Raw genomic sequence first — 113,165 nt, 5'->3', positions numbered from 1 at the left:
CCTTGTTACTACCACATACTGTGTGTAAAGCATTTCGGCACTGCCTGTCAACACCTTATTGTTATCTCAGAAATGAGAAAATAAAAGTACATTTTGTCCATAGTGTCAAGTATCGCAAATGTAAGACCTATGTTACCAAGCCATTGCTATGAATTAGTAATGGACCAAAGTACTTTAAACAGACTAGTTGAGAAAAGTGGTCTGAAAGTATACATATGTGATCAGGTACTTGCTGAGGAGGAGATGAAATCTGAAATTTGCACCACGATATGCATGGTATAGACATATTTTATTATTTGCATTGTGATTTATATAACATCATCATCACCACTGCTGGCTTTCACTCTGTACTCACTGGCTTATAAAATTCTACACCTGTTCTGTATGAAATCCAAAGCATAAATTACCACCTGCTGAGGGACATATTTGGAATGGGAATGAAGGGTGTTAGGTGATAAGGATAATTGAACCTTGGGAAAAAAGTTGGGAAACTCAACTTAGAAAAAAAAGGAAAAAGGAAAGAATCATTCTAGATAATAACTCCCATATTCCAATCATTCCCTCCATAATAATGGTAATCATATGCAGATAGTAGAACCTAAACATGCCTTTAAAATGTTTTTTTAAGGCAGAATGCAATTTGTGATTCTTTTGTGACGCTTTATTGAACAGAACATGCTGAACAATTGGTAATTGGAATTCTTTGAGGTTATGGCCCTATTTTTTACTTTTTTATTTTTATCATGCCCCTGGTTGATCTAGAAAATTGGTTAGTTTTACATTGATTTTGTGCAAGATTGGATAAGATCTATGCATGACGAGAACAAAACTACTTTGTTAAAGAAAGAAAGAAATAAGAACAGAAATTGAAATTGCAGATATGTCCAAACTTATTTTCGTACATAAAACGTTTTGAGGGAATGACGCATTTGCACAAATTGTATTTTAATGTGACCCACTTTTTCTTGTAAATAGGGCTTGACGTAAATGGAAATATATGAGCATTACACAGTCAAAGAGTCAGTTTCATCACCTCCCACTCCCTACTTTTTATAGATATAGATATATATTTAGTTTTTTCACTTTTTTTTCACTTTTTTTTCTGTCTAAAAATGTTATTGCTTGTCATCCGTTGACACAACGTTTCTGTTGACATGGGATTTACTAGGCACTGGAATGAAATCATATTCTGTTGTATTCTCAGTCAAACATGAGAACTAGATTTAAACTTCACAGAGAGAGAGAGAGAGAGAGAGAGAGAGAGAGAGAGATACTACAAAAAGTAGGTGACATTAAAGGGGTGTGAGGATTTATAAAAAGTTGATGTTGATTGACATTTTCTGTTTATTACACTGAACAAAATTATAAATGCTGCACTTTAGTTTTTGCCCCCATTTTTCATGTGCTGAACTCAAAGATCTAAGACTTTTTCTATGTACACAAAATGCCTATTTCTCTCAAATATTTTTCACAAATCTGTCTTAATCTGTGTTAGTGAGCACTTCTCCTTTGCCGAGATAATTCATCCACCTCATAGGTGTGGCATATGTAAGGAATCAGATAGAATCAAGATTCCATCAAAAACTGAAAGCTGAGGAGCCGAATTCCAAAAAGAGGCCCAGGACACAGGATGTGATAAAATTAGGGGCAAGCAGATCCAACAGACTCTTTCACAGGACAACTTCCAACATGAACACAAAAGAGCACTTTTTGATAATACCAAATCAAGAAGAAGGTTGTCAATTTTGGGGCAAGTAAACAAGATGAATGGTCCAAGATACATCATGAATATCACATGGGAAAATTTATTAAAACTTTGTTGGATCGGTCTCCATCCCCCCTCTCAGGACTCAACCACTCTGAATTTCTGGATGAGACCTTTGGTTCCACAGAACTGTCCTTACATCCACAGAACTGGCATGGAAAGTTTCCTTTCTTTCAGGCATATAAATGCTCAGAATCATCTTAAAAGGACTTATGAGCGCCTACTCAACGATATGCATAACAGCATATATATATATATATATATATATATATATATATATATATATATATATATATATATATATATATATATATATATATATATATATATATATATATAATTGTCATATTTAACTATCACATGATAATCCAATCAATTCTTTGTCATAAAATTATATGTAAAAATAATACTCTGCGAGAGCGTTTGGAAAGTGACCATGAAGATATTTTTGTAGAAAGTCTTATAAATGCAGAAATGCTTTAATAATGCCACATGTCCCTGGGGTACATTAAAGGGTAAATATGGGTCCTGAACCTGGACATCCAGTGTTTTACTCTGAACGTAAATCAGCAAGCATACCCTGGAGGATAGTGACAGATTTGAGATTGAAATGCCAGCTACTGAATGATTTAAAAAAAGCGATTACACAAATTGGGAAAAGAGGTGGGAGGCAGCTACATTTACAGCCTTTTGCTGGTAGGCTGACACAATCCCATTAATGAGCACATATCAAAGGATGCATGGGCTTCATTTGGTCTTCTGTCCAATATGCTGTGAAGAACTAAATAAGCCCTTCTAAATCTGTAGAACCAATGGGATCACTTACGGGCCAACTTACAACATAGATTACCAGGTTGTGAGACTCGCTCATTCTCCAGTTTTTATTTTTCATCTGCGGTGCTGAAATTGGAACCTGTCAATATGCGCTCATTCTTTTTAAGAGCCTCTATTTCAGGAGTATTGTGTGGGATTAGAGTGGCTCCTAGAAACAGAGAGAACAGGAGAAGAAAAATAACAGAGGTGAAACGGGGCTTCTTGAGGAAAAGGGGCCCTTAGCGATGCTTTTATTGCTGCGAAAAAGCCTCTCACATTTTCTTTTCTTGCTAACAACCTCTGTGTCAGGAGCCAAGAGATGTGCTCAGGCCCACTGCTGCATCCCTCAGAATCAACAAGGAAATACACAAACATAAGTGCATGAACAGCTTAATTTCAAGAAATCTCTTTACTTTTTCATGAGCATTCACTGTTTGCAGCTTCTTCCGGCACTAAAGGGATAGATCACCCGAAATAAAACTTCTGCCACCACTGACACCACTGCGGAAGAGTGTTTCAAATATTGTCCATGTCACGAATGCCACTGAGGTCCAAAACAATACTGCCAGTTGAAAAAAACCCTTAAAACATTTAGAAGAAGATTCTGAACATCTCCATTTCTTGTCAGTTGCTTACAGTTAAAGGGAACCTACTGTACACTGATCAGCCTCAACATTAAAACCACCTGCCTAAAATTGTGCTGCCAGAAGAGTTCTAATGCATTGATATTGATATTGATAATGCACTGGATTGAGATCTGGAGAATTTGGAGCACACAGAGTTGAACTTTTTGTCATGTTTCTGAAACCCTTCCTGAACAATTTTTGCATTATTGTTCTAAAAGAGGGCAACGAAATCACTGCCATGAAGGTGTGCATGTGTTCTTCAACAGTCTTTAAGTAGGTGACCATTGGAATGGAATTCATTTCTTCTGTCAGTGGTTTCAAGATTATTTGCAGATTAGTGCATATACTTTGCATTCCTAGAGAAATGGTTGACAGGAAGGCCACTTAAGATGATAAATTGGGGTGTTTGCTTCATTTGTTACTCACTGAATAGAACACAATATGTCAAGCCAAATAAACCTCCCTATGCTGGATAACTTTTATGCTTTTCTCATGCCTGCTTTGGCACTGTGGTAATTAATAGAGTAACCAGTCTCCCTCTCACGTCCCACTGGCTGGGCTTCATCACAGAGGCCAGCCTGTCCACACTTCTCATGTAGCCATCACTGAAAGAGAACCATTAAGATTCATAACAGTCTGAGCAGACATTAAAGTTCAATTGCTCACAGGAGATAGAAAGCTTGAAATGAAATGGTGGAACACTTGAATGATAAGTCAGAACAGTTCTTCTCTACATTCAGCCTGAGGCAGTTGTGGCAAGCTTGAACTGAAACCATAATGAATCTACTCTGCTTCCTGAGACTAGGTGTCTTTGAAGTCTATCTGCTCAGGTCGACAAAGAACACTCACTAAAGGTTATTTCCATAAATACAAAGACTCTATCTTACATGCTTGCATAACAAAATATCTGAAGCTGCTCAGGAGGCTCTATTATCGGATCTTGACGAGGCGAGAGGATCCGCTAGATACCTGTGACAGCTGGTGAGTTATCCCAGAAACCTCATCTGATGGCTGCTAGTTATAAGAAAAATTTGCTGGCATCTGTGATTTGAACACTAAAGAACTTCCTCTTCAGATGTAAAGTCCAAAATGAGAACCAAAAGTAGAGCAAGGCTGTACCTCTGTTGTATGCGCACTTATTCGCTGTGACATTACTTGTTTAAAATCGCATGTGGTTTTAAAGAAGGAACGCATCTTACATTGAAAATGTAAATATTTCAAAAGATCACGATGAGACATTTATTATGCAACCACATCAGTTAACCTAAGATGGAGACTGAGGTTTAAATATGTGGTATCATTTATTATAAATATCACACTGGTTGTTGAGTGCTAAAGTAAAAAATTGGGGAGTTTGAAACTTATTAAAAAAAAAAAAAAAAAAAAAAAAAAAAATATATATATATATATATATATATATATATATATATATATATATATATATATATATATATATATATATATATATATATTTATTTATTTATTTATCTAAATGATTTTTTTTTTGCTTTTTGGACTCTCATTCTGTCAGAAACCATTTCAAAGAACACAAAGTACCATGTATGTCAATGTAGTAAAATCAAGAGGAAAGTTAAGAGTCCAGTTAAACATTCACAACTCCTTAGATCAAAGATATAAGTCCTTATTTGTCCTCACCTTTAAAAATTAATGAACAAGGAATCTTCAGACTAAAAAATGCTGAATATGGTTAATAAACTTGCTAGGCCAAACAAAATGCCATGCTAAACATTGATAGCATATTTTCTCAGAAAACACACTTTTTTTTTACCTCTGTGGCATTAACAGGAAATATATTTAGGCTATGCTGTAACAATGTGATTATTTTCCACCTTAAAAAACACTCTGCATATTTCTTTCTGCTGACATTCACACTGCAGGCATATAACTTTCCCACATGGATGCATAATTTCAGCAGATGCTACACTGTAATCCTCTCTAGAGCAATCCAGATATCTGCCGTGGTTGTTCTGTATTGTATATCAGATCCTTCTGTCACTGTCAACATTCCAGGATTTATTACAGAATAAGCTCTTTTGGGCTCCCATGCAGAGACCAATGTATCTCAACCTTCTAAAAACATTGCACAATTGGCTAGTTAGTTATGGGTAGACAATATGACTGAAATCCAGCAAGAGATCTTTTTTTAAATATAAAATCAATAGAATTGTGTGTCCATGTCTGTTAAATATAACATCATTGGAATTGTGTGTCCATGTCTGTTTGAAATCATTTATATGCTAGTGTATACTTAAGCACAAAAACACATTTAAAATGTACAGTCTTTCTCTTCCAGGAAAATGAAACAAAATTATTGATGACACACAGAAGTGTTGTTAAATTTACAATAGATCACCTAGTAACCACTTAGATTTCTTAGTGCAGCAGCTTTGAACTCCATTATTTACTTGATAGATCAAGATGAGTCATGAGAGCAATGTTCTTCAATGAGTTAACCACGTCATTAACTTCCATTTAGTTACAGAATAAATAAACATGGTTTAATATGTCGGAGAAAAATATGTATACGAACAGCATATCCCGTGGCAATAATTTACCTACAGTATCAATAATCTATAGAAGAAGAAATCAGCAGTATTTTTGACCTGCACTAAATATTTATCACTGTTAAGTGCTAAATATTATTAATAATTCCCTCCGGGTATCACTTAACATCAGGCAATAGAATAAATATTTTCATAAGAGGTATTTAAATAAAGGAAGCATCTCCAAATGTTGAAAAGGAGTTTTTATTTTGTTATGGTGTGTTATAATAAGTGCTGATATAGCACTGGCATTAGCTATTTTTAATGCTCTTTGCTCATTGTGGTTGATATCAGTGGCAAAAAAAAACAAAAAAAAAAAACAGAACACAACTCTAAATGTAAACAAAGACAGAAACAGAGATAAAGTATAGCCACACTTTAAATGAGCAATTTTTACTTAAATGTTATTCCCAATGATTTCTAATTAAAATTAACCTTTTTAATCAAAGCAGAGCCAGAGATGCCACCAACCACGTCTGAGTGAATCAATCTGAAGCTGGCGTGTTCAGTCAGACTGTTCCAATGCTTGATGGAGACCTGAGAGAACCTGAGAGCCTGCGATATAGTCTCCCAAGAGAAATAACAGACCTTTTAGCCCACGGCTGCCAGCATCCGCACGTGCTGGTACACGCTATCACATACACAGCTCACCCCATTTCAACCGATACTGAGCTGCCAAGAGATAGCAAGTCAGACAAATGGAAAGAACATACAGCTAAACTACCATATGGAGTCACTGTTTGTCAAATTCTGCTTCGTAGCACTAAATAAACGACGCCTGCACAGACCCCTCTATCTTTATTATCAGTAAATAAAAAGGAAGCTGTATGGAAAATGCCAAATTAATAAAGCTGCCAGGTGTGTCTGGAAGATTTAGTGCGAAGTGTGTTAAGCCATTTCAAGGACTGTCAGCTGGATCTCCACTGCAAGCTTATCGTGTGAAATCACATTAAAAACCTTTTCACTGACATTATGGCATGGGAGATCTCTAAACTTTCAATTACTGCCCCCAGTGCTCCCGCCACCTCTGTGATTTCACAACCCGCTCGCCTTTTCCCGAAGCCCAGCTGATCTGGATGCAGGTGGGGTTGAGATTGATTGAGCTACTGGTGGGAGCCATAATGAGTTGGGCGGCAGATGCGGGTGATCAGACCGGGCTGTAAATTGCCTTGACAGATTTGGATTGCTGCAATGACCCCCAGGTAAACGGCTGCTGAGAGATGGTCCATTTTGATGCTCTTGTCTCCTAGTGGCAAAGCACCAGCACTTATTGGTCTTTCCCAAGTGTTTGTGTCTAAATCCCGTTTAGGCTCCATTCCAGCATGACAGGACTCTAAGAGCACAGTGATTCATCGTTTAAAGCTTCAACTCAAAGTTTAGGCAACTGTGCGGCTTTCTTATCATTAGCAGATTTATCCACAACAAACAACCGCCTGCAATCTCTCACCTATCTGTTTTCCTCTTGAACTGCTCCTCTTTGAAGCCTCAGAGGGCACAGTTGGTTGCTAATCTTGTTTCTGCGAGCTGACAAAAGCTATTGTTTCTTGCACAGACGCAAACACGAGCCAAGATGTTTCCCTTTTTCCACACAGCACTGAAAGGCGCAATCTGTTCATGAAGAAATGCCACAGCAATACGTCAGGATGCTAAAGAGATTGGTGCCAAAAAAATCTAATTTCACTAAACGGCTTATGGCATCTTCAAATCCACAGAAGATGAATGAAAAGAAAGAGTTAAAAGATTTTTAAACACACAACACAGTGGCATCAATTCAATAAACGTCTACATATGGCAAGTTTAGATGGCAATATCCATCTTAACAATAACATTTGACGCTATCAATTTAATTATGTACTGAATGCCAAAAGACAAAAAAGCAGCTTAACATTAACCCACAGCATTAGCCAGGTGGATTATAGGCAAATGTTGAAATAATAATGAATACATGTACATTATATACAGAGTCATGAAAACTCCTACCTAATCTCATGGAATGAACATACCACTTTTAAATGTATTTATTAAAAAATATTTATTAAATTGAGAGAGTGTTAAAGTAAAGCTGCTTAAGTTTTTATTTTCACTGCAAAAAACGCATTTCAGTCTGCTGAAACTTGACACAAAGCGTTTGTCTTTCACGTTCAATTGCCAGCAGCACTCACAAGTGCATTAAATTACTTAATAATGAAACATTCGTAAACTTCTTCCTGTCACAAAAGATGACAATGACTGAAGCCAAACATTAAAGCATCATAGAAAATCTGGAATCCAGTAGCTTAAAATATACAGTGCACATTCAAATACAAATAAATACATAACTCTCTCAAATAATGTTTCTCAAAACGATCAAGAATCCACAAAAAAGTAATATGTTTCCCACTCATGGTTGCTGAAGTGCTAGGACTGTTCACAATCTCATGCAACGCCCAACACTATTTTATATACCTCAGAGACGAGTCATTGAGAGAAAGCTGCTTGAGAAAATTGGATCTTTCTCCGAGGAGCCCTCAGATGAGGCGGAGGGGGAGAAGGAGGAGGAAGAAGAAGATGGGGGATATAGATAGGTAGATGGCAAAAGGTGTGTCACATTTACTCTTGTTCTGCGATTCTTCCCAGCAGATATCCAGTCATTCTAATAAGAATCCACACAAGAGGGCGAAAGATTTTGCCACACGGATTCAGCAAAAATGCAACAGGGGTTGACCAACAGAAATCTGCATAGTTTGAAAGTCACATCATATCTCACAAGCAACATTTGTGCTAGTGTGACCACATTTTAAAGGTATTAACCCAAAAACAAACCCAAAAATTCACCCAAAAACAAACTTTCTTTCTTCATCGAAATGGATTTAACAGTATCACTCTATAATGAAAAACATCACAATAATCCACAAGTAGTCCACACCACAGTGGTCCATTAATTATCACTTTGTGTAGTAAAAGATGCATGGTTGTAATGATCAAATCTGTCATTTTGCCTTAATAATGGATTTGTTTCTTACAACATGCTGTTTTTATGGCTTTGATAGACTGGGGTTGTGCGGATTACTATTATTCTAACAGGAATATCATCGTAAAAGCACAATTTTCTCACAAAAGATTTCTAACACAGCTCTGTGATTCACACAGGCCCTACAGAACTCTTCTCTTCTAGCTACATAGCAATAAACTCAGCTCGGACTTTGTAGTTAGTTCAGATACCAAGCACACTAGCCAGAGAGTCTGTGGGAATACAGCAGGTCAGTTAAGGCATGTCACTGTCAACAACAGAATGGACTAAACAAGGGAAGAGGATTGAAAAGCGAGGCTACCTTTATATTTGCATAATTTGTGTGACAGCCAAGAGGAGCTAGAATATTTAGCAAAATTTATATACAATTTGTCAACATGCTAATGTCTTACCTCGATTAGCCCTACAAGATCACAGAGTTATCAGTTTTGACAAAAGAAGAACAATGCAAATATTCAATACTAATATTCTGACGTTTGTTTATCAGTTATTATTTCCTGCTCTAGAGGCAATTCTGAGAATAAGAATTGATGTCTTTTAACTTCCATTTTAAGCTTATAGTTGCTGACAGCGTGTTGTCTGTTTGAATACTACACATAAAATCTACCTGGTCTCATGGCATGAACTTACCTGGGTGCACTTTTTAGCCTGACATGAAATACCAACAAGTACACGTCACTGCAGTTTCCAAAAGAAATGAACACTAGAGGCAATCAAACTCTGGCACCTTTTCGCACAAATGTACATAGCTTCAGTTAATGAAGTGTCATTTTCAAAGAGTGTGTGAGAGCTTCCTTTATACTAGACTAAGGGCACATGAAAAAAACCAACCAATGAGAACAAGACACATGCAATTCAAGGAACTAAGGACAAGACACATGTACAAGTTCCCACAAGACGTGATGACGAGGGGCAAGGGACACATGGGAAATGGACTAAAGATGCAAGAGTCCTGGGTGGAGTGCCCTCTAATAAAGTTCAGGAGCACTCTCTAGATGGTGATGGGACATTATGACATCGAAACAATAATATACTGGGATATTTGAAAACTGATGCTTTTGCTGATGCTCACACATATCCATATTCATATCTATGCTCGACAAAAGCCAGTTCAAATCTGTGTAAAAGAAAGTTGGGTTGGATTTGGTGTAGGGCATATTTACAACATGATAAAGCATTAACGCAACAGTCCACCGATATTTGAATTCTGAACCGTCTCAATACATACCTATATCAACGTAATAAAAATGTGCCAGCGTGTGTGTTTTAGCGCCACAAATTGGACATTTATCTTTGAAACTGGCTCAAACGTGCAGTAAGGCATGTAAAAACTGTGTTTCCCAAAAAGCGCACAGAGGCACATATTTTTATGAGACTTAGGTTGCATGAAATGCACCTATACTACCTAGCAGGTTTTTGATGTGTCCTGAGACATCACACCTCTCTGTGACAGCCCTAGGGTCTGGTGGGCACTTATTCTTCCACAAAATACTTTCTGCTAGGCAATTATTGTGCCTGTTTTGGACTGAGCAGGGTTTGGAGGACTGTTTGAGTACAATGCAGCACTTTTGTCTATATGGAAGTGAACTTGTGCATTTAGTGTGGATGTCTATTTAGAAATGGGTTCCTTTTTATCATGCAGTGCAGTAAATGCTATTTTATTCATAGCTGGCTTTTACATGCTGCCTAGGAATCCATAGCATGTTAATAACATTTCAGGTTATGCATATTTCATCACTAGAGTATAATCTAGTAAAAGGCTGTTAGAATGTGTTTGAAGTGATGAGAATATGCTAAAGCCTTCCATATAAAAAGCATGCTTGAATTGAATCTACAATGTGCATGTGTTGGTGCTATGTATAAAACAAATTTAACCCACACAGTCCTGATTTGGGAGAAAAAACAAACCTTCTCAAACTGCCTTTTCACTGCTTACAACAAAGAACAGGCATCAGAGTGGAAGCCATTCATTTCCAGTAGGGACTCACACAGAGGTTGCATGGAGTTCAAATTTTGAAAATTTTGACTAGACAGTATATAGATTTTTTTCAGATTCAAATTATTTAAATCAAAACTATTTCTTAGCTGCTTAAAAGTAAGTTTTAGGAGATTATGAAGTAGTTTTGATTGGAATAATTTGGATTGGGAAAAAATCCAGTTTACTGGTACTTCCGAATGGATTGAGGGTGGACTTTAGCACATTTAAAGTGAAAGTACTTGATAAACATATAGAACGTGTGGAAAGCATTCACTCATTATCTATTTTTTTTGTGTGCTTATTAATCAGTGCGATTTTGATTTTTTTTAATAAGCATTTGCACAGGTCTTACATTATTTACGTTTACTCTTACACAAGCTGCTTGATTACAATCTCCCCACGCTGATTACATCTGCAACCCCATTTGCTAGTTGTCTTCTCCCTAAGGATGTAAAAAGAAGCTGAACTCACTTAAACTCCGGCATCTATCAGCTTAATTGGCTGTACTCCTGTAGTCCAGAAGAATCTGTAGCAGCAGAAGAAATCCTGTACTTTGCTGGAGAGGTGATGTGTTGACGTGCCTTGAATACACTGACACTGCGGAGCAGCTGGAGTGAGGATTGTAGAGAAAAGCCAGCAGCAAATATTTGAAATTGCAATAAAAAATATTTTATGGTACGTTTTGGCCTCTTTTATTATTTACAGTATCTAATTGCTTCAATTAAAATAATGCTGTATAATATAATTTCCTGCAAATGAAATAACCAAAATCTACTAGTGTAGTATAAGCTCACCTAATGTATTATTCATTTGGAAGTGTATGAATTATCACTTTCTCTGCTAGTGTTATTTGTATATCATGAATATTTATCAGTGCCAGTCTATTTAACTCTCGCATTAGCTTCTCAGACAAATGTTTTCTTTTTTAGTAAGCTTGAAGTTACCCTGTTTCCTAAAGAGGTATAACTAAAAGGCTGAAAAAATACTAATAGAGTAGGGCATTCTGACTGTATTTTCATTTAGTGTATATAAGTAATTTAATATTTTTTTCTTGTTAAAATCACTTTTTGATTTTTTTTTGTGTGTGTGTGTCAAAAACTACATTTTGGACTGGATCATTTATTCTGTTTTTGGATTAAATAACTAGGGGAGGTGCATATTTATTATAATTCTTTGTTATTTTTAACACAATCCCTAATTCAACCTATTTTGTCCAGCCTTTAAAAGCCAAACATTACTAAGCTAGGCAGATGTATACTTCAGTTTGTTGAACTAAGTCATTTCTTATTCATGGGAGGCACTTTTAGAACAACATGAATAATGCACACAGAAGCCTTTAAATGATACTTTAAATGAGAATGATATGCTGCTTCAAATTCTTCAAGTTTTTTCAGACACTGAGATACTAAGATGTCAATGTATACTAAATAATTGCTCAAACACTGTCAATTTGATCATGTTTACTATTCATAAACCAATCATATATAGAGTAGCCTATATTGTAGGGGCTTTTACATATAAAACCAATTCTGAAAAAAAGTGCTAGTACATTGCTATTTAGAGATCAACAAAGCAAATGATTACTGGTATGAGCATATGTGTAAGGTCTGTTCACACTGACTTGACATTTTTGCTTTGAGCTCATATTAAAATTGTAATCGAGTTGACACAGAGCATATTTTGGACTCGACAAATTAAAACTTAGCTCCAATTTATGTTTTTAATAGGTTTTATGTAGATGACAATGTTGTCCAAACGATACCCATTCTCACGGATCTGTGAAACTGGCCAAAAATATTTCATGTGTACAGTATTATGCGTGCCATGTCAATTGTTGGCAATGTGACCAAAAGAACAGTGGGTATGCACACCTAAGATACTGAACACATAATAATCATGGCCATAACGTCATCATCAGTTTGTGAAGACAATAACGGTATTGTTGTTTTTTTTAAAAACTTACACTTTAAAAAGTTTGTGTTTTCAGGCCCTCAAGACGTTGTCACGTTAAAACATAAAATGTTTTCTGTTTTTAGTTGATAAGATTGTTGTGTGACACTGGGCCACATCTTGCAGCATTTTAAACTTCTTAACTAATGTACAAATTAACCACCAGTTGACCAAAAATCTATTATCTTACAATTTTTTATATTAACAGAAACTTTAATAACACAACATGTTAAATACAGCTATAAATGCAGCTATAACATCTTCCACCCTTCTATGAAGATTCTCCACAAGATTTTGCAGTACTTTGATCATTTTAAAATTTAATCATTCATCCAATAGAGCATTTATGAGGTCAGTCACTGATGTTGGCCAAGAAGTTCTGCTTTGCCCTTCCAGTTCATCCCAAAAGCATTCAATGGAGCTGAGTTCAAGGCTCTGTGCGAGCCAGTCAAGTTCTTCCAAACCAAACCCATTCAACCATCTCTTTATGGACTCTGCACTGTGCACATTTCCACGGCTCCAGACCGTAGTGGCTATGTGCTTTACACCACTCTATCCATGCTTCGCATTGCATTCATGATGCTTGCATGCAGAGGCTGGGCCATGGAAACCCATTCCAAGAAGCTTGCGTTGTTATTAATGCCAGTGGAAGTTTGGAACTCTTCAGCTCTTTTTGGAAATCTTTTGTTGAGTTGCCATACCCCTCAGCACCTGGTAACCCTGCTTGTGTGACCTTACATTAAGAGCTGCTGCTCTTCAGCGCTTCTGCTTACAGCTGACCATTGAATTTATGTAGGCATGTTTTTTTATACTGTACAGTATACTGTACGGTATTTTCTATCACTCTACACCAAACCTAAACCTATAATCCACACAGAAATTATATATATATGTTTTTTAAAGACACCAATATGTGTAGCCAAATCACCTGGTAAACTATAAATCACGTAATACCTATGTCATACCCATGTTATTACACAAAAGTTTGTTCTCATAAACAAACACACAAATGAAGAGGCATGCGTTTTTCATTTAAGCACTCTAAATCCTAACATTAAAGTTTAATCATTGTGACACAGAAGTTTTATTTTTGCCAGGGCATGAGCAGGAGTGTGTGTGTGTAGGGGGGGGGTTGTTCATGTGTCTTCTAATCCGGACATCACATGTGTGCAGCAGTGCATGTCAGCGTGCATGAGAAGAGCCTACATGAGCAATCCTGCACATCCTATTGCAGCTGAAAAAAAAATCTGATCATATTAGCCATAGAAGTGAGGTGAGATTACCGATGCTGGACAAGTGCACAATTAAATTGAAAACCACTCACTGAAAAATTGCTATGCTATTCCATCTCCTTGACAAAGGCTGTATATATATATATATATATATATATATATATATATATATATATATATATATATATATATATATATATATATATAGGTGGCACTTTCACTTCCCCATCAGGGATCATCATTAGTGTGACTTAATAATGTGGTTAATTGACACAAAGCCATAACAGGAATAAGGCACCAGTAATGAATTTATCCCTGCAATATAATATAAGAAAGGAACAATTATACACTAATTACACAGGGTATGACTAGGAAAATATTATTATTGCTTGTTTCTTTTTTTAGCTTATTCGTTTTTATATTTTATGCTACTATCTACCCAAACAAAAAGTCAGTGTCCGAGCTTTCTGCATTACATAACAGCACTCACAATCTCATGCTGCATCTAACTATACTCACACGCTTCCTTCACAGAATTTAACAGATACAAAAATAATCTATGTGACGTCATAATGTGTGTAATCAAGTGTTTTGCTAACTCTGCACTCCAAGGAATCCAACTCAGTTATAACCGAGGACAAAAAGCCAGTGTTTTAAAATAGTAGACTTTTATTAAACATTACCGAATCATTTTAGCACTGCACTTGTTAAGCATGATTTTGTACATGCTGTGAAAATTCCACTGAACATATGGTTTGCTAGACGTGCACCGTTTTATTCCCCCATTTGAGAAACAGATGTTGCTTGATTGACATTTGTCTAATTCCTTGTAGTTAGCACATGATTAGAAGTGCCTGCATGGTCCATAAGCATCCTGGTGATCATGCAAAATACAATTGTTATCTGTAACTCATTAAACTGTGGCCGTGTCGGGTGTTAGAAAAGCCATGGTGTCCAGGGAAAGATTTACATGAATAGAGAGTAAAGGGATTAGCATCCATTGGGAGGCAGTTGAATTAAACATGTCATTTAATGCAGCTCTCTGGGCATTGAATCATTAATTTGCCCTCATTTTGGTGCAACATCTCCACTGCTAAAACAACCTCATGGTTTCAGCAAGCATCACCAATATGAGTCAGTGCCTTGCCTGGACATATGTTTTTCAGGAATTCTGTGACCATCGTAAACCTCAATGGAGCTCGGGCGGCTGAATGAAGCGTAAAGACTTTCTCAACTGGAAGGAAATGTTCTATGTGCCGTTAGGTCCCATAATGCACACAGGAAAGCACAAAATCACAAAAGTTCTCAAGAAAGTGAAAACTATCGGTTGTGAAAGTGAACATTTTGGCAGTCTCTCCCAGTTTTAACATCGGTTTATTGTAGTAGATTTAATAAGGTCACATTTCAAAGCCGAGCTTTGAAGCCTGTAGCATGTAGTTCAGTGTGCTTACCTTCCTACCCACATTCCTCTTGACCAAACAAATGTAAGATTAACAGCTTTTGGCATGAACGTGTCACAATTTACCAGCAAAAGAAGGCATTAATGCTTCACGATTGAGTCAGTTCGCAGCTCTCTTCCACCCTGATTACTAAGGCTTTGTTAACGTCTAAATGTGCCACAGCAGAGTGCATTTCTAATCATCTGCTCAGAACTATTATTGCAGTCATGGCTAAAGTCCCTTTCTGATGGATCCACTAGACAGATTGGAACTTTTCATTGCTGGTGTGACCTATTTAGTAAGTGCTGTGCAGCCCATTGGCTGGAAATAATTAACCATTAGCTCTGAGAAATATACTTAATTTAGCATTCAGACAAAGTATTTAATATGATGAGGTCTGCCTTGATCGTGACGAAAATTGTGTATTTTACATGAGCAAAGCACATGCCGTGTGGATACAGGAGGAAGATGTGAGACAGAAATGGTGTCCCACATTCATTGTAAATTTGATTTGATTCAAACAGGTTTATGAAATGGGTGTGTTTTGCTCTATAAGAAGCCATTTAGCTGAGACATTGAGCCAAAGGGACGTATAGCATAGGAGGACAGTCCCCCTGGAGCAATGTGGGGTTAACTATTTTGCTAAAAATTACAAGAGTTTGTGAATAGTTTGAGCTAATTAAAGTAACCCAACCACCCCATTACGATATATATATATATATATATATATATATATATATATATATATATATATATATATATATATATATATATATATATACACAGACACTCATATAATGCATATTCAAGAACTCAAGAATTTCTCTAGCAATGACAGTGCATTGAAACTAAACTGCCCACCAAAGTGTCTGTGGCTTCCAAATAGGGGGCTTTAATATGCGGTGTGCTGGGTTGAGATTTATAATGACTAGCCACACACCCGTAATTGAGCAATTCGTCTTTTTCACAGCCAATACAATGCAATAATCTCTCCATATAGAACTGATTCAGTAAATGCCATGCAGCTCTTTGGTTGCCGAATAAATGCATTTGCATTATAATGTGATGAGCACCTACAGAGCGGGTGTTGCAATATGCCATAGAAGCAAAAAATGAGCCTGTCCACTGTGAATATGTCTTTAACCATGCATTTGCTTCATGTTTTCTAAGACAAACTAGTCAAGCAAAGCATAAAGAGGCTTAAGCCTTATAGTATTGATTAAGCAGATTTCTTTATGCACAAAACTTAGTTTTTAGTGAAGGAAAGGCTAAAGGCTCGCAATGATGTAGAAGTCAAATTTAAATCATTGCTGGTTAAATTCTAGGCACTTCTTTGAGTCTAAGTTTTAGACTACTGGTTTCCTATTTCTAATATCTGACCTATAACAGCTTAGAATTAAGTTGTTAGGATAAGCTAAGTTAAAGTTGTCATGCTTGTCTAAGAAAATGTGCTTCTTTAACATGCAACCAGTGTAGCACATCCTGACAGGCAGAACATGCTAGAGACATTATATATTACTATGTAATAAATGGGATAAACAAATGTGTATTTTCATTTAATACGGGCAGGATTGTTGATGTCAGCTAAAATTAACAACAAAACATTGTTACTGAAGTAAAAAAACAAAAAACTAAATATTAATAAACGTCATAATTGTATATAAATGATACAAATGATCTACAAATGATCTAACTTTAAGCAATTGCCATCTATTTCACATTTCATTAAACTGTATTTATTTAATCATTTAATTAGAACTTTTTTAAATCCGTAAATGACTCTTTCTGTTTCTCGGGTGAACATTAAAACACTGCAGGCTACGTTAGCTCTGACAATAATTAGTCTACAAAAGAGCTCTAACTGTAACAGTTCTTTACATGACAGAATTGTTCTTTCGAGGAGGGCAGGGGAAATTATCTGAGGGCTAAACATGGTGGCTTTTGTAATTGACAGAGTAACACATTAGGCTATTATCAGTGCCCTTCCCATGCATCTGCCCTTCACACACCCACACAGTGCCTGCCTGCTCACTCTTCAATCAACAAGCTGATCTGCCACTAATAAAATGATGTATTTGAAATCTATAACTATAATACGTATAAGCCATTGGTGAGCAATTGATGTAATGCAAAATTTCTCCAAATCTATAAGGTTGAAGAAAAATTTACATCAAAGAATAGGAATTTTATTTTACTTTATTACAAAGATTTCCCAATGAGCTGGCAGATAACAAGTTATATATAGTGAATCAAGAGACAACTAAATGCAAGACTGGGCATAATTATTTTGCCCTAGTCTTTGTTGTCTGATAAAGCACATAAAAGTAACTTTTAAAGAAGAGGATGAATGAAAAGTAAAAAAGCAGACCCAAGCTCCCTAATGCCACACTTTGGCAGCAGAGAGCGTTTGAGCTTATCGCCCGATTCCAGAGCAATGGCAAAAAAAGCTGGGAACAGGGTCAACGTGGCACAATAAATAGGAGTGGGCGCACACATGCACACACACGCTGCGCAGATGCACCCGGTCTCAGCTGTGCCATAGACTCTGCCTACGGCAGCCCATGCCAGACACTGTCACTCACTGTAACACAACAATGATTTCGTGGGTAAATCAAAAACAGGAACTAGCACAACGCGTTAGGCCTATATACCTAAATACAACATAGGACCCCTCTGCCAGATTGGACCAGGCACGTTCCGGCATCAAGGGAATCAGCTTGTGTTCATGTGCCATCATATATGACTCACGAGTTACATTGCGCTTAGTTTCGTCATTGCTTACTGATACAGTTAGACTGCCATGAGTGTATTGTTACCCGCAGAGATTAAATACAAATCCATTTCATGATATACTAAACATCAGCCGTAATCAAACCTGACAAAGATTATTGTTTATTAAAAATAGACCCCATTTCTTTTTTGTTTAATTTTGAATACAGTTATCAAGGGTTCCAAAGAAGGTGATTTTGCACCCAAAAACATATGCATGTAGAATATAGATGTTATTTGTGTGTTAAGTGTTGTTGTTTTTATTAAAAACATTTTTTTGCTGTGACTCGGTAAGAAACATGAAGTTCAATGTATGCACATCCAAAAAAAAAAATGCTTTTGAAAAATGCTAATCCCATATCATAGTATTAATCACGTGAGCAGGCAGCTCTCGTAGTGAAAGGGCTCGCACGGGTAAGGGGAAGTATTCAAATTCGGTTCTCCGTAATTGTAAGTAAGCGTTGCATACGCATGTGTACAGTGAGAGTGGAGAAGCGCGCTGTCAGTCAAGCGCGCTGTGTGGGGCGGTCTCTGCTCAGAGATGTCTGAATATGTCAAGAATCACTTCAGTCGCCGCACGCTTTCAAACAGCACTCCTTCTCGTTCAGTGCCGCTGCGAGGGAAGAGTTTCGTATTTGCCGTTTAGCTTCAAAAGATTATGAGGAATTCCTTTGCGATTGCCGTGCGTAACGAGCCTGCAGTGCACGGGGTGAAAGAAGAACAGCTGGAGCGCTGTCCGGGGTCCTGAAGTCAAGAAGCCAGAGGTGCTGAAGAGAGCACAGGCATTCACAGCGGACTGTATGTCTATGCCAATCAAGCTTTGAGATGACTCGGAAAAGGCTGCGTTCTGTGGCTGTCTGGGGATTTACCGCGTGGCAAATAGGAATTCTGTTGAGGTAAGAGCAAAATGCGTTTCCTTGACGGAGGAAAGAGTAACGAAAGCAGAGTTTTAGCTGGGATTTTTGCAGCTGTGAAGGTTGAACGTACCAAAAGCCCACACAGTCATTTGAGAGTCGGATCGTATTCTTTTGCTCTATGTGAATCTTTTACTTTATGTTAATTCATCACTACTGAAGGCTATGCTGCAAAGAATATAGTTCTTGGGTCACCACTGTGTTCGTTACAGCTATTGAGAGCAGGCAAAGTTTTTAAGCAGCTTTTTCAGTGTAACAGGTGATGTCTTGTCATTTTCGTTCAAAGCTTGGGAATAATTCACAAAATGATTGCTTTCTGAAATAAAGTAGATTTTTCATCATTTCTGTGATTCGGAATTATCGATGAATGCAGATGTTGCTTTGTGCCCAAATGTCAGAAATGTGAAAATACTAACAGAAATGGGAAGCAAAATAAAAAAAAATGATGCAAAATGAAGGTAATAGGTACTCAATCAATAAATCTCTTCTCCTTCATATAGAAATAAATGGTTTGCAAGTAGTAAATGTATTTGACAATTATGTTATTCATTTTTGGACTCCTGAGAGTACATCCCATTGAAACTTTACCTTCCTATAAATTCAGACTGATATTCATTCAAGCGCAGTCACAAATCTCTTAGTTTGGGTGATTATTTTGACTCTGCCGTACTCTTTTTTTTTTTCTACCACCACTCTTCAGCCCAGACTTACAAGTAGCTCTGAAATATAAAATTGGCATAGATGAGAGTTCTGGGTCCCTTTAAACCTTGCTGAATACTCACAATTCTTTTAGCTGATGATGCTATGAATTTTTAATGTTTCATTTGTCGACGATCCTTGGGCCCACGCAAGCGTAACGCCTTGCATTATTGATATGTTGGCACTGTCTATGTCGCCTTTGTATTGGTTGGCATTCAGTGTTCCTTGCGGGAGAGTTACTGCCTAAAGCCGTTACTTAAGTTTTCAAAGAAAATCAGAATATGCCTCATTCCACAATTCAGAACTGGTCACAGTGAACGGGAAACATTCATCCCTCAAATCTAACTTTAGAATGTGTTAAGCTGCAATTAACTTTACGAGAGCTTTCCCATCAATACGATTGATCTTCAGACTTTATGGACAGTGAATGGCTTAGCAGGAAAAGGAGGATCTCTGTTTGATAACAGCTTCGCTTCACAACAGGTGCAGTGTCAGCAAACAAGGTGTTGAGTGCCAGTCGTCTGAGTTTCCTCTCAATGCTCTTATATCTCGGTGCAAAGATTTTATCTTCAGGCTCTGTAGACGGTAGAAAATGAGTCCTCGATGCTCTCCGATTTTCACAGCTGGTAGAGTCTCGTTAATGTGTTAATAGTGACGAGTGTCCCGGCATAACACGTTTCTCATTTTATTTGATGATTTACTTCCTTTGATCCGCTTGAAAAAAATACCCAACATTATATACAATGTATTACATACAGACTTTGGTCTATACCATAAATCCTCTCAGCACATAATAATTCGTTAAGGTACTCTTCAAAATGCTGATAACTGAATGGGGAATGTTTTGGGTTCTTTATCAGTCGACAGCAGCTGTAGAACTTTGATAGATTGAAATGCTTGTTTCCTATCAAACAATACAGTTGAAAAGTATTAAAATGAGCTGGATTAAACAAACTGCGGGCCATAATTAACATTAATCTTTAGAACAATCTACCATTTACACATTATTTTCACTGTGACCTGAATTTGAATCTATTTTAATTTTTAAAACTAAACATACTACAAGATTCTGTTATTGCATGTATAATAAATAATATGTACAGTAGGAATGGTAACAATATTCTACTTCTTGTTCCTTTAAGGATTGTTTTTTTTATGTCCAAAAATATATGAAGCAATTTAATTCCTTATTCTTTTACAGTTACGTATGGAACAACCTAACTTTTTTTCAGCATATTTTCTATTTTCATTTAGTTAAGAGTTTCGGTCATTTCTTTGCGTTTGTCTATTATCGTGTCTGTAGCATTCATTTATACCAGTTTTAATTATATTAGGAGTTATACTAGATAAAAAAAAAAACTGGCACAGTAAATCTAGGGCTGCAAGTTTGCACACGAAGTATACATATTGTACGTATTGGGAATTTTCATCACCACTTCCCACCAAAAATAAGAAAAGGAAAGAAAGACGACACATTCATATTTAGATTCCCAAAGCCACATGGCATACACTCAGCCACATCAAAACATGAAGTCCTCACCACACGACCACAGACGACAACACAAATACATCATCAACCACAATCAAACAAACGGCCCCAGCACTCACGCGTTCACACACAGAGAATGAGTACAGACAGATATTTCAGCTGTCAGTTTATTCTCAGAGAGCATAATGGCATGCGGCACTGTAAAGCGCTGTGTACATACTCTGCACCACTCAGCACAGGTTTACATGCATCTGCTCCATACTAGCTAGTCATTATGTGCCTCTGGGCTGACATGGATTGGAGTGTGTTGTTTTCTTCAAGAACATAAAGGATCAAAATTGCCTGTTTAGTGCCCCAGAGTCTTTCTGTCGTACCCTGTTTTGTCGGACGTTGAATATTGTCACAGTTTCTAACTTGTTGGTGGCTTCACGGATGACTAATCTGATTCCTCAATAGCTTTAGGAACCCAAATAAGGGCGACGGGGGTTAGCTGTCATATGGGGAAGTTGTCACAAGAGCTATATTTCAGCAACTAAAGGGTTATGAGAAAAGTTCAATTGTTTAAATGCTTTTTATGCAAATGTTGCTTTCAAATGTATCTAATATCGAATAATAATCTAAAAAAATCTCATTGGTATGGTTGTTGGGTAAACAAGCGAACACAATAAAGCCACACTAGAAAACATTTAGGCAGGGGTCAATGTGTAATGAAACTAGTTATTTACTGTATGTAATGTCAGATTGGTCAAAGACAGAATTTTAAATTGGAACATGTTTTCACGTGTGCTTTTAAACCTTTTAAATAGCATGTTTTCATTGTGACAACTTACCCCATACAGCGTGACAAATGCCATGGGGTCATGGTGTCACAAAACATCAGTATGCTCTTTTTCCCCCCAAATTTTTTTTTTTCTGTGGTGCAGACAGATATGAGCTTTAGTGGAAGTCGATATTAACTGGAATGAAAAATGTGCCAACAAGCCTCAATCTCCCATATTTGACCGCATATATTAACTTTGCATTTGGATTAGTAAAGAGAGAGCACTTATTCAATCATAACTTGATATAGAGAGCAGGGCAGAAGCAATTAGCATCTGGACTGGGATTCTGCAGTAATCTGCACGGACAGGTCGCAAAGACTGACTGCTGGCCGGATTGAAGTATGTTACTATTAAAACTGACATTTCCATTACAGGTTCATGTTTTGACGACAGTGGATTTAATTATGTACGGCTATGTATAGGGGAAAAAATGCTGTGGTATGCTTTGCTTCTATGATCAGTATTCATAATTACCATTCAGAATGGGGAAATACTGCATACGTAATAATTTTTTCTAAAAACAGAGACCGTCTCTTTGTCAACTCTGTTGTTTTTATTAGGGACATTTTGTGACAGCAGTTCTGCCAACTCAAATAACTTGACTAGACAAGGACAGGCTAATATCAGCACAGGACCAAAGACAGTGTAGGTCACTGTGCATCACCCTGTCATCTGCTTCAAGAGAAAGACATGCTGTTGCTGAGTCTCACACTTCACCCACCAAAACTATCCAATGTATGATTATTTTGAAGTGTGATAAGTACAAATACGTGTTTGAAATACCTAATGTTCTATTAAAAAAAAAAAAAAACGTTGGTATGTTTTGTTGCAACCCATGTCCAGGAAAAATACAAGCAAGTGGCATTGCTATAGCAAAACAAATGTTTAAAGTGAAATGTCCAGTGAGCTACGCTAAAAAAGCATTAAAAAAAGTTTTTACATTTTCTTCTAAAATTAGCATTGTCGTCAGGCTCCTTCAGTAATTTTACTTATATATATATATATATATATATATATATATATATACACATGCACACACACATACACACAAAATTAGGATAAAATGATAAATAATGATACCATCAATTTCTAAAGTCAGGTCATTCTGAGATTCTGTGCAGGCTCCTCCCACAAGAGTTGATTGACAAGGCCGTCTTACCTTAGACCCTTAGCGGTCATCAGTCCATCATTGTGATGACTCCGGTGCAGGGGAAGACAAGGTGTCCAAGATTAAGCAATTATGGCGTTTTGTTGATAGATGTAATAATGAACATAGCAGTCGTCATTTACTCCCGACATCTGACCTGCTGAAGAGTATTAATGTTACTTTCATTTAGAAGGGAACGCGCCACTCCATGATCTAAATAAATTCCTAATAATGTGCTGGTTAGCCAGTTTAGCTGCTTAAGTTCAGTCTGTTTATCAATCTACGGAAAGAGAGGGGCGGAGTCAGCAGAGCTCATTAGCATTTAAAGCAACAGGCTAAAATGGCTTGACGAAAAACAGCTGATTGTGACGAGGTGTTTTTTGCCGGTTTTTTATGTTACAGACTTCAAGACCCTAAAGAATCATATCAACTTGTGTAAAATAGTCTTCCGATGACCCCTTTAACAAAAGCGTCTCTTGATTGAAGATAATGCACAATGCACACACATATGCATAATGTAAAGCCAGATGTTTGTTCACAGTTGCTCTCCTCTCGCTTTCGTTTTCATCTGCTGGACCGCTCATTGGAGCGGAATGTTCCAATAGATGAGAGCGGCTCACCCCCGAGCAGGAAGAGCACCTCGTAGTTTCTGTTTCCTGCCAGTGTACCTTTCACCATGTGCATTAGGACCAACTGGCCAGCCTTACCCTCTGGCTCTCATTCCTTAACAAACCACTTGGCTTCCAAAAGCACTAATGCTCTCTTTTCTTTGCCTTCAAGGGGTATTTTAGTCTTTTTCTTTGAGCCTGTTTCACTCCTCTGCCTCCTGTGCCAGTTTGCGTATTGTAAAAGGCAGATTAGGTAGCTCCTGTTGCATTATTGATAAGATTTTGTCACAAAGCATTGATTGCGCTTTGAGTTATTCCGCAAGCCCCGTTTCTCTTGAATACTTTTGTCAGAGTTTTTGAAGTCCAGAGAAAGACACAGAACAGAGGGAGGCCTCTTTAAGCAGCTTAAAAATGTTCAAGTTTTCATAAAGGTTTTCTGTACGAGGAAAATGTCACGGAGTAAGATCTAAGTAAAATGCTATGCTATGAAACAAAAAGAGCAATTTATGACATCAAATTATTCAAAACTTTTATTGAATGCTTAATCAAATAATAAATCGGATGCTTTATTCTGTGTAAGATAAAAGGAAACACTTAAGACAAAGAGTATTTAACAAGTGGTTAAAAGTTCTCTCATAATATACTGTTTAAATTTGCATAATATTTCATCATAGTCTGATGCTCGAGACAAAAAAGTTTAAATATAGTATGATTTTTATAGCCTATTAAATTGCACTGTTGTTCAAAAGTTTTAGTTCCCCAAAAAGTGATATTCTGAAATATTGTTTCCTATTTTAAAATGCTTAAAATTAAAACGTATTCCTTATATTATCATATATCTTTTTGTTTGTTTGTTTTTAATTCTTTGATGAATAGAAAGTTAAATGCATCGTTACATGTATTAATTTCTATAAAAAAGATCGTACTGACTCCCATCATTTAAATGGTAGTGTATGTCTTTGGTAGAGACAAATATATAAAACTCTTAAAATATGTCAGTATTAATTACTGAGGCAGTGATGTGGTGATAAAGCACAATCAAAACAGTTGCCAGGATGGGATATATTACCTGAGATAGACGCGCTGGTCACGGTTTGCATATAGTGGCGAAAATAAGCTATAACTGTGACATTTAAGCTGTCTGTGTGACAGTTGATGCGTGAAGCACAAACCTCTGTCAAACATCAGTGTCACCGCTGTCACATACTGTGGAGTGCAAGTTCCTGTTTTTCTCTGCTCATGCTTAGTAAAGCTGCATCTACTCCGTCAATAAAAATACCTCTCAGCTGAGCTCTTTGCTGTCCACTTAACTTGTTTCATGTTTCCACTTGGCCTGACGATACACAGACTAACCTGGGTGAAGTGTGTCTTGTAAGGATGGTTGAAGAAACAAAAGTACAGAAGTGTGTTAATTTTATAAAAGCTATTCTTGGCTTGGGAACAAGCTGTAGGTTTGAAGACCACTGTGCAATTTTAGGGACAAGTTTTGAAATCTTCCGCTGCGGTGATGCAATGCTATGAGAAGCCGAAGCCAAATCCACATACAGTGAATGGTGAATTGTGTATGTATCTACACCAGCCTGAGCAGATTAGAGCCTGAGCCACTGTGGCTGTCCTGATATACCGTCAAGCCCAACATATTTTTTTTGCTGCTATTGCTATGGTTATATTTAAAAAGCCATTTAACATCAGAGCAAATTTGTATTACGATTTGTTAATAAAAGCCCCGTGAGGCCCTTTGTTAAAAAAGATCAGACTAGCGCAAATTGTGTCATTTCAAGTTGTTTCAGCTGATGGATTTTTTAGAAAACAAACAGCAGGTAATTATAACCACATTTCATTAGATAGAGTTATGAGTTGATCCCTGATACAACTTTTCATTATATTATTATCCAGTAGCTAAAGGGGATGGATTTTGCAATCCATTCGTAACAATGTATTTATTATTCTTAAAGAAATAGTTAATCCAAAAATGAAAATTTGCTGGAAATGTGCATGAATTTGTTTCTTTTAGACAACATATTTGAACAAATGTAGAATTGTATGCTCACCAGTAGATCTTCAGAAGCGTCAGAATGAGAGCTCAAACTGTTATTTTTGTGATATTTTTATAAGCTGTTTGGATTTTTTTTTTACTTTGAAAGCACCCATGGATGGCCTGAGGGTGAGAAAATGTTTACTTTTGGATTAAGTATTCCTTTAATGATTTTCCTCAGGTTTTGTAATAAAAAAATAAAATCCCAATAATCATTCTACCATTAAACATTACATGCATTTTTTTAATTAAATACATTTTTGTCCAAGAACACTACATTTTTCCTGGACTGGATTTAGCAGCCTGAAATGAATATAACTAAGGAAGATATATTTTGCTTAAATTATACATGTGTCTATTGTGTCTATGTGTGTGCACGTGAACAAAAAGGATATTACATTAACACACATATGAAGAGGAGATGAAAGGTGCAGATGAGCAGATCCCTACGTCTATGGTTGCATTGATCCGAGTATTGATTAAGTGTATCCACAGTCCATCTTTTGTGCTACAGATAATCAGTCCATTGTTAGTGATGGCAACAGAATATTAAGTGTGTGTGTGTTCAGTGTAATGTAAGTTTGTGTAGGCTATGAGACCACAGAGACCATGATTCAAGAACCAAGTAAGCTTCCTATTTCACTGGAGGGAAACAATATATACTAGTAAAAGAATTTTTAATCATTGTTTTTAGTATTAATCAAATTACATTTAAAATTAATAAAAAATCTCTGACTACATTCTTAGCAAATAATACAGTACATGCAATGCTGCCTGAATTTGACCAAAAGAAGGTATCTCAGGAGGCAGCATTCGAATACTTGCCTACCTTTTGGAAATTTTGTCATAGATGCCTTCATGTCAAGAGCACGCTCTAAAGGTTTTGATGGAAGAGCTAGGATATTTATTCAGCAGGTATACCTGAACTCATCTTTCTCTTTGTTCTCAATGCATCTCATAAATCTTACCAGCAGTCCTTTTAGATCTCTGGGTCCGAGGCTGGCATTCTATGATATTAGCTGAACACATTTGGAAGGGCAAATGTAGGCATGGATCTAGAGGTCGGGTCACAGAGAAACAGAAATCAAATAGACCTTGTCAATATAGTGACTGTTGGAGACAATGTATCAGCCATACCTCAAACATCTGGCAAAAGAAAATAAAGTGTTTTGGAAAGCGAGAGATTTATGCAGTCAGTTGTATTAGCTATCTTACTGAAAAGGAAATGAGGACCATGCATGAAATATGGAGGATGAGACAGAGGATCCCAGGGGACTCTGGTCATCTCAGTTAGTGGTGTAAAAATAAAGTACATCAAGGAGTGAATTACTCAGAAGCAGTGTTTAAATTTTAATAACAGCTGTGTGTGGACTTATCTTTACTAAACAACAACGTTCTTTTACTATTTAAAAAAGACTGTAAGCATGTTCAGAATCACCTTGTGTATTAGCACTTGTCCCATAATGATCAGTAAGACAACTGGTTTGGACCGAGATAGTCATCTGGAAGAAAAACAAAGATTCACAGAGAAAAGATGCTTCACTGTCAACTTCTCGTTGGCATAAGGTGCGTTGCATCTTAACAATTGCCATGTCTGTACTAGGTAAAAAGAGAAAGAGCATTGCTGTCATACAATCAGATGTGTATCATTTGGATTCTGACTAATAGCATCCAGTAGATCTCTCCTGCTGAGGAGCTCCCGGAGGACAAACGCAGAAGGGAGCTTTCACACCTGTTTAGCAGTAAAACTAGAATTTTTCGTATTTCAGTAAATCCAGACTCCACAGGGTGGCTCTGGGAAAAATAGGACAGACTTCTAAATTTGGCAGCTGCTTTGAAACTGTAGTGTGCCAGGCTACAAGCTACTCATCATAATTTAAAGTAGCTAGCTAAATTAAAGTGATTTAAAGAGACAGTTCCCTTTTAAGTGTATAACCATATGATAAAACTATAAGAATTACAGTCTCAGTTTTGACAAAACAGTGAGGGTTTTTGAATGAGTAATGAGGTTGATAGATAGATAGATAGATAGATAGATAGATAGATAGATAGATAGATAGATAGATAGATAGATAGATAGATAGATAGATAGATAGATAGATAGATAGATAGAGCTTCAGTAGGTCGTTGCACTCCGACACCGACAGTGACTACTGAACTGTCCACTCTTCCATTGCTTAGTCTAGAGATCATGTTCTGCCTGACTGGAATTATATACAGTGTTTGTGATGGACACCAGAGAATCATCTGATCCTGATTAAATTGATAATCTCTGCCCTCAAATGCCTTTCTGCACTGGCTCCAGGGGAGTGTCTTGGAAGCACCTTCATGTTACATTCATTATAGTTAGAGAGCACAAGTGGGGGAGGGTGAAATAATGCTCTGTGTGTCTTACTAGAAGAAAGGCCCAGTTTTCTGAATCTGCTAAAAACATATCTGTTCCATCTTTAGTTGACCCTCCAACTCTTGCTATCTCTAGATTTTAATTATTATTATACATTATAATTATTGTTTTCAATAATTGTTCTATCAATTCCTTTTCTTTTAGCTATTATACAAAATAAAGCACAATTCCTATATATATATATATATATATATATATATATATATATATATATATATATATATATATATATATATATATATATATATATATAATTTTATTTATTTATTTATTTTTTATAATATATTTTTCATCAAATCTGTAGTCCTGTTGAGCATATATAGGAAACTGCCAACCCCAAGCATTTGAAGAGTAATGTATAACACAAGACAAACAGACTTGGGTCTGTACTGAGAGAAATTAGTGCAATGATAGCTAAACGAACAAGAGGTGTTTTTAATTTTAGAAATAAAGGCTCTGAATTTATTTGAACTTCCATCTGCTCCAGTTACTGCTGGAAGCCCTCAGGCCATCATGTCTTCAGATCATTGTCTGAATCCATGTGCTCTGATTTTCTGCTTCATTTTTATTTACCCAAGAATTTACTCTGTTTATTTGAGTCTTGAAGAAATTTTGTAATGCTTTTAGCAGGGCTGCACATTCAAGTTTCCATCTATCAGTTAGATGAATGCAATTTATGGTATGGGAAGAAAACACATTTCTCACGCAGAAAGATTCATTATAAAATAACTAATAAATAAAATGAATCTGGATTCTTATGAATACAACTGAGAATAACCATTTTGTCTGTGCTCAACGTAACTGTTACAATCTGCAGCTATGCTGACCTCAAGCGTAGTGGTTGGAAGGTTTCTTGTTTGCATTTGCTAGAATTTTAATTTTGTTAAGCTACAATGACAAAAACTGTTGTTGAGATGTGCCATTGCCTTCAAGCAAGGGAAGCCATTTCGCCCAAATAGCAGTTATCTTTACTACCAATTTTGTGGCTGACCACACATAGACACACATCAGCACACCCTTTTGATTATTTTGGCAAGGGTTTGCATGCCTAATATGAAAGAGCAACGGGGGGAGGGGAGGGCCTCTGACCGCTTCCAGTCTCGATCTAATTTACCAAAAAAGTCAACCAAACAGCTGACAAAGCAGAGTGCTTGTATCTCTAAGGAATTTTGGAAATCAGATACCAACCGCAGACTAGGTGTTTCTGCTTTTCCGTTAAAGTGTAATGATGGATGAGCCACTTTTGCACCATTCCTCATGTGTAAATAAAGAGTTTCCTAAATTAATATTTTCCATTTTAAATGTGACAATTTTAAAGCAAGAGGGAAAAAAAGTTTATTTGTTACAGCATGGACAAAGCCTTTCAGTTAGCATTCCTAAGTATTTAAATGATTGAAATCAATGATAAACTCATAGAAGAAAGGGTATATTTTAATTACGTTTTATGATATAAACAGTCCAAATAGGTAAAGGTACTTATGAAATGTTCCACCATCGGTGACATTGGCAGTGAGTATCCAAACATGGTTTGAGAAAGTACTTTTTTTGGCCACAAATTGGAATGTGAAGACATATTTAAATCACTGGCATAGACTGCAAAAATAACTGAAAAGCTTTTTGTCTTGTGTTGTGCAAGGGAGAAAACAAATCACATATTTTGTTCATTTATAAATGCATCTGCCTGCATACACTCTTGCTTGTAGCTACTAAAACAATAGCTTTTGTGTGTGTGTGTGTGTGTGTGTGTGTGTAAATGTGTGATCAGTAAAAAAAAAAAAAGGAAAACCTGTCAATAAAAAATAATAACCAAAAAATGCAAAAAAAAGCCAGATTCATAAAGAAATATATTCATACTACTGTTCTATACAATAAAAATAAGAACTATTACTAATAAAAAGATAATAATTTACAGAACAGCAGTTACAATACTAATATGTAAGGCTTTTTGCCTAGAACTTTTATTCTAGGGGAAAACCACAGGGAGACCTTGAGCTTCTCTATTGTTGACAACAGTTATATAAACCATTCTTATTACAAATTTGGGAACAAGGATGTGTTGCCATGTTGCATTTAAACGTTCAGGCTAGAAAATGCTTAAATTAAGTTAATGCAGAAAAATCTCATCCCTGTCAATTCAATATTTATTTATAAATATTGTTATTATTCATTTTGTTAGTTTTGACTCTGTGGTTTGGAAACAGTCAGTGGTATCACTCTCTGAGCGAGGTATTAGTGCAGCAGGCTGATGCCACTGGATTTGTATACAGATGAACAGCAGCTGTCACAGTAATACTTATCCAATAATGCTAAATGACAAACCAAACCTTACCATTACAGAGTGAAATCGTGTGGGACAGGGTGGCAACACATTCCCGTACACATTAACTCCATTACTCATTGACATTAAAACTTACTAGCACCTAATAAGGAAAGGCACAATAACAAGTTCAGCACACCTCAGGCTGATGCATGCCCATGAGCGTAACAACACGAGTTCTATCAGCATCTCACACAGTATGCAACACTAAAATGACAGTGGGCAACATTCAGAGAAGGTGAACCACCAGAAAACAAAGGAGCCAAATTGTGCCCAGCCTCCTCGCATTAGCAGAGCAAGACAACACAGCGAGCACCATGCTGACAGGACAGGTCACACCGATCCAGCCGTTTAGCTGTGGATTCACGTTAAGGGAGGCAGACGAGGGGTGGGGGAGAGGGTTGTTTGTCCCACAGCAATGACAACCCAATGAGACTGAAGCCTACAGGGGGTGACAACAAAACTGCAGCTATGCTCTCCTCATACTAACTGGATGCATTTCATAGACTTCCTAGGCATAATGAGATGAAAGATATCCTGCAAAGAGTTGTGATGCATGGCGCTTTAAAGCTAAAATTAACTTTATATATATATATATATATATATATATATATATATATATATATATATACACATAACAATTTACCATTTCTTAGCTTGTAGTCATTAAAAAAATTATTATGTAGTCGTAAAAATGATTAAATGCATATAACGCATAAATGTGTTGTCTATAATTAGAAATCAAGTATAGATGCTGATGAATGTGAGATGTGTCAGTGAATAAGCATAGCACAAATAATGATAAATGTGTGTTGTAATTTTTTTCATTCTGCAGTAAATTGTGTAAGTGAATAATATTAAAGTATTAACGAGATTATCAATGAGCAACTGACATGTTTCAGATACAGTATATGTGGATAAATGTTGCGTGTGAATCTGAGCATAGGGTGTCTGCTGGCATTTATTCTTGACTGGGACTGAATGAGAAGTGAACCGTGTGTGAATTGTAAGTGCTTTTGATTAAGTCAGAGCTGTCACACTGTAAAGGTGAAGCTATAACTCTTCTTTTATAATGACTGAACTGTGGGCTGATGTTTTCAGTTAATTGTCTTAGCCATCCTGTTTCTATCTATCATTGATGTGCTCCTTCAATCTGTCTCTTTCATTCTTCCTCTCTCTTCAAATATCCAGTGCCTTCCTCTCCCCATCCGTCAGAAGTACTGCCCTGTCCTTCTCTCAACGTATCTGACAATCTGAACTTACTTTTATCCTTTTTAGCTTTTTTTAACCATTATTTGAAACGTCTGTCGGATGCTATGATACTAGCCTTCAGACTCATTTTTAGTGAAGGTTTGAAAGCAAAGATCAATGAACACAACATCCTCACACATAGTCAAATTTACACTGTAAAAATATTATATTAAGCTACCTTTGCAGGATAAGAGGTAAACCAGTACATCAACATTATATAACGTAATATAGGTGAGTTATGAAATATATAGGCACCAAAATGGCATGCAAAAATGCCAGACTTATTATCACTATTTTTTTTATTCCAAAAGTCAGATTTTAACCTTAAAATGTATTGATAGACACTGTAATAATGCAAGTGGTACAGTAGAAAGTCACATAATTATAAACAGCTCTATGATAGCACAGTGATTTTTTTGCAGCAAAGTGAACTTTCCATTTCCCTGTGTGAAATTTTAAATGTATACAAAAGAAGAGACCACAGAGGCAGGTTATGCGTGTGTGCGTGTGCATGCGAGAGAAAGATGGCCTGTGCGTGAACTGTTAGTTAACTTTAACCATATGTTATTTCTGTCGCTGTTTTGTCAGTGCACTGAGGTACAATGTAATCTGCGGATGCCAGTATTCTGCCTCACATGGACATTCACGCCATCCCCTCAATCCCCTTCGATCGGCTCCAACATGAGCATCCTCTGTGACTGCCTCGCTCTGTTGACCACCATTGATGCTTCATTGGCCTGTGGTTTCCATGGTAACTGTCTTAAGGCCTCTGTTGGTATTGGTGGGAAAGAATGTGAAGTGTCAAGGACAATATATCTAGGACTGCTGGAAACCGGTTAGACACTTAGACCCAGAGGTGACTCCTTCGAGGGGTTGCAAGAAAAAAAATCCATGGCTGATAGCTTTCTCTGGTAGGGATGTTTTTGCCTAGACCAGGCAGAGAGAAAGAGAAAGATAGAGATGTTGCTGGAAGCTTGGTTGTTTCTGCTGAGAAGGAGCTTGGTAATTGGAGGTTTGCAGTTTACCTACTGCTCCTGGGAGCAAAGGTGGGATGTGCACTCTTGACTTCACAATTCTGCATAGTCAGGAAGACCCAGAGCCAAAATACAATGCTCGTAGCCAAAGGCTTTTACGAAGATACAGAATTTGCTGTCAGTTTCAGAAGCAAAATCCGTGTTGGTTAAGGCCATTCCACACCAAGCTGACGTTAAAGAACTGGTGGCAACTAAAGTCGACTGAGCTGTTGCCTGTGTCTGAGCCAAAAGGTTTGCGCTTGAACACACCGCAAACACATAGCCAGCGGCCAATTAGCATCGAGGTTCTGCAGCTGCATGAGAGGAAAAAACAGAAAAGTACCAGCAGGTGGCAGTAATCTGTGTCTGTCATTTAAAAAGAGAAAATCAGACTGCAGACACACAAACTTTAAACGAAGTGCAGCTTGCGCACAATTCTGAATGTTAATAATGTTTATCATTTAGACTTCATTCTTCTTTAAAAGTAGTTGCTTACTGAAATTCCCAGATCCTTCTGCATGTTCAACATGATCGGTTGGCTGAAAAGCTGTCTTTAGCTTTATTTGTCGGGCAGGATTTAAGTAATTACAGATTATAACTGGATTTAAAGGGATAGTTTAATCGAAAAATGTAAATTCTGCCAGAAATGACTTACCTTTGTGTCACTCCAAGCCTGCATCTTTGGAACACAAATTCAGATATTTTACACCCGAGAGCTTTCTGACCTTGCAATGACAGTGACGCAACTGCCACGTTCACATAATAAAGACCTCATTAAAACAGTCCATATGACACCAGACTGACACAGAAGAGAAGATAATGTTGAATAAAATGACATAAAAAGTATTCTTGTAGTTTCATAAAATTAATGTTGAACCACTGATATCACATGGACTATTTTAACAATGTCGTTACTACCTTTCTGGGCCTTGATTATTGTAGTTGAATTGCTGTCTATGAAGGGTCATAAAGCTCTCGAATCAAAAACATCCTAATTCGTGATTTACTTCTCTAGTGAGGATCAGACAAGTAAACTAACTACATTATTAAGATTTCGTAAAAATTGTATTTCTTTATTTTTACGGGGTGCAAATAGAAAATTGTTTAACAAAATCCAGCATATTGACCCCAGATGTGGAAAAATGTGAAGGCTTGGTTTTCTCTGTTGACTATGAACTGTGATTGTTCTCTGCAGTTGGCTTTAAAATAAAGGCAGAGAGCAAAACATTTTTATCCTCTATGCTGCTCCAGTCAAACAAACACTAGAGCCCCCTCAAGTTTCATTCACTTCTGCTTTGTTCTAAACTGGTCTAGTTTTACTTAGTCTCAAAGCTTTGAAACAACAGAACTCAAAGCCATAGAAAAATGAGAAAGAGGAAACCGGCAGAGAAGCGCTCAGAGGAATGTCAGTGTCAACAGCGGTGAGCAAAGCTGATCTGTGCTGAGCAAAGCAGCCTCTGTGAATGTGTGTGGATGGATATGTGTGTGTTTGTGTGCTCATCTCACAAGATGATTGTGGGATGGAGCAGAGAGTGTCAGTAATTTCACATCACATGCTTTTAATCCTAATCCTACTGCCTGACCTCTGACCTATGTTCATCAGAAACTTAATGAGTGCTTCAGTAGCCAGAAACAAGCATTTCTGTAGATACGATCTTGTCACATTACATGATACACGACTGGCTGAAAGGTCACAGATTACACTGTATGAAGCCAGATCATGGTTCACGCTCAGTTCAGCGCACTGACATTAACACCCACTGAACAGAAGTACACTAGATGAATAAATCTATAAATGTTATATGTGCTCTATTAATTTTTTACAAGTATATTTAAAATATTTAAACATTTTTATTATTAATAATAATATAATAATATAATTATATATATATATATATATATATATATATATATATATATATATATATATATATATATATATATATATATTGTATTTCGCTCAAATTTTGACCATTTATTTTACCAAAACCAATTTTATGATTAATATTCCCACCAAAAACTGGGTAGGCATACACTGGCTAGGAAAGAGACTAGAGAGGGAGTAGAAAGGAATATGGCTCAGTGCTTCGCAACAACCATTACCTTGAAACCTTAAATGTATTGTGTCTATGCACTACACTGTGTACTTTAACGTATTCAAAATACACAGAAATATGAAAACAAAACATTTATTTTTCTTACAATCCTTATGGAACTTTGCCTGTAGTTTTCTCCCCCTTCTATGTGAGTATCTCGCTCCTGATTAATTAAGGCAAAGAAAAAAGAAATCAATCAAATGCCATGTCCACAGATTCCTGAAAATACACCTTGTGTTTTCATTAAACCAAACAGATCAATGAAGTGTCCTTCCCACAGCCTCCTTAAAATCAGATTTACTGACAAGCATTTAGGTAGTTTCCTCAGGCCGAACCATGGACCGTATCACTGCATGCCTTATGTGAACTTCGCTCTGAGTAATACAAGCATGCAACTGCAAAAATCCAACATATACACATTAATGGCAAGTACAAAGAATACTGTAGCACCTCTCAACACTAGGCTAAGAATCAAGACATAAATTACTCCTTATCTGCTGCTGCCAACAGAACTTCCTTTTACTCCTTATCAAGAGAAATAATGCCTGACAAAATGATTGTCTTTCATTCGTTACTAAAGGGAAATACGGCAGCACAGTCTTCACAATAAGAGGTTTTCTCTAGGGAGTTGAACAGCATTACTTGCACACCAACCGCTTATGTTGCAAATTGGCAATGTATGATCATTAAATGCAATAAGTCAGCACAGAAAGGTATGTAACAAGTATAGCGTTTCAAAATAAAATGTATATGTCTATGTCTCATTTGCTGGGTATTATACTGGTAGCATTAAGGCAGTAAAGCAGTAAATCCCATGCATGGATATAATGTTTCAAATCTGAATGTACAGACCTAAATGTATATGTATTCACATCCTTAATACGTTAGAGCGAACAGTGATGTCAGATGACATTAGTATTGCCTCTTACATTCGTAGCGCTGGTGACTGTCGTGGCTGATTTGCTAAAATCTGCCCCCATTTTCTCTCTCTCTTTTTCTTCCTCAGTTTGGTAGCATCAAAAAAACCAGAAAACCCTCAAGGAGAAAAAGCATCATCACCCTCTGACTTCCTTGACAAGCTCATGGGAAGAACCTCAGGATACGATGCCAGAATTAGGCCCAACTTTAAAGGTAGTACTAACAAGCCCTTTCTCCTTACCTTTTACTCTGTTTCTCCTTGAAGGTATAGACTGTGCTGTCTTTAATGGTTATTTACCACCACTTTTTGTTTTTGATTTAATGTCTGTAAAACCTTCTGTTACAGTGATCATTGGCGTCTATAAGATTCAGATTTTATACGGTACAGAGCTAATGCAGATGTGACTCTATATTCTGTAACATGCTATGAAATGATTACATAATAATGTATCTTACAAAAACATCTCCTGGTTCCAGCTGCCTCTAGACGTTTCTGCTATGACCCTGAAAACATTCATTCATTATGCTGTTACAGAATGGCCCTGAACTCAGACCATCTCAAACTATAAATCAGCTCGAGCTTTCTTAAATTATTAAGATGGCAAAGGACTTCCCCTCAGAAGCTCATTTACAAAAGCCACTAATTCACAAATGTCAAGTAATGGGGGTTAAAAAAATTGAAAAAAGAAAGAAAGAAAGAAACTGGCACATGGAGGTGTTAAAAACAGATATAATAAAGCAACACATTTATGTACTACGTTCTTTGTAGACATCAATACTGTAAGTGGAAATCAGAGTAAAGAAGATCAAAACACCCAAATTCCTTAACTTTTCCCCCTCCATTAATAAACCATTAGGAAGCTATGCAGTATTAATATTTCTTGTTTAGTCTTTTGTATTGTCAAAAAAGCAAGCATTTTATTTGATATCTTAATTTTAAAAACGGGTTTTGATTTTAAAGCAGACAGTTATTAAATATGCGTACTCCCATAATGATAAACCAGTGAGTCTAGTATCTTTGTAGAGGACTGTACTGTATTGTGACTGACTTTACTCTTCTCTCCACAGGTCCGCCTGTGAATGTAACATGCAACATATTCATTAACAGTTTTGGCTCCATTGCAGAGACAACTATGGTATGTATTCCTAATCAAGCAATGATGCATGCATTTTCATGCACAAATTCCCCATGGCAGTGTTTACCCAATGTAAATCTTAGCTGTTATATTAGCACTGTGTGGATTGTTTCCACAGGGTGCAATTAATGCACTAATAGTCATTAAATTCAGACTTAATGGAAATAGTACATAGCACACACTCAGAATTGATTTGTATGGAGGGAGCATTTCTGTCCTATTACATCTAAATCCAGCTTGGGAGAAAGACTGTAGGACACTGTCAGGAAGTCCACCGGGTGCAAACTTGCTTCCATCACCAGGCTTCTAAAAAGTAATTTTGGGAGGGCTTTAGACCTTTTAGACCCCTTTCATCCTTCATGTCAGCCTTAAAGTCTGCGATTAACAAGTTCCAGTGCCCTACATTTTTATTTTGTCTTTATGTTTGCTAAAAAGCAGTTGCAGTAAGTTATCTGAATTCATTTCACTCTGAATCTTTCTCTAAATCGTTAAAAAAATAAACAGTTTTGTTCCAGTAGCAGATCCAGTTATATAGTTAAGTTGTGGATTTCGCAAACAGACCTTGAAAGAAATATATGTACCCAGTAAATATGCTACAGCATGTAAGGGCATTAGTTCTAAAGCCTAATCTGTCATTGTAAGGTTCATGTACAGTTAGACATTCATTTTTTGGTGTTTATGCACCAGTAAATCAAGCCAGTAACTAAAGAGTTAACTTCACACTATTCCTTTTAGTAGCATGAAAATCAACTGTTATTTAGATGCAGATTAAATTATATACAGAAAGTGAGCTAAAATAATCACTGGAGCAGTCAATGACTGCGTTCTGCACTCTCACCAAAACGTGTTTTCATCAATGATGCTGTACACAGCTCAATGAATCTCCTCTTAAAATTGTATTTGCACTGTGTTATTATGATGAGCATTCGTTAGAGTATAAACATTGCTGTGATTGGCTACAAGGCTCAATGCTTTAATCTTTTATGCAATGGCAAAAGATCTAAATATAGTGTTGTGATCAATATTATCTCTCAAGATTTGTCCACATGTAATACTTATCTTAAAGAGACCAACCTGTTTAAACCGGAGGGCTAAAATCAGTATTTTTATTCCTAAATATCTAATATATATAAAACCTGCATAAACAAATGTCAGGAAACATAACAGTGAATAATATATATATATATATATATATATTTTTTTTTTTTTTTTTTTTTTTTTTTTTTTTTTTGTTGTTGTTTTTTTGCAAAAACATGTAATTTTATATTTGCATGGTAAATATTATTCCAACCATTACGGCAGTTTACATCCTGAACTAACCTGGCCTTTGTCAGACAAAGATTTATATATTACTGTGCAATTTTTGTGTATAGCAGTTTTTTTTTTACATATATTACATTTATTTTTGTTTATTATATTTTCATTTTCAAGAATTTTAAAGCAAACAGAAATCAAGAATAGCCTGAGACAGCAGTGTGGGTAAACAACAACCCTTGGGATGAATTACACCAAGAAAAGGAAAGGTACAATGGTTTAGATAAGAGTTCATGCAGAAAGCATCCCATCCTCAGATGTACTGGGGTGTGTGTTGCTTGTCTTGAGGTAGCCATATCTTGAAACCTCCAGGCAATCAGTGAGAGGCAGAAAGCAGTTATTGTTCTTACTTGTGCAGTTCGTCCCTACAGGGATCTTGTTTGTCCATTATATGTCACCACGGCTGAATTGAAACAGGCTCCAGGTGTGCTTAGCAATGGAACACTGTGCATGCTGTGTATTATTTATATATATATATATATATATATATATATATATATATATATATATATATATATATATTTTTTTTTTTTTCTTTTTGATCACATCTTACTCTGCAGACAACCAAAGAAACACGTTTGGGATTACACCACATTACAACCCAGATCTACACACAGGAATAAGGAGATGCACTTTTAGCCTATCTACACAAGTGTCCCAACATTGCTGTCTTTGAACGCAAACGCTCATCACACACACACACACACACACACTGAGAGTGCCTTGTCGCCTTTATCCCTCAGCTTGCTCTGAATAAGTTATGCGCTGCGAGATGGCACACTCACTCTGAAGTAATTATGTCTGAAGAGACTGTGCTTTTGCCAAAGCTTTTTCCTCACTCTTAGTGGACTTCTCTTCATAAATATTCCTTCCTTCAAGCAGGGTACAAGTCTCTTGTCATTTACTCAAATCAACAACTGTTTTTTTTTTTAAGATCCATGGTAAAGCTGGCTTCGAGAAAGCATTTCTCCATGTAATGCCTCACTGGCATGACACTGACATATTGTTTTTATTTATTTATTTTTTACTCATTAAGCTACTGAACAAAATACATCTAAATAGGAATTCATAGAAACTCAGTCTTGAATTCACTTCTGTTTCTTGGATAAAAACGTATCTATCTCAGAACAAAACCAGAAGTGATATGACTCTTATGACTATGTATGACAAGGTCAGTAAGTTTAGGTCAGGTTTTCACATTTCGAAAGGAATAACATTAGTAATACTTCATTGTATTAAACAAAACAAGATTCGAATATAGGAGTAAATCATTATAGGTCACACTTTATTTTAATGTCTAATTCTCATCTAATTCTAATTAATGCTTCTTAATAGTTAGTAAAGGAGTTGTTAAATTTGGGATTGAGGAATATATAAGTGCTAGTAATGTGCATGCTAATAAGCAACTAGTTAAAAGAATAGCTCTGCCGAACACGAAGAAAGATATTTTGAAGAAAGTTTGTAACCAGGCTGTAAACGATGACAGAATTTTCATGTTTGGGTCCCTAAACTAAAAATTACCAAATTATTTAATAACAATAATATTAATAATACACTATAAAACACTACGTCTATCACATTATTATGAAAAATATATGGAAAGGGATAAGGATGTAAAAGAACAAAATATTTAGTTGATGGTTATACAAACTGGTATTAGTCATTGAGTATTAAAACTACATATATACAACAAATGTATTTTCTAAACAGTTTTCTAAATACATACATACATATTTAGGTATATATACCTGTGACCCCACTGGTGTTAACATTAGATACATTTTTTTTTTAAGTTTCTGTGTGCAGTAATAAACAATATCCCTCAGATTTGTTGTGCAGACAATGTTTAAGGGTGAATATAAAAGGGTAAAATGCCATGTAAAGGAATTCCCTCTATGCTTACCCATGTCACATATGGGTTGTAACCCTTCCTGGATTTCCTGCCTTTACCATCTGGCCTGTGGAGATCTCCTTCCCTCAGCATTAGGGTTATGGGATAATCCTAACGTCCAGGAACAAAGGACACTGCATTAACAGAGCATCATTCTGGGCAATCCTCAGTTCCCAGACAGCTGACATTCATATGCCACGTTTTATAAACTGTTCTCTAAAAAGCAAGGAAACCAAAGGACAGGAACATTGAAACACCAGAGGAAAACCTGTGGCTGACATTCCAAACATTTCCAACCTGGAAGACATTTTGTCATGTATTATTTTCCTTACTCCACTGCTTCAATCCTCTATTCTTCTACTGTCCGATTATAAGGTTGTGAAGGTCTAAGGTTAAGTATCTGAAGTTTCAAAACATAATTTTAAGGCGTTGTTGTTGAACACATCTACATACAGCATAATTATTCTTTAGTCTTTAAGAATCCTGACACATCTGCCTGTCCATGTGCTGGAAATCCCGACATATTAAGATCTGAGCAGCCCTGTTCTGTACACCAACTGAAAAAAACGATAATCTCAAGATTATCTGTGGCATCATAAAGTGGAGTTACGATGGTGTAATTTGTCATGTAATCAACATGCAACTAAAATAGGTTTTAATTCAGTCTCCACATTTAAGAATGGTTTTCAAGGAACGAAACTTGAACTTTGCTTATAAATGGCACAGACTTTTTCACCATTGCTCATTTTGGCAAATGCTGACGACATGCACGCTTAGAGTTGCCAACGGCTATGCTGACAACATGCAGGTTCAGTGTTTCAATAGACACTACCAAAGCGCTGAATGTATTGACAGGGCTATCTGACCGTTACAGAAGCCACAGACATATGGAGACGTGATTAACCGCTGGCTTGCTGGCACAGGAACAGACTGCCCCTCAATGCCAGTGAGTCCCGCTTGAGTAGGCAATCACACAGCAGATGTGTGGAGATTGCCATGGAGCCACTGAAGGCCTGCAGTTGGTTGAGCAATCGCCGATGTGATGCGCGGGGTTCTGTCAAGCTCCGACCGCAAAGAAATGTGCAGAGGACAGAATTAGCCGCTAAGTTGATGACAAAGCAACCAAGAGATTGACAAAGCAGTGGTGTGACATCTATAATGAATGTAAGCCATGCTTCATCAGCTGGGATGTTGGCCAATTCGGTGATCTGTAATCTGTGAGCGTCAGCTATGTTCCTGTCAACAAACCACCACGGTTAGATGTTTTAGGAAGCGGAGCAGAAAATGAATGCTTTTGTGTCTAATGGTTTTTTTGTTTCTGTTAAACACTGTCCTCAGCCTCGAGATGTTGTTTGGCTGTTAACAAATGGGGAACTGGCACAGTTGAGGTTTGCCTAGTCACTAACCGTGTTGCGCTAGTTTCCCTTGTGAAACTCTATATCAGTATCCCACCACTCATGCACTCTGACGCACAGACCTTCTAATGAAGTTCTTTGAATGCTTTAGAAAGACACAGATAAGATATGAAAACCGCCCGGTTCTCCATCCGCCTTGCTGCCTAACAAATTATATCACCCACGCGCTGTCACCTTCCATTCATTATTAGTGGCTGCTCGTCTTAGTTGCTTTCAGGCAAATTCAGTCTGACTATACATAGTAAAATCCTAGAATTGTGAACAAAAGAACTATTGTTGTCAAAAAAGTAGCAGTTCCAATCTCTCATCGGATGCATTTTTAACATTTATTTCAGCTTTTATTAGTTTCAGATTATTGTAAATCTGTCTCAAAGCTTATTGTTGAGGTTCACTGAGGTTCTGCCTTCATTACTCATGCAATTCTGCCAGGCTTCTAGGCAAATATCCTAAATATTACTGCATACATAAAGCTGTGTGACATTTGATCCACAGAACTTTAATTTAATATGGACTGTGAGCTATAAATTACATTTAAGAGTTTTTTTTTTTGTTTTTGAATGTCTCAAGGCAAATCCAAGATGTCCATGTTTGTAATGTCTCTATGAGATTGACTGAGAGAAAAAATATATTTTAGCAAGGTTTTATAAATTTATATATATAAATAATAATAATAATAAAATAAAATGTAAACAATTACACTTATTACTTAATGTTTCTCAAATTTGTTTAGACAATAGATTGAAGACTAAAAGATATACATCCTTATATATTTTTTATATACTGTATGATGGAGTGTACAGCAGGCAAGAACAGATCTCATTGATGATTTTGTCTCTACATGTCCAATGATTAAATTCCTTTTGGAAGCATAAGCTTTGCCAAACAAAAAGCATTTCAATTTTGCCTTATATAACTGTTGACAAGGGAACATTTGGCCAAACGCCATGACCTGTGACAACCTCATACTTCTGATATTACACACCTTTCTAGAGTCAAAGTCCAAAATCTATATTCATTATTTAAAGTAATGCTTCTTAAACTTGTCACCTACGCAAATCTGGGTCATATTTGCTTTGCTCTTGAGGGATTTTGCTCACGGCTTTCAGAAGAGTTCCATACAACCTGCCCATGTTGCCATATGCCTAACTTGACCAGTTTTTAATCAAGTGAACTTAAATGTGACACATTTACAGCTGTGAAACACAAGAAATGTAAACACGCATTGCATATGTAAAAATCACATACAGCATTTTAATGTACCATAAATGTAAGCAATGATGCTCACTTCTATTTCACTGTGCATGCTTGTAAATGAAAATGCCCATTATGTCTCACTATGCCTTGACTTATGTTTATTTATTCTCAGGATTACAGAGTGAACATATTTCTCCGGCAGCAGTGGAACGACCCTCGGTTAGCTTACAGCGAGTACCCAGATGACTCCCTGGACCTGGATCCCTCAATGTTAGACTCCATTTGGAAGCCTGATCTGTTCTTCGCCAACGAGAAGGGAGCGCACTTCCACGAGGTCACCACTGATAACAAGCTCTTGAGAATATTCAAGAACGGAAATGTCCTCTATTCAATCAGGTGAGACTTCAGCACCAATCAGAATAGTTACAGCAAGCAGCAGCAGCTGAGAGTTAACGCTGACTAACATCTGAAACATATAAAGCTACATCTAAGTAGGTATAGAGTCACAGCCAACAGCTGCTGTACTGGCTCCTAAAAATGTCAATAACAATCTAGCGTCCTAGTAATCTGCTGATGCAGACGTGAGTCATTAGAATGATACCTTGAAACTATAACCAACCCCTCAACAAATGCCAGGATAAACACAGCGTCATTCAACATCAATCACTGCAGTGAAGCCATAAGAAGACAATATCCCTGTGGTAGCATAGGGTAGAAAGGAAGTGCTGGAGTTAATATTGAAGGCTAAATTATGTCAGGCTTTTGAGGAGATATGATGGAAAGCTGTGCAGATGTGAGACGACAGAGGATTCACTCTGACTGAAATCCACGTGGTGCCCTGAGGGAGAAGGAGTGTAATTAAAACATGGCCAATCTGCGGCTGTCAGACTTGTCTCTCTTATGCTTTAGCGGCCCCGTTCAGAAATCCCACCACTCAAGCAGCTTCAGATGCACAAAGCCCTGCTCTTTGATTCCTTTTTTTGTCCGAGTTGTGGATTTACACATCACCCATTCAGAGAACATTTGCATTTTTTGTGCATATAAATTTCCTTACCGTGTTTTAGACACACATATCAGAAAAAGCACATATCAGAAACAAGAAGTGTGTGTATATATATATATTTCAATCTATGCCTTTTTCATTCAATTTTTAGACTGACTTTGACGCTCTCATGTCCGATGGATCTGAAGAATTTCCCCATGGATGTGCAGACGTGCATAATGCAGCTGGAGAGTTGTGAGTAATCTCGAATGACCTCCTCTCATCAAGAGCTTGTTACGTAACTCCCCCACCCCTCGTTCAGATTTGTGTTGAAAGCAGACACTGTTTCTCATTTCATAATATAACTTCAGCCGGTAGCCAGGATGAGGTAAATAGTGGACTTGATGTAAAGTGTGTTTGGCATTGGCATTCACCTGGCAGAGTCATACCAAATTATGTCATTATGGATGGGCAGAGCCCTGAAGACATTCTTAAAATCATCATGGAAAACTTATATACCAGCATAGACTGTAACTTAAGGACACATAGGCATGAAGTACACTCTACAGAGTGCCTGGTTAAAGATTAGTGAAGCTAGCGGTCGATATATTATTCCAAGAGCTTTCTGTTGACTTGAAAACATGCCACAGCTCACTCGACCTCCCCCATGACTGCTGCTCTAAGCTGGGGTTAAGGCTTTTAAAGAAAAGCCCAATGTCAAGGGGAATCTGTCTTCATAACTACATATTTTAGAGTGGCCATGTTCATGTTGTTACTAGGGTTGCTCACTGAAAGACTCTTGATGATAGACAACAATGCTAAATTGAGGAGATTGTCTCTGCTTGAAATAGAGCAGTACAGAGTAGATAGAATAGAATAGAATAGAATACAATAGAATAGAATAGAATAGAGTGAGCATACTCACCTTCCCTCTGGTAAAATGTTACCACCAAGACAAGCAAGTGACACCAGAGCTATATGAAGAAACAGAGATAATTATATCCGCCATTTCAACATCACACCATACATTTTCCGGTGCAGCTGCAACCCTGAGGATAGTGTGCTGGTGAACTGCTTAATGCTTTGTGATATGTTTTATTTTCATGTTGAAGCTGTGTGCCTTTTTATCACACTGCAGTTAACATGCTTTATGGTTGTATGGTCATAATTGACTTTCATTTCTAAGGCAACATTTTTTTTATTACATATACTGTGTGTGTATTAAAAATAATCACATCAGTGCCTTAGAATCCAAACTGTCAGTCTGAAGCTGAATCTACTTTTCATTAAATGCATCTGAAGCTACTGCTAATATTTATCTGAAAATGGCATTATAATGTTCTAGCCTTCTGGAACATTTCTCTCATTTGGCCGTTTTTATCTTAAAATAGACCTTAGATCTTAAATTAAACTGTTTAGCTAAAATATTTACTTAATCCTCTTTCTCCATTTTGAGATATAAGGCCTCTAAATGTCTTTGGGTCCATCCAAAAACTCAAAATTATTCATACCCAAAATGAATATTTATGAAGATTCAGTGTATGGAAGTTTTCAATGATGTTGAATGAAAGCAATTAATGACAGAATATGCACGGAAAAAATTTCTTTAATGAAAGTGCAAGCTGCTAGAATATTTTTCAGGATACAAAAATGGCTAATTTTACAACATTAACCTCTCTATTATGAAAAAGTAATACTGAAAACAGCATTTAAATCTAACAAAGAAATTGTCTTTTTCTTTCTCCTAGTTGGTTACACAATGAATGACCTGATCTTTGAGTGGCAAGAGAAGGGACCTGTACAGGTGGCTGAAGGTTTAACGCTCCCACAGTTCATCCTCAAGGAAGAATCTGATTTAAGATACTGCACCAAGCACTACAACACAGGTAATTTTAAAAAAATATTACAATTTTAATAGCCTGATAGAAACGCCACATGCTGAGCAACATGCATTATTTACATGATCCAGACTGAATAAGAAAATTAACTTTTACTACAATATATTTCAGTGGTTCAGCTTTGAACCTGGGTATGTCTCTCTTATCTGACACACTTGGTATAGTTCTCTCCTGCTGAGCTGATGATCTGAATTACGTACATTAGGAATACATACAAAACAGGGAGCTTAGAACTGCTGGTCTATTCTACATGTAAATTGAATTTTGATAGTTTCATGCTTTCAGAAGCCATTAATTCACTGCACAAAACATTGCATAGTTTTCTTCATGGTTTTCAAGGATGAGAGGATGTCACGCAACCTGTTGATGTTGCCATCTGGCTAATTTGGCTTGCTTTAACCATGTGACAGATGAATGTCCTCCAAAATGAAATACCGTAGAGTTCAGCTGGATTTATAGCGTGTGCAAAATTGTGCAAACAGTGTTTTCTTTTCTTATTGTGCAAGAATGATTATGCAGCATAATAGCATTTCATTATTTGCATTTATCTTTGCTCTTCTCTACTGCCCTCAACATTATCAGTCCAGACATGTGGCCCAATTTTTTATGGCCATGAGTTGAGAATCATTAATTTAGAGGAACAGAAGACCACTGCGAGGGAGGAGAAGAGAGAAAAAGAAATCCGAGAGAATGTTCTAGCAGTCTTGCTTTAATAGGATGCAAAGTAAAGGAAAAACTTTAATCAGATTATAATTGAAAAAGCTTGTTATTGTATCTCTTAATGTCTCAATATGCATCCACCTGGCCTTATCATGGTTGACATGAAAACACCATGGGTGCAAGACAGAAAAATACTGTTAGTGAGTGTTCAATGTCAGTAAACTGTACAGTAAAAAAAAAAAAAGTTATTCAACGGCCAAAATTTAATGTAATGCATTCAGCTTAGTAGCCTTGAAGTACTCACACAAATTAAATTTAGGAAAAGTAATCTTCAAAAAATGCGTGATATCAGAAACGCTAGACGAAACTCTGTCATAAGAATTACTGGTAAAAGATTTTGAAAAACTAACTAAATCATGAGCTTACTACATGCCTACACTCAACTGTGCATTGCTGAATGGTATGTATATCTACGGTGCATGTTATAATGGCGAATGACTCCATAAGAGTTCTAATTAGTCTTGTCAGATGTAATTAAATTAAATAGCCAGTGCTCTGTGCCTTTTATTTTTTCATCTTGCATTTGAAACCCTATATTATCAGTCATATCAGTAGTGCACATATCGGAAGTCATAGGCCACACAATCCTTGGTGAAGAGGTGTGTGCTTTTGTCTTCCTGTGTGTTTTGCCTCAGAGGGACTTTCTGACAGGATGAATGACACACATGCTGGTGGGTCAAGGTCAGGTCGCCTCAAACGATTGTCCACAGTGTATAAGGACAAAATGAGAAAGAGACCACCCGTAAAAGACCTGAGAGTCAGGAGAAATGGAAAACCACAGGGGGAAAAGAATGAAATAAAAAAGAGAGAGGGATGGGTGAAAATACTTAAGACTCAAAGGTCTCTTTTTTGACAGGAAATATCTTGCCAGTTGCGTTTAGGGCATTGTATGCACCTATAGGGATATGTACATGTCAGTCACATTATTCCCTGGACTCCCTTCAAATTTCTCATTTAGTAATTGAATCAATATTGGCGCACAAAGGCATATTGATATTGATTGAGCTGAGAGATGAGCATCCAAATAAAAGGTAAGGCAATTGCATTTGCCTCATGTAGAGGGGTGGATTATTCTTCAGCCAAAATTATAATTATAAGAGAAAAGGATTCAGCCATGTAACAGATGTAATATTTGGCAATGTGTCTTATGTGCCATACAATTTAGAGCCATAAACTCACATGAAAATCATTGCTATTATAAATGTAATTCAGGCTGTCTTATTTTACTTACATCATGAGTATAACATCCAAAGCAATTACCGTCTAACAAGGTCAAACTGCTTGAACCCCTTTTCTTGCTTTTATTTTTTCTTTGGTTACATTTCATTCTCTTTCTTTTTTTTTAATTTCTTTTTTTAAGTTACTGTACAATGCTTTGTTGATCTTTCTTAATACACCTGCAATAAAGGCCACAGGTCCAAGCCTGCAAACAAACACTGTAGCACAGCAACCTCTTAAAAAGGCTTCTGGGTGAGTGTTTAATGCCGCTCTATCTATGCCAGCAGGTTGCAAAAGTCCTGAAATGAAATCAAATGCTGTCAAAATTTGTCAGAGCAGAGCAAATAACCAATTTAATCAGAGCTGACAAAACAGATGAATTTCTCTCAAGAACAGTGGCTCTGTCTCTGGCTTCAGTAGTGCCCCACAATATTCCTTGGTGTACAGAGCATAAAAGAGAGTAAGGATGCAAATGTTTAAGTAGCAAAGATTATGGTACTAATACTTCAATTAATGCACTAAAAGGGTAGTTCTCTACAGTATGATGCAAATAATTCAGTGTAGTACGTTTGCATTTTGTGGAATTGTAACTGTAATAGGATGCTGGATCAATTAAGCTTGTACGGTGGACCTGGATAAATCAATTTGACTTTTTTTCAATGCATTTTAGAGGTATTCATTCACACTGTCCAGTACACAATATATTGCATTTTGGCCACAGGCATCTCAGCTTGACTGAAAACCTAATACCTCTGTTACATTTATATAGTAAGGAATCAATAATTCAATACTCAACATCTTTCAATTCACTGACAGATTTGTCAGTCTGTCACATTACGAAAATGTACTACACTTTTTTTTTTATATGCTGGGGTTACGCACAGCAAAATAAGTCTGGGATCTGTCAGATAACGAAGTAGAATAATGAATTATTTTATGCAAGAAAAAAAAAAAGCATGCCTTCGCTATGGAGTTATTGTAGAAATGAAATTTACCTATAGGCCTAATCTTACTACTCATACAACCAGCCCTCAATGACCTCTGGCTTTTTCTACCAAAGGGTACGGGGTCACAATAGATGCTAAAAATCACATTATCCTTTAAACACCACCATGACATTTTACTTTCACCATCGGTTCATTAACACTTGTTTAAATGCGATCTCCCCTCTCCAGTGTGACAGGATGGACACAGGGCCTTCTGCATGATTGCTCACAAATTCCTCTGCCACACAAGACTTCCTGCTCTGTCATGTAGTTCTACACACTCATACATTTGCTCAGAGCTCCCGCATCTTCCGTCAGTTGAGTCATGAGGGATGTGAAATAACCACATGGCACAGCTTTAGTGATGTCACAGCGGGTTTTCATCCCTGAGCTACTGCAGAACAAGCCATTCAGTGAAAAGATGGAGGATCCTTCGGGTTTCCTAAGTGTGTAAATTAAACAGTGCACTTAAAATTTATCTCTGCCAAGCTCCAGATATGTAAACACACACAAACACACACACACACATATATTTTTTATTATTTATTTTTTACGTATGAATTTCCACAAAAAAAAGAAAAAAACGTGATGCTAACAATGCCAAGAGCGTGGGTTTGATTGCCAGACAATAAATTAGCGAATGTCATGCGGGTCACTTTTGATCAAAACACCTGGCATATGTAAATGTAGCCGAAAATGACGAAACTCATTGACAGCTTTTGCGCTTGCACACACTTTTGATGGAAGATATTGGCATACGACTGCAACATATCTAACTGATGTTTCTAAAACTATTTCAAACCATTCACGCAGTTTAGTAAAACCAGCTTAGCCAGCTTGATTAGGATATATGTAAATCAACAAGCAACAACAGTCAATATAGGACAGACACTCATATGTAAAAAAAGACATAAAAACACATTTATGATAAATGAACATGATCTCTCTTACTAGAGAAAAAAAGGTGAACTCTGAACTGCCAGATGACATGCTGTCAGGCCATATGTCCGTATAAAAAAGTCCCTGTCCGGTCAGCCTTGTACTGTGCTCGTAGCTTGTGCTCTTCAAATATCCAGTACGCGCTATAGCCTGTATCATTTCATGTTAAAAGCACAAAGTGACATTATTTCTGTCACGTTCGATGCAACAGCTCCTACAAATAACAGACAAATAAACTAATAAATTATACTGCTGTCTCTTCATCAAAAAAAAAAACTAAAGAAAAACGATGGAATCAATAACTTTTGTTGTTTTAAGAATTGGTCTATATTTAATTTAGAAATTTAGTGTTTAATAGAAGTTTCAGAAGATAATGGGCAATTCATTAGTTAATTGTTTTAATCGATTTACATTTAAATCCATTAGTCTACATGTGTCTGCGTTCCACTGTAATATCCCAGGATGGTTTATTCTGGTGTGTTGTTTCCTGGGCCTGCAGCACATCCCATTCTGTCCTGTGAATGTTAGATGCTGTCAGGCTCCATAACATAGACTGTCTCCTGGTTTTTGTTCTTTTTCCTTTCCTCTTCCTCCTGTTGTTGTTTCTCTCACCTCTCTCACTTAGTCTCTCAGGGGTTTTATTCTCAGGTCACCTCAGCTACAGTGTTGACAGCTTCCAACCATCCAAACTCCTGAGGAAACTAGAAGTGTGTGTTTGCAGTAGTGTGTGTGTGTGTGTGATTGAGTGTGAGAAGGTTCCATTCCAGAGGGAACGTTACTGTGTCAAACACACAACTCCTTAACAACTACTTGTTTAGGCTCATATTAAATATGTAGTTAAGCAAATATCATGTGGCTCTAAATGAACTGAAATCTATAGGCTGGCAGATGTTTCGTTTATTTATTGAGTTTAAGCGTATTTATTTTTCCCCAAGTCTGCTCCAGCAAGAGAGAAGGGCAGTGTGGAATATTACCAAGCAAAATATCCTAGGGACTTTGGAACAAAAGAGACAGAAATAGTGAGCCATCTCCCTGCTTTTCAGGAAATACAAGCCTTGCAGAAATTTGTTTTGAGAGACGAAAAGGCTCAGTAGCACAGAACAAAAAGACAGGCTGCAGCTGAAAGCTCTCAGACCTTTTAAGTAGGTGCTCTCTACCTTTCATGCAGCTTTTGTATATAAACGTAACAGTCTGTAATGCCTCTTCACCAACTACACATGAAAAAAATATCTACTTTTAAATGAGCACACTCTCAGTTGGAGACATTGGTTTTGCAATGTCTCACAAATTCATTATTACTGAAGTACAACTCTCTAACCATTAGGCCACGACTGCCTTATTTTCAGACTAAAACAGGTAATTGTGGTATTTCACCTACATTTGAATAACACTGTAATATTACAAAAAGGAAATGAATTGGTTTGATTTTTGTCTAAAATATTAGGACCGCTGAATCAGCCTAAATACTTAAGCCAACGAAACTAACTTTTATGGATTAAATCAGATATGAAAAAAAGCTTTTATGGTAATGTTTGCAGGATAACAATTTCTCCAAGAGATTGAATAGTCTAACATTTGCTTCAAATATATAATTTGTGAAATTAATACTTTTTTAAAACAAAGATGCTAATAAAGTTGTTACAAAATACTTTAAATGAACACTGATATTAATTGTTTTTATTCTTGTCTAAAATATTGATATAATATCTTATATCAACAAAACTAACTTTAATGGGTTAAATCAAGTAGAAAAAGGTTTTAAAGGTGACCTATGCCCCACAGGATGTCCCCAGAATTTTTCTACTTTTAGGGTTTAGCCATTTTTGTGTTTGTCCCTTTAAATGCAAATGAGCTGGTGCTTTTCAGAAAAGGGCGGAAGTTTAAGAACTCCAGTACTTGTCTTTGCAAATTCACTGTCAGTACAAGCTTGTTATCTTTACAGAAAATATAGTTTTAAAGTCATTCATCGTATTGTACTGTGCATAATAAATTTGAGTTTGAATTACACAGACAATGAGCATGGCGCAACAAAAATAACAACATAGCTGGTCTCATGGTGCCATAGCTATTGCAAGTTGTGATTATGAGCTTGTCAGATTCAAGCGGTCAACTTCATATTGCTTTCATACACAAATTTTAACTACCACATTCCTATTCATCTACAGCAGCTACATGGAGCAACCACGGACCAACCAAACCTACCAGATCATAGAAGTATAAATCCTCATCTAGAGTTTGATATGCACCCTGTCCACTTTTCTTTCTGCTAGGCAAGTTCACATGCATCGAAGTACGTTTTCACCTGGAAAGACAGATGGGTTACTACCTGATCCAGATGTACATTCCCAGCCTGCTCATTGTCATCCTGTCCTGGGTCTCCTTCTGGATCAACATGGATGCCGCTCCTGCCCGTGTTGCCCTGGGAATCACCACAGTGCTCACGATGACGACTCAGAGCTCTGGATCCAGGACATCTTTACCTAAGGTCAGCGTGCATACAGTATTAAAGCAAGGCACTTATTCGCATTTGTAACCAAGATGCTGCATCGCTGGTCAGTATAAGGGTATGAGTTCTATTAGCGCTTCTACGCATCTCTTTTTCTGCCATTCATTCTGTTATCACTTATTAATGCAGCTCAGAGTGGAATGTGCAAAGGGCACCCGTGTGTGAAAGCAGGCATGCAGTGTGTATTGCATATTAAAAACTCATAAATGCTACATCGAGTTATGTAACGCAATTAAAAATTCCAGAAAAAAAAGGCTTTTTCACCTGGCAGTGAATTATCTCTGATTCATCGCTGCGATAAAGACAATAGTCAGATCCCTGTGCTATTCTATAATTAAACGACTGGGCTGTTGTTGTGAAGGCTGGAATGAAAAGGCAAAGGCTAACTAAGGTATATGAGAACGGATCTGTTTGTGTCTTTCTGCCGTGCAGGTGTCTTACGTGAAGGCAATTGATATCTGGATGGCTGTGTGCTTGTTATTTGTCTTCTCTGCCCTGTTGGAGTATGCTGCAGTCAACTTTGTTTCACGGCAACACAAAGAACTCTTACGTTTCCGACGGAAAAGGAAGAAGTCTGGCAAGGTATGAACTGAACCCACATTTTTTTTAAAAGACGTCCAGTCAACAGTAAAACGATTTGTGTTAGTAATTAGCATAATGCGTTAAAATAATATGGTACGTCACACCATACCAAGTATGAAATATCAAGCCACGAAAGCAGGTGTTTTGTACGGCTAGCTAAAAATAGATGGAAGCTTGTTACACGGAAAGCCAGACACGTTACATTTAGAAATGGCCATGCCCACTCTTACAGGATGAACTTACATTATACACACAACGTTGTGATATACTTTCTTTGTTCTTGGTCTGCGAAAGAAAATAATTCGATCTAACAGCTAGTAAAACACCGCTGTCGTTACTTGATTCTCTATTTTTAACTTATCGACTCAGCGAATGATTCAATGACTCACTCGCTTGTTTCCTTTTAGAATGAATCGCCGATTTGAATGAACCGAGTGAATGAATTTTACAATGATTCACTTATAAGACAGCCACTTGTCGCCTCCTACTGGAGCAACTATATAAATATCAAAAAGAGTTATTGACAAACCCCAAAGAGTCAACAAATGCGTATATAGACAAATAGCGTCGGGTTATCTGGAAGGCGTCAGTAAAGTTATATATATTTAGGGATTAAAGTTTACTTTTTTTTTTTCTTCAAATATCAGAAACGGACACATTCTTTGAGCGTTTCTTATCATTAAATTGAACTTGACACTTTATGAAAATTTACTTCAGAAACAGACAATTTGGGACATGTTATAGTATTATCACATTTACGTACATACGATCCAAACAGGAACACAGCAATGCCATGCATATCTTCTCAAAACATTCAGATTTATATTTTAAAAAGAAAGAAAGAAAGAAAAAAGTTCATATTAAAAGTTAAAAAATAAATACATAAAAAAAAAAGCAAAAATTCATTTTAAAAATTCACAACAATCATGCGAATTAAACTGGTGGAAAGAGTACCAAATAACATTTAACACAAAAATTGAATCTGAAAGTCCTAAGGGAAGAAGTTTAGCCCGTACGAGGGGAGACTGTGACTGGGAGACTGACACATTTCTGACTCTCCTCGGATCAATTCTAAACACACTTTAACTGACTAAACGCGCATGTTTCGGCAGGCGTGTTGATGCGATGCTATAAGCTATAATTTTATGTTTGACAAACGTGTAAGGTTAGAAGCCGAACACCCGTCTATCAGTTGATTATGTTGTTATATGCTTAATAATATGTTATTGTTTGTATAACACGGTCAAATGTAGTCTTTTGAAGCTATCAGTTGAAACAACTAGAGCAGCATTTATTTACACTGGAATCACACAGACCACTACACTGTTACGGCTGCACGTGTACAACACTGCCTCCTAGAGGACAGAAGTAGGCAGTGCATCCTTATGGCATATCAGCATCTAACAGAACATATTTTTAACATTATTTCTAGGCAGAAACCTGTTTAACAGTACAAAGGCCAAACTGCGATTTAGGTCTGTTTATATACTTAATATTGCATGTGGCCAGGGATGTTATTCCCCCTGGCACTGTGCAGCTGGAATGTTATTGACTTCATGACATGAAGCTTAGCCGACGGAATATTCTGTTTCGAGAGAGAAAAAAATGTGCAAAGTGCATTAAGTTCAAAGGACATTATAAAATGCATGGCCAAGCAGTTCACGAAGAGCTGGATTCTGCGATTTCAGAATAATACACGTTTGTTTCTTTATGCATTTTCATTTCGTTTACATGTCCGTACTATTATTTTCGAATGTCACTCATCGGTTGATATTATTTCATTCGTTTACATTGCATGACATCCTGCATGTGGAGAGCCATTATATTTTATTAGTTTGCATGCTTTGTGTTTCCTTCTCTCTTCGATCCCCCTGCCGTGCTGAAAGACTTTCGATCAAACATTTGACGAGGAGCTTACCGAGCCATTGCGTCGTATCAATGGCCTACGCAGCGCAGAGCCAGTTTACGGATCAATGGCCCAACTCGACGAATCCTGTGACAGGGTAAAGAGAGAAACAGCACTTCATCTCTGTCCCTGCCTTTGACCGATGACTTCATTACACAGTCATTCAACTTCCCTATCATGTGTCTATGTGCATGCAGGTCCAGCCCTCATTAAACAGTATGTCACATCATTTAACCATTCGGTAGTGATCATAATGTGAAGATTAAACATCCATTTGAGTATTTTATGAATCATGTGGACTCATATGATACAACTGTTATATGATTGGGTTTTTTTCAAACCTTGCTAAGTAAGTTTCAAATTTTAATATTAATTGCAGCCTAATGAAATACCTTTATAGGAAGTTAATGTCTACATACCATCTACAAAGTATTCTGCATCGTGACATTTTAGTAGGCCTATAGGGACCAACGCTCTCAGAAATAAAGTTACAAAAGCCGTCACTGGAGCGGTACCTTTTCAAAAGGTACATGTTTGTACCTAAAGGGTACATTTCGGTAAATAAATTCTTAATTAGCTGCTTATTAATAGTTAGTGAGGTAGTTGGTAGGTATCGGGGGATGTAGAATATGGTCATGTAGAATAAGACATTAATACGTGGTAAATTAGCACTAAAAAATGACTAATATTCTAGTAATATGCATGCTAATTATCAAGTAATAGGTGCAACCGGAAAATAAAGTGTTGGGGGTAGAACTATTAAGCGTGTTTTTTATGGGTTTCAACAAAATAATTTTCCTTTTATGACCAAAATCTTCAGTGTTTGTCTTTTTTTTTACATTTTCGGCTAAGGTCTCTTTAAAAGGAAGAAACAGTTTCTACGAATGTAGGAGCGCTAGAGTCTTGATCGCTTCTCTTTCTGCATCCTTTCCTTTTCCTAAGGAGGAGGATGTGCGGGAGAGCCGGCTGAGCTTCACGCCCAACGCAGGGAAAGACGGAGCCGTGCCCAAAGCTGCTAATAATGCAGCCCCGACACCCCCTGACCCAGCCCTTACCGCCGGCAAGAGTCACGAGGAGATGAGAAAACTCTTCATCGACCGAGCCAAGAAGATCGACACTGTGTCCCGTGCCGGATTCCCACTGGCCTTCCTGTTTTTCAATATTTTCTATTGGGTTCTTTACAAAATCCTGCGTCACGAGGACGTGCACAAACCGTAGACGGAACGTGGCGCGCTGCACCTCGGAAGGTACGGTAGTAACACAGCAATGAACTCTGATGTTATTACTGGAGCGCAACATTTCCTGCCAAGATCTATGCTAAAATGACTATGAAAAACTGTGACGTCGAGGACCGGTGATTAACTTATAGTTTGTTTGTGTTGTACACCCATACGAAGACACTGCACTCACTATGCAATGGATAGGCATCCGTAGGGCCTCCGACACACCTGTCCCGCAACAGAAGCGGTCAGCACTTTTACACTATATTTGACACAGAAGCACAGTGCGATACTGACTACAGCCCCTCATAGTGACAGATGTGTGTGTCTTGCACTGGTTTTGTCGACTTTTGTCTTACAGCTTTACTGCCAATGTTCTGTGTTGTATTTTTGATATACAGCTATTGAGAAATGGCAAGAGCGCAAGAGCAGAAACGCATATCATGCAGATGTCCAAACGCAAACTACTAACGTCGATTATTTTATAAGGAAGAGCTGACTAGTTTTTATTAGCACTTAGTCAGCGTAATGCGTCTTCGATCATTTTGTCCCAACCTGATTGTCGACCAGCTCTAGAAACCAGCATCCAGGCCAAAAACATTCTGAGCTAAATCTCAAGAATGACACCGAACCAGCAAAGAAGACTATCGTTGTTTACAGCTAGCCTCTACGTTGACATCAACCGCTTCAGAGAAAACACATTTTGAAAACGGTAATGGGCAGCGTACTGTCAGTAACCATAAAATAAATCGAAACCATCCTTCAAGTTTTTCTCAAACAAAAGCGTTATTGTTCGAAAACCATCGCCAGTTACTTCAAACTAATGATGCCACCGCAAGATAATGTCCCACATGTGTTGCAAATTCATGAATGGAGAAATGAATTCAAAGAGGGCTTGTCGGGACAATGTGTTGCAGTCCACAAAACATATTAATGCAGAAAAATAATAAATGAGATTCATAATTAAGTACACGATTTGAGTGGTTTTAAACGAATCTAATTGCATGTATGGTGATTGTATAACTATGAATTCTGAATAGACGTTATCGAATTATACTAAAAGGGAATGATTCATTCTGCCTCTGAAGGTATCCCTAAGGTACTGCAAATATATTCAAAAACATGGGGAAAATTTTACTTGATATTTATCCACGTCATCAGTATTTATTTACACATATAAACTCAGTTCAAATACTGGGACTAGACTTACTTAGACCATTTATTTATTTTTTGCGTCTTTTCTTTTCAAGATTATCTGCTGAAATACCGTGCCACGCGAACGATCAAAGCATATCTAGTCTCACACATTCCTAAGAGTAAACAGAGCAGTGCTGCCGTGTTTTGAACACTTAACATCAGTATCTGGCACACACCTTCATCACGGAAAGGACACGAGACGTTCATGGACATTTACAGTATAATGCAAGAGCATTTGTAATTTATTTTGTACAAACATTATTAAATGTTATGCATGAACTCGAGTCTGTTATACTTCATTTTCAGTGTGACCCGGACCAGCAGTCAACATTCCCGCTGCTGTTACAAGGCGAGGCGCGCGTGTTCTTCTGCGTGCATCTGTAAATACTTCCGGCCACACTTTACTTTACAGTGTCCGTGTTGCACAAGAACGTATAGCTAATGGAATGGGTTTTTAATACTAACGAAACGCATACAGATCTTACCTTTATTTTCAATTGGTCGGTAATTGGGTTGCGTTAACATAAACGCTGTAATGTAAAGTGTAAAGTTCTTTTCATATGTTTTCTGAAGAGCCCTCTGAGAAAGACTGAAAAAAAAAATAAAGATGTTTATAAAAGCATCCTTTGTCTCTTGTTCATTTAGGTGCGTTCATTCGCTCGCTCCGCTTGTGTGTACTTGCTCACTGCTCGGCTGCCGCCGAGGGCACTAACGAAAGCGCGGAGCTCTCGATAAATTGTTAGTAATAATCTCTTTGGTGTAAATGACAGTTTGTAAAACGACACTTGGCCGTCTGTGTTTACTGTAGTAATGCTTATCTACACGCCCCCTTCTGACTGTACGCCTACATAAAGCGGCGCGCGGCGCGCTCGACGGTGAGCAGCATGAGTCTCCACGGGAAAGTGGCTCTGGTCACCGGCGGCGCACAAGGCATCGGAAGAGCCGGGGTGGAACATCTCCTGGAGAACGGGGCGAAGGTTTCGCTTTGTCAGATTCTTTTTAAAATGGACATCGCGAATAAATCCAATTAACTGTTGGGAAAACTTGTGCTTTTTATTTCATCATGCATCGTTGCGACTTTTAATGATTTGTTTTAGCATTACGTTGTTAATTTACTTTTTGAAAATTCAGGTTGCACTGGTAGACCTGAACCAGTCTGTGGGAAAGGAATGTAAAAGCGATCTAGATGGCCAGTTTGGAGAGGATAACTGTATTTTTATCCAGTGTGACGTGACTGACGCGGGGAAACTTAGAGGTAAAACTTTTTTTTTTTTTACTTATCTTGTCTAGTCTGGCACCGTTTGAAATGGATTTCTCAGAGCGAAACGATTATCCACTTTATATTGCGCACCTGTATGCGCTGCGCATCTTATTCCTAAACAATGTCTCGTTGTTTGGGAAGGGAATTAGGTCATACTAGACAGTCACAGGCCCTAAGGTCATCACTCAGGAATGTTATTGAGTTTTTTGAAGCTTTAACACCAAACTTGTAACCTTTTGTTAGGTTGCTTTATTTTTCCAAGACAACTGTTTATGGGTCGGTGGTGCCGGGATTGTTCAGTCCTGTTAAACTTGTTTCTAAAGACACGCTTACCTAAGAATTTAATTAAACGTTTCTTTGTGGAATGCTGCAGCTGCAAGTCAGGTAAGGGCACATGCAGACTGACACCGGCTGAGTTTCAAAACCTAGCGAAATGATTGGCCGGACTGCTCATTTGGTGCTAATACACAGCGACTTTCAAAAGTGGCACTATTGCAATTATAAATAAAAAAAAAACTGCTGTGCTTTATTCATCAGATGCCTTTCAAAACACTGTAGAGAAATTCGGCCGGTTGGATATTGTCATCAATAATGCTGGAATCAACAATGAGAAGAACTGGGAAAAGACCATTGAAGTAAATTTGGTAAGTTAAAAATCATTATGCTTCGAAATCCAACCTGTAAGAGAGAGAGAGAGAGAGAAGTGGATACTTCAACCTAACCTCATATCATTGGACACATCTCATGATTTACACAGCTAAGAACGGATCGCGTTTGGTGCTTTAGGGCACAACATTCAACCACACTTCAGGATAGGAGTTACAAATAAGAAATACTCCACCCCCTGCCTCCAGTCCAAACGATTTCACAATATGAAATATAAGGAACACTATTAGATGGCCTAAATAAGCGCTGTATGAAATAATCTACAGGTCTTTTCAATCAATCATGCTGATTTCGTAATGGACATGATTGTTCATAACAGCCGGTCAATGTCAACATAATCTCACTCTCATAGAAAACATCTGCTCACTATGTACTAGCGGTTTTACACAGCTCTTGTCTTTTCAGACATCCGTCATACAGGGGACGTATTTAGCACTAGAACACATGAGTAAAGAGTACGGAAAAGAAGGAGGGGTCATCATCAACATTTCATCTATGGCAGGTAAGATAACTTTATCATGCGTCTTACATATGTGCATGCTTTGAAAAAGTTAGCCTAAATGTTTTGTAGCCTGTAGAGAGTGCTGTATTTAAGAGGGTTACATAACAGTATGTTTTGGTTATTAGCCAGCTATAGAGCGAGTCAAATATTTGCTCACACTAAAGCAAATATATCTGACCTGGTTAAAAGGGCTGCTGTTGTCTCTGTTGCCAAGGATCTGTACCTACCTACTGTTGAAAAATGACACATGCACAGTTATTATGCCCAAATGTAATAAACTGCATAATACATACTGTGCATTTACTTGATGATTGACTTGCTTGATGATTAAGAATTAAAGAATTAAAACGTTTCGCAAAACAGGTCATTTTGGACACACCTTGTTTTAAGAATGCAGTTTTAAATGAACTCAGGACACCTTAATGCAAGTAATAATAGCAGTCTCACAACAGGTTGCACAATAAAGATACTTTAGCCTACTAAACTGTCTGCTTTTTATTAATGCAAATTTTTTTGTAGACAAAATGAAACTTTAATCACTTAAACTTTAAATTGCTTCAGATATATGATTGAAACGATATACACTCACTTTAGAAGATGAAGCAGCTTTATTCTGCACGACGTCGCCCCCCTTTCATGGGGGCCACCATGTTGACCGCAGAATGAAAGTTTTAGTGCGATGCAGTAACGTTTGATAAACAAGCTTAATAAACCAGCAGGTATCAATTCCAAAAACAGCATCAAAGTAAAGCCAGCGTAAAATAAACAAAATCTTAAGGAAACATTCAAACGGCTGTTTTACATTATATTACTTGGACACTACGTAGAGTGACCACGTGTCTACTTTTTAACAGACATGTTCTAGATTGCCTAAAATATCCAGGTTTTGACCTTGGTGTTGATGTGCTCTTTACGGTCCTCCTACATTAGATGCACTTGCATTGCTTTGATCATTTTGCGGTCTTGCGTGCCGTGGTTGGCCGATGACATATAATGACTATATTGGGCATTATACGTAAAAATTTTTTTTTTAGAAAGCCAGGACAAGTCTGAGAGAAAGATGTTATTTGTTCACCCCATACCTTACCTTCATATTTTAAAACCCTGTCTTTCTCTGCCTCTGTGACTATCCTAACGGTAAAGCCAAGTTCCCTCTGAAAAACATCGCCAGCTTTATACTTAAGCACCACCAAAAGATGGCAATCATAAATCAGCAGCGAAAGTATTATCAGTTCATCCATCTGTCATCACACCTGTGTTTTGGTGCCACTGAGCTGTTGAGACATAGATAAACTGATTCTGCGGACTGTTTTGAAGATATGAATATAATTTCTATATATGTGTGTATGCGTACAGTCTGGATGATGAATTGAGCCTGGCTAACAGTGAACTTGCTATAACCCTCCAACATGCTCTAGGCAGGTTTTTACACTTGGATTTGAAACAGCCTTTTCTTTCCCAACTAAGATGGGACAAACGATTTCCCTCACTGCCTCTCAGGTTTCTCTGACTAATGTAACACAGGTGATTACCCCTGTCTGTGACTGGAACAACTCTCACTTTGTAGCTACATCCATGGAGTTTAGTTTCAAGAGTTTGGTTTGCTTGGACCTTTTTTTTTTTGCCTTGCCCTTTCCTCTTAAGCTAGAAAATGGATATTGTGTTTGTTTAACCACACAGTACGTTACATTAGTTATAACCAGAAACAAATATTAACGCGATGGTTCACCTAAAATGAAAAGGTGCTGAAATGTACTCACCCTCAGGCTATCCAATATGTAAGTTAGTTACTTTCTTCATCCGAAACAGTTTTAGAGAAATTTGGCAATACATAACTTGCTCACCAGCGGAAGCTCTGCAGTGAATAGGTGCCGTCAGAATGAAGAGTTCTGATAAAAACAATAATAATAATAATCCACAAGTAATCCACACTCCAGTCCATCTGTTATGAAGTTATGTGTAATGAAGCAAAAACGTTTCAAACTGTTTCTGAATAAAAAACAAATCATCTGTTCATAATATTGCTCTTCTTACCTACATCAAGAGAGAAACATGAGAAACATGGATTTTGATGTGAGAGGATAAAAAAGGACTGACTTATGAAGTGATGTTTTGTTTAGAAACAATGGTTTAAAGTTAAATGCATCAATGATTTGTTTTTGAAGACTTGCAAGTTTTGCTTTTCACTTCACGAGAATTTTCAGAAGTCTGCTTCTGATTCACTGCACTGAATCGGTATTAATAATGAATACTGAAAACTAATATTGTACCTTTAATTATCCTTATTATTGCAGAGAGTAACTTTCACAAACTGCTGAAGGATGAACTATGCTGCCCTAAGTGTTTTAAATGATCAGACCTCATGTAGCTAAAAATAGAACATTATGAATATAATCTAAATTAATTTGTCAAGAAACTATTACACAGAACAGCAGTCTACAAAAGTAATCTTGTGTCTAGTTTTTAAACGTACAGGGAGGAAGTTGGTGGATTATTGCAGAAATACCTAACCACGTTCAACGGCAACATCTCTTTTTAGGATGATCTCATTGTTTGGTTTAGTTTTTTATGATGATCTTACCCCTTAATTAAAATATTTACAGACAAGAAAGCTTGACGACTCTCCCAAGATGTTAATAAAACCAGAATGGGAAACAGTCTTTTAGCAAAAGTGGGTTATTCACTGCATGCGCATTAAAGTTGTGCTTAGATTTGTTCATCCAGAACACACAAGAACTGTTTAATTGTAAATACTGTCTCAGCTATTTGCCCCTGGCGTCCTTGGCTGCCTAGGTTTGATGCGGCTTGTAAATGTTTTTTATTATAACAAAGCCTGAACACTAAAGGAAACATTGTTCCATTTGACTTCCACATAAGATAAAGTATAAATTCAACACTGTATAGACACACATATATTATATATAAGACAATAGGGGAAAATGCAGATGACTTTTCCACATTAAGTTTTATATATATATATAGACCCATAAAGCACCAAAGTGCCCCATAAAGTTTAAAGCATTAGTTCAGGAAATTGTTCTCAGCTCTTTATGTTTCCAAAGAGCTGTTTCACTCTAAACAGACTCAAGAGACTTTAGGATTTTCATGCATGAATTAAAAAAGAAATCCTCAGCCTTGGAATATCCAGAGATTTTCCATGACGAAGGTATTGGAAATCATTCACAGGTTTGTTTTGCTACAGTCTCAATAAGATGAAAACCTTGCTCTTTCAAATAACTGACTCTAGAATAACAGCCCTGGTTGCAAGCCCCTCCATCGAGTCAACTGGAATAATAATGTCACAAACTAATATTGTTCTGAAATCGCTGTTCCTTAAACTTTCACGGAGCATTTTTGGAGCTTAAAAGACATTGTTCACACTCTAAAGTGCTAGTTGCATTCTAGTGGCAAAAAAAAGCTACATATACTTTACATACAACGTATTGTTCGTTTGGACTTAGTATGCGTTTTGTTTCCTCCTAGCATTTCTCCACTCTCCTCACCAGCCAGTATACACGGCGACAAAGCATGGGGTGATTGGATTTTCAAGAGCCATTGCAGTAAGTACATCAATCCTGTCACTCACAATCACCAGTTTACCATAGGCAAAGTTTACTGGTACCATATGTAAATGTGTTCACTGAAATACGGTACATTCCAGCACAGCCCAGCTTTTTCCCTCAGAGAGAGTAGTTGTGTTTGCTCACAGATAGGATCACTCACCCCTGTGTGTTGACACATTCTTTGCGCTGTGTGTGTAATTTAGGCTGACCGTGTTTGGACACGTTTTGTTGTCGGCAGGACGCATCTGAACAGGGCAATTATGGAGTGAGGATCAACATGCTGTGCCCAGCCTTCGTGGACACCCAACTCCTTCGCACCGTGGAGCACGAGGAAACAATGGGCAAGTTTGTCAAGTACAAAGATGAATTCAAGCAACGGATGGACAAGTACGGCATTCTTAAGTAAGCAGAGTTCAGCCGAGCTACCTGTTTCTTCTTCACTGGTTTGTTTTTGTTTGTGTCATTCAGTCTATTAAATAAACCGTTTCTTGGGAAGAGAGCAACAGCGTTTCCTAGATAATGGCAAAAATCTGTTTCCAGTCCAGACCTTTACTGCTGCAATGAAATAATCAGTGGATGAAGTGCAGGATGAATTGATTTTGCACCGCTGTATGTTTTGCTTGCAGGTTTTTTGACATGCACTTAAAATCAAATCACGTACGCCGAGGTCGGTCCAGGAGGGCCGGTGTCCTTGCAGACTTTAGCTCCAACCCTAATCAAACACACCCCAAGCAGCTAATCAAGCTCTTATAAGGTATACTTGAAATTTCCATGCAGGTGTGTTGAGACAAGTTGGAGCTAAACTTTGGCCCTTCAGGATCAAGTTTGATGGCCCCCGACCTACAGCATTACTAGCACTTTTTTTTCACATCTTGCACTATTTTTTTGGTGTCGGTGGAGTATCTGAAATCATTGTACATTATTGTTTTCCAGTCAAACACTTGCTATATCTTCCTCATACACTGTAGACATAGGATAGTTGTTTGAAGTTAAAGAAAGCCAACAAGAACACAGAAAAGATGTTTCATTGTAAAAATAGCAGTGGCAAAAATGGGAAATATGATTTTGTTGTGTCTGTGTTTATATCTACAGACCATCTCTGATTGCAGAAGGAATGCTGCGAATGATAACGGATGAAAGCCTAAACGGAGCCGTGATGAAGATCACCTGTTCTAAAGGCATTCACTTCCACACCTATGAACCTATTTCAGCTTGAGAGCGATGCCGGCAACAAACGTCTTTGTCTTTTTTCCTCTCCTCTCCATTCCATTCCTCAAGAGAACATTTATTTTATTTAAGCCCAGCGCAGACACCGCAAGCAGCTAGTTGAATGACACAAACCTATGGTGCATTTAAGAAATAAAATTTTTTTCCTGCCTATCATTTGAGTTTTGAAAACCAAAAAGGACTGCATAATGGTATTCGGGCCTCTTTCTAATCTGGTTTAATTTTTTTGTAATGTCCTTGAACGTTAATTTGTATGTAAGTGCTTTAACTGTGAGTAATCATATTTATTAATAATTCAGCTATTGTTTTCATGTCAATCGTACCTCAATATCGCAAACCAATGATTCTTATTTTTTTTGTACATTTTTTGTATATTTTAGATATCTTTGTGGCAAAGAGAGTATCTTTTATTATGTATACCTTATGTATAAATCAAACAATAAATTTGTGAAAATACAAAAGAAAGTGTTTTTTTTCTAGCTTTTTGGTTTATTCTGCTTTTTTGTTGTGGCTAAATGCATAAAGGAGGTCTCCGTTTTACCCAAAACTTAGTTGTCTTGCTGATTTTGACACCAGCTCCTACATACAATGTTCCTGTCTACGCTAAAAGATCTGGAATGCAAATACAGAAACAAGTGTCACCTGACAGCTGTGTTTATATGAATGCAGTTGTAATTTCCAGGAATCCGCACAATTGCCTACACTTTTACCACATTACCAGAAATGGATAAATCCTGTACTTTCAGATTTTAGCTACAGCGAAGTCTCTCTATTTCCAGCAGTGCGGCTTCAAACTAACGCATTATTTTGCTAAATACAAACTAAGGAAAGATGTAAAAGCTAACAATTAAAAGCAAAAATTAACTACTGCAAAAGGATCAATAACAGTGCATATTAACCTTGGTCCATCAAAACGCGGCTTGTCTGTTTTAAAAATGTTTATCAGTACAATCACGAAGTCTACTCTAAAGTCTTGTTATAAATAAACTACAGAAGTGCCCTAGTTGGGCCCAATCTGACAATAACAGCTCTCAGAGTATCCAGAATTTCACTTTTTTACACTGTGACTTTACAAAATTCTTTTGATGAAACATCACAGGGATGTGACTCTGCTTTGATATGACAGCAGATAAAGATATGAAAGTCTATGAGGACTGGGAGGGAGCCGTTTGAATGATGGCTGTTTGATAGTCAGAGCTGTCTATCTACATCTGAAGAATTCTTCAAGGAAGTATATGCTTCTATATTATACAAACAGTTCCTCATTCGATTCTTGCAAAAGCAGCAACTGAACCACAAATGCATTACCATCACTGCTGCAGTGCGCAATAGTTCTGGCAATGCAACACACAAAAAAAAGCACAACATTTATACCACGTTCTACTTACACCATAACGTTAAGTAAATTACCACAACAAGCTATATATGTGTGTTCACGATACATAATATAACGCAAAAGCGTCTCTGTAAAGTTATTGTTACTGCTGGTCTTCTCAACGAGGGAAAAGGTCAGAGAAAACACTGACATCGGTAACCTGAGACCAGATGAGCCAGGTCATTAAGGTCACACAGAAGGCCCTGAGGAAGGTTGGGTGGGGTTTAAGTACAGGTTAAACAGATGAGAAAGCTTTGTTAATCACTAGTAGCGTCTCAGCTGAAAGAAATGCAGCTCACTTAGCTCACTGTAGGCAGGAAGTCGTGACATGAAATGAAAAGTGTGTTGAATGATATGCCTCGCTGTTTTTCAAAATTCTTTTGTGACGAGGCAATAGATGCTCATTGGAGTTTAGAGTTTTCAGAGAGGTAATTTTGCATTTATGTGGTAGTTCAACTTAATTAACTGAAATCATTTGTGGTCATTAAAAATAATAAGAATAAATAAATATGTAAAAAACTCTTTCCTTTCAAATAAAAAACTGTATATACTTTGATAGACTGTACAATGTCTTCATATCGTCTGTCTCGCTAAAATTTTGATTCAATTACAATTTTTTCTTATGTTTTCTTCACGTCTTTGGTATTTTTGCCTAAAGCCTTGGTCATTTCCTGACCCTTGTACATATAAATCATGCTCCCTTTGGCAATCAGTGTGCAATCAACTGATTTGCTAGAAAGCAACAGGAATATTCTTCCACTGGAGTGCTTTGGAACTCCTCCATGAGTAATAGCTCTGAGAAAGGAGAAAGGTTGAGCGATTCCTTGTGTCTCTGGCATTTTGTGTGTGACCTCTGCAAATGTTTAGATTTTGGTCACAAATACAATACTTAGACCAGCAGATTTAACACATGCCGTCTTGGACACATTACCGCTATTACTATAAATAAATAGATTAATTATTATTTCATCATTCTTATGAGAGCGTGAATTTTGCGGCTCAGTTGTTATTTTGGTTGACAAGTGTAATCACTGGCACAACCCAGTAATCTGGGATTTTGCAGGTCATTTTACACAAAGTCTTTATCTTTGACAACGTGTTGATAGTTTATTGGCGCCCCCCTCAGGACATAATAGATGGCTATTATGCACATACTTTCACACACTTTCATAGTGTAAGTCATGCATAACCCAAATACTTTGAAAGAAAGAGTGGCTTTTTTTAGTGACCGTTTAAGATGTACGAGTTCCCGCTCAAAAAAAAATCCCATCCCTGTATAACAGATGCCTTACAGTGATTTACGGACGAAGAACCATTGAATTATTTTCCAAAACATTCTCTAAGCCCCGAGCTTGTTTCCATTTCTTTCTCAGCAAAAAAAAAAAAAAAGATAAAATAAAAATGTTTGGTGTTGGTGTACATCTGGACAGTGCCGTTTTCTAACATCTGTCAACATTTGTTTATATTATATAGCACTTCCCTTTTGCCGCACTGTTGTGTTTCAGGTCCTAAAAAAAAAAAAAAAGAGTTAAGACTCCTAGTGTTTTATATTCTATTATTATATTACACAATTCATCTCTGCTTTTCAAATATGCCTTCTGTTTGTAGCATGTAGCTAACAATTGCTCTGTGGATTATTTGGGTAGAAATAGCCTTTTTCCGCATCTCTTAGAGAGTACACTGTTTATTTGCCTAGATGCATTGGGTGTAATTCATCAGCAGTTCAATGTTTTAAAACATTGTTTACAACTGTCTCACAGAACAGATTACTGAGTTTCATGCAAAAGACCTTTAGGTAATAGTCCTATGTAATAAGTTCAATTCATATATTCAGATGGATAACAGCCCATAGATAGAAATTGAAATGAGTCACTATGCTTCACCTTTTTTTTTTTTTTTTTAGGAATCTTTGTTTTCAGGTCAAGTTGGCCCGTTCTGACTTAAATATCAGACAGGCCTTTTTGGTTTCCAAATCTGACCTTGACAAAATCTAATAAAACGGAGATAAAATAAAAACAAACTAGAGTATTTGCAACAGTGAAACATCTGACAGACCTTTTTAGTTTCCAAAACCGAATCCGACCTTGACAGGATGTATTAAAACTGAAGTAAAACAAAACTAGACTTTAATATTTGCAACAAAGAAAGGCCAAAAGCTGTGATAGGAGACAACCCTTCCCCTAAGATTAAATGGCACACAAAATGTCAGGACAGCCTGCGTAGTCTCTGGGATGTCTCACTCCCGTACGTCACCCGTACAGTTAATAGGGTTTCTAGTTCAGCTGACATCTTGACATAGTATGAAGCAATATGTAGCAATTCAGAAAAGCAATAAATTAAGAGGTTTGAATCGTTCAAGAGTTAAAGGTGCTCCTATATTTTTTTTCACTTAGTAGCAAGCACTGGTCCTTAGCAAAGCACTGCAACTTTAAACCTCTCCCTGGCAAAAAGTTCTCACAGGTTTGATATAACAGGTTTTGCTCGGTAAAGTAGTGCATTTTCATTTCAAGACTGAAATACAATTTAGCAAATAAATTAATTTTGAACTCTATAAAAGTTGCATAAATGTAAATGTAGATTAAGCAAATGTAGCTTTTGCATATATTAAAAATATATGCATTTCCTCCCTGATTAGATTTTCAGGGTGTGATTAGATTAGTATAGCCTTGATTTACTTACTTTTACTTTCTGATTCTTCACTTTCCAATCATTTAATTAATGCTATTAATACAAAAAATTAGGCAACACTTTAGGAACCAATTCTTACTATTAACTAGTCGCTTATCACCATTTATTAACATATCGGCCGTATACTAGTATTTATAAAGCGCATATTTATATGTGTACATGGCAAATGTTGTAGTTAATAGTTTATTAATAGTGAGAATTAAACCTTAAAATAAAGTGTGACCAAAACGTATTAGTAAAAGTAATTTAAAAAGTAAATATACCATTTGTCACTTGCATGAATACCTTTTCCCTGCTATTTAGTTAATATAAAACAACAGCTGAAAAAAAGAAAACCATTTTAAGAAGTTTTAGGTGAAAAGTCAGAAAGTAGCTGAGCAAACACGAAAATGATTTCTAAGAAGCAAAAATCTAGATGGCCCAGAAGTGTCCTCCCTTGTCAGAGGGAAGAGGAAATGTGCAAACATGCCATTATTGTTGGCAGAAAGGCAGACAAATCTAAGATAAGCAAGAGGTGTTTAGTTCATATATTCTTTACGGACTATGGTGGGAAAATCTAACACAATATTCTATTTTCTGCCAGTTCCAGTAGTGCATACAGGAGATATCTTCAATGTAAACACAACAGGGACGGTCTCTTGGGATTGTGTCTGTAGGCATTGTAAACTCTGCTGCTTTTGCACACATAAATAAAATACAGCACGAGCAGAGCCGACATCTGAACGGGGGCATTTTGAGCTGATCTCAGATCTTAAAACTGAAGACAAAAACTTTTGCACAGAACGAAACGCATATAGAGAGAGCAAAAAGAGCGGAGGTATCACCGTGTACATTCCCACTGGTGTTGCTAAGGACTTGAGACTCAATCAGCTCGCAGGTTTAGCGAGAACCCCCTGTTTATTTTACATCAGGGGAGCCAAGTGGCCCAAATACTTGCCTATGTGCTCGTTTCTAATGATAAGATGTTATTGTAGGGCTTCCCATGAGCATGTGAAAACTGTTTTGACTGGCAGGCAATGAGGCCTTGGCGGCCGGCCAAGGACAATAACTCGCCTCCTATTGGCAAAGAAAATAAGCATTGAGAGTGGCGTAAATTTGTAATCAAGGGACTCGGAGGAAATTCTTTTCGGAACAAAACTACGAAATACAATGAACACCAATTTAAGGGGTTAGCAAAAGAGCCTCCCAAAGAACAAATATTTAGCCCATAAGGCAACATAAACATATAATGCAATTAGCTCGATATTATTAATTTTGTACATGTTCTCGCAAATAGTCTAAAATACGTGAAATCTCACAATAAATACAAACATTTTCTAAGAATGTTTTCATTCAATTCAAATTACATGATTATGCGAATTATATATTTAATATGTTAAGGGAATTTTCTATTTTATAATTTTGCACACGGGAACATTATTTTTGACGGTTCCCTAGTAGTAACATTAGAAATGAATGTCCAACTAAAAAGTTCCAGAAAGCAACACATGATGTAACTTATTATGCATTTTGTGCTATTAACAATGAGACAGCTTTGAACGAATGTTTTATTGATATTATAAAATGTTTTCGTACTTCATACGTTCTAAAAATGTTCCCTATTAACTGGGTAGGATTTTAACTATTCCAAATTTATGTCAGAAGCAAAATACGGCTTTATATAGCCGAAAGTCAAGGACATCATAAGTAAACTCATCTGTGATTCTAATTATATGCCTTTCTCATTACACTCTCTTCATCTCATTTGCTTATGCCCTTCAACCTTTAAAAATACTCTCATTAACTTGAGTGATTAGCTCAATTAGCCCTGCGCTACTCAAGAGGTGCAGATGCCTGCATGGCCGTGACAAACTAATCAGGAAGGTAAAGAGTTCATAGACATGCATGAGGTCCTGCTAATTAGGAGTGAAAATGAACCTAATGTGGAGGGATCTGGAATGGCCAGGCCGGTGGAATGAAACGAGGGGAGCTTGCATAAACATACGCTCTTTAAGAAAGAGGAGGAATGCAAAAAGTGTTCCCTCTCACCCACTAAACCGAGTGGTTTCTCTCATCTCCCCCACCTCCTTCAGGACAATGATTAATGAGAGCAGGGGATTACAGCAGCACTGGAGAGCAACAGAGCCGTGCGTTCAATGGCCAATCAACAAAACCTAATGACACAATCATTATGAATGGATCCCTGTTCTCATCTTTCATTCATTCGCTCCTTTTTTTAAATAAAGATCTGTGCAGGATTATTATTGCAATCTAGGAACGATCATTGCAACGCATTACATCATGGTCCAGCTCCAAACTATCCAGTTACAGTCAAGGAGTAAAGTAAACCTCCCAGTATAAAAGACTAACTGACTTGAATGTTGTGGGACACTTTATTTTCTCTCAACTCAGTCTTCATGTCAAAAAAAGCGGATTTCAAATTAGGTGCGCTGCCTGTACCTGTGCTCTTAAGTTTAGACTAATAAAATCAAATGATCATGATCATGTTTTCTAGTCTCACATAGGTTTAGGTTTTTGATGCTTTTAAAAAAGCCTTTAATCTTTTATGATCACAAAGGCTGCAAATTACTATTTTGAAATATTATTACAATTAAAATAGCTTTCCTATTAGAATATTTAAATGAAATTTACTCCAGTCTTCAGTACATTATCCTACAAAAATCATTCTAATATACTGATTTGCTGCTCAACAAATATTATTATTATTATCTATGTCGAAAACTTAGTTGTGCTGCTTAGTATTTTTGTGGAAGCTTTGCTAGTTTCTTCAGGATTCTTAGATGAATAGAATGTTCAAATCATTTATCTGAATGTATTAGAAATAATATAGCATTCCTAACATTACGAATGTACAGTATTCATTGTCACTTTTGTCTTTACTGAATAACATTTAAAAAATAAAAAGTAAATTAACCCTAAACTTTTAAACAGTGGGTAAACTTCACATTTGAAATTTACTGAAAACAAAGGGGGGGGGTATGTATTTTACATACACACGTAAAATAAACAAACAAACAACTGTAATGTCCACTTTTGCAACATGCAACTACTGAAAAACCTGCATAGAATCTCAAGGAGAGCAAAGCAAGTTTTCCGTTCACATCTGGCCCCTGCCAGAGGCCTGTTGATTCCACAGGGAGTTTCTGGGGCCCAAGTTATGATGTTATGTAGCAAGGTCAGGATATGAGTCAATGACATGTGAACATGAACAAAACTTTTGAAAATGTAGTCGTCTGCCCAGTTCTTGTACATGTTTGGATTTAAAAGATATATATTTTACATTTAAATTAAGAGAAAATGTTAGTTAAAATTGAATTACAATTTAAAACACTGCATTTTCATATACATTTTTTGAAATAGAATACTAAAAGGACAACACTGACCCATATGCAGACATCAGCAAAACCCTGCGTCTAGTGAAGACAATGTGCAGCCCCTTCAGTTTAGTGAGCTCCAGCTGTTCAGACAGATGCACATCAGCTCCCAAACAATCCGTCCGAGCGTCTCTCCCAACTCTCCCTATTTAATAAACACACACACATCCCAAAGATACACAGAAGACAGTCACAGCCATGCTGTCGAGCAAGCACACGAACACATGCACACACTCTCCTTCAGCATAATTACAGAGGTCACCTGACCTTTCTTTCCCTGTCCACGAATGCTTTGTGTCCAATTGATCTCAGAGTGATTGTCATAGTGCCAGCAGTACACAGGGCACTGGAGGGAACGTCTGGAAGAACGAACAGAGGTCAGTGACCCACTCTGTGTTGTCAACTGCAGAGAGAAAATCCACTGATGAAAAACAGTTTTACATCATTGCCTCATGCAGAAAAAGAAATATGAGAAGAGTAAAGCTGTCCTGTGAGACCAACAAGTCAGACCTCTGATGCCTTGTTTTGAGACATTGCTAGGTCAAAGCCAGATCTTTTAAGTTTTTTTTTTTTAAGCAAACTCAAATCTGATAAATGTGATATCTTGTACAATGATGCCAACAGACCATCCAAAGGTCATCTGACCTCAGAAACGTGCTCAGATAACAAGCAAATATTAATAAAAATGGTCTGGCAGCTGCTTAAATATACATTGCACGTTTGTCCTATATATCGGGTTTAAAGGATTCTTGAATTCTGCTAACAGTGACCCCATAGGTTGGAAATTCACTGCAAGTCCCTTTCTGATCCCTTGCCGACAACATTGTTGCCTGAAGTATAACTTTTAAGGAAATATGCGGAAAATGGCTCGGGATCAGGAGAAAGTTTCTCAGGTAAAACATTTCTGTGCTACTAACATCATCAAACAGGAAAAAAAATCATTAAGTTTCACTAACACTCCCCACCGAAAGAGTCACATCCAAATCTCAAAACACTGGTTAAGCCTTTGCCATGTGTTATTTGGGATGCTCAACAAACAAAGCACTGATTCAATAGCACCACAGAGCCATAATGTTTATATACATTGTGGAAAATGATATACATCTGAGTAAACCCAGCATGGCGTCTTTGTTGAGGGTGGAAAACATTTGGTAATTTTGAAAATTGTGGTATAACATTACTTACATAAGAGTGTCAAACCTAACTGGACAGGAAGAAATGTTTTCTCTATTTTGGAGCTTATGCTAAAGAAAGAATAGTTTCAAAAAACAAAAAAATGTCATATTTATTAATGCACAAAGACATGATCATTACACATTTGACTTTGTTTGACACTGAAGTGAATTCGTAACTGTTGTGTGGCAATGGACTGATGCAGCGTTCAGGACAGGGAGCAATACACAAAACTGACTACAGAGGGAGCCATGAAGTAATTTACCATTAGGTTTTAAATGGGTGGCAGTGACATCTAGAGGACAAGACACTCATGTTATGTTAATACAGCTCCAGGATATGTAGGAGGGTGTATAAAAAAATATACATATATATACACCCATACAATTTACAAAATAATCTTTGTATGTGAAACAGAATGAAATGTAGGAGTTTTACCTGTCTGTCACTTCTGATAACTGATAACAAATCAAACATGGTGCCACTACTCATTTTTTTCATGAACAAGAACCACTGAAATATCTATTAAATTTATTCGAAATACAGTTGCCACCATATGGTATTGGGCCATACTTTTAAGGAATTACAATTTTGCTCTGTTTATCAGAAAGTCTTTGTTATACTTATTCTGGAACAATATGAGGGTGGGTAATAACGACAAATTTTATTTCTTTAAAACACATTCCTCTGTTCTGAGATTCAATTTACATTGTGGGTTCTATGTTTTGAAGAAAGTTAGATGTATCCTTCATCCTGAAACGGGACAGAAAAAAAAAAAATATTAAATGTGCAATCCTTCGTCCAAGCGACAATTTTTCGTTATCATACACAAAACACAACCCTTCGAGAGAAATGCTAAACTCTTTAGAGAAAAATAACACTTACATGTGAACTATTCTGTCCAGCCTTTCTTTAAAGTTCTAAGAAACATTAGGAAATGAATATGTAGCCGTTATTAAACAAACTTATGAATATTTGGTGGATGGATAGATGGATCGTCACCTGGGGAGCTGTAGGAGGAGAACTGACTGGAGCGTGTCCATTATCACTGATGTCACATGGTGGATGTATCACAGCAGAAATGCCACTTGCAGATACTTATGGGAAAAAAAACAAAATCAAACTATTTTAGATTTAAGGAATGTATTTGTTTTTTATTATTACAAAAGCTAAAATGTTGCCAAATACCTGTGTCCTCTTTGAACTTATTGTCTGTGCTGAGGACACCATCTCCCGAAGTTAGACCCTAAAGAAGTAGAGAGAACTTCGTTAAACCGTTAAAAACGCACTAACTTATATTCATTACTTCTGCGAAGTCAACTTGCCATTTTAAAACAAATCCTGAAATAACACAATCACGAACTGCAAGGATTTGTTTAACCTTTAAAGCGGTTTGCAGTCTTCCTAAAACACTGTACTTTCCAAATGAATTTCCTATTTTTGAAACTAACACATGCGGGAGCTTTTCTAGTGCATGTGTATCTGCGCTGGGGAATGTCACTGCTTTTCGTCACGGAACGCAAGCTTGATCATCAAAGTGAGTTTTGGGAGAAAGCAGCGTTGTGCCACAATTGCAATAGAAATTTAAATTTACAGTTCCAAACCTCCAAACAGATGTTAAACTGCTGTACCTGTGCTGAGGTCAACGCCTGCCTGGTCTCCAGCAGCAGCACGCGACTCTCCAGGTTCTCCCACCGGTTGCTCTCAATGATAATCTTGCCAGCCGAGCTTTTCTCCAGAGCATGTATCCTGCGTTCCATAAGAGCCAATCGCTGCTCCAGTCTGGCAACACTATCCAGAAGACTTGCTTCTACGCCCCTCAGCTGGCTCTCTAAAACGCACTCCTAACAAGACAGCATGTGCATTAGACTGGATTGAAGAAGTTCAGAAACATTCTGTGTACTAGAGATTGGGATTTTGAGTAATTATGTAGTTCTCTACACAAAATGATTCCCCCAAAGCCACAAGGGGTAAAATAAACCAATTAATTTAAAAAAAATGAAATAATGCTTGACTAGATGATTGTCATGCACCTCACTCAGGGTAAACGCATTGCATGAAGAGCATTCTCACAATTGAATTTGCAGTTTGAGACGAGTTGCAGTCTGAGTCCCTCTTTTCGGCTTCCTCATCCTGCTGGGGCTGCTCTTCTGAGGAGCGTCTGATCTGTGTTGGTGCTGAGCTGCTGCCAAGATGCCTTTCGACCAGTGGCTGCTTCTGAGATAGAGAGAGACGGAAACAGCTATAATAATAATAATAATAATGATGATAATCATAATCATTATTATTATTATCAAATCACTTACTGTCAGGGCTGTTAACCCCAGTGAGTTACTCTCAGCAGAAGAGATCTCATATTTAGCGCAGCTCTTGAACTGTGGCCTTTTCTTTGGTTTACTGACATGCTGTAAGAAAACAGAATGTGCCTATTAATGCAATATAATATTTTATATTATAATTCATAAGTTGATAATAATACAATTATTACAATATGGCCAATAACCAATAACGTCTGATATTATAATATAAAAAAGTATATTATGTATCTAAATACAAACATAAATTAACATATTTAAGAAAAATATATTGTTCATGTTTTACATATATTTATACAGGATATAAATATAAGTGTATATATTTTATATAATATATAAATGTAAATATTTTCCAAATACATACTTAATGTGTACTTATATATACAAAATAAATAAACAGTACATATACATATTAAAAACTTATGACAACAAATGCACGCCAATAATTGAAATGGTATCATATCTCTATATAATAAAAACTGTAAATCTTTGAGGTACCTTGCTTTCTTTTGTGAGTTCTTTGTGCTTGTTGAGAATAAGGCCAATGATATCACAGAGAATGATGACTTTCCTCTCAGCAAAGCCAAACTGAAGAAACTGCTGTTTGGTTAACAGTGGCTTATAGCTGAAAACATCCCGCAAGACCTATATTTTCAAAGATTTTCCCATGACAATGCAGATATAACAAAGAAAACATTGATAAAACAAATAGTGCTACTTGCAAGGTTTGATGTATTGAAAGAATTGGAAGGAAACGATCCCCTAAGTGGATTAAAATCACGAACAAATATTTAATTTCTGGTTCAGGAGGTCCTCCAGAGGAACCACCAAGACTAATCACAGGGATAAGCCAGATGTAAACAGCGAGCTGTAGAGCAAAGGAAAAATGACGAGTGGAAAAATATGACAAAACTACTAAACAACGCTTTCCTGTTAAATGCCACCAAGGTCCTCAAGGTAATATGATGGGACCAGTAATTCCCCCCAGAATATTTCATGTGAGCTGCACATTATCCTGGGACGAAGGCCAGATCTCTTTTAGAACTGCATGAAAGGTCAACGAACAGGAAGAAGTGCCAAAAGACAGAGCAGCGCTTCGCTCTCACGGCTAAACGTACAGAATCGGCTTTGAGTTAATCTGAGATCAGACGACTTGGACCAACATGAAGGCCAGCCTCCTTTTTTTTTTTTTTTTTTTTTTCTCATCTCTCACTGCAGGAGAGAGACGTGAGCAGAGAATTGTAATTACTCAAGACTTGGTGGAGAAGAGCTGCCAGTTGAACATCTGAACGTTAGAGCTACAGATGCTCTGAATCACAGAGCTCTGGAGAGACCTGCATTTCTGACGTGGGGTCAAACCTCCCAGATCAGGGACAGTGCCAATAAATAAGGCTATTAGGACAGGCAGCACAAAGCCAGGCTTTGTAAATTTCATTACATGTGAAATTGCTTTTTCTAAAGGCAGAGCGAAAAACATTATTAATGACTCGTTCATAGTTCAAAAAAAATGAACTTTCTGTCCTCGTGAATGAGCAAACAAAGCAACAGCAACCACTTTGATCCATTTAAAACGACCAATTCCTTAAAACCACTAGCTCTTAAAAGAAATTGCAAACAGTTTATAAAAGTCTAATTTAAGGGGGGTGCAAAAAAACGCATGCTAATAAAGATCTGTAGTTGATTTCAAATAAAAAATTATCCAATAACTCTGAACCCTAAAACCATGAATGCTATGAATATATATTAAAGGGAAATTCTGTCAACATTAAGTCTGTGGAATATAAAAGTATTTTGAAACAATGTTTTCCAGCCTTTCTTTTGGCCAATGGACCCCAAAACGGCACGGTTAGCAACATTCTTTAAAATATGTTCTTCTGTGTTCTGAGGGGAAATGAAGAAATTCATTTTTGGCTGAATTTTGTGTAAAAATATTTAAGTCAAAGTTACGTTAAAGGATGCATAATACATCATAAATGAATATTAATATATAGCACGCAACTTAAGAATAGGGTGGTTAATGCAATTCACCTTGTAAACATTCTCAATAAATCGTAAATCATTCAATCCGGTTAGTTCCACGCCATAATCAACCAGGTGCTCTGTGAGTGAAGGGGAAAAGGATGTGAAGGCAAAGCTCACAACAGGAAGACAAGCCGATGGATCTCCCACAGCCAATCTGAAAGCATAAAACACAACATCAAATTATGAAGCACCGGTGCTGACAAATCACTCCTTAAGCAGGTTTTTAATCAAATATAAACTTTATTTATTTATAACATGGCAGCACAAAATAACAGTCTCAAACAGTCTGCAAGCTATTTTGAGTGTCGTGCTGGAGACAAATTAAGTCATCTTTCTGGATCATCTCCAGCACATACAAGCCAAATGGTTCTGTCTTTTTGAGAAGCACATTGTGTTTGATGCATCTCACATCAAACCCTCTTCACCGAGCATCTGATGTGCAGCTTGGGTTCCTGCTGGAGAAACGGAGCTGGTTTTTGTAAAAACCTGTTTACGAAATATCTCGGCACTGGAGAGGCTCCGGACAAATCTTCAACTTTCCAAACTTCAAAACAAAATGTAGACATGAAACACTCTGGCAGAACCCCCGTTTTGAATGTTTATATGAGTCAAGATGTTGTAAGCCTAGGCCAAAAAAAAAGTGTGGTTGGAACTAATGAATTGCATCCCGCATATATCATCTCCGCTGACTGCGTATGAAATTCAGAAGCACTATAGATTCATAAAGCCTAGATTGGGTCCTGTGAAGTGAAGGATATTTTTATCTACAAAAAATCAAGGATTTGTCCCTGAAGTCACACTTGAGCTTTAAAGAAAATATATATAAACTAAAACCTGCTCGAAACAACAAAAATATGCATGGTAAACATTTTGAAATTAATTTACTATATTACGCACCTTCTTTTTAAATATTTAAGTACACAACAGAATGATATTTTTGGGCCACTATCACTATTACTGTAACATGCATCATATTTCCTACCTTTGATAGTCCACTTCTCCGGGATACTTCAGAGAACGGAGAGACGCTTCCAGCTTTCTCAGACATCCTTTCAGATCACCAGTGGTCATCTCTGCCTTTTTCAGGATGGAGTTCATCAAGAATTACAATTTTATTCATATTTACCGCTGTCGTTGACCATGCTATGTAAAAGACCTTGACATGTCTTTTTAACAAGAAAATATTTTGTTTTACTTATTTCATTCTTGATTTGCGTTGGTAGTACAAAGACAACTCCTCGTCTTACCGTTGGCTGATTTTTATAGTAATCCAGAATTATTGCTAATTTTCCCTTTTGTTTTTGCCGCTGAAACATACGGGTTTGTTGTGATTGGTTTCCATGTACCGGAGACGACGGTTCAACCCAGTGTTTCACTTCGACACATTCATATCTTCGATTAATTATTTTAAATATTTTTAATTGAATAGGTTTTGTGCTAAACGTAAATACATTATTACAAATTTGATAATGCAACTTCGCGAAATGATTTATTTACTAATATATGTATTCCATTACTTCACGTATAAATAAATCATGATTTATGTATTTATTACTTCGTTCATTGAATGTCTTTTTTATTTATATTTTATTGTATAACGTTATTTTAATTTACGTTCCTTTTTTCAATAAGCATACGAATTTGACAAACATGGTGGAAAAAAACATGCTGGCGAAAGTGCAAGTGTATGTACCTGTGGCTGATTTACTCTGAGAGAGTCGCGTCACTTCCACCAATAACAAGAAACGTCAGTCTGGCCAGAGTGGTCGAGGAGGCGGAGAGACTGACAGGAGGAGCGAGTGACCTGATGAATGATAGTGTCACAGGACCGTCTCACCTCGATCAGCGGTGTTGGAGCTGTCAAGATGGCTGTCCTGGGCTCCTGTTAAAAGACTGCGATAATTTCATCCGTGAGACAGTGGCAGATCAGCACGTCATTTCGTCGCGGCGGCGGTAGAAGTATTTCACATACACAGAGGTGGGTGGTGCTGCTTTGAGCGATTGACGCTGCGAAAATAAAAACAGAAGAGTTCTATGCGTCACTTTGCCCGACGTCCAATCAGAGTTCGAGTTTATGTGTCAAATTGGCCTTTCAACCAATCGTTTCCGACCGAGGCGGGACTTTGTGCTTCAGCCAAACATGATGGAAGACCTATTGCTTAGAAAATAAAAGCTTTAGGAAACCTCGATTTGTTTGTCAGTCGTTGCACTCACAAGTTGAGTAAAGTGAAACTCCGAATAAGATGTGTTTATTTAATATGTAACGTCGCAGAGCTTTAAGTTTATGTTTTATACTTCAGCAATGTGTCAGATGAGTTCTCCTTTGTTAGGACTGAAATCTGAAAGGCTACTGATATGCAAATAAAGCTGGAAATTTAGGTCAGGCTTTATATTGCGTTTTAAGAACTCTTTGCGTAATCAACTTACCTAAAATGTGGTTTTTCCAGATACTGAAAATAGGATTTTGTGCCTTAGCTATTCTTTTTCAGCTTGTCATGGCATTGTCACAATTTACAGTAAACAGTTTGATGTCAAGAGTAACACAACTAGAACATGCATGGGGTTGGCAGACCTGTTTACTTTCGCTTTTAATAGAAACACAACAAGAGTTAGATGTCTGAAGAATAAAAGTTAAAAAAAAGAACTTAAAAGTGTGTGTGTGTGTGTGTGTATATATATATATATATATGTATGTATGTATGTGTGTGTGTGTGTGTGTGTGTGTGGTGGGGGTTGTTATTTATAAAAGCTTTTGTTTTTTAGGCAAAGCAAAGGAACTTTGCTTGTAAGAGTTCATTGACCCTGTTCAGATTTCCGGTCTGTATTCTAAGCAGGTCTTAGTATTCCCAAGCTCCTCCTACAGAATGCCAAGGAGCAGGTGCAGTAGCATTACGTCAGTCCTGAGCAAGTATATGTCAAGTTCAAATAAAAAAAAAACAGTCATGCTAGAGACTCAGCGACAAGGAGAGCATCCAGAGAGCATTCTAGAGGCCATTAGAGACAAGAATAACAAGGCTTCTCATAGATAGAGACATGCTTTAGAGAGGAAGGCCCTTGGAGGGAGTCAGACAGGGCCACATAAAAAGGCTTAATGCATATCACCAAGAGAGGATTAGTGCTACTGCAGTGGAGATAAAACTGCCATCAGGGCTTTTATTTCCCAGCTGACTACTGCACACTAGCACTAAAAACAGTTTCCTAAAGGCTGCTTTGCTCTGATGAAGTAAGGATTCGGGGACCCAACTGAAATGATTTAAATAAAGAATAAAGTGCTGAGAGCTTGAGGCCTCTGGATTATTCTAGTTTAGTTTTACAGAAGGCAGAGAGATAAAAGGCTTTACACACAAAGCTTTCCTTTAATAATAAATAAATACAAAAAGAGATTATATGATATACAACTGCTTTCAGCAAAACAAGAAATAAAAGCAGTCTGGCCTGTCTATATCAAATTTCTCAGACGGCTGAGATTACATCAGCTTCTTCTGCTTAACGTATATGAAATCAGAAACAGAAACTGACCTGCTGTGAGACCAGAACTCTCAGTAATAACAAAAAAAGTATGTTGCACATGCAACACATCAGTTTTCTACAGATCAGCAGTAATGCTGGGACTCAGTTTACTCAATTTCAAACGTAAATATACATTTGAAAAATGTATACTCCTGGTCAAAATTTTTGAATAAATTTTTATTACATATTTAATATCATTACAGTTTAAAGTAACTGCTTAATATATATATATTTATATATATTTTAAAATGTATTCCTGTAATGACAAGATTAATTAACAAATAGTTTAAAATGACAGTAAAGACATTTACAGTATGGCATTCATGATAATAAGAAGCGTTATTAATAACTGAGCAAATTAGAATGATTTCTGAAGGATCATGTAACAAATTAATGCTGCCTTTGTGAAAAAAATAAGTATTTTGTTGTGTGAGAGTTAGACGGATATATTAAATTTCACTCAAATGCACCCTTTTTCAGATCTGCAGATGGGTCAGGGTCTGTGGAGGGTGGCGAGGAACCAGCAGCTGCAGCAGCAGTACAGTGAACAGTGCTTCCTCCAGCGGGACAGAGAGCGGGGCCGGAGGCTGGGGCCCTCACTGGCTGAGCCGCTGGCGCAGCGCCGCACACCGCAGTGCCAGGTGCCCGGCGCCGACATCAGCCACCTGCTGCGCGTCCGCAAGGGCAAAGAGGAGCAGGGCTTCATCGATCTTGAGATGCTGCCGCCCGAACTCAGCATCACCATCCTATCCTACCTGAATGCAACCGACCTGTGCCTGGCCTCCTGCGTGTGGCAGGACTTGGGGAATGATGAGTACCTGTGGCAGGGGTTAGTGATGGGTTTAGCTTCTACATAAAATCTTGAGTATTTATTGAATTGTTTTATTCAATAATAATAATAATAATATTAATAAGGGAAAACTACGATAGACAGACAATAAACACATAAACTACCTGTCCAGTATTACAAATTAAATATTTTTTTTTTTATATTAGTTAATATTTTATTTGTATTAATTTTTTCAGTATTACATGATCCTTCATAAATCAGTGTAATGCTGCTCAATTATCAGTAATTATTGGTACTCACTTAAATTATTATTATTTTTATTATTATTACTAATATTGTTATTATTTTATTATAGGTTTAAAACAGATTTTGCTGCTTATTCTTAATAATTATACTTGTTTTGAGATTCCTTGATGCATAGAAAATTCAAAAGAGCAGAATTTATTTCAAACAGGAATATTTTGTTACATCAATGTCTATATTTTCACTTATAAATTATAAAAGTTTTTTTTTTTTTTTTTTTTTTTTTTTTTTTTACTTATCCCAAACCATTGAATAGTAATATATCACAGTTTCCACAAAAAATATTTTCGTTCAAATCATTTTATTACTTATTTCTGCTTTTAGATTTTCAGCTATTCAATCAATCAATCAATCAATAAATAATGTAATAATTTTCCAAACTAGTAAAGAAAGTGTATTTCTCCGATTCAGTTCTTGTTTTTCTCTGTCTGCCCTCTAGCCTGTGCAAGTCCACTTGGGGTCACTGTTCCATATACAACAGAAGGCTTCCATCTGGATTCTCATACAGAAGACTCTACATGGAATTAGATGAAGGAAGTCTAACCTTCAACGCCAACCCGCAAGAGGTACAAAAAATACCAGCTTTTGTTCCGTCTCGCCACAATAACATCTCCTTAATTAGAGGGCAAACCGTTTAATGTTTAAATGGGCAAGAAACAGAGAACTGATCATAGCCACAACGTGCTTTGGAAAACAATTCTGACCAGCTAGCTATGATTAATATGACGGTTTCCTCCTCCACCCTGTAAATTCCCACATAACCCAGAAATGCTCATAGTGCAGACTAAATATATTATTTTTACAAGCTCACCTAGAATGAATAATGGCGCATGACATATGCTTTTAGACCGCAACCCGGATTAAAACGAAATGGATGGCTTTTCTCTCATGCGAGCCGCTCTTAAAACATCATTTCTGTTCAGAGATGCATTCGAATGTCTTGACTCCCCCTCGCTCGTGTCTTAGGTTAGATTAGCCAAGCTTTAGCTGTCCACTTAAAGGACATGCGATAGCCTTGCTCCGGACTAAATCGCAGTGTCTGGTAGAAAAGAAAAAAAAAAAAAAAGCGCCCCCCTCCTTGTCTTTTTCCTCCTAATCCCCACACCCTGTTTTATGTGGGTTCTTTCATTCAGGGTATCAGTTACTTCATGTCCAGAGGTATTCTTGTGGACCACCCGAAGGAAATTGCCAAGTTTATATTCTATACCAGAATGCTGAATTGGAAGATGCTGCGGATTTATCTCGATGAACGGTTTGTTTGTTTGTTTTAAATGTATATTATTGTATAGTTATATATATATATATATATATATATATATATATATATATATATATATATATACACACACACACACACACACACACACACACACACACACACACACACACACACACACACACATTAATCTACAGCTGATAAATGCTGATTTTGTTGGAAAAATAGTATTCTGCTGCTGATAATAGTTTCAGTCCTCATTTTGAATGATTGTGCTTGCAGGCGAGATGTCTTGGACGAGCTTGTCACACTTCATAACTTTAGCAACCAGTTCCTCCCTAATGCACTGAGAGACTTCTTCAGACACATTCATGCCCCGGAGGAGAGGGGCGAGTACCTGGAGACCCTCATCACTAAGTTTTCTCATCGTTTCTGTGCCTGTAACCCCACTCTGGTGCAGGAAGTGGGCTTAAGTCCTGGTAAGTGCAGTACAACACGGTCATAAAAGATCCCAGACTGGCACTTATACTGCAGAGTGAACTGTGACATCAATATCGCTGTGATTTGCTTTGCTGGTTTGTCAGCAGGTCGCACGTGACGTACACAGATTTTTTTTTTTTTGCCTTGAGCAAAACTGAAAGCGGCAATACTGGTTCTAGCGTTGGTACGTACAAATCACACATTGCGGGATTTGTGTTGCAATGTATTGATTTGTCAGCCATAATTTAATAGCTGCAGATCTGCGTGATCTCATCTTTGTAGAGAGCAACATGTGAGAAATCCTTGTACTAACACCGTCGTTTGCTTCTAAAGCTGAGCTAAGCCTGCTGGCTTAAAGTGTTAGCAAAAGAGGACCCTGCTCTGAGTCCAACCAATCACAGATACCTTCTGCAACAACATGTGACTTGTAGTGCATGTGTGCTACTGTACAAGCGGGAAGATTTATTATAAATTACTGACAGAGCTCACGCTTCAAGCCAAGATGGGCTCCAAGACGAGGTTGTTTTTTTTTTTTAGATCTTTAGTTTCTCATCATAAGATTCCAGGTTTAAACGGAAATGTGCATGATGGGAAGAGAATTCGAAAGTAAGGTAGAAATAGGGATTCATAAAGAGGAAAATTGAAAGGAAAATGTGTCAACTGAAGAACTAAATTTTAGTTACATATATCAGTAAATTAAACTATCCAACATTGTTGGTTAAATGTAATGCTAAAAAGCTAAATCACAATGTTCATTAATATTATTAAATGCACAGATGAGCAACAGCTTTGTGATAAATGAAATTAATTATAAAAATATATATAAAAATGATATATAAAAATGATATATATAATATATATTAATAATATATATATATATATATATATATATATATATATATATATATATATATATTAATAATTATATATGTTAATAATTAATAATAAATGTAATTTATATATATTTAAGTTTTATTTATTTTAGTAAATCACATTACAATGATTTAAAAAAGAAATGTTGCTTTGGTAGCTGGTTATAATAAATCTGCAATTTTTTTATTTTATTCTATATTATTTAATTGTTTTTTTGTTGTTTTTTTTTATATCAAGTAACAAAACTCTTGTTTTTTTCATGGTAACCCTGATATATCTATACACGCTTGACCATGATGATAAGTGCCATACTACTCTGAACCATAAAGAGACGTTCTGTGGACGGACTGTATGGATGTGTGGATGCTTTATAAATCGACTGGTGAAACATAGTAAATTGTCGTAATTTCACATTTACCATCATTCTACGACCGGCTTTACTAAAACTGTTTCTGCAGACATTTTTATTTAAAGAAGGGGTTACAGCATTAACTGTGCTCAGCGTCATAAACAGCACACCTCTCTTCTGGTTTTGCAGATGCAGTGTACGTGCTGTGCTACTCCCTCATCCTCCTCTCCATCGACCTGACCAGCCCTCACGTCAAGAACAAGATGTCCAAGAGGGAGTTCATCCGAAACACACGGCGGGCCGCTCAGAACATCAGCGAGGACTTCGTAGGGCACCTCTACGACAACATCTATCTGATCGGCCACGTGGCGGCCTAGGCACTACAGCGCTCGACGCGTTAGAGAGAGAGACTGCCGGCGCGCTAAACATTAGCGACTGCACTAGGAGACATTCTGCTTGAAGCTGGAAGAAACGCTGTCAGAACTCTGCGGGTCTTTTTAAATTGAAATCTTGTGAGTGAAGCCCTTGATAAGACGTGCTGCGTTGCGGCAGGAGCGGAGGACGGTCACAATGTGAAGAATCAGCAAAGTCGGTTGTTAGCAGGCTAGCAAAACGGTAGCAACAAGGTTTACCTACCACAAACCAATTAAACATGCAAAACCATGTAGCTACATGAAGATATATGAGATAAGCTATGAAGTCAGTTAAAGCTGAATGTAGACTTTACGGGGCTTTGCGTCATATTTACAAAGACATCTTTTTTTTTTTTCTCGTTTTAATTTGGAAACCTCTCGCGCTTATCAAATGAATGTCAGGTTTTTTGCCATATCTACAAAATTCAGGCAAGTCTGAGGCATTCAGTCTACGGTCACTGTGATATCAAAGGACTGACAGACTAAAACGGCACACTTATACTATCGATTATGAACAAACGCATTTTTTCATTTTAAATCTGTGTGTACTTGCTTGTTTTAGGGGGCTCTGTGTTTCTTCCTGGAGAAAAGTGAAACCCTGTGAGACATTGTATGCACTGAATTTTTATGACTTCTCTTTCATAGATTTGGTAGCCTTCTTTTTTTCTTTTTATTTGGTCATCTTCCTTCCTTTTTGTTGACATTCTTTTTCTCATGTTAGACCGTTTTCCGATCATACATAAATGATATACTTCCAGATGCTTCATATTCAAGCACAAGAAATTAGTTATCCATTTCGTCTAAACATCTCGAGTATGTTCGACGGGAGAAATGTCCTTTTTTTCTCAAAAAAACGAATTGTACATCTTTTCTTTTAGTCAAATATTTACTCTCGGTTCATAAACGTGGGTGATTTTCTTTTCTTTTTCTTTTACTCAGACTTTCTACGATTGGGTGCCAATAGCGAGGATTAAATACTAAATATATACACAATAATGTACAATTATTATTCACGCGCTCTGCATAGTTTAATTTAACGTTGGACGTTTTATTTGCACATAATGTATATATTTAAGTATAGAGATTTATAAACATGAAATTTTATTTTGGAGTATTTTAACTAAGAGTTGTGGTTTTTTTCCTCTCAATTAAAAGAGTGAATTCTGTCTTTTTGCACTTTTTTTTGGCATATTTACCATGTCCCAGTGCTAGGAGCACTCAACCACTCGGAAAACTGCTGCAGCATTTATTTGTGAAACATAACTACATGATTCTGACCGTTGATATCCAGTGCTGAAAGAACTGTATTTTTAATAACCAACTGCAGCTCATCTGTCCCTGATTTTTGATCTTTATTTTTACTATGCTCTGCATTAAGTAGGTATTTAACCAGCAAATGCAGTTCTGTTTAAACAAATCTGCTTAACTGTAGTTAAATTGCAGCAAAGATTTGTTTAATATAGATTTCAGAATGATAACACTGGACTAATGCACTTATAGATTGTATCAAAAAATGAAATAAAACTTTGCAAATCGCTGTTTGCTTAGCCACGTGTGTATCGTCTGATCCTTACCGCATGTTTAAATATGACATTTATTTTCTCTGAGTGGAATATAATGTATAGGTTAACTTGGGAGCGCTTTCCCGTAAATTGCAAATCAAATAAATTACGCGACTACCTTTTATGTAATAAATCTATTAAGCAAAAAATTGACCGGACAGACAATAGACTTGGCTATTGACGGACTGAATGGGATTGCTTCATCTAAGCCATTTCATTAATATTTCCGAGATTGTTTTGCATGGGAAAAACTTCACGACAGAATTATCGTTTCCTAGTTTAATTTGAAGCAAAAGAGACTATGATATAATTTGTTCATTTCTGAGATTTAAGATTGAATACAAAAAGCTATATATAATATATATATATATATATTCTAAGACCGCAAGGATATAAAAAATGCGTTTTAAGTATGAAAATGAACAATAGCTGTTGTTTAAAGGAACAGTAGCTGTTCTTTGTAGCTAAAACTTTTACGTAGGCGCCCATAAATTACCTTTAAAAAAATAAACTTGTGATATATATTCAAAATATATACACCCTGATGTAAAAAGCGTTCCCATTACTTCATATAATAAAACAAACTAGTCTATGTGATTCATGTCATTGCTTTGCCCGACCTTGAATACGTAATCGACGAGTTAAACAGCCCAGTAAAAGCAATAAAAGTTTTATTCAATCAAAACACACCTTATTTTTTGGCAAACAGGCCTTATGCAATGCAGCGGGCTCGTACACGAAGGCTCGTCGTTCAGATGTTGTTATGTTTCTCGGGTCTAATGGTAGAGTTTTGGCTATAATTTGGCATGATTGATGAAGTCCTTGCCTTCGGTATGACTGCATTTCATCAATACAACCAGCTTAACAACGGCGCGAGCCTTCCTGACGCCTGAAATTGCGTCTGGTCTACCTGACACCGCGGAGAAAGAGCAAAGACCTTGGGCTTTCCACAGTCCTGGGACGGCGGACAAATAGTAACCGATTTAAAGAAGTCAATAAAAAAAACTTAATAATAGGTGTATTGTTGTTGTTGTTATTATTATTATTATTATTATTATTATTATTATTATTATTAGTAGTAGTAGTAGTAGTAGTAGTAGTAGTAGTATTTAAATATACAAAAAAAGAAAGAAATCATGAAATCTAAATAAATGTCATTAAGAGGCATCCGAGAATTATAGCTAGGCACATTAATAAAACGAGATCGGAAGCTGGAGCTGATCTGCGCGACATAACGGAAAACGACAGATCGTGAATGCTCTGCTGTTATTATTTTGGAAACGCTGGGAAAGAGCTTTGGTGTATTTTAATAGTGTTTCTCTCACGCAGTTTCTTTCGTGCCAAGCAGATGCCAAACGTCACGACGCTCAAAAAAAAAAAAAAAAAAAAAAAAAAAAAAAAAAAAAACAGAACCACAATTGCCAACCCAAAGGTCTCCGCTTTTATAGCAAATGTCTCGAGTAATTGGATTTTTGGTTTTAGTTTAATATTAACGTTTATTGTCGGGGCCGTGGAAGAGGTTAGTTCGATCTGCTCTCTTTGAAGTCGATAAATTGTATTTTTTTTTTCACTGCGTTGAAAGACAGGACCGTTGATGCGGATCCAACGGAGACAAGGTCACAACGAGTGTATCTGGTTTTTCCCTCTCTCTCTCTTTCTCTTTGCGGTTCTTAGCCTCTTTTACTCTTTTGTCTAAATTCGTTTCAAATAAACTCAACCGATTCCATACGCTTCCAGATTTCCCGAAAGAAAAGCGTTCTTTCTGATCGCGCGCTTCCGTGAGTTCTGAAACGCTTCTATATGTAAGGCACGTAAATACAAATATTGCTATGGGGTCCGCTGTTCTGTGTGATGTCGGCAGGTTGTTTAGGCTGGTCCTCTTTCTAGGTGTCCTCCTCTATAATGCGGGTATAACCCAGACCCCGTGCTTGAGGACGGGAGTGCCCCTGTTTCTATAATTGTTTCCTGCAAACCACCCCCACCATCTCCCGGCGACCACCGCCTCAAACGCGATGTAGGTTTCTGTACTCAATAATCAAGTATTTCTGAGTGAGCGATTATTTAGATTGATTGACTTCCTCAGTCATGTGCCATGGTTGAGACGATGCGATAGATTCATTTATTTTTAAAGGTAACCGGTCAAAACTGGTTTGCTGCATGGTCTCCCAACCTGGCTGGTTTAACATGTTACGCCTAGTTTTAAGCTCGTTAAACGTGCTTTATATATATATGTTTAATATTTGGCCAGTTTAACCAGGTTGTGACACTAATTTAAACCATCTAAAACCAGGAAAACTAACTTGGGCTGGATTGAGATGATTTTGTTTTTGTTGTCCGCATAGTGGTGACGCTTTTGAAACGCGTACGAATTTAATACAGGCCTATACTGCCTACCTGCTTTATCTCGTTGAAACGCCTTACTTCACGTTTTCGTAGACGTGCTCATTTGGATGCAGGAATTTATAAAATCAGCTGTGGTGCTGATGATGGACGCGCCTGGAGCTGCAACATTTGCTTTTGAAGATGCACGATTTAAACGGACTTCACCGAACTGTTCTCGTTTTCGAAGTAAACGAGTAAATAAATAGCCCGCATAACCTAATAAAGAAACACATTCGTGCATAGAAAAATATAAATGGTGGGGTTTTTCTTCAAAATTTGCAACGTAGTAATAAATCTCTAAAACAGCGTGTTTACGGTGCTTTGCGTAATTTGAAAGAAATTAAAAAGTGAACATGAAGTGCACAATAATTTATTTTCAGCTATTTTGCCTTTTTATGGGTTCAAGGCAATATCAAACGGCAGCACTATATTTCATACGGGCATTAAAGTAACGTGTTCTTTTGATCAAAATAGTTCTTATTTATGAGCGCCCCTTATAGGAGCGGAACGGTGGAGATGATACGAGCTGAGTATGCCGCCTGTCTCGGGTCCGAGCGTCTTCCATCATTCACGCTACCCCGTCCATCTCGCAGTTCTCCCCAGGTGTGCCGCAGCTGTGAGCTCGTGCCAAAAACCAGCATCGAACGCCCCGGGGAGCCCTTTCTTTACCTGTCTGAGGTGAGCTTCCCGTGTGAGACACGGGCGAGCGCTCTCCTCAAACAAGTAGACTTATTCAAACCCGTCTTGAACATTGCCGAGGCCGCGATCGCAGAGGTATGTTTATGGTTTATGGTTTTAAGGTTTACGGTTTGTTTATGCGCGGAGCCGTATCTCTTGGACAGGGGCTGTCCACTGTCACATCGTGCCGTACAGGACGCTTGACGTTTGCCGCTGTCTGACACTTGCGGGATTAAGAAAAGAGTTATTCCAGGCCCCCAGAGTCGATGGAAGACGTTCGTGTAGAGCGTGACATTTTCTATAGAGGTATATAACCGACCGCTGCTGAGCTGCTTCATGCCGTCTCGTGGATATGAATTAATAGTAGGCGAGCTGGCTCCGTTATGTGCGTTGAATTAAGGGTGAGCTATTTAAAACAGGCAAATCCATCTATCCAAACGGGCAAATCATCCATCTTTGGGGTCTTGGCCAAATCTGCATAGGTTCTAACCGCAATGCAACCATCATTTTAAATTAAAAATGTCAATTATTAAAACACATTACAGTGCATTTAGTTGTTAGTTTGCCTATTGCTTCCGGTTTTATTGTGCGTTTAGGGTGATGGTTTTATTAATTATTCTGGACGCGCAAACTTGAGATCTCGGGGCGATAGCCTCCTCGAATTAGCCACCTCGTAAAATACGTACCAAGTGGTCGTGAGACTGCGCTAGAAATGATCCAGCTACACTGTATCACTCGTATCAGAAAGAAATAACACAGCCAACAATAGCTGGTCATTTCGGATGTTCCTCTGCAGACATCTAAAGGGGACGACATGAAGGAAACCGGGTTCCGGCGAGCCACGACCCAGATCAGCATGAGCTCACCGCGTGCGGATCGTTGGCCACTCGTTTGGAGAACGCAGACATCATCTCCCCTCGAAGCCGGCCTGTTAATCGACAACGCCGGTGAACTTGGAAAACCCCGGCGCTTAAATGCGCAATGTGGCGCGGGAGCCGCGGTGCAGGGCCAGCAGGGTCAGCCCCTCTCCCCGATGGTAGGTGTCTGGCCCTCCGGCTCTCTGGCTACAATAATATCCAGTGGCTCCAACGCTGAGCCTGGATAATGCATCTGTCCGAGACCCGTAATTACAAGATCATAACATTTCCCCAGCCAGCACCCAACACAGCGCTCGGATCCCCTTCATAAGCCGCGCTCATTGCGCCGGTGTCAAACTGTTTGATCTCTGGTGGCAACACCGCCGGAGAAACATATTCACGAGTCCACTGTTTGGAAAATCGCCACAACTGCATCGCTTCGCGCAGACACCCTATTGCGACTGCGTGCTTGTCGTATCTTTAGTAGCCTATTTCCTTTCTACCAAGACTTCTGCAGATGCATCGTTGCTTGCTATTTTATCTGCTCCATCTCGGTCTTTGGCTTTGTAGCTACTTTTAATGAGGATTTGATTTAATAGCCTATCCAATTTTCTCATCGAGTTGATTATCACAATTATGCTTATCTCATCTGCTAATATCAGCGCGCGGATTTCACTGTGGCAGTTTCATTTAAGGTTTCCGAAGACTAGTTTGCCTTTATCATCATCATCATCATCATCATCATCATCATCGACCTCCTCATTACAGTTCTTCAGTGCAACACTGCTTCTAGTCTTAATTGACTATGAACCCTCCCCTTTTTCACACATTACTACGTTGTAAAAAAGAAACCAAGTTAATAAAACTCAGAGGTGTGTGTGCATTACGCACGGAAAGCACATTCATACTGACTTGAGGAGGACGGAGCGCCAAGACGACACGTGGCCCTTAAAGCCATTTCTCTTTCACGTTTGATCACGATTACTGTCATCCTATTCAAAATAAATACAGTAATAATAGTGCGACGTGTTGAATCATTCAGAACAAACATTCGTCGTAACGTTTATGCCTTAACTGACAAAAAATATTGCATTAACGGAATGAGGTTGTATGATTTTGGAAGTTCATATTTAAATAATTTGCAGTCTACATGAAATATCTTAAACATTACTGTAATTTATTAGCTATGAATCGATGGCAAAGGTTATTACGAAAAACACTTACGCGTGAACTCGCTCATTTTGGCTGCATTACTCAATACATCTAAAAAATGTAAGCATAAATTGTTTACAGAGGAATATTTGGGGTGAGCGGTAATTAACTGCTCGTAAAGGAAAACGCGCAATGGCTCTATTTGCCCTACTTTTTTGTAGGCTACACCTGTGAATCTCTATTTGGGACGCGATGTGAAGGGAAGAGGTTTGGAGCGGGTCTCCATCATCGTGCAGTCAGGGTGACTCAAACGTGCATTGAGAAAGAACAGCTTCTGCTGCAGCTCCAGCTCTCTCCTTTATGGGTTCAGCGAGGATATTGAGTAAGAATGTCAAGAGTGGCTTGTCGAAAACATTTATCACCAAATATGACGACTGCACTACAAGATCATTCTGTGATCACCGATAATGACATGCGCAGACGGCCGTTTAGGTGGGAAAACATTCCATTAAAAGTAAACGAAGGGTTTTGATTACTAAAAAGAATAACATGCGTTCACTTCATACGCTGCATCGTACTACTATATCGAGAGTATTAAATGAAAACAATATACAATCAAGACTTCCTTTCTTTTTTTACGGTATTTTACAAAGTGATTTAAAAAATATTTCCATAAATTTATGCACGTTTTCAGGGAAGTGCAATGTGCGCGTGCATTTTTAAGGTAGAACAATAAACACCAAAACGAGAACAAATTAAAATATAATAGCACATTATCGAAAATTATATATATATATATATATATATATATATATATATATATATATATATATATATATATATATATATATATATCAATGTCAAAATATATTTAAAATCAATTAATAATCCCCGTGTCTTCGAAAATAATATTCTTTAAAGCTATTGCACGCATATTGCTTTGCGCTGTATTACTGGTAAAATATGCTGCACTGACAACATTTATTAATTATTTTAAAAGTTCCTAAATCCCGAAGCTATAATCGGACAGTAACTATTTCTTTATTTCAGATATTATCTATTCATGATGAAATGTAACGAAGAAACAGAAATAACATTCACTTGGTGCTTAATGAGACGAAAATGAAATGCATTTTAAAATGATATTTTACCGCTACAGTTAAAATGACACTGTTTACAAAAATATTGAGACATAATTAGAAGACCGTCCTCTTGCACCAATTGACATTTTTTAAATTCATCGAAAAACCTTTTTCCCCTTTAAATAGATTGTTGCTTTCAGTATTGGTTCAAAGTAAATACTGCTTTGAAATGTGCCTCTATATAAAAGTAGTTTCAAGCGCGCAAGCACTACTGAGAATGTTCACGGCAAAGCGTTCACCTGTAGCATTTAGCTCTTTAAACCACTAGGTGGAGATAAAACCCCCTTCAACCATGTGGCTTAGTGGAAGGCTTTCAAACGCCGTCTTTAACCTCCCTCTAGACTGGATCAAAATAAAACCAGGTCACCATAAAACCACATGCATGTGAATGACACTGAAAGAGAAAAATAAAACTGGATGTTATGCAGCCGTACACCCTTAAACCGTAAGCTCATGTCAATCTCAATGATCCAGAAACATTCATTTTCTATCACATCATGCAATAAAGATCATGACAGAGCCTGAGAAGCCCCCAAAGTGTACTCTTTCACTTCCCCCCTCACAGCTCCCTCTGTATGTCTTTTCCAACCAGACTTGTATACTTACAGGAAAAATTGTCCCAGGGAACCCTCTTACTCACCCAGACCTTGAAGGGTGTTCTGTGAGTGGGTTAGACTTGAGAAGAACACAGGTGGCCACATGGTTGTGTTCACCCGCCTCTTTGAACCGTACAGTGCACTGCGATGAACTGCTAAACGGAAAAGAAAAAAATGTTAATAAAAAATCAAAAAGGAAATGAAGAGATGGCAGCGATGCATTAAACGCTAACCCAAGCGGTCTTATTTATTTAACGACATAAAGCACCTTAAATGCATGTAGTGTCGGCTCTGAGAATCCTGCGTCACGCCGATGTGTGTGAATGACCAGATACAACAGTGAATGAATCTCAGTACAGACCGAAGCCCTACATTGCGAAGCTGAGCTCAGCATCAATCACGTTTCTCATCCCACCGGCCGCAGTTTTATAGCTGCTTCAGACACTAGCTGCTGAAAAGTTAAAAGTGAAGCCCTGTACCTGGATTATGTTGCCTTTTGATGTTTTTCTCGCAGACATCCCTGCAAAAGACGTACGTGTACACGCACACACACACACACACACACAGATAGTCAAAAAGGCCCCTTCTGCCATCTAAAGGCCAAGGAACAAGACGGACCACCAACAGCCACAGCAGAGACTGTTAGGCTTTTATGGGCCTTGACCACCTATAGTGGCTTAGAATGCATTGGGTTCATTTTTTTTGAGTTGGGGGGGGGGATCGGTTGAGTCAGGTATAATATGGCTTCCAAAGCCCTGAGGGAAAACGGTGAGCTGTAAATCCGGGAGTCCATGAGGCTTTTTTATGGCACGCTGCGATACGAATGAGACTCGGGTCAGCTTTTCGGACCGAAATGAACCGAACGGAGGCTAAAACACGTTTAAAAGCGCAGCAGCTTTTGTTTCAGGCCTCATTCGAGACAAAAGCATCAAAGAGGACAAGGAACTCATTGTGCGACGTCCTCCGAGACAACCGAAATGCGTACGATGGCTAGGATCTAGTGACAGATGAGTGATTTCATGGAAAAACAGAGGGGAAACTAGAAGGCGAGCGGGGAAGCAAAACTGCCCTTATGAAATGGGGGAGGAGTGATAGAAAAAGGAAAAGAACAAATGACAAATAGAGAGGAGATAAACCACACTCCCTACTGACACACATCCAGGTCACTGCCTCCATAGCAGTATCCCCTGTGCCATGGGTCTTTCCTCCAGCATGGCGTCGTTTGATACAGAGACCAGGCCTCTGAAGCAACAGGGTGCCGACCCAATCACAGGCTTCGCCCATCCCCTTGGGTTACTTTTGGCATTCACTGAAAAAAAACAGATGGCGGCTTGCATTTACCAGCCCGGCTACAATGAACGCGAGGAATCTGTTGTGTTTTCCAGCCTGCAATTGCGCTCAGGGCTAAGCTCCGAACACAACAGCAAAATGTTCTGCAAGCAGGATTCTCACGAGCGATGCAAACGCGCTGGCTTTCCAGGAGACTACATCTCCCAGAGGTCTTTGCGAGTTTGAAAACACCACTGAGTAACGGTGCTGTTGAAAGCTTTGGAGGAGACGCCAATGCTAAGCAGAGCCGCTCAAAAGGGTGTTAGCACCTGGGTGGTAAGGCAACTTTCCCATGTCATAACCGCTCTGGCAGTTTCTGTCACACCGATTACATAGCTGTAAAAATACTTGAAATGCTCTGCATTAAAACGCATCGGATTTATTACTCTCAGCGATAACGCAACCTCTGCGTTCGTCAATATGCCCTTCGTGACACTTTGACTGACAGGTCCAAGTACGTGCTGTCAATGCGCAACAATAGCCATGCTTTATTCAAAGGGCCGCTAAAAGGATGTTTGTCTGAGAGGACGACATTGACCCAGACACCTCTCTAGACGCTTGAAGGTGATACTATGTTTACTTCAAATTTGCCCAAACTCTTACGGAAATCAGCAGCGAAGGAGAAAATAAAATAAGAAGAATAAAACGATAAACGCAGAAAGTCATTAGTGTGACTCATGGAGAACCCATGTGGTCTTAATGACAAAGCCTCTCTCTGTAATGACCTTAGTTAATGGCTGCATTGCTAAGGGGCCCCATGTCTGCGAGACACAGACAGGCATGAGATGACAATAAGAGAGGCCCAAGCAACTAATCAACCACCGAGAACGATACCTTCTTAAAATAGACACGTTAAAGAGAAGCTTTGGAAAACAAAAAAGATTGACGGTCATGAAATCATTTTATCGACTTTGAATCAAGATATTCAGATTCCATTGTAATTTGTTTTTGATATGCTGAATGTAACGTGCGCACAGAAATTCGCAGAAAACATTAGTAGTTCAAATTCATGCGTTAAATGAAGGCACGGATAACCATTTAGTGAGTGGAACAGGGAAACGTAAACCCCTAATTCCTACCAAACAAGCTGTTTCTCACTTTTGGTTTATGGGCAGCACCACACACACACACTCAGGGTAAGGCTTCACACCTCATTAGCTGAAATAAAACCCATCCAAGCATTTGAACGAGCGAGGCCAGGACATTTTTTTACCTGCCTTTGCAATAATGAAGCTTTGACTTTTAAAAGCTTGAAACCTAATTCCTGTTTGTTTTTAAAGGGATAGTTCATTCCAAAATTAAAACATCATCCTTTATTTTACTTTATATGACTTTCTTCTTCTAATTTTTTTTTTTCAACTGTCATAGAACAGTTTGGTTACCAACACCGTTCAAAATATGTTCTGGAAAATAAAGAAGTATGTAGAGGTTTGGAATGGCATGAGGGTGAGTAAATGATGACCAAATTACATTTTTTGGGTTTAAGTACACATTCTATAAAATAAAGGTTGTTGTTGAAGAAACTTTAATACCAATAGAATTTTTCGTTGCACAAAAAAGGTCTTTATAGCAGAAAAGTGTTGTTATAGATTATTTAAATAATAAAAAAAAAACTCTTTACACTACAGTTCTTTTAAGAACCATTCATTTTAAATTCTAAAACAAACAGAACTGAAATCACAGGACTTAAATACACCAGGTAAATCACTAAATTAACTACACACAGCTGAAGACGATAGAGACAATTAACTAAAGTAGGTCACACGGAACACATGGCACACGACAAAAACAATAACAAAGTCCAGAGAACGTGACAATGGTAATAAAAATAGTGTTTTCCCACATAATTTTGTTAATCAGTTTTGCAGCATGGACGGTGTTCCAACATTAGCACTTATCAGAAAATGCATAAAAAAAGCGTAAAAAAACTAAACAAAATTAAAAAAAAAACCAATTATAATTTTTTAATCACTGTGTGGTGTGTATGCTTTATCAGAAGTAAAATTAAAAAAATGTATTCTTTTTTTTATGCTTTATATTTAGAAAGCTAATGTAAAATAAATATTACCGAATGCTGCTATCATATAGGCATAAGTGATGCATCTGCTGTGTTTACTACCAACTGAGTAAAGGTATCTGTAAAGAGTCAATTCTGGATGTACTTCATGCTGTAATTATGTACGTACCAATTAACATACATCCCTTTCTCACTGTGGGATCATTTCTCACGGAAAACTGTCTCATTAGGCCAAGAGCTAAAACAATCTAGCTATCACATTTTTCCGTTATCGCTGTGTGGTGTGTATGTAAGCTGTTATGTGGGATTTCCTGTGGCTGTGTGTCTTCTCTGACTAAGGTTAATCAAGTGTTCCTCTGTCCCCAGCATTCTTTCCATTTAGCAAGCAGGAAAAAGAGGGACTGCGACAAAGAAAACTGAGAGAGATACTTTTCCGATTTTTTTTGCCTTCCTGGGACAAAAGGCATGTGAAGTTTTTTTTTTTCTTTCCGTTTCGACACAATTCACATCATTTGAATATCCTGCATTTTTACAGCTCTGGATGAAGAGATTTATTGCTGTGCGTTTCTCTGGGTTACATAGCCCTTCTTATTGCAGGGTGAAAGGTCAGTGATAATGTGTATGGGATGAAGCAGAGATGAAACACTAAAGCTCGGTTATCTCTGCGGCCCGTTTCCCACAGTAGATATGTCATAGAGGGCCTCTTTTTCCTTACCTTCTCTGACCCCTGTGCTGATGTGCGCGCCTGGATGGTTTTGTCATTTGTTGTGCTTAACATTATAGACATCGTTCACCACCAGGATAGGGCCAATCTTCGCTCTGTGCAGAAATGGCTCCTGCTGAAAAGTCTCTGATAAGTGTTGATGTTGGAATGCTGTCCATGCTGCAAAAATAATGACCGGAATGATGGGAAATAACTTATTTTGATCATATTATACACACTTTTGTTGTAAGATTTTTTTATGTAATTTTCACCAATCAAAAGCTGTATAATTATACAAGTATAATTGTATTTCATGTTCTGCTGAGACTGACTGATCTTTATTTTCTGTTTGTGCAACAATAAAATACAATATTCTTTTTACTATGACTATATAAATGATATAGGCGCAGATAAATAAATAAATAAATTATATATATATATATATATATATATATATATATATATACACACACACACACACACACACGACAGTCCACATTAATTCCTTGTGACTTTGCCTTAGAATATGATCATATGAACAATGCGTATGCTTGGCATTTATTTCTTTTTAGATAAACAACATGAATAAAATCCATAATACCTTCTATGGAGTATTTCTTTCACCCATTGCCTTTAAAACCCCATCAGTATAATGCAATACAAACCTTCCCCAGCTGCAGAGCATTTCAGGTAACATGTGGAAGCTAATGAGTGAGTCCAGACCACATTAAGTGCATGCTGCATAGGTGCTGTACAGGGATGAACAGATAAGAAATAGAGATAGGAAGTACCTCATACAGTGCCTCTCTTCTTTCTGAACGAGCCGTTCTCTTTGATTAGTCAAATGAGCGGAGCGTCTGGTTGTGGATGTTAACGTGATTAGGCCTTCGCTCCGATGCCTTGATGTCACATACCCTAAAACCAGAGGCTTTAGCGACACTGAGGGCCAGCTGGTAGATAGGTGGCTGGACTCTGGACAGCAGGCTGGGCCGAGGACAGCTGTGGATGGAAATAAGAGGCTCTTAATGGGCCATAACTGGACCACCCATTGCTTGTATGCCTATGAGTAACACTGAACAGGTTACCATCAAATTGAATTCTCACGGGTAATAATGCAAAAATAATTATTAAGTGTGTTAATTGAATTCAGACATAAAATCATCAACACGTTAAAGCGATGGTTCACCAAAAATGTAAAAAAAAAAAACCCACAAATCTTCTACTTGCCAATCTTTACAAACTCTTGAGTTTCCTTTTCTTGTGGAACATATTTTGAAAAAAAGTTGGTATGCAAACAATGTTGGTGACCATTGACATTTCACATACAAGATCGACACGAGGGTGAGTAAGTGATGACTAAATTTCATATTTGGGTGAACTATTACTTTAACGGAAACATTTTCTATTGTTCTTACAAAAACATAAAAAAAAAAATCAACATACAAATGACAGGTTATTATATTTTATTTTGCTAAATCTTATGGAACAAAATTGATTTGTTTTTATCAGTATGGCTACAGTTTTTTTATTGTGTAATTCAGGTAACGACTATGAAGAAATATCAAGAAATATATTGGTTAATAAATAAGTTTGGATAATTGGATGAATGTTCCATGTATTGCTGTTTTTAAAATAATAAAGCACGGCTCTCAAACACCTTATGATTATATTATCCGATGATGATTTTTAACCACTCTTTTAAGTGAACTTACTATGTAATGACTTACTGTGTTAACATTTATGTAAATATAATAATTACATTTTTTTTATTACATCAAATGTTGAAATGGTGCATTCATCAGCCAGTAAATAATTGAAATTAATTTAATTTAAACAAACACACACACACACACACACACACGTTTTAACACACGTCTACAAAGCATTGTCTAGATTACTCAATATAATAAGCTTAATATATAACCTAAAAAAAAGTTTTACGATTAGCCTCAACGAGGCATCTTTATATTTTATATAGTGCACCGATAAACAGAATTGAACATTATCATAATAAATGACCAGCAGCAGAAATTTCCGTGATTTACAAGAAAAAAAAAAGAGAGAGAGAGAAAACTGTTGGCAATGGAGTTGTATCTGTGGGAAAAATATGCAATCACTGAAAATCTTGGAAACAGTTTCTGGGCTCCATGTTTCTATGTGTAAATCGTAGCCGTTCTAAACAATGGTCACTCTGGTTTCTCCAGCTCTGAAGGCCTTTTGTACGGCACTGTGTGTGTGGGCACACAAGCATCGGGCACAGGCTAATAACACTGTCCGGCGCTGCAGTCGTCTTCATGGCTGTTCGTGCAGTCACAAGCAATTAGGAGAATCATCTCTCTGTAACACAAAGGTTAGCAGCATGCCAGCTTTCATCTCCACTGTCCCTCTCAGTCTGCGGGTGGCACTGTCAAAGACCGCCATTATCCAGCCTCGCAACTGCCGAGCCAGAAATAAATGATATTGTTGAGTCGAAAAGTCTTGCATGCCGACTGCCAGAAAGCCACCGAGGATTTCCCTAACTGCTGTGTGGGAAGCATTTCTTCATCTTTAAATAAATACATTTAGCTCTGACCCGGTGTTTAAGTGACCGCTGATAAGTAGCCGAGCGTGTACGTTTTGGTCAGTATGAGTGCCCTCATCCACCAGCAGCATGATACAGTATGCGAGAGGGCAACGTGAGGAGCAAAAGGGAAGCAGGAAGCTATAAATCAGAGAAACTGCCCGACTGATTGCCCTCGCTAAATCAAATCAGCGAGCAAATGCTTGAATTCTCTCCATGTCGCCCTAACCCGATTTCAGAACCGGCTCCGCGAAACAACGGAGCAGTGAATGAAGCCTCGGGACTGAGAGAGGATGTCCAAAGCCAGTCCGACGCACACGCGCTCGCGAACTCAAACCCTGGCCAGGCAACCGCTGACACTCACCAGATACCCAGCAGCCCCGGTGCTAATCCGTTTAGCCTCGGCCCCACTGTGGTTCTGCGTAGCCATCGGCTTTTGTTTCGGCTTTGTGAAAAGAAGAGCTAACCGAATTTTGGGATGGGTAATTGATGCCAGCGTGTACGGTTGTTCTTGGAAGAGGAGAGGGAGAGTTGATAACGTGGTTATACTGTATACGCAACGATTAATCGCAATGTGAAACAGACACGGTGTCTTAGCTGACTTTGTTATTTGTCCATTCCGCATCGTGCGATGTGGTCTGCACTTGATTTATTGAATCAATGGCATAATGTTGCTCTTACCAATCTCGTAATGTTTTTTTTTTCTACCTTTCAGATCCTTCATTTGGCTAATATGATGGCTATCCGTGTGTCGGTATAATTAAAAATTCAGCGTCTCTTGACTTTTTACATTACCAGACTCCACTCATTCTGTGAATATGCGCTTTTAAAGGTTTGCATTTATCAGTGGTTTTGGGAGAACTAGGTTTCTTATCCATATCTCAGTGAAGAGAGGGATCAGAGGTCAAAGTTCACCTTGTAGTTCCTAAAAGTGATGATAGGCTCAGCAAGGCTCTGATAAGAAGGAGCCACCAAGCTCTGCGTATTCTGGAGCCATCAGTCGAGAGATAAAAGACATTTACACTCTGAAATATTGATTGTATTTGATTTTATTTATTTTGACTATCATAATCTTAAAAACGATATTGTTTTGTGCATTTTAAATTGTCGTTACTATTTATTTTAGACCATCACACAAACACACGTTTTAAAAGGGTTATGCATTTTCAATGTCAAATCTCTTATTGTTTATTGATCTTACTATCAGTGTTATTATAATTTTGTGTAGTGGATTTTGCTCCATGTAAGATTAGTCATTAGATGAATTGTTTCTGTTTCCAGAAAGCTGCTGATTAAACTGCGAGTTTGGTCTGGATTGTGTATTAAGTGTCACGAAGACAAACAGGAAACAAGGTTCATAGACTGCAGACTCTGATTTTTATTTTTTTGTGGGATTTAGCTCTCAAGAAAAAACTGCACATTAAAATGAGTAATACTACTATTTGTCAACACAGAATACTACTGTTTTCTTTCTACTAATGCTCTTATATTTTAACTATTTGAAAATCTGGAATATGAGAGTGCAAAGAAATGCCATTAAAGCTGTCCAAATGAAGTTCTTAGCAATGCAATACTAATCAAAAATGTAATTTTAATACATTTACTGTAGGAAATGTACAAAATATCTTCATGGAACATGATGTTTACTTAATATCCTAATGATTTTTTGCAATAACAGAAACATATACCAATAGAGTGTATTGTATTGCTACAGATATAGCAGTGCTGCTTATGGCTAGTTTTGTGGTCTAGGGTAACATTTGAGTAGAGAACAGTAGCTCCCTGTTGAGGAAAAAAAAGGAAAAGGAGTTGTGTGCAAACTGTTTTGTTACTGTTAATGGAACAACACCTCAGTCCATTCACATTGTCTACAATAAATGTTTTGAGTGCAATATAAATATGGAAATAGTCCGTAGATCAACAAGCAAGGTAACTAAGGAAATATTTACATTTGGATGGCTCTAATAAGGAGAGAGGCAGAATGCCAGCAGAACCGCGAGTGGTCAGTTACTTGTTAGCTCTGCCAGGTATAATGTCTCTGCCCAGCCTCTGCACTTCCCAAAGATACTGCAGAGATTATATTTTCCAAGCGGCGTGGACAGAGCAATCTGTGGAAACATTTGCTTTGAGAAATTCTACGCCATGACAGAACATAAGAGATCATTACAAATTTTGTTTAACTTTAATTATATAACTTCAATTATATAACTTTGTTATATAATAAGTGGTATGATTACTTTTGCTTGCATCTCTTTTTTAGTTCTGTATGTCAAAGAAGCATATATATATATATATATATATATATATATATATATATATATATATATATATATATATATATATATATGCATACATATATTCAGATTTTCTGAATAGCACACAATTTATATATTTATTTTATTTAATTTAATTAATGTATTATGTATGCTAAATTGTGTGGTTGTTTAATTGTATAATATTATTGTCATGTATATTGTTTGGTCGTGGACCATAATGTATATAAGTGTACAATCTATGAAATAATGCAGTTGTGCAATATTTTTGGGAAATCCAAATATTCTTACTTTTTTGAGAGCATTAAATATATAATATCATGACAATATAAGTGTAAATAATTTTATTCTCCTACAAGTTTACAAGGAAAAGCTTTGTCCTCAAATTATTTTTGACCGCAAAAATTACAGTTAAGCAATGTAAACAAAAGAGCCACACACAAAAAAAAAAAAAATTCAGCTTAATTATTGTGCTGACCAGCATTTTATTGTACTGTAGTGTTTTATTGCTGTTTCTCAGACTCACTGGAATCCACTGAGAGAAAGAGCTTTGCAAACAGTGTTAAATTACCCTTTTCAAAAAGCTGAAGAAACACCGAAACAGTTTTCCCTTTGACGCTACAGGTGGGATTTGATCATGTTTCCTAACTCTAGCCGTATTTTCACTGTACCCTGACAGCTGCATCACCACTCTCAAAAAAACGTTTTTATCATGTATATAAAAGAAACGTAACAAAGTGTCTTCATAAAATGAAAGTACATTTTCACATTAAAGATGACACGAACAAAAGATAAAGATACCAGAGGCATGTTTTTCACGGTTCCTGGTTTTCATTTACCACAACATGCTGGAGACCGATGGCCAATGTCACAACACCAAACCCCATACTGATTTATCACCTAATCAGCAGCTAAATGGGAAAAAAACAGTGTATCATTGTTTTTGGAACGCTATTAGGATTCGGAATTCTTCATGCGTACTCACTTTGTTCTTATACACACTCATAATTCTGTACGGAGAGCACCAATATGGTTCTGATTTGGATGTTCTTGCCCTCTCAGACATTTCCTCTGAAAGAGAGGGGCTGAATTTAAGCAAATTATTCAGGTGTGCCAGCTTGTAAAGAGAAATAGTAAATAAAGAGTGGAAGAAAAGAGGAAGAGAGAAAGGTTAGCGGTTGTAGAAATAAGAGAAGAGAGGAAAGCGAGAGACATTTTAGGTTTTCAGATAAAAGCGCGGCACACCCTGTATCCCCGGACATTTTTATGACCCCCTTTCAAGATTACTGTGCAGAAATACCGCGGCTCATTTGGAAATCAATTAGCCGGCGGGGTGATGAGGTGTAGGCCTCTCTCAGCCTGACACCCGCTGTCCCCGAATTATTGTCAGCACTAGCGTGGCTCACACCCACCTCCGCTTTTGGGCATCTGGAGTACACATGTTGGCTCTCTCTGTCTGAAGGCCCCTCTCCCTGAAGCAGCTAAGCTCTCCACACCAACAGTGAATCCCTCGCAGCACTATTGAGATTAGATGAACATTTTAGCCATGTGATAGAGAACCTCTCCATGCTTTGATCATCTGCAAGAGCGACCGAGGAGTTAAATACGCAGACTACGGCAACATGTCTACAACTCATTTATATTGCGTGCTGTCGAGGCGGCTTTTGAAAAACAACCACACTTTGCAATTTTGAGGTTTAAGAGACAGCATAAAGCAGATGCGAACTGAGACACTGAGCATTTTGATTGGAAAACAAGGGAAGAGAATATCAAGCACCTGGCCGAGGAACCAGTGTTGTTCTACAGTAGGAGTTTGGCTTCAGGATTTCAAGCAGATATGTAGTAAATGTCCCTGAATGGGATTCTGTTTTCTCAGTGCGGTGAGCTCACCGCTGGGGTTGGGGGTGCCAGGGACCGAAGCCACCGCTGCTGGCCTGCTGTTTGATAATTCAACCCCCCACCACCACCACCACCTCTTAGCTGCCCCCCGGTCTCCCTTCCCTTGCTTGGGCACTGCACGCAGATTAGGACCCAGCTAGGTGCCAGTGTTATCTGTGTTAGTGCAGAAAAGGTTACACTACACTAACAAGAATGTCCCTGGTCATGCATGACAAAGTCCAGCTGCCTGCTATCCTGCAAACGCTGGCTCGATGTTCAGAAGGTTCCACTTAAAAGCCGCTGGCGGGGGGGTTCGGGAATGGGCCGAGCTGGAGGCGTCTCTGGAGATTACGGACTCTAACTAGCCGTTTCCACCTCAGAGAGGAATGGACCGGCTCATTGTGCTGCTATTGGCCCGCGCTCGTTGCCGTAGTTTGGGCCAGGCAGATGAAATCATTTACCTTTATAACCTCTTGAACTTTTGTGGTAGTTTTTGCTTTCTTCCTCAAGGTAACAATGTTGTATTAGTGTAGGTTAAGTCTATGACAAGAGCAAGAACAACTTCATGCAAAAAAACAATAGCAAAGCATGTGCCGAAACTAGAGGTACTAATTTAAATAAATAAATATTTTATAAAAAGTAATTTAATGTTTTTAATTTAAGCATATTAACTTCAAGCCCTCCATATTTTATCAAATATATTAAGAAATAAATATGTTTTTATATTTAATTAAATGTTTTTGCACATTAACTTAAAGACCTCCATATCATATTAAGTAAATAAATAAACAAACAAACAAATATTTTTATATAATTATATATATATATAATTAAATGCTTTTTTTTGTTATTAACAAATCAATGTCAATGCCTTTCTTATCATTCTGCTTTCTTTTGCTTTCCTGTTGTTTGATTTAAATTGAACTGTGCTGATAAAAAGCGGGCACCAACTTAGACGGCTAAATGATAGATGCCGGTCTTTTGTCACCATAGCCTTTGTCACATGACCAGTTGTACTCTATTATCCTGTCAGGCTGTTGATAATGGAGAAGATTGCTTGTTTAGACTATGTAGTGACTCCCTTTAATTCACCGTGGCTCCACAGTGACACCTTTAAATGGCCATCATTGGAAAATCCACATTTTCCAGAAGGACTTAAAACAACAGGAGCCTGGCTGGAGCAAAATTATCTCCTCTTTAGGCCTAATTACCTCCTCACGTTTAATCTGCAATCTGTTCCAAATTCATCCCATTGCAGACCAGTAAGTGGCGACCGCCGAGAAGAACTACTCAAGAGAGATACGTTTCAACTATTAGACATAGACAAACAGAAGAAAAATAATGGGAATGGGAATCCTAGAAAGTTGTAGACCTAAAGGAAATTTTGTGGAAATGTGGTCAGAGCTCATAAGTGGACAACCTGGAGCTGATCTTTAATCATTCATTCGTGTTTTTTTTCCCTTCTTATTCTACACAGTCAATGTAATTGTTCACATGAGCGTCCATCTCTGAAAAACAGATGATCTTTTGATCTCAAAACGATCATTCATTTGAATCCGATCAGAGGGTCAGCTTTAGAGCAGCGATATGTAACGACCACATCACAGTGACCTAATACGTTTAAAAACGATCCAAGGCAATAATCGGAAATGCAGTACAGTGCTCCATTGTCTGGGATGAAGCAGCAGCTTGTCTCCCAAAAGGCCCCTTGGAGTCCACCATTCCCCACTCATAAGGTCATCATTGTCAAATTGCAAAAACCGACAGTTTTTGCCCATGACATATAAATCACACTCAATTTTGAGAAGCTCAAACAACATCACAGACCTTGATCTCAGACTGAGAGCTACAAGGGGTTGGTACGGGACCCGTCTATTCACCTTTTTCCCCCCGAACAGCTGTGATTTAGGAAGTGCTGTTATGGAACAGAACATTCGCAGCGAAGGATCCAGCGAAACAGTCCAAATTCGCAAAGTGCTACTGACAGTTAAATCAAGCATTGCAGTGGTTAGAGCTCTGCTGAAAGGTGACAGAACTCAACCGCTAGATCATGTTAATATGGAGCGGTTTCTCAGCCCTGAGACCTTGAGAATATGTCCTTTAAAATATTTGTTCTGGAAAGCCATATTGCTATATGCAGGATATAATCATTTTAGGGCAGCTTTTCACAATATAGGCGTGGAATCTCAACGTCGACATGACACCAAGGACACCAGTGTGAAAATCCGTTTCGAGAAAAGTAAACACAATGAATCTTGTTTCTGCATCAACTTCCAACTCTTTGGTAATATTGCCATGGAGACCCCATCTGCGATCATCTGGTCACGAAGAGTTTATGTTTTCCCACAATTATAACTCATTTTTTTTAATAGCGACTTCTCAACGTCCGTGACAGACCGCTGTGCTGCCACAAGCTGAACTATTTCCGAGTTCAAGGGGAATTAGCAGAGCTTTGTGTGGTAAGTGACTTCATAATTCAATTATTTTATGAACAAGCAATTACCTGAGAACTGTTGTGAAGCCTGATATCCTAATACATCCAGTCACAACAATAACTAAAGATCGCTTCCTGGAACACAGATGAACATCTAAAGCTCAAGCGGTTGCAATTCATCTAGCAGGACTAAAAACAAAGTAATAATATTCAACAAATCCCTTTAATATGCTAATAAGCCCAACGGTTTACATTTTAAATAGGTTTAATATTTTAGAGGAGTGCATAAATACAGGGTGTCTTAATATCATTTAAAAAACATAACATTTAAAAAGTAGCATTTTAGGAAATTAATCTTAGTTATTATGGAATATTCTTTTACTACTACTTATTTCTTTTAGAAATATTTTAAACAAAACCTCTTTACTTCTTATTAATAAGACTTTTGTCTGTCAAATCTAATTTATGTAGTGAAACCAACATAAAGCAGAGAGAACGTCTGCAAATCATCATGACAGTATGTCAAAATTACTTATTAAAATAAATGATTAATTATTAAAAAAATATGTACAGTATCAGTTGTCTTTTATCATAAAACTATATTTATATAAACTACACTGACATATAAATTATAAATTGTATTCATGAATGAATAATTCATGGTATTTTAGATTTAATAATAATAAATCACAATAACATTAAAAACTAATTTTACCTAGATATTTTTATTTAATATTGAAAACATTTGCATTTACATAAATAAAACTTTACAAGTATAGGGACATATGTTATGTCTTTTTGCTTTTCTGGTTATACCACTTGACATTTTTAAAGTTTTTAAATTTATACTTGGATTGTAAATTGTATAAAGATTTTGCAAAGCACTACAGAACCAAACTTTACATGGCACATGGAGTTTAAACTTTATGTAATATTTTATTTGTTTGGGGTTTTTTTTGCTTCATTTTTTTTTTGCATCAGACACTCCTACATGCCATTGACTTGTATAACAACAGAAAACATTGTTATATACATCATATTCTACCAAAAGAACAGTGTTCAATGAAATAAAAAATAAAATGCATAAAAAAAAAAATTAAAAAGAGGGTAAAAAGATAGGGTGAGCATCATGTAACTTTCCTATCTGCAGCAGAGAGCTGATGTAATGCGGCGTGCAGTATATGTATGATAGAGGCTCGGCTGTGTACATACAGTAGATGGCAGCTGCTTCCTGTAGCATTAAAACAAAATAAACCGCTTGACATTCGGGAGCTGTAATTCTTTTGCTTGTTAAATTTCAAAGCAGCTCAGCTGTATAGATTAGACAAGAACAACTACCGCAGCCATTTTTCTTTCCATGGCACGCATCCTCACACGCGGTGCTGGAACAACAAGCAAGCCAGTAATATTGGTGTGTGCGCGAGCAGCAAGTGCTTCACTACTTAGACATTCATCACCATAATAATCTGTTTGGAGTAACAAGATCTGCCGCAATTTGGCGAGCGGTTTTCTTGCTCGATAGTTTCTGATTAAGATTTGTGGAATCTCGTGCCGTTTCAGAATCCTATTCATCACACACGCATGCAATCATCTTCAAACCAACCATCCATTAGAGCCCACATGTGCTTTGCTCGGTGTCCGAGATCTGCTTGCCGAATTCCGGCACCTCCAGCATAAAAGCAAATGTTTATCCCGCTCACTCAGTATTTCACTCTACAGCATCACTTCAGAGAAGCCAGATGCCGGAGGTTGGATCCACCGTCCGGTCATCAGACATTGACGGAGAGATGAAAATAAGGTCAATCTGCTCACAACAAAAGCGTGGCAGAGTCACAGCCGCCGATACGCTCCGAGATCAATGAGGCCTTGCCAGAGTCCTCCTCTCATAACCTTAAATCACAGGTACTTCAAAGAACCACGGATGGGGCTGGAGATCCATGGTTGAGAGGAGGGAGGGGGGGGACAGTGGCCTGCGGTGCCCTGGATCAGCTCGTGTTATCTGCCCTGGTCAGCTTGACCTCCGGGATAGCCCATCTCACCCTCCAGTGTACCACACCATAAATTCCCTCTACATGCTGTTAATGTTGCAAACCGGGAGCCGGGTTTCAGACTTCAGCGCACTGGTATCCATAAAGTGTTCGAAGGAATGTTACACATTTGCTAATCAAGACGGTCCTGTTCGTGAAGGTGGTCACACAGGGTAATGAGGTAATACGTTCCCTATAAAGAGACATTTTCTGTTTGTTAGTGTTCACCCTGGGGTTTATGCCTCTCTAAACCTTTGTGTGAACGTACGATGGGCTTGGAATTTGCAGTTTGAGTCGTTTGCATTTTAAAGTTACAAGCAATTCTACTAACCTTATACTTCTTAGTGTTACAGTATTTACAAACAGCACTTTTTGTCACCGAAACTGTAGTAATTTAAAATGGTTTCCTATATAAATATATTTAAAAAATTCAAAGCTGAAATTTCATCTGCCATTACTCCAGTCATCAGTGTCATGACTCTTTAAAAATAATATGCTCATATGAAACGTATTGTTTGAAAATGTATTGCTTTATAAATGTACCCCATTCTTTCATGAGCACATTTTTATCAATAATAAGTTACAAATATCCTTTACAATATAATTTAACATTTATTTAATTTAATTTAAACTTAATAAATACATAAATGTTCCATTTTATATGTGGCATGAACTACTATGCAAAAATAAGTACAATGTAAGGGAACATTATTTTAAGGTGTCCTTGTTACATGTTACACATGCTATTATAATAACAATAAATTATACATAGTTGCATTCAAGTAACCTCAAGACAAACCCTAATCCCAACCCTAACTGTATAGTAAGTAAATAAATGTAGTTAATTAATATTACACAGTATTAAATGTATTATCACACTGTAACAAGTACACCTTAAAATAAAGTGTTACCCAAGTTGTTGTTCATTTTATATTGCAAAACACATTTTTTATGCAAAACATCAAAGATATTGCTGGTATTGAGGTGGGATATTGGTAAGGTTATTGTTGGGATGTGGTGTAAGGTATTGGTCAATGGTGTAATTAATTATAGATGCACAAGTACAAAGAAGTACAAAGACATAAGCATGTATGTACACAGTAAGGGCATTGAATCAAATTGTTTCAAATGTTTAATTTAAATCTAAGTAGATAGTAGTCAAGGTCACCCAATAATAAAGTGACCAAAAATGTGAAAATAAATTATATTATGTATGTATGTATGTATATATATATATATATATATATATATATATATATATATATATATATATATATATATATATATATATATATATATATATATAAAATAAATATACTTCCATGCTTTTGGATTTTGGATACTAATCAAATATATGGGATAAATACTATTTAATGAAATGCACTAATTTTAAATTAGTAATTTAAAGGGGATAGTTTCTAAACAGCGAACATGAACTGCAGAACCCCATGTGAAATCTACACATCGCTGCAACCATAAATCTCAGTTGGAGTCATGGACTCTAAACACTAAATAAAATCCCTACCTGCTTCTCACGGCCCCGTGTGCGTGCGTACATGTGTGTCTATGCATGACATAACGTGGGAAAACCCAAACAGAGATAGCGGCGCGAGCCGGTGACATACTCGCAGCAGGGCCGCTGGGCCCCTCTCCCCCTCAGAAGCCCAGATACTAATGACGACTGTTAACATTCCTCCCTTCAGCCTCACATGTGCTCTGGCGCCCTGAAGAGCGCAGAGAAGAGGGGTCTAACACCGCTGACAGGTCAGAGCTTTCTCACCTGTAGTCCAAAGCTTCAGTGCACGCAAGCGCTGCTCAGTGGCCAAAGGTCAGCAGGCAGTCCATTTGATGGGTGTTGTAGATTTACAAGTTGGCCCCTTGTTATACTGATCATTTTTCTTTGCTTATTGGAAGCAAAATGAATAAATCAGAACGTACCTATTCAGAAATGTAACATACATATGCATATGGGTAGGATTTTTTTTTTTTTTTTTCCACAGAAATGCATTGTGGATGTGGTTCTTGAAAAAGGCGCACTATCTGTTACAACACTTGTTTGGCACGATAACACCAATTCTCCACCATGTCATAATCTAGAAAAGAGCAGTGCATCAATATCTGCAAAATTTAACTCTGGACTCTGAAACAGACTGTGCCGTTCCCCTTTTTTTGAATGGACTGCTTGCTGTGGGTTTCATGACGCACAACCAATTTGAAATAATGCGGCTCACTTGTTTCTGGTTATGTGTGTTTACAGTCTGCTGCAGTTGCCTAGTTCCCAAATCGCCACTTTTAATGAGTGTTTGCGAGCAGATTACATATACAGACATCTTCGGTGACAGAATAAGGAACCTTACTGCGTGCAGCATCTTCAAAACCCAACGGAATATTACATTTTTCAAGCTTTCCAGTCCGTGCAAAAGTAGCGACTGGTACTGTAAATATACAGCAGATCATTTCACATTTCTGCTCACAGGAAAGTCTAGTAGCTAAAGGGCTATATAATATCTGAAGAAAGCTATCCATTTGCATTCTCATTCATCTCAAGGGAAGTTGCTCAGTTGGTGCAGATACTCAGACGGATAGTTTTAATAAAAAAAAAGTTTAGTTTTAATATCTACCAGCAGGGGCGAACTGGACTTTGTTAACTAGCCAATTTCGACCCAGGTATTTCACCACAGATTAGCTTGAACTACAAGGAGACTAGTAAATGGTTTAGTGCCAGCGGTTTTCAGTAAAACACCTACACCCTTCCCACACTGCAATGCTCCATTGTGCCGGAGAGTGTTGAATTCACTTTACTAATAACACAAAACCACTCCTTTAAATATGGTTTCCTTGCAGTTTTTTTTATTATTTAATTGAAATGTAAATTAAAGTTAACTGATAAGAATTTCTTCTTATTCTATGTAAATAGAATAGAAATAATAGAAATAGTAGGCACATAAGGTAACACCTTATGGTTTGGGAGAATAAGTTTTATTATAACCAACTGTTGTACATTATCAGGATTTTGAATTGATTAAAAGAAACCTTTGTTACAACACTTGACTGGAGATACGGTTATTGAAAATTCATTTAATTTTAAACTAAATGCTAAAAAGAAAATTTTTATTATTTGATAAAAAAAATAATAATATTACTGTTTTACTGTATTGTTCATCAAATAAATGCTGCCCTAATAGGCATAAGACACTTATTTCCAAACATTAAAAAACTAAATTGTTATCAGTCTTCCAATTCACTTTAATAAATGATGGAGAAAACATTTGCCTTGCTATTTCGTAACACTGGTCCTTGTTGCACGTTATAAATGCTTACTATTACAATAACAATAAATGATGCAATTTAACATTCAATTAAGCCTTAACTAAACCAAAACCTATTCCTAATCTTAACCATAGTAAGTACATGTTGATATTACTCAGTACTTAAATGTATAATTACACTGTAACAAGGATACAATAAGGTGCAGTTGAATATTGTTACATGTATAGGAAATGAGAAAGTGAGCTGAGAAAGTTCTTTAAATACATTCATATGCATTTTCTCGCAACATATTTTCTTATATCGCCATGCATCTGCTTCATCCCGGTTATTTTAGTTACTTTTGAAACACAAACCTAAAAACATTAACATTAAGTCTGTTATTTTAAGAACTAGACTGTGTTTGTGTTTATATATAAGTGAGAATTGCTATAGCACTTGTATATCATTGCTCTTTTGTTGATTTAGATTGCTTCCATTGTTCTCATCTGTGAGTCGCTCCGGATAAAAGCATCTGCTAAATGATTAAATGCAAATTAAATGCAGAAGATGTTATCTATCGTCTGTTCATCTACATAATTGCTTCTTTACTATCTATCAGGCCATGTTTGTATTTCCATATTCTATCAGTCAGCATACCAGCAGATAAAGGTAGACACACTCTTTTCTGTGACTAAGGCCTCAGGCATCATGCCTCACGCCAGATTTCTCTTTACCAGCGATCGGCTTTAAAAATACACCCCTGGTCCGAGACACGGCCAGTTACAGACTAATGATCAATCACAGACTGGACGGCCGACTCCCAGGACTCAATTTGCTCGCGGCAACAAGCGCTTTATCATAATTACTAATCAGCCACATTCAGTGAGGCCGACTTGGAGACTAAGAAAATGGCGAACGTAGCACTGACTTCATAACAGAAGCAGAACGTGTAGGTCTGAGGCTCTTCGTGAGGGTTCATGAGCTGTTGTTGTTGTTTGCAAGGAGGCTAAATGTGACAGAGCGCGCAGAGCCGTTGAGGGCTGTGATCTTGTGTCCATGTTGGCAAACAAGAGAGGCAGACAGGGCGTGACCTTTGACCCCTGCCTTGTGCCTTGTCAAACAATCCCTCCTGTTGGGAGTAATTACTGCACTGAGAGGCCTCTATTTTAACGTGCTGCAAGGCTTTTTCAGTCACACCCAGATTTAAATAGCATTGAGCTGTTTATAGAACACGGAGAAACTCACAAGAGGCTAATATGCATTA

General features: G+C 37.4%; 4 protein-coding genes and 1 long non-coding RNA gene across 9 annotated transcripts; 3 read left to right on the top strand and 2 right to left on the bottom strand.

The window, feature by feature from the left end:
- Positions 1–18,562: 18,562 nt before the first annotated feature.
- Positions 18,563–57,664, top strand: glra3 (glycine receptor, alpha 3). 2 transcript variants are annotated; one of them, XM_043233865.1, is made up of 10 exons: positions 18,563–19,042; positions 35,947–36,071; positions 36,927–36,994; positions 42,981–43,204; positions 43,963–44,045; positions 45,539–45,676; positions 51,822–52,036; positions 52,490–52,639; positions 54,526–54,642; positions 55,488–57,664. In XM_043233865.1, the coding sequence occupies exons 1-10, from the start codon at positions 18,972–18,974 to the stop codon at positions 55,761–55,763; spliced, it is 1,467 nt and encodes a 488-aa protein (XP_043089800.1). In that variant the 5' UTR covers positions 18,563–18,971; the 3' UTR covers positions 55,764–57,664. The 2 variants fall into 2 exon arrangements, with proteins under 2 accessions (XP_043089800.1, XP_043089808.1); XM_043233873.1 differs by lacking the exon at positions 54,526–54,642.
- LOC122340556 lies at positions 49,187–72,107 on the bottom strand. Its single transcript, XR_006250297.1, has 4 exons — positions 71,886–72,107; positions 71,628–71,763; positions 51,878–52,031; positions 49,187–49,765 (listed from the first exon to the last, which is right to left on the bottom strand). It is a non-coding gene; the product is annotated as an uncharacterized LOC122340556 (long non-coding RNA).
- hpgd (15-hydroxyprostaglandin dehydrogenase) lies at positions 57,798–64,647 on the top strand. 2 transcript variants are annotated; one of them, XM_043233986.1, is made up of 7 exons: positions 57,798–57,939; positions 58,094–58,217; positions 58,761–58,867; positions 59,295–59,391; positions 62,875–62,951; positions 63,193–63,356; positions 64,047–64,647. In XM_043233986.1, the coding sequence occupies exons 1-7, from the start codon at positions 57,847–57,849 to the stop codon at positions 64,168–64,170; spliced, it is 786 nt and encodes a 261-aa protein (XP_043089921.1). In that variant the 5' UTR covers positions 57,798–57,846; the 3' UTR covers positions 64,171–64,647. The 2 variants fall into 2 exon arrangements, with proteins under 2 accessions (XP_043089921.1, XP_043089929.1); XM_043233994.1 differs by lacking the exon at positions 64,047–64,647 and having other exon boundaries at positions 63,158–63,356.
- Positions 72,108–72,887: 780 nt separating the features above from the next.
- On the bottom strand, positions 72,888–78,959 carry cep44 (centrosomal protein 44). 3 transcript variants are annotated; one of them, XM_043233897.1, is made up of 11 exons: positions 78,822–78,959; positions 78,111–78,205; positions 77,135–77,282; positions 75,605–75,751; positions 75,098–75,196; positions 74,865–75,008; positions 74,423–74,635; positions 73,980–74,037; positions 73,794–73,888; positions 73,677–73,711; positions 72,888–73,544 (listed from the first exon to the last, which is right to left on the bottom strand). In XM_043233897.1, exons 2-11 carry the CDS (start codon positions 78,197–78,199, stop codon positions 73,496–73,498), a joined length of 1,077 nt encoding a protein of 358 aa, XP_043089832.1. In that variant the 5' UTR covers positions 78,200–78,205; positions 78,822–78,959; the 3' UTR covers positions 72,888–73,495. The 3 variants fall into 3 exon arrangements, with proteins under 3 accessions (XP_043089832.1, XP_043089821.1, XP_043089842.1); XM_043233886.1 differs by lacking the exon at positions 78,822–78,959 and adding an exon at positions 78,376–78,494; XM_043233907.1 differs by lacking the exon at positions 78,822–78,959 and adding an exon at positions 78,376–78,459 and having other exon boundaries at positions 78,111–78,201.
- fbxo8 (F-box protein 8) lies at positions 78,897–86,609 on the top strand. Its single transcript, XM_043233942.1, has 6 exons — positions 78,897–79,106; positions 81,119–81,467; positions 82,171–82,297; positions 82,865–82,983; positions 83,230–83,426; positions 84,839–86,609. Exons 2-6 carry the CDS (start codon positions 81,127–81,129, stop codon positions 85,024–85,026), a joined length of 972 nt encoding a protein of 323 aa, XP_043089877.1. The 5' UTR covers positions 78,897–79,106; positions 81,119–81,126; the 3' UTR covers positions 85,027–86,609.
- Positions 86,610–113,165: the final 26,556 nt, after the last annotated feature.

The sequence above is a fragment of the Puntigrus tetrazona genome, chromosome 1, assembly GCF_018831695.1.
Source record: "Puntigrus tetrazona isolate hp1 chromosome 1, ASM1883169v1, whole genome shotgun sequence".
NCBI lineage: Eukaryota > Metazoa > Chordata > Actinopteri > Cypriniformes > Cyprinidae > Puntigrus > Puntigrus tetrazona.
Note: the sequence above shows the minus strand (reverse complement) of the source record. Positions and strands in the feature narration are given on the sequence as shown.

What these genes read in the sequence shown, in the direction of transcription:
- glra3 (XM_043233865.1), top strand. Translation starts at nt 18,972, where the DNA reads ATGACTCGGAAAAGGCTGCGTTCTGTGGCTGTCTGGGGATTTACCGCG. An exon ending in CAAATAGGAATTCTGTTGAG is followed by an intron (nt 19,043 to 35,946) that starts GTAAGAGCAAAA and finishes TTTCTTCCTCAG; the next exon opens with TTTGGTAGCATCAAAAAAAC. An exon ending in AATGTCCTCTATTCAATCAG is followed by an intron (nt 43,205 to 43,962) that starts GTGAGACTTCAG and finishes TTCAATTTTTAG; the next exon opens with ACTGACTTTGACGCTCTCAT.
- hpgd (XM_043233986.1), top strand. Translation starts at nt 57,847, where the DNA reads ATGAGTCTCCACGGGAAAGTGGCTCTGGTCACCGGCGGCGCACAAGGC. An exon ending in TCCTGGAGAACGGGGCGAAG is followed by an intron (nt 57,940 to 58,093) that starts GTTTCGCTTTGT and finishes TTGAAAATTCAG; the next exon opens with GTTGCACTGGTAGACCTGAA. An exon ending in GATTTTCAAGAGCCATTGCA is followed by an intron (nt 62,952 to 63,192) that starts GTAAGTACATCA and finishes TGTTGTCGGCAG; the next exon opens with GACGCATCTGAACAGGGCAA.
- cep44 (XM_043233886.1), bottom strand. Translation starts at nt 78,444, where the DNA reads ATGTTTCAGCGGCAAAAACAAAAGGGAAAATTAGCAATAATTCTGGAT. An exon ending in TTATTGAGAATGTTTACAAG is followed by an intron (nt 75,752 to 77,134) that starts GTGAATTGCATT and finishes TTGAAAATATAG; the next exon opens with GTCTTGCGGGATGTTTTCAG. An exon ending in CTCCTCCTACAGCTCCCCAG is followed by an intron (nt 73,712 to 73,793) that starts GTGACGATCCAT and finishes AATGTTTCTTAG; the next exon opens with AACTTTAAAGAAAGGCTGGA.
- fbxo8 (XM_043233942.1), top strand. Translation starts at nt 81,127, where the DNA reads ATGGGTCAGGGTCTGTGGAGGGTGGCGAGGAACCAGCAGCTGCAGCAG. An exon ending in GATGAGTACCTGTGGCAGGG is followed by an intron (nt 81,468 to 82,170) that starts GTTAGTGATGGG and finishes TCTGCCCTCTAG; the next exon opens with CCTGTGCAAGTCCACTTGGG. An exon ending in CGGATTTATCTCGATGAACG is followed by an intron (nt 82,984 to 83,229) that starts GTTTGTTTGTTT and finishes TTGTGCTTGCAG; the next exon opens with GCGAGATGTCTTGGACGAGC.